A 144,179-nucleotide genomic window follows, 5' to 3' on the forward strand; every position below is an offset into this window, starting at 1 on the left:
TCACTAAATAATACCCCCCGCCTCCCATATGAATATAATGGCAGTATCCATGTTTTCCTCTGGAAAATCCAAAATATATGTCAGATCAAAAAGTAAAATAGGAGGTGCACAATGGCAATATGTAATAAAGATTCTCTGAAAGTTTCATCAAATTTCCCTCAGTGGTTTGAGAGGAGTTGCGGATAAGAGATGGATACCCCAAAGCGTAACAGACGGACGGACGTACAGACGGACGGACAGACGGACGGACGGAAATACCGATTACTATATACCCTCCCACTTTTCAAGCGGGGGGTATAACAAATTTAATAAAATGATCATTTTTCTCACCCACTGTGCGACGTGGAGACCGGTTCTTCGGATGAGACTGCATAAATTGAGATCCCGTGTCGCAGTAGGTGCCGGCACGAAAAAGATCTCTCACTATTCAATGGCCCTGAGTACCGAGTATTGGCCGAAAAATGTAGCTCTCCACCGGCAAGTGGTGGCGTCTCCATATGAGTGAAAAATTCTCGAGAGGGACGTTAAACAACACACAATCAACCAATCATTTTTTTTTCTCAAAGAACAAGTAATGCCATAAATTTGATTTTTCATGGTATTCTTACAATGTACACTATATTTTGTTAAATCAGAATAAGGATATACTGCAACAAAAAGAATTTGGAACAAAATACACCACCGATTATGCTTTGATTCCTAATCATCGATTTCTTTTACATTTTTATTATACTCAGGTGAGTGTTAAGGTTCTCATGCCTATTGTTAATTCAGTAAATTTATGTAGTTATCACCTCATTCTTTGTGACCACGCTAAGTTTCATATTCATTCATGTAGTTGGCCTTTAGCTGACTGGTTAATTTTCTAGCTGATCATTTGAGCGATTATCAGTAAAATGTAGAATTGATTAACGTGCATTAACAACCTTATTAGGGTAATGATTTTTTTACCAAATGAAATTTAACTGCTTCATTTAACTACTAAAGGAAATTGTATATCTGGAATCAAAAAAAAATTAATTTCAACATTAACAACGTTAACCATATAAGGGTAGTTGATTTTTAACATATGAGAACTTTAGGGATGACAGCTTAATTTCTACACTACAACATCTGAATTATAGAGCTAAAGGGGACTGGGTTGTTGTTGTGGCCATTTTTAGACTATATTTATCTCCTCTAGAAGAAGGTTTCCATATACATATGTAGAGATATATACAAATATGATCAAATTTTAAAAGTTAAATGTATATATGAATTTTTATTTTTGACAAATTATAGTTGACCAGCTGTCAGCTTAAAGTTACATAATGAGTCAAAATCATGTGTTTCTTTTCAGATATCTGTATCGTACAGAAAAGATTTATGAAAATCATGATCGAGTATAGCGAAAATATGAGAACTTAACCTGCACTGTAAAGCAAGAAAAGACTGAATAATTTAAGTGCCAGAAAAGCAAAAGTTGTATATACCGTTTCGTTGGTTTAGTGTATGTCAAGGTCTCGCCAATTTTATTTTTAGCTCAAACTAATAAACAACATTTAACTGGACAGCACGCAAAGGTGGGAAATATGTTCAAACAAGATTGTATCAGAGCTCTTGGCCTTTCTACATTCATTCTTAGATACATGAGACCATGGTAACCTTTTCCGCGCACGCGTACAATAGGGAGGAAGATGAAAATCATTATATTCATGAAATTATTTTTACTTATAATTTTCCCCATAAGAATAGATTTGTCGGTTCTGAAACCTGTACTTTTCTGAAACTTTATACTATCAGGAATAAAACAAAATTTACAAGTGGCATGCAAATTCTACGTTTGTCCATGTCCTCCCTTGTGTGTCACGGTGTCTCTTTAAGATATCATATCTACAAGAATAAGTTATATCTAATGGTTTATTTGTTGACCCCCAACCTCCTTAATTATCGAGAGATTAAAATAAAATAATAATGAAAATACATCTGAAAACAGAAAACAGGACAGAAAAAAAAATTCCAGCAAATGCCGACGTATGGTAAAACTATAACAAACCCTTGTTATACCCCCGCTTGAAAAGTGGGAGAGTATACTGTAATCGGTATGTCCGTCCGTCCGTCTGCCTGTTACGCTTTGGGGTACCCATCTCTTATCCACAACTCCTCTTATACCACTGAGTGAAATTAAATGAAAATTTCACATAGTCTTTATTACATATTGCCATTGTGCATCTCCTATTTTACTTTTTGTCCGATACATATTTTGTGTTTCCTGTCCACAGCAAAACATGGACTTTGCCATTATAACCATATGGGAGGCGGGGGTATCATTTGGTGAGCTCATTGCTCACAGTACCTCTAGTTTTTTTTTGTTTTTTTTTTAATTTTTTTTTTAGAATTGTCGCTATTAAGATATTGACTTTCTTATTCCCAAAGGCAAAATATGTACATTCTTTTACTTGTGTGACAACTGCTAACCAAAAGAATCAAATTGTCCACATCTCAAATGTACTTAAAGAGAGCTGGAAGATGTACTGAAATCATGGAATTTACTGTAAGTTCTTAAGAAATTGGAAGAAATTAAGAGGGAAAATAATAATTATTTAAATTTATTTATGCATTCTGTTAAGTCCTATTCACTTACTACGTGGATAGAAAATTTCTTTATTTTTAACGACTGCATACAGTTAATCTAATTCTAAGCAACTACTTTCATAGTTCTGTCGTATATAGTTTTAAATAATTGATGCATCGAAAGACAAGAGGCCCAAGACTCTACACAACATGAGGATGCTTCCACATGAGTTTTACCTTTCCTGGCCCAGTGCTTCTTGAGAAGATTTTTGGAAAAATCCTATGTATTCCCATGTTTAACTTTGACACCCCATTGTGGCCCCATCCTACCCCCGGGGATCGTGGTTTGAAAAAAAAATTGAATCTACACTACATGAGGATGTTTCCACACATATTTCATCTTTCTTGGTCCAGTGGATCTTGAGAAGAAGATTTTCAAAAGATGCCATTAATTTTTCACTAATTCACAATTATCTCCCCCTGGAAGAGGGGGTGGCCCTTCATTTGAACAAACTTCCCTTCACCCATGGGTACTTTGTGGCAAGTTTGGTTAAAATTGGCCCAGTGATTCTTGAGAAGAAGATGAAAATATAAAAAGTTTTATGCAATGACAACAAAAACAACAACGCCAACGAAGACGAAGACGACAACAAGGACAGACAACGAACAAATTTTGGTCAGAAAAGTCACTTGAGTCTTCGGCTTAGGTAAGCTTAAAATAAATATGTCAAATAAACTTTCTTTCAAAGGCTAATATGAAATAGATTTTTTCATGGTGTTCTAACAATATTTTTGATTAGTCATAATAAGGATATATTGGGCCAAGAAAAGACAAGATAATATGTCTACATATACCGGTACGTTATGATTTGGTGCAAGGTACAATTAACAGTGATTATTACATTTATTCATTATCAACATTTTTCTTTTGCTTTTGGGCATATACCTCCATCTACAAGCTTATTATGTTTTTGATACACCTTAAGCTTTGAATCCTTGACAATATTTAATTTTACTCAGGTGAGCGTTAGAGTTCTCATGCCTCTTGTTAATTTATAAATTTCACAGTCTTATTTTTTATGCCCACACTTAGATTAATACATATATTTTATGTGGTTTGCTTTCTTGCTGATTAATTTAACGATAATTAAATTGTATCAGGACAAAAATCGAGCGAAGATGAAAAGTTCAACTTTAACAACCACATAAAGGCAGTAGATTTTTTTTAAACAAGTGATAATTATAGAGATGTCAGCTTAATGTCTACCTTACCATCCCCCCAATTCTCTAGTAAATTGTTGATTGTAAACATAAAATTTAACAAAACAAAAAAAAAATAAGAAAAACGTTGTCCTTGAATGTCTTAATTCTTTCAATTTAGACATTTAAGGACACAAGAATCGATGTTTCATGAAAAAAGTTTCAAAATTAAACAACAAAAAATACAGCTGTGAACAGAAAATATGACAAAAAGAAAAAAATTGGCAACATTGTATGTTAAAACTATAATTATCCTCCCTTAACAGAATCATTGTTATTAAGAGATAAGGACTTTCTTATTCCCAAACGCAAAGTACTTTTGGGGCAGCTGTGTACTCCAAAAATAAAGAGATCTCGGAGAGGTACTTAAATCATGGAATTCTTCAGAAAAATTGGAAGTGATCAACAAAGTGTTATTACATCTTTATGTCTGCTGTTTAATCCTGTAAACCTACTGCCCGGATAGATATTAAATTCCCCTCTTATTTTCTTTCTATGCCGCCGAAATATGGCTGAAAAATTGCCGATTCGGCGTAAAACAGTATACAATCAATCAATCTATTACTACTCTGTATAAGTAGTAGACCACATATATATATATACATGTATTTCATTTTGGCAATTTCATAAAATATTGTATTAGGAGAAGGCTATCTATGTTTTTTAACTTTTGTCTAACCCATTTTACACTTTGTCAAAAAATATGCTCAATTATTAAAAAAAATCAAATTTCATTTATTTTAACGACTGCGTTATCAGGTTCGGTTCTCTTGTTCTAAACAGATACTTTCATAGTTCTGTCACATAGATTTTAAAATAATTTATGCCTCAAAAGAAAAAAATGCATGACATTTAAATGTTTTTCCAGATAACAAGTAAGGCCATGAAATTGATTTTTCATCGTGTCCTAAGACTTTTTTTTGGATTAATAAGAATAAGGATATTCTGGACCAAGACAAGTAAATAGGACCAGTTTACAATCCCGTTGAAGGTTCCAGTACTGATTAATTTGTTGATTCCTGATCTTCCTTTTTTTTTGCCATGGACATAAAATCCCCAACTATAAGTCTATTATGGTTAATTACATCTTTGGTTCCTTTACTTTACTCGATAATAGTTTTATTTCAGTTGTAACACGTCATTTGTTTGGTTAAACGGTTTAATCCATTTTATATAACAAAACTTGTCTACGTCACAATGAGTTACGTCAAAAACGTATTACTCAGCTTGAGGTTAACTTTTAAAATATGCGATATTTGAAGCCTTTTTCCGAAGGAAAAAATGGAAAAATTGTCTCAATGTCTACTTTGAAATTAAATTATAAGGAATGAAGCTTATTTCAACTTTTGCAGCAAACAAACAACAAACAAACAGACCACCCCCTTCCCCCCAACTTATTTCTGGGCAACATCTTTCATAATATTGATAGATGCCCTCTTCCTCATCATGTTCTTTGTTTATCGGCGAATGCCCCGGAGCAGAGAGGATTTTCGAAAAATAAATACATTTTCACTTTGTATTCATTAGAGCCCCGCCCTAACATCAAGACCCCTGATCTAGGGGTCACGAAATTGAAATCAAGGAAGAGGTTATCTTACTTATCATACTTATGTACTAAGTCCATCAGCCTTATACATGTATCCAATAGAAGATAGATGATATCAAAAAATTGATGCTGTTCCGCGTGAGTAAATCAATGTTTTAAAGAAAAATTCATATGGATAAATATTTCTCCAGGTCCGTTATATAATGCTCGAACAAGGAAAGGGATAGAGAGGGGCAAGATGGTCTAGCAATAAATACCATCAAATACTGTACACAGGAATGAAGGGTAGTGTCTGATTATGTTCCTTTGTAAGTAATAACACGTTGACCTTTCTACAGTGCTGCTATCCTATAAGTTGACAATTCTATCCTATCCTATCGTGAATCCTGCATCCACAATCCTATCCTGTGATTTCAGTCTAATCCTATCCTATCCTATCCTGCAACTCTCAGTTTTTTAATATTTAGGAATTAATTTGACAAAACGAAAAAAAGGAATTACCAGGAAAAAAATCAGACATAGTTTTGGTATTCATTTAAATGTTATAAATTTTAATGGAAAAAAATAATCGAGATCGGCATTCCATAATTCCCGACTCGCCGCACAAATTAAATTTACGATTATCATTGCCATGTTAAAAATAAATGTTAACAAACAGGTCGTAATTACGTGGACAAGTACTGATTTTGCGAACATATGTAAAGAAATTGGGCTACCAGAAGAATTAAAGAAAAAATATACTTAGTGTTTTAATTTTCCTACTAACAATGATCGGGAGACCCGGGATCGCGACTTGCGTCCGACGTATTATTATTAATTATTTTTAAAAATCATAGGCCTATACGGTAAAAATGTTTAAGTATATGTTTCATGTAAAATTTTATTTTTGCCTAAACTGAGCACCATGAAAATAACATGCATGTACATGTATCTATAGTTTAACTGTGCCTGCATAACAGGTTTTTCTGTATGCAATTCTCAAAAAGAAGATCTGACAAGACCATAAACCAAACAAAATGTAGGTCTAGAATATTTTGACTTTCACATATTAAACATTTTAAATGTGAAATTGTTTTATAATATCAAATATTAAATGTATGATTTTTATTTAAATTCATAATTTATTCTTTTTTAAAATTTCAGTTCATCATTTGTCGTATGTGATATTTTTCAAACATGCAAAATATATAGTTGCTAAATAAAATTCAAGATGATCAAAATGTTTTTTTTTCATTTAACTTCAGTTTCTTCTCAGTTTATGGTCAGCTCAGTGTCATACAAATGTATTTCAATTTCCTATTTTGTTTTATGTGTGAAAATTTAATAATTTATGTTTAATAGAATATATTTTCTAAATTTGATATTGGTTGACAGATTGACAGTATATAAATATTGCATGTAGTTGAGTGTAACATTGAAAATTTTCACCCCAAGATAACCATTGTCAACTGAGGCCCAGCCGAGGTTGACAATGGTTTTCGAGGGGTGAAAATTTTTAATGTTACACTCAACTACATGCAATATTTATTATATTATACTGAATGTTTTATATAAATACATATTACAGTGAACCGTGCGCGCATAAATTCTGCGCAGTCACTATTTTTTGTAATACCACCCGTTGTCAAGCAATGTTGACTGTTGCAACGCAGGAGGGCATGGCGTCATTATTCAGCGGGTAGTAGTGCTTTTTATCAAATGTTTCTCGACGAATCAGATTCAAGTAATTTACATGAAAGTATAACAATAATAAATATTGTAGTGAGGTCACACATGTTCCTAAGATCTTATAAAACATGCAAGAGAAATTCAGAATTCACAGTATTTACAGTATTTATAATTCATTCTTGAGTAAAGAAAGTTTGTTTTTGACCTTGGCATTGGATCTTGAATCTTAATCAGTGTCTGATTGAAAAATATTAATATGCTCCACACATATTCCTTAGATCTTATAAACATGCATAAGAATTCACAGTATGTATAACACATTCTTGAGTAAACCTTTTATTTGACCTTGACATTTGATCTTAAAATTATCAGTGTTTAAATGAGAAAAAAAACTTTCATCAAGTACACAATATTTTTATTCAAGGTGATTCCTCAACAATGTTTAACAATTGAATATTCCATTACCATGAGACAAAGTCATTAAAAGTATCCATGTACAGCATTTATGGATTTTAATTCAAAGATCACAGATACATGTACATGAACTTTGTTTAAATTTAAGTTTATCAATGTTTTTATTACCGTAGTATAATGTTTTACATGCATTTAATTTGACTTTTTTATTCGACGCTCAAATTGAAATTCAAATGTCATAGTTATTGTCAGAGAGATGGTCATAAACTGAACAGTTCCACAAATGTCAACAATGCACAGAAAACATACACTGATCTCCTTAATAAAAGCACCATGATTTCAGTCTTAGGAATCTTTGACACTGGTTTGAACATCTTTCATCATTTACTCTAACAGCATATGGCATGAAGTGCATTCTGCACAGCTGCAAATCTGCAGGGTTTCCTGAAGAAAAAAAAATCACATAATTATAGGCATGTAGATTGTAAATTTTGTCATACACATTTCATACACATTTAAAATGTTTTTGATTGTGATTATCTTTCACATTTCATGTACAATTGGCTTTAATTTCACCTTTTTCTCTCAAAAAAATAATGCATTTAGAAATCATGAAAAATAAAATCTTATACTGCAACCTCAGTCATATTAAATTAAGAAAAAAAATCTTATTTAAGATAATTTACTTGTACATTATAATTCATTTTATCTTGTCAACTTGCTAACAAGTATGAATACATTTGTTTTAGTGACTTTTCTCTATTTTCTCTTTGTATTTATCTATTTAATGTTTTTTCTTGGTTTTCTTTTTTTTGGTCTTGAAATTTGAATATGTAAAAGAAGAAGAAAATATCTATGTAACAGCAGCATGATGACCAGAAAAATTCAATATTTCTTTCAGTCTAACTCTCAAGATTTTTGAAAGAAGAAAATCACTTGTTCCGAGAAACTGCAGACATGTCACCTCAAAGCAGATAATTATGTTTCTATAGTTGAATGACCATTTAAAAATACATGATAAAAATAAAATCATACATACTTTTTAGATTAAAATCCTTTATACTGTGATGACGCATGATGACACATGAGTGCAGGCAAATCCATCACTGTAATGATGAATATTGAAAGATTAACTTATGTTTCATAACTCACAATACATCATACATACATGTACAATATGTAAGTGCACTGCTGAGTGAGCTTATTAAACATTTCAGCAGTAGCATTAGAAATGGTCATGATGATTCTACATTAATTTATTATAAGTTACACTGAAATGAAACAATTAAGGAAATAATAAGATTAATAAACTGATTAAGGCATAATACATATGATTGTTTTAGTCTTAGAGCTCATTGATAGCTAATTGAATCATATGACAGAGTAACGGGGGTATTTGTAAATATTTTATCCCCCCTTCTGTCTACACTAGTTCTTTTTTCCGCACGTAATTTTTGTTTATATTAAATAGAATAAAATGTTAATATTTTAAGACACGAGAACATTGTTTTGAGGGATTAATAAGTATAAAAATGCAAACATGTACAGTGTACAGTGTGGAATGCGGGTGGTTTCGCTCCGATTACGTGTTCGCGCCGAGTGGTTTCGCTCCCATTACTTGTTCGCGCCGGGTGGTTTCGCCCCTCGTGGATTCGCGCCGCTATATTACTGAAGATACCGCTTATAGTCGTTTGATTATCGTTTGATCACTAATGACGAGCAGATTAATTATAAATAATGATGAGAGACAAGTCGTGCGCTTTTCAAATGTATTTCCAAAAACTTCATTCTACCAAAAAAAATCACCATGGCCAGCTGTCTTCATTGCAGAAAAACGGTAAGTATTTCTTTTTTTAATCCCAAAATTCTCAATATCAATAGACCTAAAATTAAAAAAGATATTTTTTTATGTCTTATGTCTTAAATAATTTCTAGTACTGTGTGTGAAAATCATAGAAGAATAATTGTATATTATTTAGGATGCATTAAAGTTAATCATATATAAGCTTTGAAGTTTTAAAGAATTTATATCTATAAGAGGTACTTACAAAATAAAATGGCTTCAAAAAAGGTGTTACTACAAAATGGGATAATTATTCAACATAACACGACATTAGCGCTTGGGGTTCATTAATTACAACCTACTGGGTTATATAATTATAGGTAATCGGGGGAAGCCATTCTGTATACTACCAATACCTTACCTGTAGATACCTGTAGATAAACGGGGCGAAACCACCCGGCGCGATACCACTCGGAGCGAACACGTAATCGGCGCGAAACCACCCTACACCACAGTGTGTAGTATACTTACATGAACTCGCACATCATCTATTCAAGTCCGCTGTTGACGGTTCCTGTGGAATTATCCAAACAAACAGAGCATATTTAACAGAAAACATGTTAAAACACTTTTACACAAGTAAGAATCGGTTAAATCATCCAAACAAGCTGAAGAAATACGGTCTTTCGATGTCTGAACTCTTCGTTGTTTACATTCCCAAATCTTCCGGTGATCGTTCACGGTTAGATCGTACGCCGTGTTACTCGAAGTTAATAATGTAAATCTGTGTTTTGAGAAAAAAATGTTTTATTTTCTATTGAAATTTTATTAATATTTCTTTTGTAAACATTTTATATCGTATTTCGTTTTTGTAATTTATTCTGATATATGAATGAACCTTTGCTCGAATCTGATTGGCTGTAGGATACAGGATAGGATAGGATAGGATAGGATTGGATTAACTTTTATATGTTTCTATCGTGAATCCTCAATCCTGAATCCTATCCGATCCCATCCCATGTCAACTTGTGGGATAGCAGCACTGTATATTCCATTCCAAAAGATAATTTGAACACTAGGCCTCAAGACCATATACTGAAAACAGTCTACAGTCAAAATTTTGATATTTAATATCTTCCGTTTCATTCAATGTACAATATTTAAAAAATACAAATACATGTACATGGTGTATGCAAAACACTTCAACTCAAACATATAATTTTTATTTTTTTATCAAAATTATTTCGGAATTTATATCGATATGAAATTTTGACTAAAGTCTGTTCTTTCTCACTTCATGGTCTTAAGGCCAAGCTAGTTGACATCATGGAATTTCATTTCAGTAAGAATGACACTCATAAGTTTTCTTCTCAAGTCATTGTCATCTATTAACTAACTTTACAAAACCCAATTCTAGTTCTACACCAAATTACCCAACATATGATATTAAAAAGATGCATGAGTGCCTCATTTACCACTTTGGACTCCGAGTAGCTCCGTACTGTCCTCTAATCTGTTGAAAATTAGCAGACCTGTAAATAATTGTGTAACAATAAATATGAAAAACATTAGTCAGCATTTGATCATGACTTAATGATAAATTGTATTTGCTGACAAAGTCATTGTATCGACCGTAGAACTAAATTATGACTTTATACGAGAATGCTAATATTCATGTTGAATCAACTTATTTGTCAATAATATATCTTGTTTAAGAAATTGTTCATACGTAGAACAGACTCTGTGGATTTTGGACGATTTCTGGTTCATATGAATAAATAGGTCTGCTAATAACGGGGATGGGGGGGGGCAATTGGTACCCTTGGGAATTCCAAGAGATTGTTTGATGACCTGGTCTCCAAAAACCACCTAGAAATTGTCAAATTAATCAGAAACCCGAGCATCTTTTAAATATCAACTTCAGAATTTTTTAATAACAATTTTGCAAATGACCAATGACAAGGTAAGTAAATTTACAAGTATCATTTTCATTTTAAAAATAAATGAAAAAGCAGTTGTTAATGAAATTAAAAAACCTGGAATTGTTTTCCTTTAAAGTTGAAGTTTTTATGCTGTTGATTTTTGTAAAATTTTACAAATATTCCTTGGAAATTTTAAGTATCCACATCTGATAATCACTACCTCTCAAATATATTATTGCACATTAGTCCTAAAGTTTCTCTTTCATTACTGTTAGTCGTCCGCATGGTGCAGTGGTTAGAGCGTCTGCTCTAGAGTCGCGAAGTAAGGAGTCAATCCTTACGTCGCGGGTTTGAATCCCACTGTGGGACGTGGAGACCAGTCCTTTGGATGAGACCGTATAAAGCAAGGTCCCGTGTCGCAGTAGGTGCTGGCACAAAAAAGATCCCTCCCTGCTCAATGGCCCTGAGTGCCAAGTGTAGGACAAAATTGATTACTTTATTTGAAACAAAACTTATATCTCTTTTCACTAAAGAGATCTCTCTTTTCGCTAAAGAGATCTCTCTTTTCGCTTAAGAGATATTTCTTTTTAAAGTTAGAGAGATACTTCGAGGGCTGTTCAAAAAATAATGTCCTGATGTCTATGACATACAACAGAGAAATCATATGACATTAAGCTTGACTTTTTCTCATGACTGAATCTTTAATGAATTGATAACAGTTTATGTGACCACTTTTCATCGCATACTTTCATTCAGAGAAGCTAGAAAACAAGGGCTATTTGATTGATTGATTGATTGATTGTATACTGTTTAACGTCCCTCTCCAGAATATTTCACTGATATGGAGACAATACCATTGCCGGTGAAGGGCTGCAAATTTAGGCCTATGCTCGGAACTTACGGCCTTTGAGTAGGGAGGGATCTTTATCGTGCCACACCTGCTGTGACACGGGGCCTCGGTTTATACGGTCTCATCCGAAGGACCGCCCCATTTAGTCGCCTTTTACGACAAGCAAGGGGGTACTGAGGACCTATTCTGACCCGGATCCCCGCGGGGCAGGGCTATTTGAGAAACTACATTAAAATACCATTCATTTTTAACGCAGTTTAATGCAGGGCTATTTGAGAAACTGTATTAAAAATGAATGGTAAAGAATCAGTAAACTAGAGTGAAATTAAATGCTTCATTAAAGCGGCTGGAAATTTTGTAAAGAATCCCAAAGAAATATTAATAATTTATTGAAATATTTGAAATTTACAGCAATTAATGCCTGTTTTATAGATACATGAGCAGGTGCATGGATTTCAATGAGCAAATATGATAATGGGCATCAAAAATTGGTACCGTCGACGTCCTTGGCGACAAGGACTCACAACAACCAATGTACTGTTTGCCAAAATTCAATAAATTATCACTGATGATGTTTGATTGACCTTAAGACACATAGCAAATCTAATATGCATTATTTTGGGGGTAGTTTTAAAGAAACATTTGAGAGTAAAAAAAGCTTAGTACTCAATGGTCACCTATATTTTGAAAAATGAGTGAAAACGACATCAAGTAAGAATATCTAATCAATTAATTAAAATTGTAATTATTTAAGTTTGTCTGAAATTCAAACAGATAATGAAACTTGAATCCATTGCTTTAAACTCTCAAAACAAATTTACAATAAAGTGCATTTGACAAAAACAGCAAAAGTCTGAGAAGATCAAAGAATTGCAAGAGTACAAAGACAGTTTTATATGCCATTTCCTTAAATATTAGTGGTCTTGTTGTTCACATTTTTATTCGGGGAGGCAGTTCAATTTCTCGAAGAGTCTTGAAAGCAAAAGTTTTGCAAAAAAATTGAAATGTTTATGAGAGGAAGGAACCAGAATCAGGAATCCACCACAATAATTTTTTTCATGGCAGCGTCCAAACCCACACGCCATGACGAGTAAAGGAGTTTTGGGTTAAACAGAAAGTTGAAGTTTTGACACACCAACAATACATTGTAATCGCCAGATCTTTCACCCTTTGACTTGTTTCATTTTCCAAACTTAAAAAAACACCTTTCAGAAAGAAAAAAAGCAAGTCCAGGAAATCATAGGATCTGCCATATTCCAGTATACGAAGGGCCATACGGCCATGCTCAAAAATGTGTTCTAAAAACAATCAGAAATTGGATAAAATGTTTTTAATTAAAAAAGAATATTTAAGTGAAATCATTTAAACTAAATAATTGAAAAGCGTTTTTGTTTCTTTCCAAGTGCCGAAGACTTTGTTTATTGAGCAGCCTTAAGTATCCTTTTTAATTCGCAAAAAACGTCTTTTTATCAACGTCAAGAGAGATATCCCTTCAGATTAAGTTGAAAGAGATACCTCCTTTAATGAAAGATATGTCTCCTTTGCAGTCATCATAAAAATAAAATCATTATCTTTCCCCTAACATCTCCAAATACACGTACGAGAGCGAGTTTAGATAAGAAAGAACTGAACTGAATAGGACTTATATGTAGGATACTTAGCATATATCCTTTCCAACTAACCCCATGCATAGGAAGAAGAATAAAGCTATAATTTGTCACATATCTGCGGCCTTCGTCTAAAATCTTTCTGTTGTGATATATCCCATATCGCTTACACGGTTGTACTTATCACTACAAGAGACACCTATGGTGGAAAAAAAACTTTGACATGGGATGTTTCCTTTCTTTAGGCACATTATCCCACCCCTGGAATTTCAGAGGTATTTGAATCTCTGATTACGGACTGGTTTTTTTTCAATTTTAAAACATGATTTTAGAAATATTTTTTAAGCTCAAAGAATACTGGCTTCAAATGGAGAAAATCCTGCTCTTCAATTGAATTATTGCACGCATCAAATCAATCGTTCATTTCAAGAGAAACAATTTTTAAATACAGAAACTAGAATAAAGAGCAAATAATATAGATTGGCATCATCATTGATTGTTTGAAGAGATCGTTATAATTACAGACAATATCATTTAATTGTTGCGTAAATCGAATAAATTTGATGGTGCCTTAAAGTAATTAAAAATGTTTTCAATTTAATATTCACGATCGGTAATTTGATATTTCTGACTGATTAGAAAATTAGAAATGGGTTTGTTTGATTAGTTCATTGTAAATACATTTACCTAAACATAGTAGGAGAAAAAGAGAATAGAATGTTATTCAATACACTTGTATATAGAGTCAAACAAAAATCTTTAATAGCCCGTATTTTTGTTTTGCTTTGAACATGTTGAATAGCTATTTTCCTTAATTTTCGAAAGAATTACCATATGAAAAAAAACACTCAAGAACTTACGAAATAAAAAAATCTTGGTTAGAAGAGGGGATGCTTTTAAAACTCTCATCTGCTACCCTTCCAAAAAACCTGTGACGGCCTAGTGTTTTTCTTATATTTTCATAGAGAGCGTTATATTATACCTGTGAAAACGTCACTTAGTGTGTAAATGATTGGAATAATTGGAATAATTAAGATTACTTTATTTACCAGTTCAAAGTTGAAATTAATTATGTGTGTATCAATTAATAACTCTAAATTAACTGTCTTTTTTTTTTATTATAAAAAATGGGACTCATGGAAAAAAAATGTTTGAATCAAATTGACATGTTTCTTTTGAGTTGAATATTATTTAAATGTGTTTAAATATGTTTGCTTTTGATAATTACTTTTTATGATTGGTGAACAATCGATGTAGGGAATTCTAAAAGCAGCCTTAATTTGTTTCCGTATAATTCCAGTTTAATCCGATATGTGTGAGTGGATGTAAGGGAGGGTGTGTGAGTTAAAAATCCTTTGTAAACTACTTTGTAGAAATTTTGTTTACACACAATGGATAATGTAAATTAAAAAACATTTGTTTTTTTAAATGCATAATTATAGTTAATTAATTAAGAATAATTGACAATTATGTACGCCAATGTAAATAAACTGATCACATAAAAAAAAAAGAAGAAAAATGATGCAAACATCAAATATGGGGTTTTCATGGTCAATTCTGAGTCAAAATCGTCATAAAAGAATTCGATCAATCACTGCACATTTGTTTTATACTGTTGTAGTTAAATTAAAAGTTATTCTTGATAAAAAGATGGAAAAATGAACATCGCATAATTAAAATTTTTTGAAAAAAAAATCTGGTATAGCTTTCATAATCGGGTGTTTTATCAGACAAAACTGTTTGACAGGAAGCAAAGGAAATCACGATTGACCATGCGTGAGTTACTGATTAGATTCTTTATTAATGTAGGCATTGTTTATCCCAGAATGTGCGCTTTCAGTCTGTCTGCATGCTTTCATAATCGTGTGTTTTATCAGACAAAACTGTTAGACGGAAAGCAAAGGAAATCATGGTTAACCGTGAATTCCTGATTAGTTTTTTTAGGTCACCTGAGTAAACTCAGGTGACCTATTGCTATCCGTTTTCGTCCGTCGTCGTGCGTCGTGCGTTGTGCGTTGTGCGTCGTGCGTTGTGCGTTAACATTTGAACATTTTCAGCTTCTTCTCTGCAACCACTGAACCACTTTCAACCAAATTTGGCACAAAGCATCTATGGGTAAAGGGGAACAAAAATTGTGAATTTCATGATCACTGCCCCCCAGGGGCCTGAGGGGTGGGGCCAAAACCACTAAAATTAATGCAATTTTAAAAACCTTCTTCTTTACTCCTGGGCATCAAGCAGTCAAACTGTTTGCATGATTGTAATCAGCAATGAGTCCTCTACCAAAATTGTGAAATTCATGGCCCTGGGGTCAGGGGTTCTAGTGCTAGGGCGGGGCTAAATAAGTAGGTAGTGAAAATGCATTATTTCTTTGAAAATCTTCTTCTCTGCTCCTGGGTATTAAATATAACTAAGTACATAGTTATGATGAGCAAGAGTGCCTCTACCAAAATTGTGAATTTTATGGCCCCAGGGTCAGGGGATCTGGTGTTAGGGCGGGGCTCTATTGATTATATAGTGAAAATACATGAATTCTTTGAAAATCTTCTTCTCTGCTCCTGGGTATTAAATAAACTAACTAAGTGCCTAGTTATGGTGAGCAAGAGTGCCTCTACCAAAATTGTGAATTTTATGGCCCCAGGATTAGGGGTTCGGGTATTGGGGGGGGGGGGCTCTATTGATTATATAGTGAAAATACATGAATTCTTTGAAAATCTTCTTCTCTGCTCCTGGGTATTAAATATATAAGTGCCTAGTTATGATGAACAAGAGTGCCTCTACCAAAATTGTGAATTTTATGGCCCCAGGGTCAGGGGTTCTGGTGTTAGGGCGGGGCTCTATGTTTATATAGTGAAAATACATGAATTCTTTGAAAATCTTCTTCTCTGCTCCTGGGTATTAAATAAACTAACTAAGTGCCTAGTTATGGTGAGCAAGAGTGCCTCTACCATGGCCAAAATTGTGAATTTTATGGCCCCAGGATTAGGGGTTCGGGTATTAGGGGGGGGGGGGGGGGCTCTATTGATTATATAGTGAAAATACATGAATTCTTTGAAAATTTTCTTCTCTGCTCCTGGGTAACTAAGTGCATAGTTATGATGAGCAAGAGTGCCTCTACCAAAATTGTGAATTTTATGGCCCCAGGGTCAGGGGTTCTAGTGCTATGGCGGGGCTCTATAGATTATTTAGTTAAAATACATGAATTCTTTGTATATATTCTTCTCTGCTCCTGGGTATTAAATAAACTAACTAAGTGCATAGTTATGATGAACAAGAGTGCCTCTACCAAAATTGTGAATTTTATGGCCCCAGGGTCAGGGGTTCTGGTGTTAGGGTGGGGCTCTATTGATTATATAGTGAAAATACAGGAATTCTTTGAAAATCTTCTTCTCTGCTCCTGGGTAATAAATAAACTAACTAAGTGCATAGTTATGATGAGCAAGAGTGCCTCTACCAAATTTGTGAATTTTATGGCCCCAGGGTCAGGAGTTCTAGTGCTATGGAGTGGCTCTTTAGATTAAGTAGTTAAAATACATGAATTCTTTGAAAATCTTCTTCTCTGCTCCTGGGTATTAAATAAACTAACTAAGTGCATAGTTATGATGAACAAGAGTGCCTCAACCAAAATTGTGAATTTTATGGCCCCAGAGTCAGGGGTTCTGGTGTTAGGGTGGGGCTCTATTGATTATATAGTGAAAATACAGGAATTCTTTGAAAATCTTCTTCATTGCTCCTGGGTATTAAATAAACTAACTAAGTGCATAGTTATGATGAGCCTCTAGCAAAATTATGAATTTTATGGCCCCAGGGTCAGGGGTTTTGGTGTTAGGGCGGGGCTCTATAGATTATATAGTGAAAAAAAATCTTTAAAAATTTTCTTCTCTGCTCTAGGGTATTAAGCAGATGAACTACCTATATAGTTATGATCTACAAGGGCCCAAATCCTCCAGAATTGTGAATTTCAAGGCCCCAGGGTCAGGGGTACCATGGGGGGTGTACTTATATACTGAAAATGAATGAATGGTTTGAAATCTGCTCCTTGGTATTAATCAAATATCAAGGCCTAAGGGTCAGGGGTTCATGTGTGGTAGGGGCACTACTGATTATTGCTGAATATAACTGATTAGTTGAAATGCATTTTTTGTTCCCCTACCTTGTGTATGTATTTAGTAAACAAACTAAGCAACTGCTAAGTGTATTGTTATGATGAATTAAATTTAATCACTGGAAAGTTGTTGCATAATGCTCAGGTGACCTATAAGGCCCATGGGCCTCTTGTTTATTAATGTAGGCATTCTTTAAAATTCAGAGCGTCTGCTCTAGAAGTAAAGTAAGGAGTCAATCCTTACGTCGCAGGTTCGAACCCCACTGTGGGACATGGAGACCGGTACTTCGGATGAGACTGTATGAAACGAGATCTCGTGTCGCAGTATGTGCTGGCACGAAAAAGATTCCTAACTGCTCAATGGCCCTAAGTGCCAAGCACAGGACAAAATTTGTAGCTCTTCACCTGCAAGTGGTGGAGTCGAGTCTCCATTTTGGTGAAAAATTCTTGAGATGGACGTTAAACAACATACAATCAAACAATCTAAATGGTTTTACTGGGTTTCAATTCAATCTAATTAAGGACAGACGAGACGTTCCTTAATAATAGATAAATTTTTCTTAGAGTTTGTCATTGAAGTGTTGCTACTTAAACATGTTTACTCACAAAAAATTGAGGTACCTTACCAGGCATTTCTGCAAGATACCAGGGGTAGTTTTTCTTATATAATCCATCGGGGAAGAAAAATAATTTTCCAATTTCAAATTTTTAAGAGTTTGGACTTTTTAAAAACGTTTAGAAACTGGTTTAGACATCAGAATGTTATTAAAATTTTCAATATTTTTCATACATTACGAAGATATACAAAACCGATTTTGAGGAACGTCTCGTCTGACCTTAAAATCAGATCCTTTATGCTCTTGTATTTTGTAATGTCCCTTGTATTGAAGCGTATAGAAGAGGAGCAAAAAATACAAATCTATTTTTAATTAGATTGGGTTTCAATTTGTTTTATATCTCCCTTCAGATAATCATAATGTTAGCAGACCTATTTTTGTATTCATATGAAGCAGAATTTGTCCAAAATCTTGCACATGAAAAGAAGAAAACACTTGCTGTTGCCTTCAACTGGACATTTAGATATATTGATGACGTATTGTCAATTAACAATGATAATTTCTATTTCTACGTCGATACGATATATCCCGGTGAGCTTGAGATAAAAGATACCACAGAGACTGACACATCTGTTTCATACTTGGATATTTTACTTGAAAAAGACAATGGTAATCTAATAACCAAGCTCTGTAATAAACTTGATCACCACGTGAAGGAGTTTGTCCGTCCTTTTCGACAAAACGATGTTTCCGTACTTTACATACTAGTATATTTCGATAGAACATCGACATTTTCACATGACAAAGATCAATGGTGTATGTCTTTTTTCAGACATTCATAATTAGTCATTTTAGATATTTTCTGCATTTGTATTTGAGTCACATAGTTTTTGATCGACAATAACATACAATCAAACCGGAAGAAGATACCAGTGGCTTCTTTTTTTAGCTCTACTGGTCAGAGACCAGAAGAGCTTATGTGATAGTAAGGTGTCCGTCGTCCGTCCGTCTATAAACAATTTTTCTAAATGCTACTCCTCCTACAGTTTTGGTCTGATTTCAATATAACTTGGCACACAAGTAGACTATACTAAGATACATGTTCATATATATATATATTTATGGCACGCCAAATTCACAAAAATGAGATAATCATAGTTTCACAATCGATAAACTAGGTTTATCGGTTGTAAACTATAGTTTACAAACCGTAAACTATAGTTAACAACGTTAATCTATATTTCACATCTGTAAACCATAGTTAACGCGATAATCTATGGTTCACAACCGTAAACTATACTTAACACCGAAAACAATCATTTGCAATTGCAAAACATAGATTATCTGATGAATACAGTTTCACGATTTGTAAACTATAGTTTACAAACCGTTAACTATAGTTAACGATCTGATAAATATAGTTTCACAATTTGTGAAACTATGATTAACAACTCTTAACTATAGTTTACGATTGTAAACTATAGTTTACAAACGTGAATCTATGTTTATCAACAAAATCTATTGTTAACGCTTTATTACAGACAGATAAACTTAAATTAACATTCGTAAACTAAAGTTAACAACCGTTAAATATAGTTTTACAGATGAAAACTATACTTAACGAATCGTTAACTATAGTTTACGGTTTGTAAACTATAGTTTACAGTCGATAAACCTAGTTTATCAATTGTGAAACTATGATTTTCTCATTTTTGTGAATTTGGCGTGCCATATATATTAGTGCGTCGCTTTTTCATTTCGATGAACGGGTGTTGCCATGGTTACTAAAAATAAAAATTTCTATGAAATTCCTTTAAAATGCTGATCCTCCTACAGTTTTGGTCTGATTCAATATAGTTATCATGGCATACAAGTAGACTTCACTTAGAAACATAATTTAGTGCATCGGTTTTTGATTTCGATGAATAGTATTGTACGACGGCGTATTCGTGCCATTTTAATAATGTTTTTTTTTTTTTTTTTTTAAATCGTTTGTACGATTTATTAAATCGTTTGTACAATTTATTAAATCGTTTGTACAATTTATTAAATCGTTTGTACGATTTAATAAATCGTTTGTACAATTTATTAAATCGTTTGTACAATTTAATAAATCGTTTGTACAATTTATTAAATCGTTTGTATAAATCGTTTGTACGATTTAATAAATCGTTTGTACAATTTAATAAATCGTTTGTACAATTTAATAAATCGTTTGTACGATTTAATAGATTGTACAAACGATTTAACAAACAAATTGTACAAACGATTGATTAAATTGTACAAACGATTTACTAAATTGTACAAACAATTTATTAAATCGTACAAACGACTTATTAAATTGTACAAACGATTTATTAAATTGTACAAACGATTGATTAAATTGTACAAACGATTTATTAAATTGTACAAACTATTTATTAAATCGTAAAAACGTTTACTTAAATCGTTCAAACGATTTAAAAAAAAATTTCTACATTGTTAAAATGGCACGAATACGCCGTCGTAGTATTGCCATATTTACTAAAAATAGGAATTTCTGAGAAATTCCTTTAAAATGCTACATGTACTACTCCTACAGTTTTGGGTCTGATTTTAATATAACTTGGCACACAAGTAGACTACACTAAGATACATAATTTAGTGCATCGGTTTTTGATTTCGATGAACGTGTTGCCATGGTTACTAAAAATAGAAAATTCTGAGAAATTCCTTTAAAATGCTACTCCTCCTACAGTTTTGGGTTCGATTTTAACAAAACTCGGCACAAAGTATACTACACTATGATACATTATTTAGTGCATCGGTTTTTTTTTCATTTTGATGGTCGGTGTTGACATGGTTACTAAAAATAGAAATTTATGTGAAAGTCCTTTAAAACGCTTCTCCTATAATTTTGGTCTGATTTCAATATAATTTGGAATACAAGTAAACTACACTTTAAAGATACATAATTAGGGCCCCGCTCGGCAGGCGCCCTATAGTGATCAGGCTGTCCGTCCGTCTGTCCGTCCGAGATCTCTTATCTTCTCTCTCCTTGACCCAATCTGGCTCATACTTCATCCACAAACTATCTTTGGGTAAAGGGTGTGCAGTGACCTTGAAACATGTTTCTAGGTCTAAGGTCAAGGTAATAGCATTTTTTTCAAAATCCTTGTCAGGAGCATATCTTCTCTACCCTTGGTCCAGTGTTGCTCATACTTAACTTACAGAGTGCTACTAGACAATGGCTGTGCAGTTACCTTGAATAAGATTTCAAGGTCAAGGGTCAAGGTCAGAAAAGCCTCTCTGTTTAAATTCCTGTCTGGGGCATATTTTCTCTCTCCTGGACCCAATCTGACTCATACTTCGCCCACAGAGTGTCTTTGGGTAAAGGGTGTACAGTGACCTTGAACCATTTTCTAGATCTTAGGTCAAGGTCATAACAGAATTTTTTTGTCAAATCCTTGTCGGGAGCATATCTCCTTTCCCCTTGGTCCAATGTTGCTCGTACTTCACTCACAGAATACCACTGGACAGTGGATATGCAGTGACCTTGAACAAAGTTTCTAGGTCAAGGGTCAAGATCAAAAAAAGCATCTCTGTTTAAAATCTTAGTTTGACACAAAATTTTTTACTTTGTTTGGACTCCTTGCCATACTGATTTAACTTGTCTGATCTACTCAATGTGACTTACTTTGTTTGGACTCCTTGCCATACTGATTTAACTTGTCTGATCTACTCAATGTGACTTACTTTGTTTAGACTCCTTGTCATACTGATTTAACTTGTCTGATCTACTCAATGTGACTTACTTTGTTTAGACTCCTTGTCATACTGATTTAACTTGTCTGATCTACTCAATGTGACTTACTTTGTTTGGACTCCTTGTCATACTGATTTAACTTGTCTGATCTACTCAATGTGACTTACTTTGTTTGGACTCCTTGTCACACTGATTTAACTTGTCTGATCTACTCAATGTGACTCACTTTGTTTGGAGTCCTTGTCATACTGATTTAACTTGTCTGATCTACTCAGTGTGACTTACTTTGTTTGGAGTCCCTGTCATACTGATTCAACTTGTCTGATCTACTCAATGTGACGTACTTTGTTTGGAGTCCTTGTCATACTGATTTAACTTGTCTGATCTACTCAATGTGACTTACTTTGTTTGGACTCCTTGTCATACTGATTTTAACCTGTCTGATCTACTCAATGTGACTTACTTTGTTTCATTTAACTTGTCTTATCTACTCATTGTGACTTACTTTGTTTGGACTCCTTGCCATACTGAATTTACTTGTCTGATCTACTCAATGTGACTTACTTTGTTTGGACTCCTTGTCATACTGATTGAACTTGTCTGATCTACTCAATGTGACTTACTTTGTTTAGACTCCTTGTCATACTGATTTAACTTGTCTGATCTACTCAGTGTGACTTACGTTGTTTGGACTCCGTGTCATACTGATTTCACTTGTCTGATCTACTCAATGTGTCTTAATTTGTTGCGACTCCTTGTCATACTGATTTAACTTGTCTGATCTACTCGATGTGACTTACTTTGTTTGGACTCCTTGCCTTACTGATTTAACTTGTCTGATCTACTCGATGTGACTTACTTTGTTTGGACTCCTTGTCATACTGATTTAATTTGTCTGATCTACTCAATGTGACTTACTTTGTTTGGACTCCTTGCCTTACTGATTTAACTTGTCTGATCTACTCAATGTGACTTACTTTGTTTGGACTCCTTGCCTTACTGATTTAACTTGTCTGATCTACTCAATGTGACTTACTTTGTTTGGACTCCTTGTCATACTGATTTTAACCTGTCTGATCTACTCAATGTGACTTACTTTGTTTCATTTAACTTGTCTGATCTACTCATTGTGACTTACTTTGTTTGGACTCCTTGCCATACTGATTTAACTTGTCTGATCTTCTCATTGTGACTTACTTTGTTTGGACTCCTTGTCGTACTGATTGAACTTGTCTGATCTACTCAATGTGACTTACTTTGTTTAGACTCCTTGTCATACTGATTTAACTTGTCTGACCTGCTAAGAATGACTTACTTTGTTTGGACTCCTTGTCATTCTGATTGAACTTGTCTGATCTATTCAATGTGACTTACTTTGTTTAGACTCCTTGTCATACTGATTTAACTTGTCTGATCTACTCAGTGTGACTTACGTTGTTTGGACTCCGCGTCATACTGATTTCACTTGTCTGATCTACTCAATGTGTCTTAATTTGTTGCGACTCCTTGTCATACTGATTTAACTTGTCTGATCTACTCGATGTGACTTACTTTGTTTGGACTCCTTGCCTTACTGATTTAACTTGTCTGATCTACTCGATGTGACTTACTTTGTTTGGACTCCTTGTCATACTGATTTAATTTGTCTGATCTACTCAATGTGACTTACTTTGTTTGGACTCCTTGCCTTACTGATTTAACTTGTCTGATCTACTCAATGTGACTTACTTTGTTTGGACTCCTTGTCATTCTGATTGAACTTGTCTGATCTACTCAATGTGACTTACTTTGTTTAGACTCCTTGTCATACTGATTTAACTTGTCTGATCTACTCAGTGTGACTTACGTTGTTTGGACTCTGTGTCATACTGATTTCACTTGTCTGATCTACTCAATGTGTCTTAATTTGTTACGACTCCTTGTCATACTGATTTAACTTGTCTGATCTACTCGATGTGACCTACTTTGTTTGGAGTCCTTGTCATACTGATTTAACTTGTCTGATCTACTCGATGTGACTTACTTTGTTTGGACTCCTTGTCATACTGATTTAACTTGTCTGATCTACTCAATGTGACTTACGTTGTTTGAACTCCTCGTCATAGTGATTTAACTTGTCTGACCTGCTCAGAGTGACTTACCTTGTTTGGACTCCTTGTCGTAATGATTGAACTTGTCTGATCTACTCAATGTGACTTACTTTGTTTGATTTAACTTGTCTGATCTACTCAGTGTGACTTACTTTGTTTGGACTCCTTGTCGTACTGATTGAACTTGTCTGATCTACTCAATGTGACTTACTTTGTTTGGACTCCTTGTCATACTGATTTAACTTGTCTGATCTACTCAATGTGACTTACTTTGTTTGGACTCCTTGTCACACTGATTTAACTTGTCTGATCTACTCAATGTGACTTACTTTGTTTGGACTCCTTGTCATACTGATTTAACTTGTCTAATCTACTCAATGTGACTTACTTTGTTTGGACTCCTTGTCATACTGATTTAACTTGTCTGATCTACTCAATGTGACTTACTTTGTTTGGACTCCTTGTCATACTGATTTTACTTGTCTGACCTGCTCAGAGTGACTTACATTGTTTGATTTAACTTGTCTGATCTACTCAATGTGACTTACTTTGTTTGGACTCCTTGTCATACTGATTTAACTTGTCTGATCTACTCAATGTGACTTACTTTGTTTGGACTCCTTGTCACACTGATTTAACTTGTCTGATCTACTCAATGTGACTTACTTTGTTTGGACTCCTTGTCATACTGATTTTACTTGTCTGACCTGCTCAGAGTGACTTACATTGTTTGATTTAAGTTGTCTGATCTACTCAATGTGACTTACTTTGTTTGGACTCCTTGTCATACTGATTTAACTTGTCTGATCTACTCAATGTGACTTACTTTGTTTGGACTCCTTGTCACACTGATTTAACTTGTCTGATCTACTCAATGTGACTTACTTTGTTTGGACTCCTTGTCATACTGATTTAACTTGTCTGATCTACTCAATGTGACTTACTTTGTTTGGACTCCTTGTCATACTGATTTAACTTGTCTGATCTACTCAATGTGACTTACTTTGTTTGGACTCCTTGTCATACTGATTTAACTTGTCTGATCTACTCAATGTGACTTACTTTGTTTGGACCCCTTGTCACACTGATTTAACTTGTCTGATCTACTCAATGTGACTTACTTTGTTTGGACTCCTTGTCGTACTGATTTAACTTGTCTGATCTACTCAATGTGACTTACTTTGTTTGGACTCCTTGTCATACTGATTTAACCTGTCTGACCTACATAGTGTGACTTACTTTGTTTGATTTAACTTGTCTGAGCTACTCAATGTGACTTACTTTGTTTGGACTCCTTGTCATACTGATTTAACTTGTCTGATCTACTCAGTGTGACTTACTTTGTTTGGACTCCTTGTCATACTGATTTAACTTGTCTGATATACTCAATGTGACTTACTTTGTTTGATTTAACTTGTCTGATATACTCAATGTGACTTACTTTGTTTGATTTAACTTGTCTGATCTATTCAATGTGACTTACTTTGTTTGGAGTCCTTGTCATACTGATTTAACTTGTCTGATCTACTCAATGTGACTTACTTTGTTTAGACTCCTTGTCATACTGATTTAACTTGTCTGACCTACTCATTGTGACTTACTTTGTTTGGACTCCTTGTCATACTGATTTAACTTGTCTGATCTACTCAATGTGACTTACTTTGTTTAATTTAACCTGTCTGATCTACTCAATGTGACTTACTTTGTTTGATTTAACCTGTCTGACCTACTCAGTGTGACTTACTTTGTTTGGACTCCTTGCCATGCTGATTTAACTTGTCTGATCTACTCAATGTGACATACTTTGTTTGGACTCTTTGCCATACTGATTTAACTTGTCTGATCTACTCAATGTGACTTACTTTGTTTGGACTCCTTGTCACACTGATTTAACTTGTCTGATCTACTCAATGTGACTTACTTTGTTTGGACTCCTTGTCACACTGATTTAACTTGTCTGATCTACTCAATGTGACTTACTTTGTTTGGACTCCTTGTCACACTGATTTAACTTGTCTGATCTACTCAATGTGACTTACTTTGTTTGGACTCCTTGTCACACTGATTTAACTTGTCTGATCTACTCAATGTGATTTACTTTGTTTGGACTCCTTGTCACACTGATTTAACTTGTCTGATCTACTCAATGTGACTTACTTTGTTTGGAATCCTTGTCACACTGATTTAACTTGTCTGATCTACTCAATGTGACTTACTTTGTTTGGACTCCTTGTCACACTGATTTAACTTGTCTGATCTACTCAATGTGATTTACTTTGTTTGGACTCCTTGTCACACTGATTTAACTTGTCTGATCTACTCAGTGTGACTTACTTTGTTTGGACTCCTTGTCATACTGATTTAACTTGTCTGATCTACTCAGTGTGACTTACTTTGTTTGAACTCCTTGTCATACTGATTTAACTTGTCTGACCTACTCAATGTGACTTACTTTGTTTGGACTCCTTGTCATACTGATTTAACTTGTCTGATCTATTCATTGTGGGTTACTTTGTTTGGACTCCTTGTCATACTGATTTAATTTGTCTGATGTACTCAATGTGACTTACTTTGTTTGGACTCCTTGCCATACTGATTTAACTTGTCTGATCTACTCAATGTGACTTACTTTGTTTGGACTCCTTGTCATACTGATTTAACTTGTCTGATTTTCTCAATGTGACTTACTTTGTTTGGACTCCTTGTCATACTGGATCTACTCCATGTGACTTACAAAATTTGCAGCTTTCCACAGGCAAGTGGTAGCATCTCCATGAGTGAAAAATTCTCGAGAGGGACGTTAAACAATATACAATCAATCAATCAATACTGTTAAACTTTAGTGAGGAGTAAAGAAAAGGCTTAGTAGAACATTTACTAAAACTTTTCCCAGCAGGCACACAACGTTGTTTAAACGTTGAATATTAGTTGAAGCTGGGTTTAGACGTTGATAAATCTAGATACAATGTTGATTCAACGTTGACTTTTCAACGTTGGAAATTTAACGTTGAATCAACATTGAATTCAAATTGAGTTGAATTGCTAACATTGATTCAACGTCGGATTTTCGCTGAGGGGGCCAATCCTATTTTTCGCTGATAGATAATTTGGACTATGATAGTGTTGGACTATAACACTGTCGAACCATAACGAGGTCGGACTTGACAAAGTCGCATTACCGTATATCATTACTAACAATTATAACTAACCAAAAAAGGTAAATATAGGAATTTTACACATTCAATAAAAAATATGAATTCAGTACGAATTTGCCAAAGTACGAATTAAGAAGGAAATTAAACACTTACTGTTTACAATATATTTATTTTTTCATGTAGTGATATACTTTATGTTTACATTTAAAAGGGTTCCGACCCTCTGCTATAAATTTCACCTTAGAAAGTTTTAAATTTGTAATATTGTTTTTCATAAACAACAATAACATTTGAACCATATGGAAAATAGTTTGAAGAATAAAGCGCTGCTTATTTTTTCAGAAATGATTTTTATGTGTAGATCATGAAATGAAGAAATTGATCACAGAGAATAGAAAGAGAAACGATTTTATTACCACAACATTAAATATATTATATGGGGTGCATATGAAAATAATACTTACTATTATACCTATTTAAATCATGTTAGAAAACATCATGGAGCGATGTTTCCTAAGTCAGAAATTCACAATGTTGTATGTGGTTGTAAGAAAAAAAATATATTTGTGATGAGGAGTTATCTTTCTTCTAAATTATTCTTCATGTGAAAAAAAGTCATTCTAATTAAGATACTGTATTAAGTACTTGAAATATTAAACCACTTTTAAAATGGTACTTAAAAAGACACAACTTATTCAGTTTATACCGCATTTGATTTTGGATTTAAATGTTTTATTGTTAAATATAATAAAACAATTACAAAGAAATTTGCAAAAGAAATAGAAAGTAATGTTTCCATCACAAGTTTGATCTCATCAAATTGACCACTCAGAGGTCTCAGGAAACTGATTAAAAAAACTATGAGTAGTATTACTATTTTGTACTCTGAAAGTTATCTGTCTTATCAGAGGGTCGCTATCCCTTCAACAATATTATTAAGGCATATTAGCAACCGTGCAATAAAACGGTTGAAAGTTTTATTAAGTATATAATTACTATATGACACCCCCCTTTCCAAAATAAATAATTGAAATGTTGAATCAACTGTTTTTCAACATATAATTAACGTTGATTATCAATGTTGATTCAATGTTAAGACTTCAACGTTGATACAAATTTTCAAAATCTAACATAAAATCAATGTTGAATCAGCATAGAAAAACAACGTTGATTCAAAGTTTATTCAATGTTGTGTGCCTGCTGGGTTGCTTCGTATTTTTGTTTGTAAGGATTTTTATGAAGTTTTGGAATCCAATATAGATATGGTTATTCACCTTGGTTGTAAGGAAATGATTACTTTAAACTAGACTTCTGATTTTCTTATCAACGTTGGACAAAATTTTGCCTCGTTGAAAAAAGGTTCATAAATAGATGCTCTTCTTGCATATGAACTTGGAGAAATAAACTCCATACAGTTGATACAGGTACATCTGTACTGGACTTTTGAAAGGAGCACTGACTTTTACAGTTGATGGCTTACTTTTACACTGGGACAATGTACAGAAGCTCTTTCACAATATAAATGTTTAACTCAACATTTAATTAAACAAAAATAACAGGTTATTTCAAAGCACATTTAAACAGCCCTTGAAGAAAACAGCAACCACCATATTCTTAACTCCTGCCCCTAGCACCATACCTATGACCAGAACAAAGGTTTTTTTTAAATCTATTATCAATTCTGTATATTCATACATGATATAGATTTAAAAATTCGAAGTAAAACATCAACTGTAAAAGTCAGTGCTTCTCGCACAAGTCCATAACTACATACACAAGGGAAGTTGACAATAGCAAATTTAGACATGTATACAGTATAAATCATAGAGTTACTTTCTGTCATTCTTTTGTCATCATTTCACTTTAAACAAGAGATATTTGTAAAACACTTATGCCCCCCCTCCCCCAAATTGGAATTTTTCCAAGTCCAAGGGGCATAACTCCATCAAAAATGCTGCGATCGTACCCAAAACAGAACTTGATCTAGATATTCAGCTGATAAATCTGTATGCTAAATTTCATTTCAATATGTGCCACCTCTGCAAAGACAATGAGAAAAATGAACGGAAACTGCAAATAAGTGGAATTTTTCTAAGTCCAAGGGGCATAACTCTGACAACAATAGTGCAATTGTATTCAAAACAGAACTTGACCTAGATATTCACCTGATAAATCTGTATACCAAATTTCATTTCAGTATTTGCAACCTCTGTGAAGAAAATGAATGGAAACTGTAAATAAGAATTCTTCTAGGTTGAAGGGGCATAACTCTAACAAAAATGGCGCAATCGTACCCAAAACAGAAACTGACCTAGATTTTCAGCTGATAAATCTGTATACTAAATTTCATTTCAATATGTGCCACCTCTGCAAAGAAAATGAAGAAAATGAACTTTAAATACAAATAAGTGGAATTTTACTAAGTCCAAGGGGCATAACTCTGTACAAAATGGCTTGATCATACCCTAAACAGAACTTGAGCTAGATATTCTTATGATAAATGTGTATATCAAATTTCATTTCAGTATGTGCAACCTCTGTGAAGAAAATGAACAGAAACTGTAAATAAGTGGAATTTTTCTAAGTCCAAGGGGCATAACTCTGTCAAAATGGTGCGATCGTATCCAAAAAAGAACTTGACCGAGATATTTACCAGATAAATCTGTATACCAAATTTCATTTCAGTATGTGCAACCTCTGTGAAGAAAATGAACGGAAACTGTAAATAAGTGGAATTTTTCTAAGTCCAAGGGGCATAACTCTGTCAAAAACGGTGCGATCGTACCCAAAACAGAACTTGACCTAGATATTTACCTGATAAATCTGTATACTAAATTTCATTTCAGTATGTGCAATGGTTGTGAAGAAAATAACCGGAAACTAAATGGACCGACAGACAGACCAACCGACAGACAGCAGCAAAGCAATATGCCCTCCATTCTTCGAAGGGGGGCCTAAAAAAATTAAATTCAGACCACTTAATTACATTACAGATTTGTATAAATCTTTATTTGATTTACAGATCTTGACACAGAATACAATTCAAATTATATACAGGTATAATTTTATATGTATATCAAAACTAATTAGGCTAAAATTATGTATTTTGCTAACAACCTATTTCAAAATTTGACACACAACAAAAACCAAATTTTGAAACCTTTAAAAGAGTTAGAATACTTTTTTTTAGTCAGGTTATCTGAGTAAAATCATACTAGATGCGAAAAATACTCCAGCTGAGACACATTCATATGCAAGATTATTAATATATACTCCATTTGAACTACAAAACAAAATAAAATTTGTGTGACCTCCATGATGCTTTCTTATCTACCAATGTGTTGTTTTCTTAGAATTGGAGAGCATGTTATGGAGGTTTCTGTGTCATGTGCACTCAAGCATGACAACAAATTCCCTATTGGTTGTTGTTCCCTGGGAACTGGAGCATGTCCAGAGGGTTTTCTGTGTCGTCCACGTCGGGGATCTTCCACTGGTCCTTCCGGCCGACGTCGTACATTTCCTTGATGACTGCCCTGATTTTGTCGCTGCCCTCGCTGGCCACTTCCTGATATTTGTCATACAGCTGTAGAGCCGTGTTGGCGTCTTCTACAGAGTCGTGGGTAGACGACTGAATTTTTGTTTCTATAAATGCAAAACAATTTAAAACAGAAAACTTTAAAAACATTGGTAGGCCCTCTATACTCCTCCCTCCTTTAACAGAGTCGGGAGATGGAGGCCTGTTTTGTACAAACTTTTATCTATACACTACCTGAGAATGCTTCCAAATATATAACTTATCACAGCTCTTAGAGATTTGACGTTATTTTTTTTCTCTCATATAATAATGTAAAAATTATGTTGTGGCCCTACCCCAAAAATGAGATTATGATTTGCACAAGCTTCTTCATGTCAAAGATTAGTTCATTTTTAATGATATCGATATTCAATCAGAAAAGCTCAAATGAGCCTTAAATCCACTCAGATGAGCTAAAATTACCGTATAAGTTGAAATTTTAGCAAGACACAAATTTAGCGATTTGTCCTGTAAAATTGGTATTTCATTTAAACATGTTTAAGCGAGATGCAATTTTAATGATTTTAAAATGTTCCCTAAAAAAGCTATCACAAGTAAAATGCAATTCATTTTTTAGCGATATACAATTTTAGCGATCTCAGCGACCTAGCTAATAATGCCAAAATTAAATCCTCACTAAAATTCTGCTTATACGGTATACAGATTATCCTGCCAGCATTTAGGAATAAAGTGCGATGTAAAATTATAATTTCATAGTAGTCCAACATTTTGTTCACCGGTCAGACACCTCACTGAGAGGGTTTGTTTGGATTGCTAAAAGCAATATAAATGAGACTATTTTTAATTCATTTATTCATTTAAATACAAAACAAATTTTAAAGGGACATAAAAAAAAGAAGAGTTTTTTGATCTTTCAATTTCAAATCACGTTCAATGTCTTTTCTGAAATCAAACCTATTTTTGTCCAATCTCTTGTATTCTACATACTTTTAACCTCTCAGAGTACTTTTACAAGTGAGCCTACTTTATTTATTGGAGGTAACTTAAAGTGTGCACATGTTCTCACTTCGTGTATTTTCTACTGGGTGTTTACTGTTTAAAATGGCTTGTTTCATAAGGTTTATTGAAAGAACTATATGCGGTATATTGCATATTTTTGCCCCCCCCCCCCCCCCCCAATAAGTCAACCTACTACTACAGTGACCTGATTTTTGGTTGATGTTCCCCAAGACTCAAGATTCAATATTAAATATTTATATATCATATATTTATATATAATTATATATATACAGTTTATAATATTTAGATATTTATTCATTCTCTGTCTTGGTATAAAGTAACACTACTTACTGAGAAAATACCAGGCCAAATATTTCAGTGAGATCATTCTCTGTCGTGGAATATAAAACAGCTGTACAGTGTCTACAATCTGGTCCTTAGGAACCTGTTAAAATCAGAGATAATTTACAGCTTAAAATTAAATTAAGTCCAGATACAAACAAAGGCTGTTAAAAAGTCTGGACTAATTCCACAGAAAAATATATTGGACAACATACTCAAGAAACAAGGGCACTGCAGAGCAGAGCATCTCCTTACAAATTGCATGTTACATATAATGGTATTAATTATTAATTGTGAAACTCTACTCATGCACACATGCACAAGCTATCTTAACTTTGTAGCAAAAGTTTTAGAATCTTTTTGTGAAAGGTAACCGCAATTTTAGTTTTTAATATCGGTAGATAGTAGATTTAAATCGAATAAGAATGAATGTCAAAATTTTTTTTACTTCAGTTTCAGTTGACCGACTAAGGAAATAAAAAGGGACTTGACTGGCTCAATAGTAAGTTCAGTGTATATGCGTTCTTTACTCACAGTAATATTTAAGATGCCCTGCTAAGGAAATAAATAGGACTTGATTGGCTCAAAACTAAGTTCAGTGTATATGAGTTTATCACTCACAGTAATATTGATGACTCTGAAGTCCTTCTTCAGCCCGTGTCCAACAAACACAACCTTCGTGTCTACTAGGTATCGGAGCTTGACATACGTGGACTTCAGTGTGGTCAGGTGCTTAGTGGACAGTTCTGGGTTCAGGTCACCTGGACTTATACCTGACCACTGGGTCAAATAATCCACTACCTGAAAGTTAGAGATAAAAGTGCATTTCTTCCAGTTAAGATTTTCAGCTGATGGTACCATTGTACATTATGCAATAGTTTTTAACTATTGTAAAAGAAGCGGAAACATGGATGATGTGAAGACCTTGAATTGAACTATGTGGAGATAACAAACAGTATACAATCTCAAAAGTTCATTCAACAATATAAAGCTGGAGCAGAGCAAACACAGATCTCCAAAACATCAGAGGATCAGGTGCCATGGAGGAGTGAGCATCCCCTGCCAACTAACTTAAAACAAGAGGCCCAAGGGCCTTGAATCGCTCTTCTGATAAATTGTACAAACTATCACTTCTACTTAAAGCCTCTAACTCTAAGTTAATAAGACACAAGATGCATCAACTGGCAAAATGTGATGATTCTTAGCCAGTTAGGACTGAAGATATTTCAATATATCTATAAAATACCACAAGTAGGTCACAGTGACCTGAAATTTTCTGAGAAATTAAGATGCGTTTATTGACAAAGATTGATATTTCTAAGCCAAGAAGTACCTGAGATATTTAAAAGTAGGTCATCATGACCTAATTTTTGGTCAACATTCACTGAAAACTCAAGATGCCTCAACTGAGTCAGACAAAGTTTAAAAATTCTATGCCAATAAGTACCTAAGATCTCTGAAAATCCAAAATGCATCAACTGACGAAGTTTGATGCTTCAAAACCAATAAGTACCTAGCTAAGATACTTAAATATAGCTATAAAATGTCAAAAGTAGGTCACCATGACCTACTTTTTGGTCAATGTTTTTTGAAGACCCAAGATGCATCAACTGACAAAGTTTGATGATCATAGGTCTGAAAGTATTCAAAATATGCCTTTTAAAAAATTTGAAAGCAAATGACTGCAAAATTCAAAATGCAAGTCACAGTGACCTACTTTTTCAAAAATATGTTGGCTCCAAGATGCCTCAACTTACAAAATTTAATGATTCTAAACCTGATCCCAAGTAAATTTTTCATAACACCAAAACATTCATTAAAAATTCATGATCAACTTCTCATAACTATAAGTTTATTTTCTTAAAAATGTCCTTCTTTCAACAAATGAACTTATAAATCTAAAACATCATGGATATATTGAGGTCATTTGGAAGTCCAAACCACTTTTTAATCTATGTTACTATGTTACCCTTTTATATTTCCATTTTTCTAGTCCAACCAAGTGCATATCAAATCACAAAAATTTTAAGCAAATTCTAAATTACTGTGACTTTTCATCATGTTGAAATCTCATAGAGATTCCTTCCTTTAAGGTGGAATAAATAATGGAGATGATTGGATGAAATGATCATTTTTGAGGTGAATATTTCTTAAATCTACCTGTTCTTGGGTTGATATGTAGTCATCAATAAATGGTATTCCCTTCTTCTCACCTTTTCTAAAACAAATGAAATGAAAAAAAGAAAATTATTATAAATGATAATCAATTGTAAATTACACAAATATTGATAACGAAGTTTCTGAAACATCTTTCATGCATGTATTGACAAAAACAGGGAAAATCATTGATGCTGAATGACCACAGCTTTAAATTCTTCGTTACTTGTAAAAAAGGAAGAGAATAGCAAGCAGATTTTTATATATATATATCTGAATCCTGGTTTGTTCCTAAGAGCTAAAATAGTAGAGATTGATCGGCAAGTAGGAGGGGATCTGGGGTTTCTCTCCTAATAGGGTGTTTAGGAAGAATACCAAAATAACAGAGAAAGTACATCATGGGGGGGGGTCTTGGGGAATCACATGGGTATCTTATCCTCCTTGTTTCCTGTTACCCATATGAGTAACTGAGAACAGAGCGGATCAGTTGCCCCTGTGTCTGGATTCTGTTTAATTAAAAGAACATGATGCAGTTAAAGACTACAGTTGGTTTTATTGATCTTTAAAAGTCACAATTTCATTTCCTTAAATCTACATGGACATGTAGTTATATGCCCTCCACATATTGATATTTTTCTTAAGGAATGCAATATGGCATTTAGGAATATAACAAGAGGCCAATAGGCAACAATGCTCACATGTGTAACTTTGGCCCTGCTGTTCTTCACCGCATTTCACCTTTGTAATATTCTTTGTGGCTCCACACTACCCAAGGGGGGATGATCAAACAATTTAAAATCTATACTACCTCAGGAAGCTTCCACATACACATGTAAGTTTCACGTTTTTCTGGCCCAGTGGTTCTTGAGAAGATTCTAAATATTCTTCCTCTACATTTCAATGTAAAACTCACAATTCCATATCGTGGTCCCATCCTACCCTTGGGAGTATGATTTGAACAATGTAAAATCTACACTATCCAAGGATGCTTCCACATAAGTTTCAGCTTTTCTGGCTCAGTGCTTGTTGGGGATAAATTTTATATGATCCCAACTTATTTTTGTCTTTTCTGATTATATCCCCTTTGAAGGAGGCTTAGTCCTTCATCTTCACAATTTAAATTCCCCTTCATCCAAGAATGCTTTGTACAGTTGTACTAACTTGAAAATTAAAATGTGACAGGTTTACAGACAGACAGACAGATGGATGGATCAGGGACAACAGGTGATCAGAAAATCTTTCTGTTATAAACATTAAGCGCAGGAGAGCTCCTAAAATCTCAACCATAATTCAGACTTTTTTTTTTTCATGTTATAGACATGTACTGACTTAAGAAAAATTCAGATACACTATGGATTCTTTTAAAAGTATTGAAAATATTTACACTAATAAACAGTTGAAATTTTTAAATGTGAGATTGTAAATTATTATGTTATACAGTAAAGGTGTGCAAAAGAAATATCATCACATACTGTAGATTCCTTATTTTTCGTGAGTGCTTTTTTAGTGAAGTGGCTCTTTAAGGTCAAATCGCGAGAATTAAAATTCCTGTATGGGCGGTTGATCAACAGAATTTACAGAGATTTCAGCACCATCAAAATAAAAGTGAGTAATATTTTTTTTGGAGCGATGCTTCTCGCGAAATTACGCCGAAATTAATTCCTCGTGTATAATTAGGAATCTACAGTATTGATGGATTTTACTTGTGGTTGAGGACTTACCCCCTTAGACACGTCATCCTCGCGCACGTAAGATGAGACGGTTTAATCATGGAGCGGGTTCCATCACTCCTCAGCTCGGACTCTTCCTGAGAAAACAAAGAGAAGGATTCTTATGTGCCAAAAATGTGAATGTAGAGAACAAACAACAAATCAGTATTTTCCAATATAATACAGGAATTCTGATAAATTTATAATGTGTGTGCACATCTTTTCTTCTTCCTTTTTTTTCGTTTTAGATTTAAAATAAAATTCTTCCTTAATGGTTGAATCACTGAAGTCAAATTATTTTTCTCCTTCACAGAGAACACAAGGACAAATGGATTGCGCATTACAATCCCCCCACCCCCCCTCCCAATCCCAAGCTTCTGCGACTTTTTATTTGATCCAAAAACTTATCCAAAATACTATTATTCCTTGTATATTTTGATATCTGATATAATTTTCAGCTTTTGTTAAGTTTTAAAGATTGGCTCTATACAGTCTATAAAAATACTAAAGATTAGAATCAAAATCTTGTAAACACACAATCAGGGTGCCCCATCTCAAGGGAGATTTTCAATTTTAGTATAACAACATATCCAATGAAATTAATGTGGCAGACCCTGTGGCATAATTAGGTGACAGATTTCTCATTTTAAAAAAAAAGGGTGAGACTGAACTTTTGAGCTTGCTTCAATAATAGAAAACATTGTACAAAACAAATTCAATTAACATGATTAAATATATAAATTTCTTACACTTTGAGCATTCAGCATGAATGCTAATAGGCTAGAGAAGTCACACCTTGGTCAGTTGGACTGATTTGTCTTGAACCCCCAACAGAGGAGATTACATAATTTAATGGAGAAATTTACTTCGTAATCTATTACATGTATTAGCAATATTAACAGTTTTCTTTTTTAATTTTTGGGCCTAAAAAAATAATAATTTGGTTCTCAGGCCTGCCCGCATTTCATTCAACAATGCGCATTACCAACTTTTATCCTCAAATGAATAAAATAAAATTTCTCTCATGCGCTCTTACAGTGCCAAAAAAAATCCGGAATTCCCGACCACATTTAGACTGCATTTTAGAAATCATTAAAACGTTTGACAAACATCAAGATAATCCAAACTTTTGGCCAAGTTAAAATCGTAAATATGGCCGTCAAATAAACAGGATTGATTGATTGTATACTGTTTAACGTCCCTCTCCAGAATATTTCACTGATATGGAGACGTCACCATTGCCGGTGAAGGGCTGCACACCTGCTATTTGATACGGGGCAAAAACTTATCCAAGGAATACTATTAGTCGCCTTTTACGACAAGCAAGGATATAATTTTCAGCTTTTGTTACGGGGTAATAAATAGGATAATAAGGCGCCAAGATTAAGTTATGGTGGTATTGATTTCAGTCAGTGCATATTCATGAGGGAATGTACTTCCATGATACAAAGTTGGGCGTTCTGAAGGTTTTTCATGCTAGAACTCGATCAATAACGTTATCAGAGACGGCTCCCTCAACCTCAGAACTCCGATGTCAGCAAGATTCGCAGATTTGATTTAGTGTGGGTAAACCAAAGACTGATGAATTTGACAATGTTTAATAAAATCATAAGCTCTATTTATAGTGCTGAAACACTTAGATAAGTTGTGTTACATAAGCAATTGACCAGATGCATCACTAAAATTTTGGGCTCTGCAAGTTTAACATGTATTGTTTTTAGGATGCCATTGTTTCATTACACGAATCATCAGGATGTAGAAGATGAAAGAGAAAGAAGCAGGAAAGAAATTATTTTGATTTCTACACTCGATGTTGAAGCACTATTGTTTGAAAGCTGCTAGTTTTGAAATTATTTATATATTTTCTTTTTTTAAAAAAAAAAAAAGGAAAAATTTGCCTCCCTCCCACATTTATTTTTCAAAAACTGGGCGCATTACCAAGTTATTAATTTTTTGGCCTTTAAAATAAAATAAAATTTCTCTGAAGGCAACCCCAAAAAAATATATATTTAATATTGCTAATTGTATTTGTTGCAACATTTAGAAATCAGTAACACCTGACAAACTCCAAGACTGGTCCTTTGGCCAAGTTAAAATCTTAAATATGGCCATCAAATCACAGGCTCAATGGCCCAAGATTAAGTTACTGTGGTATTGATTTCAAGTGGAGGTCAATGTAAATGAAAATTTGCCCAAGTGAATAAACAACAACCAACCAATATCTAATTTGTTAGTCCTTCAAGGTTTTTCAGTGTGTAGTGGAGGAATCGATCAATTTAACCCCATCTGTTGATTTTTCCGTCAATCCTGGCTTACGATTGGTGAAGTCTGTCAAGCTCCGCCTCGCAGGTATGAAATTTAGTGTGGGTAAACCAAAGACTGTCATACAAGAGGCTGACAATGTTTAATAAAATCATAGAAAATGGCTTTTATATTTAACAGTTTAATTTAGTTGTGTTACGTAAGCAATTGACCCAGATGCATCAATAAATTGTTGGGTCCTTTAATTTTAACGACTCGTTTTTAGGATGCCATTGTTTCATTACACAAATCATCAGGATGTAGAAGATTTGAAAGAGAAAGACTACCTGAACATGGAAATAAATTATTTTGTCATTCTACACTCGATGTTAAAGCATTTTCCTGTATATATGTAAAAGTTGCTAGTTTTGAAATTATATTTACCTGAAAATATAAATATGAAAATTAGCGCTGTTTTTCATGAGAAGAAGATTTTTAAAGAATTTTCCTATATATTTCTATATAAAACTTGGGCTGGAACCAAGTTACTAATTTTTTTGGCCTTTAAAAGTGAGCATTTATTTTTCACTACATGAGGAACCCCTATAAGACTTTCATCTTTTCATTTTATTTTTAATATTGCCACCAAATTTTCATTAATTCCCAACATTCTGCTTTTAACCTCTCCAAGACGTTGGTCCTTTGGAGGAACAAACTTGAATCCCACTGCTCAATGGCCCAAGGATACTTTGTGGCAAGTTTGGCTAAAATTTACAGTCTTCTAACAGCAAGTGGAGGCATCTCAATGTAAATCAAAAAATTTGCCCAAGTGATGTTAAACAACCAACCAACCAATATCTAATTTGTCTAGTCCTTCAGGGGTGTATCAGTGTGTAAGTGGAGAAATGATAATTGAATACCTGATTAAGTGAGACAAATTCAGCATCCAGCGCAACCACATCTCCCTCCTGTGGAAATTCATCTTCTGAGAGGGGGTCAAAGGTCACCTTCCTGCTAGCTGGATTGACCAATCCAAATTCTTCTCTCAGAACATCGATGGTGATAGGATTTGTCACTGTAAGATTCATTAATGCAGTGAAAAACCCTCTAAAATGAAACCAGCAGAATTGATTTACATTTAATTTAATTCTTTTTCTTGCACTGTACAATCTGCTAGTTTGTCTATTCTGACAAAAACATGTTTCTTTAATAGTGCATGTCTGAAAAGATTTTCACTTTAATTGTTTTGTGTGGCAGTTTATTAGTTTTGATCTATGTCACTTTCACCTACTTTTTAGTTACACACTGAGGAGACAAGACACTAAACCAATAAGTATTACATGAAATATTCAAACATAGCCAATAAAAATTCATAAATTAAGTAATTAAAGATGATTTTCGTTTTGGTTGACACACTTCAGTCCAGAGACACAAGAAGCATCAACTGAAAAAGTTTGATGATTCTCAACTAATTAGTATCTGAAATATTTTAAAATGGCCAAGAAATTTCAAAAGTAGGTCAAGGTGACCTACTTTTGGGTAGACACGTACACTCTAAAGACACAAGATGCATCAACTGGCAAAGTTTGATGATTCTCAACCTACTAGTATCTGTTATTAAATGTAAAACAACTGTTAAGTACTTGTATAAAGACAATTAAGTCCTACTTTTTGGTTGAAATTAAATTCTTCAATGCCTTAGGGATTCCACAGAAAATGCTTTAGCTCTTTTATGGCAGGGGCATAAACCTAACCCTGAATTGGACTTGGGGGTGGTTGGGGTTACAATCTGGAACACTAATCTATGATGTGCTAATTGTTCTCCATTATCAATGTATTTTCACAGTTTTTCAGTTGATGGGGTTAAACTGAGAAAATGACACTTCCTGGGTTAACATTACTAATATCATGTCCAACCCACGGAAAAATTAACGCCACCGAGAAATTCTAGCACAAAGTAGATAATTGTTAATTAAAATAATCTGGACCCAGGCATAATTACTTGTAACTTCCTCTTTCACATTAACAGCTTTCTGTATTAATGGCTTACCAGTGAGATCATGGAATTTGGTGAGCTGTCTTCTCTTGAAGTAAATCGTACACGGAACTTTCCAGTCCATGTTCACAGCACAGGCCTCATGCTACAAGCATGAAAGATAAAAAATAATCCAAGGCCTGAAAGTTTCAATGGCATCGAACATGAAAAATAATTTCAAACATTTTTTTTATATTAGAAGATAGCAGATACTTCACATGAGTGACTCGAGTGACAAAAAAATATGTTAGGTATTTAACAAAATGTCCAAGTTACAGAATAGAGCAATAATTATGCCATATGGTCTGAAAAAAACAGGGTTTGAACTGACTAGACACCATGAAACATCTTCATGCTGAATATTTTACTCGTCTTTTTTCTAGTCTTTTTCCAGTCAATATAGAACTATTAAAGATTTACTGACTTTAAATGAATATTATTCAAACTTTAAATCTTCTAGCATTGTGCTATTTATTGCCTATTAAGATGGTAAAAATAGTGTTTAGATTTAGAAATTCAAACTTTTAATCTTCTAGCATTTGTGTTAATTTAATATTTTGTGCTATTTACTGCCTACTGTAAATCACTTTTTATTCGCGAGAACTTTATTGTCGCGTAATTACGCGAGACAGTGTGCTCGCGAAAATTTGATTCTCGCGTATAATAGTATTCCTTAAGATGATATAGAACAATAACCACACTTCGTGAAAATTTTGTATCTCTAATCATGAGTCAATGACTATCTCGCGAAAATAAGGTGTCGCGAATAATTAGTGATCTACAGTATTAAGTTGTGTGCGAGTACATGGTTATCTTCCGTAAATGTCATTCATATGTCATTCAAACATAGCCTTTCTTTAGGACTTCATCCGCGAGAAATTTTCACGTTTTTCTTGTGTGAAAATAGGACAAGGTATTTTTGTTATGTGACAGAATAATTTGTAATTATAATTGATGCAATTTTATTTTCAAGCTATTATTCATTGTGAAAATTTTCAAAGAAATCGCTGTTTTAATGTTTATTGTTTTTTTTTCTTTTGCAGATGCATACACGGACTGACACATTCAGTCATGTAAAGTCTGGGCACCCGCTAAATGGCATTCGAGCACAAGAGCTCGATGCCATTATAATGTATGCCTGTTGTTTCTACATACTAATCATTTCCAAGTTAATGAAATCACATTTTATCAATGAATGTGTAATTTTGTATTAGAATAAAGAGCAAAATCAAGTAATATCAATGAAGGAAAATGAAATCTTGATCTGTTTGACTTAATTCTTCAATTTTCAGACCAAGGTAACATTTTTCAAATTAACAACAAAAACATGAAAATGGCCAAATATTCTTTTATAGCTAGTTGTATTTTTGGGGCATGAATTCTTTAGATCATCAACTTTTTGCGACACCTTTATTTTCATGATATGGTCAAGACATTTACTTATTATTCAAGAGACCACATTTTCACAAATTTTGATTACTTCTCTTTGTAATTTTTAAGATACAAATGAACACAAGAATGAAATTTTCAAGAGCACATTCTTTTTTCATAATTACGTGAAAAAAGAAGTTCTTGCACATGAAAAGTGATTTTTCAGCTTACTGTAGACGTACTATTTTCCACGGTGTCATAATTCCGCAGAATCTCTATTTCTCTTTAGTCCGCAGGTAGAAAATTACGCAGATTTCTTGAACTCTCACTATATTCCTTATACGTATATTGAGTACGATGGGATAAATTTCCGTGGAGAAATTGTGACTGCGTACATAGCGTAAAATAATACCACACGGAAAAAAGTACTTCTACAGTATTTAAAAATGAAGATGTGGTCAACCTTGCAATATGACTGACCTTTTCTATTGGCAAGATGGAGAAATCATTGAACAAGTACCACTGGGTACAAGTGACTTTCTCCTTCCTTTGGTGGTACGTTTCCCCGACATTAATACAGGTCACCAAGTTCCCAGCGGTCTTCTCGTCTCGGATGTGATAAATCACGGCCAAAATCTCGTAATACTTTCTTGTCGGGGCAGCGTCTCGAGGGACTGGTTGCTGAAATTAAACAAGTTGGAAAGAAAATGTTATTAATCCTCAATTTATTTTTTTATGCCCCTGATGAAATTGTGTATACAGTACAGACAAGTGGAAGCTGTCAATGTGACAATTAAATTGTGAATTAATTGAACCAGCTGAAATCAAAATTGGAAAGAGGGAGGGGGATGAACATTACAACCTAGAAGCAAGCTTACTACCAGGGTACATATTCATTGTGTATTATCAATTCAGACAGGACATTCAGGAAGAATTTTCAAAAACTTATATATCGTTTGACTGCTAAACATGATATCTCCAAGCTCTAATTAAGAGTCAAAATCATGCACAAAAAGACACCCTGCAAATAATCACCACATCAAAAGAAGTCTGAATGGTAGATTCAGGAAATATATTAAGTACTGTAAACCAGGGGGTTTTTTTGCGTGTCATAAATTTCCACAAGTACTGCGACCTTCTTAGGCAAATATTTACTGCCCCGAATCATAAATTTTGCTGTGTAGTTTTACAGAATTTTCCCTAGGTCACCAAAATTAAATGCAAGTTTCAGACTGATTTTGCAAATAAAAGATGACACAAATAATAATTGGTTTACAGTTCATAGCACATGAATTTTCACGGTTTGGGTCCTAAACAAGGGTAATCCCTGAAATCGACAATTTTCCCCATACCAAATAAAATTGACAACTGAGGTTATAAAGTTTATAGAGGTGAAAAATGCATGTATGGTGATAACAACAAATCTATTGACTTGGGTATCCTAATAAAACAATCAATCAAGTTGTGATACAGTGTAAAACTGATTCTTATAATAATTAAGCAATTCCTAGTGCCTCCTGAAAGGAAATTATACTTTTGTAGCCAATAAGACAGCACACATATTTTTAAATAACATCAATTGATTAGGATGATAAATACATATTGTAATCATTGGATTAGTGATTCATGAAATAAATGTAAACAATTAGTTATTCATGAAATAAAATTGTAAACAATTAGTGATTCATGAAATAAATGTAAACAATGCTAAAGTAATACATTAAAAATCTGTATAGTAGAGTTATTAATTTTTAAAACACTACCTCATTGAAGTTTTATCAAATTGAATGAAAATTACAAAAAAGATTTATACGAGTCTCAAATTGGGCAACAGGCAGTTATACACGTATATACCGGAAAATATATCTTTTGCTTACAGGGCATTTAGAGGGCAAAAGCTCTATACAGTCATGTACAATTAACTTAAAGAAATTCAGTCATTCATTACATGTAATTAAAAATGCATAAACAGAATCATAAATTAAGTGTTAATTGGATAAATTGACACTTCAAAATTGAAGAAAACATTGATCAACCAATTGCAAGCAAATACAGCTCTTCTGAAATCTGTACAGGTAACAGATCTGGAAAACACATACCGGTACTAATAAACCAATCAGAGAGCTGAAAACACATAACACTCAACCAATCAGAGAGCTGAGCCAATCAGAGAGCTGAAAGCCCACACTACTCAATCAATCAATTGGAGAGCTGAAAGCAGCAAGGCCAACATTAAATAATGTTTGTTTGCCCTCTCCCGACTCAGGATTTTAAAAAAGTACACATGTATGCAGGAATTAATTCTCCACAAAATTTCAACATCAATGCTGAATTTTTCCAAAAAAAAAAAACAAACAAACAAACTATTTTCCAGAATGCATATTAATGAAATTTATTGTTTCCAAAAGGTCAAAGAGAGTTTTAAGTCGGGTCTTTTTTTTGCAAGTTGGTAAGGAGACTGCAACCGAACATTTTTTTAAAGTTGGCTATACATGCTATAGGTAACAACTTTACCTTTCCTTCAAGGTTAACTTACATCATCTGGGTACTCCTCTACATTGAGAGTTCCGTCTGGATGTAGGTCCATCATTAAGCCTAGGGGAATCCATTGACAGTCGATGTCCTCATCATAGTTGTGTGCTGCGGGGTCACTAGGAAAAAGTAAAAAAAAGGCCCATGACCCACAATGCTCACCTGAGTCACATAGCTTTTTGTCATTCAACATCGCTTCTGATAGTTATAAACAATTAAGGTCAAGGCAACACAAGGAAGCTTGTGTCACATTGTATGTTCATATTTATTAAGAATTTTTATAATAAAATACATTATAAAAATCTTAACCATCAAATACTTGCCATCCATTTGATTGGGGTTGAGGGTAAAGGGTAGCATGATTTGCACAGTTTAACATATTTTTAGGGTTTTTTAATTTAAAGTTTTTTATTTCTTGTCCTGAGATTCAAGGGTATTTTCACACAATTTAATGCATTTATTATCCCCTGACCTCCCCCAATCCACCCACCCTTTCTCTAAGAGGTCATGTCCTTCGTGCAAAATGGTTCTTACAAACAAGTTTAAAAATGTCCAAATACCAAGCCAAACAGAGCATATACAATTATAGATGTCTACTCTTAACAAATTTTGACCAGAAAAGTTAACTTTGGCCTTCACTAGGGTGAGCTAAAAATTAATGGAATCTTAATAATACTGAAGACCACCTTCTTGCACATTCAAAAATATTCCAATAAATCCTAGGCTTAAAGAAATATATTTTTTGCTTACAGCATGTCTCTCTCGTGCCTGAATTTACACCCCCCTCTTCGACAGGCGTTACCATAGCGACACATGACAGGGTTCCCTCCAGGGGCATTCATAAAGCTTGTCTGTGACGAAGACTCATTGTACTCCTCCTTACGTTGTTTTAAAATCTAAAAAAAAAAAAACAAAGAGTGATGTCTTCCATTTTGAATTGTGCATTGGTGAAAGAATTTTATATGAGGGCAAAAAAAATTTGCAAATGCAAAAATTTCAAGAAATTATGTCTAATTTTCAAAACATTTATCTGGATAGGCATGTCTATTAGTAGGTCATGTAATCACACAAAGCCTGGATGATCCATGGTAAATACACTCACTTACATACAAAATGCACATTTTTTAAAAAAATTCAAACAGGAAATATCCACACCACATGTCAAAAACAAGGAGGACATATTACTTACCATGTGCTGCATTTTCCAAAACTCATAGTCTCGAGCATTCTCTATGTGGCAGTTGACCGCCACCACATCAGGTACACTCTGTATGGTTTTAATCTGAGTCTGTCAAAAGAAGAGGAAACCAGGTCAACAATACTCTATTGTCTTAAGACTGAAATCCTTTAAATTCATGGGGGCCAATTTTGGTGGATCGCTTATATTGAACAAGGTTGTGGGGACATTATTTCTTGCAAAGGAAAATTGACTTTGTAACCCTAATTTCTTAATTTGTGGAGAACATTAATTTGCAGATGAGAATTACCCATGAATTTCACGAAAACTGAGCCATCCTGAAACCCAACGATTCCAAAGTATTTTATAAATGACTCATTTTAGGCTCTCAATCCAATCTTAATCTGAGTAAATTTAAATATTTAGAGACACTTTGCACATGTGATCTTACATGGGGTTGATACCGGTCGCACACATTACACCAGGTCTGCATGTTTTGTTCTGCTGTCAGCGTACTCTTAAGGACGTCACAGAAAGGCACCTCAAAAGGGGGCCTATTGCTGCCTGAAAAACAAATTTTAAGAAAAATTAACGACACATATAGGAATTGTAAATAAAGCAGATAAAAATTCTAGCAAGCATATAAAATATGTTAATATCAGAATTCCATTTAAAATCAAAATTGATTGATTGTGTACCAAAAATCAGCTAAATACTATATACATGTACATGCAAAAGTATAGAAAACAGATGTGTAAATGAGACAAATATATATGCCCATGCTGACACCTTGTCACAAAATTCTTCTTAGTCTTACCTTGGGGGTTACAGTCTGGGTAGCTCAGGCTTAATATGACATTAGTATCTAGTTTACCTGGGGGGTTACAGTTGGGGTAACTCAGGTTTATGATGTTGGTATCTAGTTTATGATGTTGGTATCTAGTTTATGATGTTGGTATCTAGTTTATGATGTTGGTATCTAGTTTACCTGGGGGTTACAGTTGGGGTAATTCAAGTTTATGATGTTGGTATCTAATTTATGATGTTGGTATCTTGTTTACCTGGTGGGTTACAGTCAGGGTAACTCAGGTTTAAGATGTTAGTATCTAGTTTACCTGGGGGGTTACAGTCGGGGTAACTCAGGTTTATGATGTTGGTATTTAGTTTACCTGGGGGGTTACAGTCGAGGTAGCTCAGGTTTATGATGTCAGTATCTAGTTTACCTGGAGGGTTACAGTCAGGGTACGTCAGGTTTATGATGTCAGTATCTAGTTTACCTGGAGGGTTACAGTCAGGGTACGTCAGGTTTATGATGTCAGTATCTAGTTTACCTGGAGGGTTACAGTCAGGGTAACTCAGGTTTATGATGTCAGTATCTAGTTTACCTGGAGGGTTACAGTCGAGTTAGCTCAGGTTTATGATGTCAGTATCTAGTTTACCTGGGGGGTTACAGTCGGGGTAACTCAGGTTTATGATGTTGGTATTTAGTTTACCTGGGGGGTTACAGTCGAGGTAGCTCAGGTTTATGATGTCAGTATCTAGTTTACCTGGAGGGTTACAGTCAGGGTACGTCAGGTTTATGATGTCAGTATCTAGTTTACCTGGAGGGTTACAGTCAGGGTACGTCAGGTTTATGATGTCAGTATCTAGTTTACCTGGAGGGTTACAGTCGGGGTACGTCAGGTTTATGATGTCAGTATCTAGTTTACCTGGAGGGTTAGTCAGGGTAACTCAGGTTTATGATGTTAGTATCTAGTTTACCTGGAGGGTTACAATCGAGGTAGCTTAGGTTTATGATGTCAGTATCTAGTTTACCTGGAGGGTTACAGTCGGGGTAGCTCAGGTTTATGATGTCAGTATCTAGTTTACCTGGAGGGTTACAGTCGGGGTAGCTCAGGTTTATGATGTCAGTATCTAGTTTACCTGGAGGGTTACAGTCAGGGTAGCTCAGGTTTATGATGTTGGTATCAGACTGTCTTTGGGTCTCCTGTCCACAGCGGCACCTCAGGGTCGTCACAATCTTGAATCCCAAGATTTCAGATATCGATGACTTTTCCTCAGTTCTGTTTGAAGAAATATTATAAAAAATTAATTACGTTTAAAAAATTCGTTTACATAGAAAAAATAAAAAACTTTTCTGTTTTTTATGCACCAAGTAGATAGGTCCTCATTTTTTCACCCCAAGGGAAAATGTATTTTATAACTTTTATAAAGAGCTATAATGAAGGACAGTAGGTGCATATACACCAATCAACATCAGCTGCTTTCTCCCCCTAGGCATCTAATCCCATCTCAAGAATTTCTAAGGGTCTAAATTTTAACCCTGTTTCTCCATCATTTGAATACATGTATGTGTATTAATAGAAGTTTGATAATACTAATACAGTTGGGGTTTACTATGAAGAAATCAACAGAATACAGACTGCTAAAAACAGGATTTTTTTAAAACTGGATTTAGTTTAATAAAGTCATTTTATCATCACATAACTTAAAAATACTTATTGAAATAACAGAGTATAACCAACCCTGTATTGAATTAAGTTTGGTGCCATCCATGGACAGTCACTGTGACACATGATAAATGCTATGTACATGTACCGGTATATGTACTGAATATAGGTCATAAACAAATTTCAATATCTCAAGGGCATACCCTAGTTGAAATTAGAAATTTAATTTGTTATTTGTTTTTGCCTACTTTGTACTTTCTGTAAAGTGTTGCTGCTCTAAATAGAATTCACATTCTATTAATCAAAATTTCAAGTAAGTAGGCTCATGTCAAAATTATGATTGACCATTACCAATTATTTTGTGTACTTATCAAGTCACACTCTCAATTTAAAGAAAGCAGCAGCACTTTTCAAGTTAAGGAAAATATTCTTTATTTATATTCCAACTAGAACTGTCCAATAGGGACAAATACCCCCCGCTGGGTTTTTCAGAGAAGGTGCAAATTCAAAAATACTTTATGGATCTAGAGGTGTTCACAATTTACTTACAAAAATTTGCAGTGAAATATAATTGCTCATCATGTTTCTTAATGAATGAAACAAATGTGCAACCAAATGAAACATCAATGCTAATACATTTTTATTCCATTGTACCATTTTTTTTTTTTATAATTTTTTCATATTATTTTTTTTTTTTATTACTGCATTAAAAAAGTATATTGCAATTATGTGTTATGTCACTATGCAAACTGATTGTTGAAAAAAAAACCATTATACAAAATCAAATTAATCTTGACATATCAATTTGAAATGCATTTTGAAAATAAAGAGCTGGTCATCCAGTAATGAAGTGCTTTGACAGACAATAAATTACAATTAAGAGAATAAGAGAAGAGAGATCTTTCATTCTTGTGCCTTATTCCCTGGAGAAAGATAACACACACACGCTTGATAAGAGATATGCCTTAACAACTTCCAACACCAAACTCATTAATTTATTTTTAACTGGATGCATGTCCAGACATTATTCCCAAGAGACAAATGAAATTACATTATCTTCTGTGCAATGTAAAAAGTGTTTTTAACACTTGATGATGTTTCTTTTTTTAAGTTTTAATGAGTAGTTTTAAGCTGTAGTATTTTTGAGCAGATATTCTAGATTCTATATCTCAAACCTTATACATGAGCCCAAAATGAACAAGTCAATTAAATAAAAAAAAAAAACCTGTAAAATGCAAAAAAATTAACAAAAAGAGTTGAAAATTCCAGGTGCACACCTTCATATGGTGAATAATGAGTGTACAAATTTTCAGATTAATCCTTGCAATAGTTTCTGAGAAACGGTCAAGACAAAACCACAAAATAGAAATGAAAAAACACCTGTAAAATTCAAAATAATAATCCAATCAAGATGAAAATATCAGGTGCACAACTTCATATGGTAAATAATATGTGTACAAATTTTCAGACAAATCCTTCCATTAGTTTCTGAGTAATGGTCCGGACAAAGTCTCGTCTACAGACAGACGGACAGACGGACATGGTGATTCCAATATACCCCCCCTAAACTTCGTTTGCGGGGGGTATAAAGATGGTTAAGGTCTACTAAATGTATGCCCTTGCAAAAAAGGCGATTTGATTAAGCTACTCGATGCAAAATATGCCAAACCTGTAAACAAAAACAAGGTAAAATTAAATACAAACTCCCGATAATTATGGAATAATCACATTAAACAAAGATTTAACATTGGTATCAATAGCCTCTCTAAAATCTGTAAATACTATTCAAACAATATCACATGAGCTCTATCCACAGGATAAAGGGGTAAACATGGAATAATTTAAAATATGTCATGTTTACCAAAATGATGTCGTGTTGGCATGTTCGTTGCGATCAGTAATTTGTTTAAAACCTGTGATTTGAGATTTCTCTAGCAACTTTTTTTAATGCATTGAAAAGTTTCCTGGTTTATTATGCTGATACAGTTTAAATTTGCAAATAATTTTCATTTTCTGGCATTATGAGGGATGTCCAAATATCTATTTTGGTGTGATGTCACAATAAACATTTCCCGTATAAATTGAGCCCCGCCCTCTTTATGTCGCCTTAACAATGCTGTGTACTGGTTAAATGTTTCTGGGAAAGAAGTCGTAAAATTGCAAGTAAAATTACAAAAAGTGACTAAGAAAAACAGTTGGAGGTGCCAAGAGGGATAACTCTTTTCACTTGTAAGGTAAATGTTTAACCATTAAAGCCTTACTTTTCAGTGGAGGGATTGTCTGTTGACCCTTCCTCTGACTTGTCCCCCTCTTTACCCTCGTCCTCAGCTGTCTCTGACCCCTTGTCCCCCTCAGTCTCTTTCTCGGCTTTTTCCTCCTCCAACTGTTCTTTCCCCTTCTTTTTCCCCTTCTTCTTCTTTTTCTTCTTGGACTTGGGGGGTGTGGTTTCCACAGATTTTTCCTCAGGCTTTGAGGCCTCTTCCTCTGTTTTTAGACTGACCTCTGACACTTCCTCTGTCTTAAGGCTGACCTCTGATAGCTGCTCAGACAGGTTTTCATCTGATTTAGTTAAACTCTCTGAAGACTTGTTCAGATTCTCTTCAGACTTTGATTCTTTCACTGGCTGACTTTTGTTACAGAGTTCCTAAAAACAAGCAAATACAAATTTTACCTTTCCAGATTATTTAAATTGTCTAATGCAGATGAACGAAACAAAAATCATAAGCATTATAACCTTCCATGTTATTCAGTACTGCCTAAAATATATGTATCTAGGTCATTTTGTTATTAAGATCAAATTACATGTATAATAATTGAAGTGATCATATTTCCCTCTTGCCTTTTTTTTTTTTTTTTTAAAGAAAACTGGTTTGCAAAATACATTGAATAAAGGAATCTACCAGACATTAGTTAACAGATTAAAAAAGAATCCCTGGTTTAATTTTTAAAATCCATATTGATATTTTATGGGATATAGTATATCTCTACTCCATCATACTAGAGGTTTGTGGCGAAATACTTTTGTACTTGGCCTCAAGGTATATATAAGGAGCGTAGGGACTTTAACCAAGGCTATTACTTGTAGGAGTATTTTTTTTTATATACATATAGAGAGAGAGAGATTTATTTGGTTTAAGTCATACATAAAACAAATACACAAAATTATACATCATCTTATAAAAGACGAAAGTTGACAATCAAGATTTTATAAATAAATAATTAAAGTAATAATATTTAAAGAAATAAATTAAAATTCAAGGTGACTAGATAGATACCAGGATAACCCAATAAAGCTCGAGAGCTTATTTCCAATGGGGTCCTAAGATAGATACCCGGATAACCAGTATATGGATATCTCCAGACCTCCCCAATACAGTAAAACTCGAAGCAACTGGGACTTTAAAATTACTTTGCTTTATCTGTAATTCATTATATCCATATAAGGAATTCTTTAAATTTATATAGCTGGGGATCCAAGATAACTTTGCTATCATCCGCGAGTATTTGCGATATCCGTGTTCGTACTAAATGAGTTTTACTGTAGCTTTTGTACACAGCTTTTTGCTATGATGATGAAACACAAAATAAACACTTACTGCGTGAACTTGTTGATATAGGAATCTCTGCCAGCTCTGTATCAGGCGAGACAGATTGATTCTCGGGTCATTCTCCTCGTTCTCCGCTAACACGAGGCTCAAGGCTGAGGCCTCAGGGATAGTCCGGAAGGCTCGCAGGAAGTTACTGGCCTGGAAGATATAAAAAAGGCAAATTCAATCTGTGAGAAAGTTAATGGTTTTGATATGATAAAAAAAAAGAAAAATTCCAACTGTTGATACTTTTTTTATGTTCACAGGGAAGATACCAGTTATGAGATTCTGTTTTGATTGTAAATGGACTGAAATTATCTTTTCTAAATAAATATCAAATAAAATATAGGTTTGAAGAGTTAAAAATGAAAAACTTCAATTCATTATAAACACACATACACCATCATATCTAATAGGTTATCAATCAGGTTTTTATGATTTTACAAAAATCCTATAAGGAATGAAATTCAACAGGCTGTTAAAGTGAATTCATTAAAAACATGTTTACAGTGACACTGTCTAACTGTACTTGGCTATTGATAAAAGGCAAAATAATGATATTTTAAAATGTACATGATTTGGGGAAATAATTTCTAGACCTCCTCTGAATGTCTGACTCTCATTGTGTGCTTATAAATACCTGACATGTTTGTCCTTTCTGGTTGTCCAACATGTGAAACAGGAATCCAAGCTCACAGGCCAAACAGAATTCCCGCTCACACAAATGGCTCAGGAGAGAACAGCGAAGAGGCTCAATAAAGTACAGCACCTGGTAAAGGGAAGTAATCCAAGATATAGGAAGAGAGTTGTCTACCTTGGGAATTTAATTTCTTTTAGTGGACTTTAAATAAAATATTCAGTACACAGATGATACACTGTTTGTAAGAAGATGAGACTTAAAAAAATAGGAGTTGTATGTGCATGAATTTGTTAATGTTCTTTTTTAAGTATTAAAACAAATACAGATACTGCATCAGACGAAAATGTTAAATGAACTCATTGTTAAACTTAAACACATGTAAGTTTTAGACATACAACATCATGAGTATATTTGATGTGCAAAACCCGAATGAATAATTTTGTACATTACCTGAAGCATGCAGTTACAATAGGCGTTAGGTATGTCGGTCTCCAGACCCGCGAAATGTGTCTTATTGTAGTGTCTAAAGTCAAAGTCCTCTAGTCCCAGCTTGGAGTACTTTAGATCCACTTTTCTGAATCGCTTTGGTACTTTAATAAATGGGTCATCCACTGGTAAAGAAAAGAATTTCCAAGTGTATGCCAAAGTAAGTGCATCTCAAAACAAAAAGGAAGACATACATGTATGTAGTAAACTTCTGTTAGAACACAGAGAAGGAGACACAACATTTTAACAAAATTTCAAAATACAGTAAATGTTTATAGCGAACACACTTATGATGAATTGATGGTTTAACCAAAGGGATTTTCATTTCTCGTACCTTTAAATTATATAGTCAATTTAACAAATAGCGTGTATAATGAATTACGCTTATAATGAAGTGAAATTGTCTGTCCCTGGCATTTTGATGTATGCGAGTTTTATGTAAATCTACATTACTGAAATAACAAGGAATCACTTCATTTGGACACATGCTTTGTGTTTCCACTATCCATGCTCATTTTTTTATGTCCTGGATACCAAATGTTTAGGAACTTCGAAAGTTTTTTTTCCATTCCAGGTTTTTTTTTCTATGTTTAGCACCTATTTAGCATTCATATGTGCCTTGGATTTTGACAGAATCAGATTGAGATAGACTTTTTAATAAGAAAAATTGATTTATGAAATCTATCCTTAGAATGATGTAATTTTATTGACTATAAAATTCATGTTTTAATTTTTGTTTTGACTTGTTTACATTTTTGTGATTAGCTAGACAGGTTTATGAAAGGCAGCTGGATGCAGAGAGAGAACTGAAATTGCCCTATTGTATAGTGTAACAAAAATGAATGCATACTTCTACCGATCGGGGATTCAGGTACTGCCCCCTTGCCTTTCTTGGACTTCTCATTAACCTGTACGTATGGTATCTGGTTCCGTTTCTCTTTTCCCGGGTTTTGGGCGTATCCCACATTGTGCTGCATTTTCATGGACCGCAAGATGTCTGCATCCAGGGGCTTGGGTTTTCTAAAAAAGATAATAGAACTCGTCATATCTGAGTGACCTGTCCAAAGAACAGAAAAGTTTTAGACTGCATGCAGGCTACTGTAGAAGTACTTTTTTTTCTGCATGGTAATAATTTACGCTATGTACGCTGTCACAAATTTTCTGCAGAAATGTGTTCCATCGAACTTTAGACATATATAAGGCATATAATGAGAGTCTTAAGATATCCGCATAATTTTCTATCAACGAATTGAACAGAAATAGAGATTCCGCGGAATTATGACCCCATGGAAAAAAGTAAATCTTTAGTAAAGTTAGTGTGAATATGAAATGTCTTGTAATTAACTTTCAACATTTTAATGATGATAAATAAATAAATGTGATAATGGAGTCTAGCACTTCCTTTAAATAAATAATTTTTATATGTTGATGCCCTGCCTCACCTCTGAAAACTGCAAATGGAAGAAAACATGCAAGAAAAACCTATTAAATGTGAAGATGTACCATTTATTTTGATTTACTGGTAAATGACGTATATAAATAAACACATGCAAGAATAAATTGACGCTTCCAGCAAAGTCATTTTCATTTCCTGTGGGTTTTAAACTTATTTCAAGACTAATATATATAACGCATTATGTTGACAATTAGGCAAAAAAGCCCATCCCTTGCACTTCATTCTAAGCACCTTTAAAAGCAGTATGTCTGAGTTTTACCTTTAAGTTCCCCTAAGTAATGGTATAATTTACCTGTATGTTCTCTGAGACAGGTATTCTGGCCAATCAGAGAGCAGGGTTCCATTAGTGGGGTACATCATGGGGATAATGGAGTATGGGGTGTATTCATCTGTGATGTGAATGGGTTGTATGGGCTCAATCTAGAATACAAAGAGAAATCGACCAAAGAATTTTTCATTTGTGATGTGGATGGGCTAAATGGGCTCAATAAAGAATACAAGCAGAAAACAATCAACGAATTTATCATTCGTGATGTGTATTGGCTGAATGGGCTCAATCTAGAATACAAACAGAGACTAATCAAAGAATTATTATAATTAAAGAATTGTTCTATGTTTCATCTTTTTCTGAAAGAATTACACATAGTTGACATACAGAATTAGAGTTAGTTTACAATGCAGTAGGGTGAACAACTTGACATACAGAATTAGAGTTGGTTTACAACGCAGTAGGGTGAACAAGTTGACATACAGAATTGGAGTTGGTTTACAATGCAGTAGGGTGAACAAGTTGACATACAGAATTAGAGTTGGTTTACAATGCAGTAGGGTGAACAAGTTGACATACAGAATTGAAGTTGGTTTACAATGCAATAAGGCCTAAAGTAAACAAGCTGACTTACCGGATCAGGGAATTCTGTCTGCTCTGGGTACTGGTTGTAGCAAGGGTGCTCACCAAGGGCAAACAAATGCAGATAGCCTAAAAATAAATTTAAGAGTCAGTGTTACTAAAAATAGCATAAACAAATTAGCCATATGATGCCTTTACATTTACTGTAGTTATTTGATACTAATTTTTTACAATGATATTACATTCAGATAACCATATACAGTTAACATATGACGACAGTAGTCATCGTCTAATATTTTTCCATGGGAACAAACATGGTTTAGGAGATTGGAATGCTCTCAAACACATTGATGCATTCAAGTTTGTATCTACACAGAATTTAAAAAGAAATATTATTTTCCTAAAATTTTCTCTACTATTTCTTTGAGCCTGGAATAATCCAATGAAAGAAATTGGGGGGGGGGGGGGGGGGGGGGGGGGAAAGGGAGGAAGAGTTAAAAAAAAAAGCAGAACTTTCTCCAAAGAGCAGAGATTTTATTCCTACCTCCCGAGTCTCCAAAAGCCAGCGCCTGACAGCTGTTAGAGATGTCGAAGCTGAGCAGGGGACTACCGTGGGTGTTGATGGGGTAGACATTCATTGAGGACGGAGTCATGGCGGTCGTCTCTATGATCTGAAACTGGCCTGCCTACAAGAATCCGTTAAAACAGTTCATAAGATACAAAAAACTGCAGGCACTTTTACACAAGGAACTGCAGAATAGCTTACAATAACAGAATATTTAAACTTATCAAGAGAGACTATTTCACAAATTTAAAGTAAAAATTACTTTTCTCAGAATGTCATTCACTGCAAGATATCATTGAATCTAATTCTATACTTGCAGCTACATGTATCAATTCCAGAATATAGATTAAAACAATTTCAAGCTTTCCATTAACTTGTATGCATAAACAGAAAAAAAAGTGGCTTAAACAGTGTATCTTATCCCTCAGACATTTTCAGAAACAAAATTGTTACATAGGGATTACTGAATTGTGTTAGGTATTTTTCTTTTTGCCTGATCATGTCAAGGAGCACATGGTAGATGTGACCAGTCGGTAGGAAATGCTTACTCCTCCATGGCAACTGATCCCACCCCAATATTATAAAGGTCCCAAGTTAGCTCTGCTCCCAATTTTTATAGTTTCAATGACCTTTTGAGCTTGATTACCGTTAAAATTATCTCCTGATTTCATTAACAGAGAAATCAGAAACTGTCCAGCGTACCTGAGATGTGATGACCATTTTATTATTGTACGTGGACACGAATCGTAGAAACATGGGGTCTATGATGACTTGTATAGGGGCCATGGCTCTCATGACTCTCAGATCATACACCATCAGGAATCGGTCGGCCGTCAAGTTACTGTGTCTGTTAATAATAATACATCATTCATTATTATTCATTAAAATTGCTCATTTAGACGACTTTTCTGTGAAAAGATTGAGACTTAAACAGATGATAGCAGAAATAAAAAAAAACTTGTAGTTGTGTTTGTACCAAGAACAAATTACTGTGTAAGTACAGAGTATTGCATACTACAACATCAATCATTATTTGTTAATGTGCTTTTAAGAGATAACTTTGAGAAAAATTAACAAATGATAGCAGAAAGAAAGACAACTTGTATTAGTTGTGTATGTGCAGTGAAACCTAATACGACATACACTGGAAGATCAATTCTATATCAGAATAGACCAGGTGGGATTTCACGTTAAATTTCTTTCCCATTTTACAATTTTTCATGTGTTTTACATAAAAAATTGTAAAATGGGAAATAAATTTTAAAAAATCAGAATTCACAGTGTGATGAATTGCACAAGTGTCAGATTAGACATTTTTCACTGTACTAAGAAGAGGATTTAAGGAGGCTAGGGGGTCAACAGATTATTTTTTTTATTAACCACCAGATATAAATTACTTTTTTTAGATATGCAGGTAAACTTCGTTATCTCGACATCGACGGGACAATCGGAAAATGTCGAGATATCCGAGGTGTCGAGATATCAGAGTCGAGACTCGACGTCCTTAATTTTACTGCATAGTAAAACCGTAGACCTCAACTGAACAGACGTGTAACTTCCTACATGTCTTCAATAGACTGTAACTCATTTGTTTCGGCTATCACTCTATATTTATTACAAAATCTAATAAGTTATTCTCAAATGAAATTTATGAACTGCTTTCTTTTTTATTGAAATCTTCTCAATTTACTAAAAACAGTTTTCCTTCCACTAAACCAGCATTAGATCCATGTGCAACTAGCTCTGTCTGAACAGGATACGAAATGCGCTCTATAAACTCCAAACTGGAACGGTACAAAGTCGACTTCTGAGAAAAAAAAAATTAATGCGTATATTTTTAAAAATTATTTCATTTCATTTCTTTTTTTATTTCATAATTATTCATCAATAATTTCAAATTCATTTTCAAACCAAAATTTAATTGGAATTGCGCATTAAACAAACTTAATGATGTTACACATACATTTACGGCTGATGCAATAGTCGCGCATGTTGTAGATTTGATTGCTTCCTGTTGAATGCATTTTTACCTCAATTTTTAAATTAAATTGAATTCAATGTGAATATTGTTCACTGTTATTCAGTTACTTTTTAACAATTTTTTAAGGTTTAGTTAGATTTAGACATAAATAAACGGTTTTACATTTAAGCAGAATCGAGAAGATTTAAACAATAAAATGCTTTCTTTGTTTGTTATTACTGGAATGAACGGAAGCAGCTGTTGCAGAAAAAATACATAACACGCATAAGCGGGTTATGTGAATTTTTTCTGCAATAGCTGCGACCGTTCATTCCAGTAATAACAAACAAAGAAAGACATTTTATTGTTTATATTTATATCTGTTTAAATAATCAATTAAAGTAGGATTAAAAAGATTAATTATTGTATTAATGATGCGAACGTCTTTATACGTTTCATTGATGGAACAGCCACTGATTAAGAAATCTGTACCGGCGACATGCCTACTGTAGTTTATGCAGTGATGAACGCAATGGGGTTTCTTAAGAAATAAAGGAGAAAATATTCATGCAGTGGATGTAAATATTTATCAATGATACTACTAAAGCTGAACATTAAACAATTATAACGTCTCAAAGACACCGAGGGGGCTTGGGATTTCTCTACAAACACATTTCTACAAAGCAGTATGTAGTGGAAACATGGGTGTGAAAGGTGTGAATTTCTGACGACATCGAGAGACACGGAGTCGTCCATGCATGACGAGCGACCATCTGACAAACAATTAGAGCAGAATATTGCCCCAATGTCGACATATACCAGGTAAATTTTGCTCTTGGGACTGTGAATATATGTCGAGATCAGCGGGGTGGTCGACATTACCGAGGTCGACATATCAGAGTTTTTGTCAATCATTTATATAGTAAATAATGCTGGGACCGCGGACGGACATTGACATATTCCAGGTTGTCGACATATCCGATGTCGAGTTACCGAAGTTTATTATATCTTGAGCTTTCAACTATCATCTGGCAAAGAAAAATTTCATAAATTTTAGGTTTTAAATTTGATTATTTAATTATATCTTTATATGGAGCTCTTCTTCTAAAGGAGATCAAAATAGTCTAAAAATGGCCACGACCACCCAGCCTCTTTAACATTGTACATTACCTTGTTGAAAACCCACAGGTGACCAGGAGATTGCCTTGTATATCAAAGTCGGACAGGGTACCAGTATGGGCATCCAGAACGTGCTCCGGTTTCATGGTCCCGTGGTCAAATAGGGTCACCTGAGAGGGTAAAATTCAAATACACAAGATAATAAAACAACACACTGTATCATCATCCTATTTCATCAATGAAATTAAGTTTAATATGTAAATTTACGTGGAAATATACATGCATATAAATACTTCAAAACTCCTCACTCTGAACAATACATTCTACATTATTATCAAAAAATAGATAGTCTTACATACATGTATAACCTGAAGTGGTCTCATTCCCAAAATTATCAATTCTCCCCACCCCCGCCCCTCAGAACGTTTCCCTTGTACCTTTCCTGCAGTGTCCCCTGCACAGATGTACTTGTTGGTGCCTCTTAATATAGCACAGCCTGGCTCAGGAATATCCACCTGTTTACAAATAGAAATATTTTCTCTGAGATTTCATTTTTTTTTTTTTTTTTGGTTTTGCAGAGAAATATTTTTTTCTAAAACAACTTTCCTAGGTACACAACATGTTTATACATAGGCAAAATTTTTCATGGGGATAAAATGTTGTTGATTATATAAGATAATATGTTGTTTATTAATATTTATACCTACATTAATTTTTTTGTTTAAAACAAAGACAAAACAATGAATGTTAAAAATCTATAGTTAGAGATTAATTCTTGATGCTAAAAATTATCTACGAAATAGATGAAATTCAAATTCAATCCCCACTGAATATTCTATTTTTACAGTACTGAGAGACATATAAAACTGAATTAATTTTGTTGCTATGACTAAGTCCTTCACCTCTCTAATGACCTCCTTGTGTTCGACCTCTATCTCTATGACCTTTGTCTGGTGACCTCCGATGATTACCGTGGAGGGTCCCGTCATCATCATACACTGCATGTTGTGCATTGTCGGCCCTCTACAATTTTATACACAGCAAATATCAAATGAATGACTTTAAGTGAATGGTATACTATAATACAATATATGGTACAGTATTATAGAAAAAAATTAGAAGCCAATATTACAGTTGGGGCTACATGTATAGACTCAAATCAACATAATCCTTGTATTCTACATGTTAACCTTCAAGATACTAAAGTAAACAAATATATATAAGCTTTTACTTAAGTTTAATTACACCCAGAAAAGTGATTCTAATAGTATGTAAAAACTAGATATATTATTATACATGTAGGTTCACATGTGGTTTTTTCCTCTGAAAAGGAAAAAAAATATTAAAGTAAGAATAAATAAAGCCATTAAGGCCATATAAAATTGAAATCTTGGTTCTCAGGCCCGCGCGCATCCGTTTTGAGGTAGCCGCATTGCCGATTTTATTGTATTTTTGATAAAATAAAAAGTTGGTATTGCGGAGACCAATCCGGGAAAAAAAATTCCGACCTCATTTGTTTCGTACTTTAGTATTCAAATATCACTTCCGGTAGCCATTTACAATGAGATTTTGGCTACTTCGTTTGAAAATACATTCTAGGACATTACCTACGATGTTTACACGCTGTTAAGCAATGGATAAAGCAGAAATTTTGACCAGAAATGGAAAGTATATCTGTGATTAAAAAAATTATCTTTATGTTAAAGAAAATTCGGAAATTAAAATTAAAAAAAATACCTCCCTCATCTACTTTATTGCCAATAAAATTAAAAATAAAATGCCGCCCTCCCGCATCTGTTTTGGAGAAAATTGGCCTGAGAACCAGGGAATTAAATTTAGATAGCCTAATTAATAATCTACAATAAAACAAGCATCAGAGTCCATAATACATTCAAATTTTAAGACATTGCTTACATAACATAACAAACAAACAGAATCTAAATCAGAATTATGCCCCTTTAGCATATATTTCACTGATAATTTCATACTCTTGTCACCGGGTTCACAGGTGCATGAAAGTCAGTCAATAGCTCAGTTGGTTAGTGACATTTGGCGCCCTATGAAAAAACCCACTGTTTCCTTGAAATATGCTTCTTGCATTTTCTTAACTCATAGAATTTGGAGACGAATTTCTATGAAGAGGGTGAATATGTCACTGGGTTTACAGTGCGTGAAAGTCAGTCAATATATCGGGTCTCAATAGATAAGTTGGTTAGAGCACTGGCACGGTGCGCCAGAGACCCTGGGTTCAGTCCCGGTTGAGACGAGACTTTTTTCACCACCTGTGACACTCTTTTGCAACCACAGATATTAAATAACCTTCCATCAACATTTCTACCTTTCTGCTACTTTCATGGCCTACCTGTAAGTGAATATGGGAACCCCTCTCCTGTTGTTACAGGCAAGGCAACTCTGAGTAAGGGAGAGAACTCCTCGCGCCAGCGGGACAATCTGTCGAACGTCTTCATTCACGTGAATTTGAAAGGATGTGTACTTCTGTAATTCTAATCCGAAGTATGATGTCACATGACCCTATATGATAAAACATATAAAACATTCAAACTTGTTAAATCCGAATGTTGTATATTCTGAAATCTTGCCCAATATCTTTAAACTTGAAGCCCCTTTCCATAAAAGTCTATGATGAAAATATTATCTTATCCAAAATGTTGTCTTATCTAGGCATTTTTCTGGAACAAGTAGTGCCAAAATTAGACAAGTTTTACCACTGTAGACGCAATATAGTTTCTTTTAGTTTAAAATTGTATTTCTATAAATAAACCCAAAGACATAATTTTAAACCAACCTTTAAACATGTGCGAGAAATATTTCACAAATGTTTCACAATCTGCTCATGCAAATATTAAATTTTGCAAACCACTTATTTTGTTTCGTTTTTGTAGAGAATGTTTGCTCCGTGTTACAAAAAACAAATCGTTGAGGACTGATTTCAGACTAACAAACTACACATAAAAGATGACGTGAATACTACATGTAGTTGCGGTTTACAGTATTCTGAATAATTTCTCATACGCACCCCCTGGTTGCCCATCCAGAGTAATTCCTGAGTATCGTAGCAGAGCGTGGACACACCAAACCTATCCCCCCCGTCCACCAGAATGTTATTCATCTCCATAAAATCCTGGTTAAGATCCCCTCCACTGGTATATACATCCTACAGTGAAATAATTAAACAGGAGTTAGCGTTAGAAAACTATATCTAAAAGACATCAGTTATCAATTGTACATTCTAGGATAAAATGAAACACCACAGCTCAAGTTAAAAAACTTATTGTGAAAGATTCTCATTTATCTTTACATCTTAATTTAGGATAAAATGAAACACAGCAGCTCGATCAAGAGAGAAAACAATTTCTGAAAGATTTTCTGCTAAAAAAATTTACTCTGATAAAGGAATAAGGGTCGACTTTATTTTACCGGTCCCCAGATCCGCAAGATCCTTGCACTCATTGGACTATGACATAACATTTACGTCACTCAACTGATAAGGATTAAACTTGCACACTTTTCGACTGAATAGGGTTAGTCTTGCACCTACCTGAGAGATTAGGGTTAGTCCTTGCACAAGTATGCGATTAATTAGGGTTAGTCTCGAATCCATCCAAGAGATTAGGGTTATTCCTCACACATTATTTGTCAGATTAGGGTTAGTCTAGCATCTTCCCTGAAGATTTTGTCTAAATGTCTTAAACTAAACTTTTAACCGTAGAATTCGATTTTGGGGTCAAAATGGCCAAAAACTTCATATTTTTATTTTTTTTTCGATCACTCATGCAATCTCATATATACTGAAGTCGCCTTCGGCGACACTACATTTTAGCACCTTTTTCTGGGGACCGGTAAAGTAAAGTCGTTCCAAGGAATAAGGTTTTCATTAAATTGAAATGTACATTTTAACTTAAATTTAGCGATTCAAAACATTTCAAAAGCCCATCAAATAACAAATGCTATAACCTGAATTACAATATTACCTGGTTGGTATAATGTCCTTGCATCATCATGCCATCATTTCTCCCAAGGTCTGGTCCACTGTGCCCCCCTCCATGCCCCATGTGCTGCGGTAAGTGTGGGGGTGGGGGCATGCCTTGGGGTATGTGTCCAGGGTTAGGTGGCATGGGTGGGGGGCCTGCATTGGGGGGCAGGTGTGAGGGCGAGGGAAACTGGGGGTGCAGAGGCATTCGGTTGAAATTCATGTTGCTCTGCTTTTATATGGTCATCTACAACATAAAATATTCATTCGTTGTTATCATTTCTTTATGATTTTAAAAGACAAAATAATTTTTGAGAAAAAAAAAAGTACAGTATCTGTGAACTGCAAGTGCAACATCTCCCTATATCAGTATATCATGGGATAAATAAATACATTTTTTTTTTACAAAATACCTACTTGTAACAGGTTCCTTTTAATATTTTAAATAACATTTTTGTGTGACATACTTTTTTCAATAATGATATGACCCACTTTATTTAAATATTTTGCATGTGTTTTAGTTAAAATGTGTTTAAAATGTGTTTTGTCTCCCCCCTTTTACACACAACCAAAAAAATCACCAAAGCATTACTTTCCCGGAACTTCAGTTCTTACCTTAGAGCAAACAAAATGGATAAATAAGGAGGAGGCTGAATTTTGCCGTTACGGTCTCCTAAAAATATAGAATTCCCTTTCTTTCTCCCTCGCAAACCAAATTTTCCAACAAATAATTTTTCACCTCCTTATGTTGAAGATTTCGTACTAAGAGAGAGCACTCTTCGCAGATGAAGTTGAATTAAAGTACTAAGAGTACTGACGGGACTTGTGTTATGTTCTCTTCTTATCTTATTTTCTGAGGGCAGTGAAATATGAACATGTAGTATATTTGCTGTTCACAAGTCGTGCTCTGTGGTTTATCCCAGTTTGGCATAAATTTTTAATCACATTAATCAAATGTTAAATGACTCCATAGTCTTAAAAGGCTTTCAATTCATGCATAGAAGTACAAATAAGAAAATATTTTAAAGGGGAAAAGATACAGCCTTATATATTGCGCTCTCTATCAGTTTATCTGAAAATTCTTGAATTTTTTGAATTTAGACAGCAACAAGACTAAGTGATTGCAGTCTGTAATTCTAAGTGTTTAGGCAGAGGACGCCCGTAAATATAGATTTACTATGTCGAGTTTTATTTACCTCAGTGCCGATGAGTCTCAAATATGTTATGGTCTGTATGGTAATCGTGTATTTTACATGTAAATCTATACATGCTATAACATTTCAAGGAAAAATAACATGTTTAAAATTTATAATATAAATACTTGTATTTCTCATATATTTTTATTGCATGGATTTTAGTTGAATTAATAATTTTTACTTGCACAGTCCTCTTTAGAAATTATTTTGTTAAAAAATACTGATTGCACACAGAAGTCATCTGAAGTTAATATAAAAAGATGCTTGAGTTTCTGATTGACAATATATATGTGATTTTTGAAGACCAAGTTTTCCAAAAATCTATTGGAATTCCCATTGTGTTCCATTTTTGTATTCGTTAATCTCGGCGAGATTCGTATATAGGGAATAAAATTTTTGGCCCGACGGGACGTCAGGCCAAAAATTTTAGTCCCTTCGAATCTCGCCGAGATTAATATTCGTATGAAGCAGAATTTGTCTGAAAACTCTTATACATGAAACGAAGAAAACACTTGATGTAGCCTAGGTTCAACTCGACATTTTGATATACATGTATATGGACGATGTATTGTCAATTATAAATGGTTTTTCCATATTGTCAATTCACAATTTTAATTTCAATTCTTATGTCGGTATCCCGGTTAGTGTGAAATAAAAAACACCACAGAGTCTGAAATATTTTGATATTTTTGTGAAGAAAACGCAAATAATAATCTAACAACCGAGCGATGTGTTAGTTTAACATTTCAATCGTCAATTTTCCTTACTTAATATGCAGCAATATACCTTTATCACCAGCATACGGGTTTATATCTCTTAGTTGATTCGATGCTAAAGATCATGCTCTACGTATGAACACTTTCTAAAACGACGCAAATTATTGACAAAAAGATGATGAGACAAGAATATCAGCAATCTCGTTTAAAGTAATTATTTCGTAAATGCCATTGTCGATACAATGACATTGTCAGCAAATGAATTTATCATAAAGTTAAATACAGACTGGTGTTTTTAATACTAATTATTAGGCCATTCAATATACACACAATACAATTGTCGATGGATTTTCCGTTATTTCCCCCATCATATAAGGAGTACATAGTGGATATTCAGGGGAAGCTCACTCCTCCATGGAACTTGATCCCACATCTGATGTTTGGGAGCAGGGGAAGCTCACTCCTCAATGGCACCTGAATCCACATCTAATGTTTGAGAGGCCCATGTTTGATCTGCTCTGATTTTGTATTATTCAATGAACAATAATGATATAATGGGTATCAAAAATGGGTACCGTACTTGGCGACAAGGACTTGAAACAACAATGTTCTGTTTGCCAAAATTCAACAAATAATCATTTGTACTGTTCAATTGACTTTAAAATGTCATAGCTAATAGGCATCAATTTGTGAGTAGTTCACACTATTTTAAAGAAGCATTTGACAGTAAAAAAGCTAAGTACTCAACGGTCACCATATGTTTGAAAAATGAGTGAAAACGACATCGTGTAAGAATATCAAAACAATTATTTAAATAGATATATTGTAGTTATCTATGTTTGTCCGAAATTCAAACAGCAAAGGTCTGAAAAGAGCAAAGAATCACAAGAAGACAAAGACAGTCTTATCTGCCATTTTCTTAAATATTCGTGGTCTTGTTGTTCAAATTCTTGTACGTGAAGACAGTCCAATTTCTGGAGGAGTCTATAAAGCAGTTTTTTGCATTAAAAAAACCAAAATCCGCGAAAGGTTTTTGAGAGGAAGGAACTAGAATCAGGAATTCACTACATTAAATTTCTTCATGACAGCTTCCAAACCCACACGCCATGAAGAGAAAAGAAGTTTTGGGATAAACAGAAAGATAATAGTTTGCTACACATAATATTCGCTGGATCTGTCAACCTTTGACTTGGTTCATTAATTTTCCAAAATTTTAAAAGAACACCTTTCAGAAAGAAGAAACAAGTAGGACAATCATAGGATCTGCCATAATCCAGTATACGAAGGGCCATACTCAAAAATGAACAGAAAAACAACCAGAAATGGATAAAAATGTTACGGACATATGTGTTTCAATTCAAAGAGAATATATTATTTTAATCATGCAGACTAAATCATTGAAAAGCGTGTTTGCTTCCGTTGATTCAAAAACTCCTTTACTCTTCTTGACGAATGGGTTCAAGCGTTGTGAAGAAAATTAATAGCCATTCTCTGTAACCACTTAAACTTCGTTGCCCGCATGGTCACCGATTTTGATGAAACTTCACCCATGCTTAGTATTGACACCAGAAACAAATATCAAACAAAATTTCGTTGCTATGTGTTCGGTTGCTATGGCAACACGGAAAAGTTTGAAAAATCAAGATTTTCAGCCATTTTAAATCTTGACTGTGGCTTAATAAAAACTAGAAAAAGCAAACAAACCATTCTAACAAAAACATGACAATTGATGTCACTTATACTGTAAAGAAATTGTTTAGAATATATCCTAATAAGTGGTAACCAAGGGTACATTTAAATACATTTAAAATTTGAAATATGCTGAAAAATACCCCGTATTCACTAATGGTAGGTCATACATGCTCAAATTCAATCAACACTTAAGAAAAACAATGAAAATGTTTGTTTGAAGTATATAAGTATAAGCAATATTATTCTATAAATAAATTTTTTGGTTGCCATGGTAACACGGTGTAACCATGCAAAACCAGTAACTAAGATTGGGTTAATGCTACTGTCTAGGAAAAACATGAAAATTCAAGACTGGCAAATATGCATCCTTAGGACATTGCAACACCAAAACCATAAGAAAAATTGGGTATAATTGCTACTTTGCAGTGTTACCATGGAAACAAAGTACCACTGCTTAAATGTGAATTTTTTTTCGCTGCTTTAAGAATTAAATTGCCATTTATTCAAGAAACAAATTAAAGGACTCAGCTTGAATGTACTTATCTATTAGAACTGAAGTTGAATGTCAAATATTGCTAAAATTTGATGAAGAAAACAACACTGTTGCTATGGTTAGGGAAAACGTTCGATTTTGTGAACTTTATATCAGTATTAAACCCTGTGTGCCAACTTCTTGCATCCACTTAGAGATTGCAGTCAAAATGAAAAGTCAGGTGAGCTGTTTATAAATATCAATCATAAAAGTTTTGGGACTCTACATTTAAGGATACGTATCCAAGGAAAGAAAATATTTTTCAGGTTTTTAAGCATAGATTTTCTGCTTATTTCTATAGCAACGCTCTATTTGAAGAATCTAATCTGAATTTTTTCAAATGGGAAAATTAGGAGAACCCCAACATCTTTAAAAATTTATCATTAGTTATGAGGAAATGTGCTTTTTTAAAAGATAGGATCAGATTTAAACATACAGAGTGTTACTTTGAAGGCTCTTTGTGGTATAAAAACCTTGGCAACCATTGCCAACCAAAATGAAATATTATATTTTGTTCTTGGTATATGTTTCAAGGCTCTTTTTTTATTATTTGGTCACATTTTCTATAATTGCTTTTTATTTTTACGTGTATGACTTTATAAAATTCAATGAATATTTTTGTTTACTCAAATACTTTGTTACCATAGTAACGTATGTAATAGTTGATTTACCAAACATGTTTATCATGCATTTGAGACATTTGACCTTCAACTTTTGGAAACAGCCATTGCCAATTGTTTGCTTTGCCGCAAATGTTAACTATGGGGCTCTAAACATGTTAAAAAAATGCCATTTTTCAAACTTTAAGACATGTTGCCATGGTAACTATAAAACATAGCAACCATTTTTTGTCTGATTTCAGTTTAGGGTATCAATGACTTTTATCATAGAGAGTTTGGAGAAATTCTTCGTGCCACAGCTTGTATAAAATTTCAAATCATTACAGAGAATGGCTCTTAATATAGCAGATCCCTTCTCCAATAAACTTTTTTTGCAACAATGTTTTTTTTTTGTTTGTTTTTGTTTTTTGTCCAGATATTAAAAGGTCTTCCTTAATAAGAATCTGATCAACAAAACCACTCTAATGAAGAAAATGGCACATAAAACTTTCCTTGTGCTCTGACAATTCTTTGACCTTTCTAGACATTTACATTTATTGGTCTCGTGCATCCTGTTGTAATTTTTTTTTGGGGGGGGGGGGGGGTCAAAGCAATTCAGGTTCCATTACCTGTTAGAATATTAATCAAATGTGGATAATATCGATTTTTGATTTTAAAGTAAATATTTGCATATCTTACAGGCTGCCGTTTTCAAATAATGTCAGACCATAGGGTAATCATTGAGAATAAAACTAATCCAGTGTTAATTGTTTTATTCTCACTGTGAACGACTACCAAAAAAACATACCTACCAAATTTGCTATGCGCATGAAGTCAATCAAACATCATCAGTGTTAATTTGTTGATAAACATCACATCGGTTGTTAGTTCTAGTTGCCATAGTTATCATTTGACGCCCATTTTATTATTTTTTGATCATTAAAATGCATCTACTCATTTGTCTATAAAACAAATATCGGTTGCTGTTAACATCAAATATTTCAGTGAATATTTCTTTTGGATTCTAACCAAGTTTTACAGAAGCTTCTTTCTTCAATCTAATTTACTAATTCTTTACCATTCATTTTTAATGCAGTATTTTGAATAGCCCAGGTTTTTCAGCTTCTCACAATGACAAAAAAAATTATGAAACGTAGTCATATAAACGGTTATCAATTTATTAAATACATTTATTCAATGATGAGAGAAAGCCCAGCTTAATGCCATATGAATCCTCAGGAAATTATTTATTGAAAAGCCGTCGCACTTTCTATACTACACATGTTGTAGAAAAAGAAAAGTTACATTTACAAACATTTGTTGTATATATAATTATCTAAACCATTAGTTATAAGCCTTTGTTTTTAATAAATAGTTACCAGAAATCTTTAAGGTAGAACCTATGTCGGAAATGTCTTTGTCACAAGATTTTCAAACTTTTCAAAATGATAAATTAGTACATGCTTATCAATCAGTTAAAAGCTCATGATATGTTTCCTTGTTTTTAAATCTAGTACAGTCTGTGAAATTTGGTATGGTAATTACATTCTGCGACTACACATTTTTAGGGGTACTTGTCAAATTAAGAAGAAAAAATGAAAAATCACAAAAATACCCCTTCAAACATCGTCGTTTATATAAATTATTATATGAATAATATTAATCAATTATTTCTCAAAAAATAATTTATTTTTATTCAATTGACATAAAAGATAAGTCCACATTTAAAAAAAAAATAGGCAAATGAAGTCAAATTTTTTTAAAGTCAATTATCCATCCTATATTTGTAAATATTTTTCAGAAGTCCTTATCACAATGTTTTTTAATATGATGAAGAACATAACCAAATGATTACCAAAAATTAGGGATGTCAAAATTGTCAATAATTGATATTCTAATATTCGATAGGAGTATTCGAATATATTCGAATATTCGATCAAATAAATACATTTTGCATTATAGAATATATATTTTCATAGTCCAGTCAACCAGTATAGATTTTATGTCATTATTTTGGAATAAAATTTCAAGTAGAGTTTTGTAAATGCAAAGTAATTATATTTTTAAACTTTTACAGAGTATATGAAGAGTGAATACATGTAAATCCAAAATGTAATAAAAATTATTTTTGAAAATTCAAAATATTCTTTAGTATGCTCCAGATTAATTGATCGTCTTACAATGTACCAAAGCCTGCACTAATTACTCCTACAAATTTATACCACGCTAAAGAATTATTTACTGAAGAAAAATTAAATTCAATTAATTTTAGCTAATTAATTTCCTGATAATTATTTTAACGATATATACATAAACAAGGGATCAATGTGTTTTCTGTACAGCTGTGTTCTTAAACAATACAAACTGATTGCAAGTACTTTATATACCAATAATTGAATGATCAAAGAATAATTTATTCTAATAGATACACTCTTCACTCTTTTAAAGTAATCCAACAGGAGTGTCTTTTAATTTCCTTTTTAACCAAATATTATTCCTAGTCCAATTTGGTTCAATTTCAAATAAAACTTGCTAGATTTTTTCTCTGTTAAATGCTTGTATACTTTACAACCGAATATTTGAATCATATATTTATATTCGAATATCATCTCATCGAATGAATATTCGAATATTTGTTGACATCCCTACCAAAAATATTAAAATATATACCTTTCGCCTCTAACTAATGAGAGATAGGTTATGTACCGATGCGAATATTCTTGACCTTTTTGCACTTACACGGGACCAGTGTCTGTTCTGGGTTACTTTGAGATTAAAAATGTTAACCAAAATTTGTACTTTTTATTTAAAAATGTATAGAAAAATTGTAATCGAACACCAAGAAAATGAATAAGTAACTACAATACGTACATCTTTCATTTAGACACATTTCATCTATATATTGCACTATTTAGTTACTGAAGATTTCTTAGGACTTTTGCATTCCTTCAAAATGCATAGGCGTCGGAATCGGGGGGGGGGGGGGGGGGCAAGGGGTGGACGTTTCTCCCGAGACAGAGGATTTGGGTTTTGATGGTCGCCATGCTTATTTTTGGAAAGGATATTCTTATCCACCCATTCTGTTGCCGAGATTTGACCATTTCTGACAAATAAATTGTTCTTGTTATAAAAATTAACTTACACGGAGAGAAATATAGAACTCAGAAAAATCTTTCAGCTTTTGTGACAGAACGCTACGGAGGGGGTCACGTGACCGCCTATATCACGTGATTCGCGCATGCGCAGAACGGTGACAGATGTGCATTAAAATCGGAGAGGATTAATTTAAAATATAATCAACACTGAAACCAAATATTACTTCTATTATGGAAGTTATTCAATTAGTTCGCGAACTTTTTGATCATCTCTCGTACTAAGTTTTGATATTTAACATTGTTTCGTTATTTAGCCCCCCCCCCCCCCCCACTTTCCACAGACACGTCGCAGTATAGGTTAAAAATGGGGAAAGTCGTGGTGTTTGGAAAAAATTTTGGTACTAAATTTCGAACCTAATCACTATCCCCCCCTCCCCCCCCCCCCCCCCCCCACGAAATAGGATTTTCGTGATTGGTACATTTTTTTTCCTTGTCAGGTTTTTTTTATGGTATAATTTTTTTTATCACTTAGCCCCCCCCCCCCCACTTTCAATTTGCTTCCGATGCCAATGAAATGGCTACATAAAATTAACATTTTGACAGTAAGTTGTATACATTATAATTTCATTACACAGGATAGTCTTGAATTTATCAACTTAATTAAGGTCAAGATCTAGTAAATGAAAGTTGCCTACAGGTTTCTCTTCTTCCAGAAATATATTGTCATTAGGCATAATAACCAAAAACTTTTTCAATTTAATTAAGATTATTTTGGCATGATTTTGATTTCCGTGTATTTCAAAATGCAGTATTTTCTACCATTTCTATTAAAGCTGTAAATTACGGGAAAAAGTGACATTGAATTAATTATGACGTCATAATGGATCTAACACAAACACACAATGTGTACACCAGGTCACGTGATCTCAGCATCAAGTTTCACATCAACAGTGTTAGCTTAAGATAACCGCGACCTCTAAATATAGAATGACACAGGCTAAACTCATTCACTAGTTGTGAAAAGCGCTATATAAAACAATCATTATTATATTATTATTATTATAAATAAATAAAGATGATTATGAAGTTCAAAATAACATGTATTTAACATGTATTTATTTGCATATTTACGTGTACACATGTATCTATATAGAAACGGGTCTAACACCACCAATAATGTCAGGTCCCCAAAGGAAAGGACATTGTTTTTCACAAATGTAGCCCATTCTCGGTGGTGGACGGGGAGCCACATATCCCCACTGGAAATCATTTTTGAAAATAACTGCGTAATTAACCACTGTCGTCCGTGGAATGCCCCTGCGAATACCAAAGGAGCTGATTGGGGGCAGAGGTCGAGGAAAGTTTGTATATGTCATCCTAGAGTTATCTGCCCATCTCCATCGGCCATTTGTAGATTTCCCGCCAATAAACCAACCATCACCGCGATTGCCTGTAAATATATACATACTATTACTGTTGATTTAATGACATGATGGCATTTTTTACCATTATCTATATTGTCGTTTAGGATCTACTTTAATACTTTACCTTTAAAATACTATGATTTTTAAAGAAACCATTTGATTCTGAAAGGGTAAATTACTGATATCGTTCCTAAACTATCATTTTCAATCCAGATTCCTGTTTATTTTCCTGCCATCAGAAGATATATTTTATTTATTTTCAAAACTTTCAAGAATTATTCATTTTTAAAATCTGCCTCTCCGGAATCAAATGCTTGCATTTTTTATATCACGCAGGACTGAGAAATTCCAGGTGATTTGAACATTATTTTATTGTATAATTCACATACAATGGGATTGGTAACAAGTTTTTGCAACATAGAAAAGCCTTTCACTATTCAAAGTAACCCAGAAGCTTGAATAGACTGATATGAACGATAAAATTTCGGAGAAATTTTCAATGCTAAGAATTCTTCATTTTTTTTAACGAAATATGCAATTTATCGTAAAATCATGTAAATATTAAGGGTCTTACTACACTCCTCCCTAAGAAATGTTTTGACAATGTTATCCTCTCTCCTATTGTCGATTTTAACCAAGTCCCATCCTCGACCCAGTCTGCGGCATGCAGTGCGTGCTTGCTCCCACGAACGCACGCGACTGCTGTAATCAAAGATACGAAATCGACTATCTCCGGTAGTTGTGTCTGAAAGAAAACGGAATAACAGTATAAGATGATTATAACATAGATCTTTTAATGCTTATATGTTATCAATATCATTTTTAATACAATTTTATAATGTAGCCAGTTTTTTGAAGATGTGTGGGGAAAATTTAAATAATTATGTTAATGGAAAAAGATTATTTATTTTCTTGGTATGTTTATGGACATAACACTATACTTTGAATTATATGCAGTATATTTGTACAGTGATATCTTTATAAACTATGGAACAAGGAAAATAAAAATAACCCTGTATGAAAATGAGATTTCACTGAAATTTGTGCCTATTTTAATTACATTCTACGTTTACCGTAAGTTTATTTATTCACTTATTTTAAAAAAGCCGTACAGAACATAAGGGTTAAAAAAACTAGCCCTACCTAATAAAAATTGGGTACAAATATATGAAATGGACACTTTGAAATTGCTTTGGAATCTTTATGTACATTTTCAATATCCAAATAATGCTATTCTGGTTGCAAGACAGAATAAATTTTTTTTTCTTAAATTTAAAGTTATATACCCCATGGTATTTCTTGTAAAACCTGTGTGTGACAGCTGGAAAAATTCAAATATAACAAATTAAACTGTTGGGTCTTAAATCTGTTAAATTTATTCTTGTGAGACTTACCGATTACAATCACAGTCAGCAAAACGAACCAGAAAAGCTTTCATCTGTCAATTAAAAAAATAATCAAAATTTTGTTTTAAAACAAAACTTAATGTTTTGAAAAGAGATAAAATGAAAAAAATATAATTATTAGGAAGTGCACTAGCTTTAAATATTTTCATTTTTATCAAGCATTTGTTATTCTTTAAAATTATTCATGTAAAATATTAAATCGTAATTTATTATTGAAGTGAGAGATGTTTTTTAAAAATTAAAAGTAATTAATTTTATTTGTTTGAAATCGTAAACAATTCAAATAAGTTCAATTAAAACAACAGCACAAGTGCTTGCATTCAGATTTGTTGCCATAAAAAAAAATCAAACATGTTTTATAATCAGAAAAATTTGTATAAATTGATATTTCTAACTTTAAATTGTGTAATCAATACAGCTTTAAAAATAGAAAAATTGATTATTTTTCAACGTATCAAATTCAATTATATATTTTTAAAAGATATTTTTATCCTTTTGTAGTTTTAAGGAAACCTATCTTGAAAGAATAATTCATAAATGAGAACATTTGAGCTCTGATAGTATGACGGTCATCAAGAACTTTAAATAATTATATATAAACTGACTGCAATTAATCTTTAATAAAAAAAAGTTTTATCGTTTTATACAAAATAACTCCACCACAATTCTGTTAAGAGCACCACCAGCACTGGAGGATTGAAATTTTGACAAGCACACCAAACTTGTTTCCAAAAAGTTACATGAAAGTGCATATGAAAAAATTGTTGTCTTTATTGATACGCGTAAAACATAGCTTTAATAGTTCAGAAATTTAATTTTTTTTAAAAAGACCAAAATATTAATCCGAGATTTTTTTTAAAAGACCTAAAAAATATTAAGAATTTTTGATCCGGACTCATTTTTGGCACACAGTATAAAAAGTTAAAAATTATTTCCTATTCAGAAGAAGCAATTAAAACAAATGAACGTTTTAACTCTACTACCCACCTTGTTTATTCCTCTAAAAGGTAAGTATTGCCATACTAGTATCTACCTAGAGTATTTATATATATATAGGACCTTTTTGACAAAAAACCATATGTGCACGTGATCAAAATCCCGACAATGACAATGACAAAATTTGCATGTCAAAATACCATAACAAATACACATATATGTTGACCAGGTATGCAAAATTTGCACTTTTAGTATAATTTACGACGTGAGAATTGAAATTAAAACATGAAAATAATCATTGAAAATTCCCAGTTAACCTTCCATAACTTTGATTGATTAATTTTTAGTGTCTTAAATTTTACGCATAATGACGAAATTATGCTGAGTATATTTAAAGTTTTAACGCGTTCACCGGTTCTTATAAAAATATATATATAATTTACTAGTACTTCAAGAAACAAAATGATGTATTTATTTTTGAAATTTTATATTTAAAATGGGTTCAATCTGAACACCCAACAAAGTAGATTAAAAGTACATGTAGCAAACTGGTAAATCTAAATGTCATTTTATTGAAAGTATACATGTATCTATAAAATGTAATATCAATAAAAACAAAGATCCATTGACACGTAAGAAAGACCTTTTAATTATATTTTACGACTTAGGCCTACGTATTTGTAAACTTGTTTGTTTCAATAGTTTGTTTCACTGACCTATTTTCTAAATTTTCAATGTCAGGATTCAATCATCTCAAAACTGCATATTTAATTATTAATTTAACAGTTTAAGCATACAAAGACTTTTGCAAACAGTGTACATTTCAAAAAGTATTTTTCGATGTACATGTAATGGCATGTTATATTTTTAAAAACAAATAGATTACTTCCATGTAAGTTTAATATAAATATTTTCTTAAAATACATGTTTATATATGAACATAGTCCCAAAATAACACATTTAATCATTTATATTCATATATTCACAATATTTACATATAAACGTACGTAAACATGTTATTTAATATCTAGGAAACCCCTAAGTAAATGCCAAACTAAAAAAGTCATTATTTGTTAAAGCACTTAAGAAAGATTGATCATTTTATATTGTACAGGAATTCCCTACATTAATAAAATATTAACCTCAAATAAATCGTTCATCAATTGAGGATTACCGAAAAACATTTTTTTAAATGTGTCCAAAATACAAAATTCTGCCTTTTTGAAGGGATTGATAAAAAGTATTAGATAAAGAATATTCGGTATTTTCATATATAAACTTATTTTCTTACCTAAGAGCCCGAGAATAATTCAATATAGAAGGTTTGTAAAGAAACAGGGTGTTACTTCAATTAAGAAAAAAAAGACTTTCAAGATTGTGAATAAGTGAAGAAAATATCAAATGGAATTAGAATAGATCTAAAAAAAAAAAAAAAAGCCTTAAAAGCCTATTTCTATACGTTAATACAAAGGTAACGATACAAAGTTAGCTAAGTATAAACATGAAGATTTATTTTCGCCCCATTCATTATATAGAAACAGATTGGCGAATTTAACACGAGGTAAATAAAAGAAAATAGTTAAATTTTCCCAACAGATTGGGCGAGTTAAAGAGGGAACGAAAATTATTGGCAGTGCAACGTAATATTAATTTTGTAGGTACATGTATCTTATTGATAAAAAAGTGACTTTCTCAAATTATCGATGATGTTCGCACGTTTGTTGCGAATTAGAGAGTTCGTTGCCAAATGAAATTGGCATAAATTTATTAATTTAATGCATCTGACGCATTGCCATCAAATGATTTAATTGTGTGAAATTGTTTTGATGAGGTTCCCTTTCTTTGCTAACATCAATTGCCTGCCTGTTGATATTTGTCATTTTGACTATTTATACCACCGTGGTGTTAATAATCATCATGTTGGCATACAATAAAACTATTGAAAAAAATAGAATTTGCACATACGCTGATGAATGCATATTGTAAGCGAACTATTTTCAATAGCGCTGGTTTTTCGAAATGTTGAAATTGTTGAAGACTTTCATGTTTCATATCGTTTTCGTCGATGTTATGATAGGGATTATATTCTGTTTTGATTTTTAGCAAATTAATAGTGTAGTGAATTGGAATATCAAGAATTAACATGCGTGAAGTCGCTTGACAATGTACATGTACATGTATGTGTTTCTACATGTTGGCGGTTAACGTACTGTTTGTTTGAAACTAACAGAATGTCCATAAAATACACATGTGCGTTATTCTAACTATTCCAAGACTGAATTTTTTGAAATTATCAGAAAAAGTGCGCATTGAATAGAAAATATGCGAGAATTTCTTGGAAATATTATTTTTTAAAATTTAAAAATCATAACATATCTTGTCAATTTTAATATTACTGGTATATGGGATATTGTTTCGAATCATAAGCATGCATTTCTATTTGTTAAAAATCAAGGGCCAAAAGGAAAAAAAAATACTAATTTCGGATCAGACAACATACTCGGGCAACCAGAGAGCCCGGCTTTCAGTTCTTTCAATACTTCGATTTTTCGTATAGGCGTTTAATGCTGTTTTATCTTTTAAACTCAATGGCCCTTCTTTGATATATATTGATTATGTGTTGACTCTTCATGACCTCACTACGAAATTCCGTCGAATAACTCAAGATTCTTTAAAAAAAAAATGAAGATCTTTCAATTATTGAAAGTTTTTTATTTTCATGCTTACAAGTAATCAATGGAGGATTACTTTAAAATAGAGTGGGCAATCTATTACGAGAAGTTGAACTACGAGCGAATCCTCTAGGATCGGGAACAAAGGAAGTAAAGATACTTCCTTGTAACGGAGTTTGTTGAAGACGATTTGATCCTCTAGACTCGGTAAAATCAGGAAATTGAAGACCTGATAATTCTTGGGTTTTATCAAATCCTCCAAAAGGAGGGATTTGAGGTCTTGGGGAAGGTCGAACTCTTTGGAAAGGTGTAAGTCCAAATCTTCCGGAAGTGGAAGGACCAAACTCTTCGGTGCCGGCAACAGATCCTCCGTCAGTCCTAGGCCAGTCCAAACCACATTGCTTTTCACAGATGTAGCCTAATCTCGAGCTCCGTGCTGAACGGAAAGCCACAGATCTCGACTGGAAATCATTTTTGTAAATAGCGAAGTTATTCCGGCCGTCCCCATTACTTTCTCCAGGAAAGTTTGAATATGTCCCACGAATCCACCAACCATCCGTGCCATCGCCTGTTTAAAACAAATATGATACGTTTTAGTGGAATGAATCTTTTTTTAAATAACGAAATTGTCACACAACACCGGTACAGATTTCTGATCACAAGTGTGTAGACCTTGCAATTTGGTCTTGCAAGGACAGGTGTGTGCACTGTTTGCTAGTGATGCAAGACTGTTGACACTATTTGGTACGGACATGAAGAATTTTACAACAGTTACATGTACAAGTGAAGTTTTTTTCCTTAGAAATCAGTATCTTCGCTAGTCAAGTGTTGCAATCTCCTCCACATTTTTGGGGAGAAATGGAACAGATTGTTAACCCTTGGCTAGTAGAAATGAGATCAGCTGCGCACAGTGAAAATTCAGGTAAATCAAAAGTCAAATATCTTGGAGACTGAGTAACCCATATCTTTTCTTGTGATACTCTCACAGGACAAAACATTTTTTTTCAAGATAACACAGGTTAATAAAAACAGTTATGAATTTTTTTCCTTTAAAATTTTTAGAAGTAAGGAAAAACTGTAAACTTTGTTTGCCGTGGGAAGTAGGATGGGTTAGCCCGAGCTAAAGTCTCTTGCTAGAAGAGGAAATATTATTTATATTTTTTCAAATTCAACGAGTTATTCCATACCAAAATCTTACTCCCCAGAATAAAATGGTCATCTTTCTTTAAGACACAGCACACAGGAAATTAAGAAATGAAAAAATAAAGATTTCTTGGATTTTTTTTCATGAAATATGCAATTCTTTGTAAAATTATGCAAATATTTAAGTTTCTTACTACATTCCCTCCTTAGAAGACTGGTGATAAGTTCATTCTCAAAATCGTTAATTTGCAAAAGGTCCCAGCCTTGACCGAACTCGAGATTTCTGCATGCTTCACGTGCCTGCTCCCATGTCTGCACACTACTTCTATAATCAAAGATGCGAATAGTATCGCCGGTGGTTGTGTCTGCAAGGAAGAAAAATTACAATATTATAAAACCTGTAAATAATAGCATAAGTTTTAAATGATCCAAATGGTAGCAATTTTGTTCATTTTCAAATGCCAGCGATATACAAAGATGCTTATAAAAAATTTAAGATATTACTATAAGACCACTTACAGTTCTGGACACGCAGCCACCATCGTTACTTAACAACATGTATAAACTTAGGCTCATAACTGAGGACTTACATCAATTTTATTCCTTGATTCTCAATGCACATCACATTTATTTCAAGTATTTGAGATCAATATTGATTCGTGTATATTTTTACAAATTGGAGACAGTAGTGTTTGAGATCATTGTTATAAAAAAAGATTCACAGATATTTAATTTTGTGGTTTGTACATGAGCATAATACAATGTACCATGTTTTGAATTATAAGCAAAGTGTGTAGATGACATAGATTTATAGTACCTTCGAAGGTAGGAACACGAACAACTATCTTTCTTAAAATTAATTATTTCACAGTATTTGATATTAATGTGAACATATTTACTATGTTATAAATACATAAATGCATGCAACGCATGCCATTATAAGGTTAAATGATTATTATTTTGATACTGAAAGTTCAAGGCTAACTTCAGAAAATTTCCTTCTCCAAAACATGTTCAATAGAATTTGAGTAGGCAAAGAAAACGTTAGGTTTTAATTTATTAACTTTATTTAAAGCTTTATCTTAATAAAACCTAAAAAAAATATTTTATACGAACTCTCTTAAAATAGAGTTTGTTTCTTAATCCAACCTGCAATTTTTATTTCCCTAAATAATAAGATTCTGGTTGTGACTCTTTGTTTTTATTTGGATGAAAAAATATATATATTGTATAACTATTGTTAAGAAACTCCGGCCCTCAGCCAGGAAAGACAACTCTTTAATTTATACTTTAATTCAAGAAGTCTTTAAATGAAGCTTAAAAATTTAATATTTTCATGCAACAATTTTTATTATATGTCTCTCAATGTGCTTCAAGGTTCTTTCCAAAGCTCCATAAATCACTTCTAGTTTCATATTATGTAAATAAACATTGGTATTTAAAAATGCTTTTTCGGGATAAACATTTCTACTTTTAATTAGACCTTTCTGAGAAGTTCAACGAACACATTGAGAAGCATATTATGAAAATTGTTGCATAAAAAGATTTAATTTTCAAGCTTCATTTAAAGACTTTTTGAATTAAATTATAAATTAAAGAGTTGTCCTTCCTGGCTGAGGGTTTGAGTCCCTTAAGTTTTTAAAAAATTACAACTTGCGTAAAACTCTGTATTTCTTTGTGAGACTTACCGATTATAAACACAACCAACAAAGCGGCAAGGAAAGCTCTCATCTGTCAATTAAAAAAAAATCAAATTTAGTCTGAAACAAAATTATATGCAAAAAATTTATGGGTGATATCACAGGGGCCGGTAGGGAAATAACGTCAGCCCGAATTTACACAGGGTCGATCTCGGACATATTTTGTATTTCATAGAAAATACCATGCAGCCAATTAAATAATAACTAGAATCATACTACAATTAATATTTTTTAATAAAACAGAAAGCTCATTCATTCATTCAATCGATATCCAGTTGTGCGAGTCGATGTACTTGAAGTCGTCCACAAAAGCAAGGTAAAATTTGCACTTTTTCTCCAGTTTCGAAGTCTTTTGGCTTTTTTTGTTCATTACAAGGCCCAAGCCGAGAACAGACGACATTTTGAAAAAAACCATGTAAGGTAAAAGGCGGAGCGTGATTGGTCAGATCTGTTCTAGAAAAGTACTGTTGACCAATCACATCGACATCTCGCGTTAAATCTTGGATGCGATGTTTAGCGAATTTAATGGACGAATTAAACTACATCACTAGCATGACAGGATATCGGATTTGCAAAACACGACATACACTATTCTTAAATGACCGTGATGATATTTTTTTATTAAAGAGTTATTATTGCTGAATCATTCCAGCCGTTATTCCACCAACTTCACAGTATTTTATTGAAAACACGAAATATTTCCGAGATCGACCCTGTGTAAATTCAGGCTGACGTTGTTTCCCTTTCTCTTTTTGTATACATATACATCGAGAGTCACCTGTAGGTGATTAAGTAAAACCAAATACAGTATGTTACTGGCCCCTGTTTGGGATATAATGTAGAAAATAAGTACGCTGAAGTGAATCTAGCTTTAAACAGTAAATTTATAATTTCTCTTTGTCTCTAGTTGCAATTTTTTTGAAAAGAGATAAACAAATTTATTATAACATGTGTACTTTTATAAAAAAAAGTTATTCATTCTAAACAGTTAAAAGTTCAATTGGAAAAAATCTTATTATCAGAAAAAAAGGTTGAATAAAATCATTTCTTTTTCATCAGTAATAAAATTTCTCAAGCTTTATGATGTGTATTTTAATTTCACCATATAAAAATCATTTTTATTCTTTAAAGAAGTTTTTCTTTTATTTCGGTTACTGCAATGGTGAAAGTATCCATTATAATCTTATTGAATAAACACAATTATATAGATTTAAAGAAAAATACATATTTAACAAAATATCGAATATATTTAATCTACCATTGTAAAGAATACCGATAACACTGTCTTGAAGAACATTGCTAGCACTATCGCATTGACATTTTATATCCCAAATCGTTACCAAAAACAACATACACAGGAATAAATCCTTTGTTATTGAAAGTATTGGTATCATGAATAAAACATAGCTAAAATAACTTTAGGAAATACTTAGATATGGACATGAGAGATTTCAGAGTTTTTTTTCCCTTCTGACCCCCCCTCCCCCTTCCACCGGATCAAATGCCCACGAACCCTGTCTGTAAGGCTTTTTCAAGAATTCTGGATCCGCCATTGACTTGTACCCGACAGTTGAAGCAATTTTAGATGATTTTCAATTCACCAAAATAGTAAAAATTAAAGTAAAAGAAAAGCTAAATTCTTACCTTGTTTACTTCTTCGGAGCTGTAGACAATAATTGCAGTATCTATCTAGCGTTTATATAGGCCTATATGTCGGAAAACCAAACTCCCACGTGATCAAAAATCCCGACAAAGGCAAATTTGCATGACAAAGTGCACAAAAAATAAAAATTTTGTTGATCAGATGTATCCCATTTTTTACCCAGTTTAACCAACTTTAAAGTAGAATATTCATTGAAATTCACCGAATATTCTTCTTTAATAATTTTCATTTTTTCCCCTTCATTTTTCCATTCATTCATTTTCATTTCTTTTTTCATTTATTCCTACCTCTAGTTCTGAATTTTTTTTTTCTTTGTATTGTTTTAACAAATTTTTAAGCAAAGTAACTGATCGTTATATCAAAATTTCATCTTTTGATTTAATACATATTGGAATAAATATGCTGGATACATTTATATTAACAAAAACAAATTGATTATGCAAAATCAAAAGATTTACTAGTTTTAATAAGATTCAGACTTTTTTCTCGAAAAAACACACATTTATATACATATTTCTTTTTTAACTTTTATGGAGAGAGTTCAAGCTCTGAAGTATTTATTACTCAAGATAGTAGATTAAACGGCCTTGTGAGCTTCATGTCATTTTAATGAAAGTATATCCTTGTAAAATGATGAACAAGATTTGTTTTTGGAACACTGTTACCCTCATATAGCAGCTTTAAGTGAGAGCTGAAGTTGTTCAAATGAAGTCAAACCTCAAGGTCAAGGAATTAAAATGTTTTTCCCAAAGAAATCACTGCTGCTTGATGAATATACATGTACACATGTACCTATAAAATCCAAAGCACTATCTATTGATAAGCCATTGTCAAAGTAAAGTAAAAGCTTTTTAAATTAGGATGAAACACAAAGGTCAAAGGATCAAATTAAAGTTCCTTAAAGGAAGGCATTGTCGTAAGAAATAGTAAAGGTTAGCAACAACGCAACAACTGTTTATAAGCTATAGTCAAAATTAACGTTTGTCAGTAGTAAATCACGCTCCAGCGCCAAAAGGTCAAATCGTTGGTAACCAAGGGAAGGCCTTTTAACATGGGATACAATTGTGAAATATGAAAGCCCTAGTACTAACTGTTCAAAAGTTATGTCAAAGGTCATTGTTTCTTTAAAAGTAGGTCAAGACCAAATGGTGACAAATAATATCCGTGGAAAGGACGTTGATTGAATTCTAGCAAAATTGAGTCAAACCCCAAGGTCAAGAAGTCTTTTCTGGGTATATGTTGGTATCCAAAACAAAGGCATTGGTTCAATGTATATACATGGATGTGAAATACCGTATGAAAGCCATAGCTCAAGCCAATAAAGAATTATGGGCAATGATAAAGTTTAGATGCGAGGTCATAAAGTTATAAATGACAATGCATTTCACTACTTTCATCGTATTGATTAATTTGTTTTAATTTGTTTTGATTTTTTTTCTAATTTGTCATTGCAGGATTCAATGGTCACTAAACTGCATTTTTTTTCATAGAGATACGTTGTAAAACAGAGTGAATATTTCAAAACGTTTTCCGGGTATAATTGCATATTATATTTTATATTTTAGTATTTCTTCAACGTGAAGTTGCATATAAATAATTTTTCTTACTTAGAATATGATTATAAATTGATTTCACAATATCTTGAAATACACGTAAAAATTGTATTTAATTTTGGAAACTGAAATAAATTGTAGTAAATCACGAATAAAATATCAAAAGTGGGAAATCTTAGAAAACATTGCTTTTTTCATGTTAGATAGGAATTTCCTGCATAATTAGATTATTCATTAGCCAGTTAAAAGAAATTGTGCACGAAAAAATTGTACATCTGATTGAGAATGACAAATATATCTTTAGTTAATGGTTTCTAAATAATCAGATTTTAATTACATTAATCCTTCAACCAATCGTTACACTTAAACATTTAGAATTTTATTTAATGAAATAAACATCATGCACTAGCTGTTACATGAACTAGAATACTGTGCATGTGGAATTCCAAGTTTCTGTATAGACTGATTAAATAAGGATATAAATTTTCATATGAAATAAAATTTGAATTTCAATGCCCAATTTTGCAAGCAAAAAAATAAATAAATATTAAATAGCGAAATGAAAAAGTAAAAAGGGAAATCATTAAATAAAAAACGAAATTATTAAATAAAAAACGAAATTATTTAATAAAAACGAAATTATTAAATAAAAAACGAAATTATTAAATAAAAAAGTTCGCAAGAACTTCCTAACTTTTTTTGGTACATAGTTATAACCCGAAAATAATTCCCCCCTAAAATTAGGGTTTTACGATTCTTTTGAGTATCAGAATATAAGAACTAAGCTTTATGATAGACGTGATGACTTTAATGTTTAATAAACAACTTCCTTTGCAGCTAGAAGATCAGCAGTTTTGTTTAAAGTCCTCATTTTGTTAATCCTAAAGTCGATAGAATGACCTTGTCAGCAAATATTATTTTCCAAAAAGTCTTTCATACTGAATGCTAGGCCATCATTTACACACTAAATTTATTACTCCAAAAATGAAAATTATAGCCTGTGGACACTTAATGTTTTATCAATTTTTTTTATTTTAACCCCCCCCCCCCCCCACAATTGTTTATATGTCGGAACAACATCAGGGGCCCGTTTCACAAAACTATCTTATGACTAAGATCTGTCCTAAGACCGAAAATTATCGTAAGATTGCACAATAGCCGTTTCACAAAACTGTCATATCTTATGATAATCGTAAGATCTATCATAATAAGACAACAAGATACGTGTCTTAAGTCTAAAGTGAAACTTGCGACGGTATGTATTTTGACTATAAACCGAAGGATATTTAAAGAAAACGGTTTTTTAGAGATAGAACAATTCTTTGGACTATAACAATGACACTCCCAACCCCCCCCCCCCCCACCCCCCCACCCCCCAAAAAAAATGCCAAAAAATATATGATTGAAAAACTAAAATGTATAAATGTACCTACTTTATGTATTTCCACTTTATTCATTTCAAGAAATTTTCTTTGGTTGTGCCCCCTCCCAACTGATTTGCACCCCCAAAAAACCCAAATGCTTCTTTGGACCATGTGTATTTTTTATGGATTTGATAAGTCCATGAATTTTACTTTAATTTATTTTGTTACATTGTGGCAGACAATATATAAATGGTTTTTATATGTTTCTAACTGTGGTGATTTAATTTCAATTTAAACATTTTATTCAGTCGTACAAAATTAGATGAGGTATCCTTATTAATCCACATGAATGTGTATGACAATGCAATATGTTGTAATATTTGATGCTGTATGCACTTACTTTCTTTATGCCTTTTCTTAACAATATTGAAACCCTAAAAATTTGAATTGAATTTTTTCTTTTGTTTCTCTTCTTCGTCTGTTAGCATTGTTATTTTGTTTTTGAAGCGTTTCAAAGACACAAAAAAAATCTTACGACTAAATCTAAAATTTTACCACACTTTCTTTTTTTTAATTTGATTAAAATATTTTTCTAAATAATTGAATGAAATTTATTCATAAAATATTTCTGTAATGTAATAGAAAGATTTTCGCAGCTTAAATAATGTTGTAGAATTGTAGAATGGTGGAGAAGTTTTGCTCTTAGTTTTAAGATTTTTTGTGAAAAGGGCTACTGCATCGAATAAATTTAATGAACGAACTTTGAACACAATTTGGTGTTTCAAATGGATTAATTGAAAAAATCTTCCATTATTTGCAAAGCTTCATATACAGTAGTAGTTTTAATTACAAGTGATCACATGCATTTTGTCAAAAAACTTCTATTTCCCGAGCAAAAAGACATTTCAGCAAATTTTATTAATTTTTTGTGATGAAATTAATTCAAATTTAATTTTAATGACCCCCTCCCCTTCACAACACACACACAAAGTACATTAACTTTAATTGATGGAATAAATTTTGGGGGGTTTTTCGAGGGTTTATCTGCAAAAGAAACTATATGAGACACGCATTATTTCAATATTTCAAAGAAAATTTAAGAAAGACCTCGTGAAAACTTTTTTTTAAATCCCTGTGATATTGAAGAATGGAATATGTCTTAAGACTGTCTTAAGATTTCTTATACTTAAGATAGTTTTGTGAAACAGCAGTGACAAATCTTATGATTGTCATAAGTCAGATCTTAAGATGATCGTAAGATCTATCTTAGGATAAATCTTACGATAGTTTTGTGAAACGCGGCCCAGGTCTATAGAATTACTAAGTGATGCTTTATAACATGTGAGCTTTATGTTCAGGCCCTTCCTGTGCACATTTATATATTTCGTTATTTTAGTTTCAGATTTTTCTTAATCTCGTTTTTAGTTGATATTTTCTTTTTTTTTATTTAGTAGTTTCGTTTTTATAAATAATTTCGTCTTTAATTGTATTGAATTTCTATATTTTCGTCTTTTATTCTGTACTCAATTATTTTTTTATTTTTGGTTTGCGCTATTGGGCTTTCGTAGACTTTCTCAAATCCTCGATTATTTTAATTTTGTATTACAGCGTACATTACACATTGGTACGAATGATTAACAACATTTTTATGTATACTCAATGGACGTGCTGAGGAAGACATATTACATCTAGATTGAAAAGTAGCTTTGGGCAGGTTTGATTGTCCTCGATTTATGTTAGTTTAAATACATAATGGAAAATTTCAACTGGAAATAGAATTTAATGATATGACGTTTTTACAAGATTTCGGGGGAGAGCTCCGTATTGAAAATTACTGAATGTATAGAAAACCATTTCTCGAAATAAAGATTAATAAAATTTTGTACTCTCTATTCAATATCTATAAATTTTATCTTCTAGATATTTGTATACACATATACTTCTATGAAAAGTAATTCAGCATTAAGGAAGGTCCATACTTTTACAGATCCGGTTTTAATTTTACACACCAATATGAAATTCTGGATTATCATTTGTCTATTAAAATAAAATATTTTTGGATGACTGAAAACAATTTAGCAATTATATAGCATTTAATATACATTATTTATGGAAATTAACGCACTCTGTCTATAGGATCTATAAGTCATTTAGTACATATACAGAAACAAAATTCTTAATTGCCTTTATGGACCTAAAGCTTTTTTTTGTTACACAAATTAACTTAAGATCTATTTTAATTGATTTCAAGTCAATATCGTCTTTTTTAATTTTACTTTTATTAAATTTTGCAGAGAATGATTGAAAAAATTGATACTCCAAAAATGGGGGTATGCATGTTCAAAAGGCTGTTTCGTCAATTTTATCTGGTCAATCATAATAAAGTATGTATTTTTGTTAACCGTAGATATTATTCTTAATGGTTTTTAAGGAAAAAAAATGGCATATAAACAGTTTAGAGATTGCGAATTTTTAAAGATAAAGATATTTTAAGATTTTTTTCTGAAAGACGTGAACAGGTAAATGAAAAGTTTGATTTTCATAAATTTTAACATAAATCTGATGTGATTTGGTGCATTGCAAAATAAAATATGGTATCACTTTTCTTTATGTTAAGTTTTGGCTGTTGAATTTTTAGAGGTATGTACTCTGAGACATGTTGTATGAAAATTAATCTGCAAAAATATGTCTTCCATGGGTGTTTAGCTAGTTAATGACTTATTCAAGGTATTAAAATTAGAAAAATTAACAGTTTGACAGAAAATTCTGAAAGTACGGACCTAGCTTACATATTAGTAATTTCTTAACTACAAGAAAATAAATCTTACACTTACGATTTATATACATTTTGCTCCAATGTTATAGTGAATTTATTAACAAAGTACAATTTTTAATACAAATTAAGCCCTGCATTTTTCTAAACTATGAGTGATATAAGAAATTGAAATTCATTCTTTCTGCATAGGAATTACAAGCAGTAAGAAAACTCAATTTTTTTCTTTTTTGTCATATACATGACCCCCTAAATGTTAATTGTGACGTCATTAACGTGTGCATTTTTCGTATTTTCTTTAAAAAGTTGCAGAAGACATTAATTTTTATGTGGACTTTTCTTAAAACACACCCACCCACACACACACACACACACACTGCTACCGTCGCCCACAGAGATCTTGAGATTTTTCAGATCAGTTTACATAATCTATCAAAAAATTGAAGTGGGCGACGGTGGCAGACACTGTTTCCCCCCCCCCCAAAAAAAAGAAATAATAGATCAGTTTGAGGCTTTTCTGTATTAAACTTAGATATGTACCGAATTATTGGCGTCATATTTCCAGAATAGTCCTCCTTCATTCCATAACTCTTTAATGATTTATCACATTCTTCTACTCAACTCTTGATGAAGCGAATTTCATTAATATTTTAACAACTTTAAATTTTTAGGGCACAATAAAGCCCAAATCGAACCTTCTTCTTGTTAATAAATATTTTATCAACGAAGACTTAAACTTGCATTTTCTCGTTTAAAATACAAACAAATATCTTTTTTTTTTGGCCACATTGATTTTTTGAAACGATACCTTTTAAAATATATATGTATATATAGATTGAAACAGAAAAAAAAATATTCACAGCACTCGATGAAGTACAGGTGAATTTTAAAAAAAACCAAGAAAACCTTTAGCTTTAGCACTTTCATTTCAAATCTTTAAAAAAAATGAAAGCGCCCAAGCTAAACTAAAGGTTTTCGTGTTTCTTTTTTAAAAAATTTACCTATTGATATGGATATATAGTAGGGATGGCAATTTGTTACCGGTTAGTCGATTAATCGGTCGGAACTATGCTAATCGGTTAGAAAATCCGTAATCGGTTAGTCGGAAAAAATAAAATATATTGTAAATTTGAGCGCAGTTTCCTTCAAATCCCTTCTGTTTTTTTTTAGAAAGGAAAGTGCTGCATAGATTTTTATTTAGTGTTTTACACATCTTATAATTAAGAATATTTGGAGGTAATTATAGCTCTCCAGACTGAGATCGCAGGGTAATTGGTCAATACGTATACTTTTTGATTGTATACTGTTTAACGTCCCTCTCCAGAATATTTCAGTGATATGGAGACGTCACCATTGCCGGTGAAGGGCTGCAAATTTAGGCCTTGCTCGGCATTTACGGCCTTTAAGCAGGGAGGGATCTTTATCGTGCCACACCTGCTGTGACACGGGGCCTCGGTTTATATGGTCTCATGCGAAGGACCGCCCCATTTAGTCGCCTTTTACGACAAGCATGGGGGTACTGAGGACCTATTCTAACCCGGATCCCCACAGGATTGGTCAATACGTAAAGTGTTAATTACTCTTCATATAACATCATGCCGTTACCCAGATAGTCCTGTGGTTTTTTTTATGATATTAAAAAAATCATCGTTAAGCACTTTTAATAATAGTATGTCTATATTTTGCCGTTATCTATACAATTATATTTTGCTGTTATCTATACAATTATGTTATTAAAAAGAACGTTGGAAATTGTAAATAAAGTGAGAGTTCAGACATAGACTTGTTCTGATTATGGTGACAACGCAGAATTAACTTCTTTAAGATCTGCGTTGGAAAATTATCCCTGTGATTTCTCAAGCAAGATTCATGGTTTTCTTTATTTTTTCTTGTCTATTTAAATTTAAATGAATTATACTCTTATGTACATAAAATTCCACGATCAAAAAATAACCAGAATGTAACTTCTAACGTTTTTTTTAGCCTTTTTGTGAATATGAGAAGAAAATGTCAAAATGTATATCTTGATACGACTAACCGGTTAATCGGTCGGAACGTTCTGCGGTTAATCTATAAGCAATTCTGCAATCGATTGCCATTCCTTATAAACAGATATACTGTATACAAAAATTAATAGTGCAGTGGTTAGAGCGTCTGCTTTAGAGTCGCGGAGAAAGGAGTTGACCCTAACGCTGAGGGCTCGAATCCCACTGTGGGACATGGAGACCGGTCCTTCGGATGAGACCATATAAACCGAGTTTCCGTGTCGCAGTAGGTGCTGGCACGAAAAAGACCCCTCATTGCTCAATGGCATTAAGTGCTGAGTATAGGACAAAATTTGTAATTCTTCACCGGCAAGTGGTGGCGTCTCCATATAGGTAAAAAATAATATTCGAGAAGGACAGTAAACAACATGTAATCAATCAATCAAAAAAGGCAGAAATGAAGGATTTGATAAATCTTGAAATTTTTATCAGTTTTCATTTCCGTGATTAGGCTGGCTGAGAATCAAGTTTTCATGAACGCTTTTTATTTGCAAACCCTTTTCTCTGATATTTGTTTTTTTTATCTTTAGAAACAAATTTTTCGTTATGTACTTTCATATTTTGAATCAGATGTTGTGCTCTATATGGAATATCTAAAAAATACTTCAACTTTAAGCCGTTTTCCAAAGGAATTTACAGGATATGAGGAAAATGACGCAAGCCGATGGCGACAAAATGCATTGACTAAAGGAAAAATTACGTCATGATTAAAAGATACGAGGTCACCAACACTCCAAGTGATAAATACTACAATGGCAACCTTAAACTGAGCGGTTTTGATTTTTCAGAAATTCTCAGGGTCAAATATGGCCCAAATTGTCTCTTTTTCTTTGGTGATCATTTGAATTGCTTTAATTAGGAATTATAAACATTAAAATTGGTTCCAAGAACATCATTGAAACAATGTCCATGTCCATTTAAATTAAATTCAATTTCTACATCTTTTTTCTTGTGCCAAAGCTGTTTGACCACCCCATCCCCTCCCCCCTCAAAAAAATTAAAGAATACTTCATGTCAACAATATTCCCTGTATAATTTAATATATATAAAATTTTGATTTAGAATGATATGTACAGATAAATATAACCCCTTTATCACCAAGCGACGCCTTTTGACGCCTTTTCACCAACAGAAATATTTTACCGGTTGCGATTTTATAAGTAATTGGGATACAACAAACAATAGACAAAGATGTTAAGAAATCAAAGTAAACTTGAAGTTACTTTCGCATGCCCTTGCAGGAAGTTGATAAAATTAGGCATAATTGACTGACTTTGTGCTATCTTCCGCTGGATTTATCTTATCTACAACACACAATGTAAAAAAATAAAATTCCGGTTCGTGCATCTGTTACAGAGAATATGATCATTTCAGAGTTTCATTTAGCAGAATTGAACAGTATCTATAACAGTTTAAAAGTGACTTTCTCAATTGCTTCATAATTTTCGCATACTTGTTGCGAATAAGAGCTTGCAACACACAATCAAAATTGCACATCTTTATTTTAATGATTTGTCATCACTTTAATGATTTATTGTTGTTTATCCTGCAACTACCCCTTGCATTGACCTAATAAAGGTAACCTAATAAACCAAAGCTTTATCCGGTCACTGCCCTAATAAAGCCTCGTGCATGTATTCCGACGTTCTAAACGCATTGTGACGTCAGGTATATTGCAATGTTTACGCCATGGCGTCATAGTTTCAACTGCAGAGATTGCCTGTCGGAACTAGCTTGTTTTCGACGTTCAAATGTAAAATTTTATTGCAGGATAAACAAAATACATGATAACTGTCTTGAAATATAAGCGATATTTGGGCTCAGGTCGAAAATGTAAGAGGGTTCGGCAAGCCTCGCCCTCTATCACGTTTTCTTACCCTCGCCCAAATATCGCTTATATTTCAAGATAGTAACCATGTATTTTATATGTATTTGTTTAAGGTGTATCAAAATAATAATATTTTTTCTGCCATTTGATTTGTTATGCGCATAATTATGAAAATATGACATCATCATGTTTGCATACAGTAAAAAAAAACAAAAATGAAGATTTTATTATATTGAATCTGTTTATTTCCACGTTTACATGTTTCTATGGAAAATCGGGTGCCATGAAATCTCATGAAGTACCAAATGTGCCAGGTCAGCGCCAACCACATTGTTTTTCACAGATGTAGCCCATTCTCGGTGTCGGACGGGGAGCCACGTATCCCCATTCAAAATCACTTTTGAAAATAACAGCGTAGTTTATCACGGTCGTCTGTGGGCGACCTCGAATAGAAGAACCAATACTGGGTCGTGGGAAGTTTGTAAATATCATCCTGGAGCCATCTGCCCATGTCCATCGACCATTTGTAGATTTCCCGCCAATAAACCAACCGTCCCCGCGATTGCCTATTTAACATAACAGATATGATCTGCATTAGTGGAATGAATTAAGAACATTTTTGACACTTAATTTGTTCTGGTTTTACTGAGAGGTGTATTTTTCAAGTATTCAGTTACATGTAGAGGTCGACTATTAATATTTTTCCAGATTTCTTATATTTCTGACTTCAGAGCAGGAAAATAATTATTTCCAGAATGACCCAGATTATTAATATTTTATATCTCCTAAAAACATCAACTCTGTGTGTGTAGCAGAAGGGATTGTAAATGATAGATAATTCATTTTCAAAGCATTCACAGAATATAAATTTCCCAAATCTCTATCATATGGTCGTGTTTTTTATCATAGAGGATAAAAAATTCAAAGTATTTGAAGTATGAATACATACAGGGTTGAAAATTCTCCCAAAATAAAAAAAATATATATATATTTTTTTTATGAAATATGCAATCAATCGCAAAATCATGTTAATATTAAGGTTCTTACTACACTCCTCTCTCAGAAACGTTTTGACAATGTTATCCTCTCTCCTATTATTGATTTTTACCAGGTCCCATCCTCGACCGAGTCTGCGGCATGCAGAACGTGCTTCCTCCCACGAACGCACGCGACTGCTGTAATCAAAGATACGAAATCGACTATCCCCGGTAGTTGTGTCTGGAAAGAAACGAATGAACAAAATTAGATGATCAAAGCGTAGATCTAAGATGGTTAAAATGGTCACATGTTTATCAGTTTTAACAATTTTGAAATGTGAGCAATATATGGAAAAAAATGATGTTATTTTCCAGTTATGGAGGCGCTACCACCTAAGTAACCTAAATACACAAACTCATATCTGAGGTTTCCCCTTATTTTCCCCTGAATTTTCCCGCACAGAAATTATAAGAATTAAGATCAGTATTGAGTTAAATATTTGCTAAAATTTAGCGACAACGGACATATCATTATACTTTGAAATATTAGCAATATGTGTGAGATGGCATGCAATTGTGAATTTCTTCCAATTATAAAAAGGAAAAAAATGACTACCATACATGAAAAATTAGTATTATACGAAGGCTATTCAATAAATAATGTCCTGAACTGTATGACATACAATACAGATATCATATGACATTAAGCTTGACTTTCATTATTGAATATTTAATGAATTTATAACAGTTTATGTGACCACTTTTTATCACATAGTTTCATTATGAGAAGCTAGAAAACAAGGGCTATTCGAGACACTGCATTATAAATGAATGGTAAAGAATCAGTAAACTAGAGTGAAATTAAAAGCTTCATTAAAGGTGCTGTAAAACGTGTTAAAAATCCCAAAGAAATATTTACTGAGATATGTAAAATTTACTGCAACCAATGCCTGTTTTATAGACAAATGAGCAGGTGGATTTCAATGATAAAATTGATATAATTGGCATCAAAAATGGGTATCGTCCTTGCCAACAAAAATTATAACAACTTATGTACTGTTTGCCAAATTTCAACAAATAATAATTAGACATCATTTCGGGAGTAGTTTACATTTTTTTAAAGAAACGTTTGACGGTAAATAAGCTTAGTACTTAAAGGGCACTCTATATTTTGAAAAATGAGTGAAAACGACAGCTTGTACGAATGTTTAAACAATTATTTTAAAATATCAGTAACTGTAGTTATCCACGTTTGTTTGAAATTCAAACAAATAATGAAACTTGAATCAATTGCTTAAAACCCTTAAAACATAATTTACCATAAGATGTTCTTGACAAAAACAGCGAAGGTCCGACAAGACCAAAGAATTGCAAGAGCACAAAGACATATTTATATGCAATTTTCTTAAATATTAGTGGTATTGTTCTTCAAATTCGTATTCGGAGAAACGGTTTAATTTCTGGTGGAGTCTAGAAAGCAAATTTATTGCAAAAAATCGAAAGGTTTATTAGAGGAATCTGGAATCCACTACATTAAATTTCTTCATGACAGCATCCAAACCTGCACCCCTGAAGAGTAAAGGAATTTACTGGATAACAGAAAGTTAAAGTTTTTTCACATTAACAACATTGACTTGTTTCTATTTCCAAACTTGAAAAAAACACCTTTCAGAAGGAAGAAACAAGTCCAGAAAATCATAGGATCTGCGATTTTCCAGTATACGTACTAAGGGACATACCCAAAAATGACTTCTAAAAACAGTCAGAAATTGGATAAAAAATGTTACGGACATGTGTTTTAATTAAAAGGGAATATTAAGTTAAATGTTTAAGACTAAATCATTGAAAAGCGTCTTTTGCTTCTTTCCAAGCACTGAGGACATTATTTATTGTACAGCCCTCGTACAGTGTTTGATACATGTATTTAAGTTGAATGATTGTAATTTTAACACTAGACTTTCTAAGCTAAATGCAGAATATTTCCTACTTCGGCACACGATCCGCGATTAGATTACTGTACTTAGAGAAGCAGAGCGGAATTTAAAAAAAAGGTTTAAATTAGCCCTACCTAAATCGGATTTGGAAAAAAATGTATGGGATAGAGACAACCAGAATTTATTTAGAGCTAGGCAATTTACAGAAAATGTGAGTCTAGTTCAAGATTTTTTTTTTATATAAAAGTGTACAAAAAGTTGCGTTATCCAAAAATTAGTACTAGTGCAATCACTGGTAAATGAGTTTATGGCTCATTTTTGAGTTAGCTCCACAGTCTAATGCGTAGTATTTTGTACTATAAAACGGATTTCTTAACGATATTGATTGAATTTGCACTTCTTTGTCAGCACAAAAGCCACTTAGAATATGAAGCCTGCTTTTATATGTGTACATGCAGTATATATCTTGTATAATCATAAATCTGTGAAATCAATTTTTGTCAGACTTACCGATTACAAACACAGTCAGTAAAACGACCAGAAAAGCCTTCATCTGTCAATTAAAAATTAATTAATTAAAACTTAATTTTAAAACATAATATTTTGATAATTTAGAGATATTATAAAGAATATAATTATTCTGAAGTGGAAAAAAACTTTAATAGCATGCATATTCATTTTTCAATCCTTGTATTCTTAAAAATTATATATCTTTAAATAGTATTTTTACGACGGCGTATTCGTGCCATTTGACAAAGTAGATAAAATTTTCAAAAATCGTTTGAAAGTTTGAGAAAATCGTTTGTACGATTTAGAAATCGTTAGTACGATTTAGAAAATCGTTGGTACGATTTTTATTTCTTGTTATTACAACAGCTAAGTTGGGACTGTTCAGACGAAAGAACAAATCCGACATAGGGAATGTAGCTCTTTTGATTGAGGAAACACTTGAGTCATGTTGTCAATTGCATGGATACAGGTGATTGTACTGAAAAGCTATTATGACAGGATTTACCGTTTCTCAAGAAGATATTCGATGTTTTCTATTTAGAAAATCCGGAGGGAGTGTGTTTAAGGAAAAGAAACAGATAAAGACGAAGATTGTATACTATCAAAGGTCCATAACAACAATATTCATACAGTTAAATTAACAAGATACAATTTATTATAAATGTTTCTGTAACAGTTAAAGTCAGCAGCGAAAGGACTACTCTATACAATAGCTTTACCAGGTTTCTTATCCAGTGCGCCTCTGTTTCGAACCAGAAGAAAAAATCATACAAACGATTTCCTAAATCGTATAAACGATTTTTCTTAATCCTTCAGACATTTTTTTTTTAAATTGTTCAAACGAATTTTTAAATCGTTCAAACGATTTTCTGTATCGTACAAACGATTTAACAAATAGCACAAACGATTTAACAAATCGTACAAACAATTTTCTAAATCGTTCAAACGATTTTAAAAATCGTACAAAGGATTTTTAATTTTTTTCCTACATTTTCAATATGGCACGAATACGCCGTCATGTATTTTACTATGGAATTGAAATATTTGTACTTAAATTAAATAGAAATCTTTTAAATTTCAAAAATTTCAATTAAAAACTGCATGTGTTTAAGTTTAGATTTGTTGCCTTAAAAATTTAACGTATTTATTATTTAAAAAAAGTTGTATATATTGATATTTTTTCAACACTGAGCCATTAACTCACCTTTGTAATGAGTTGGTTTATTTTCCGACATATCAAAATCAATATTTTTTTCAGTTCCAAGTATTAAGTTAACTTGTGTATTGAAAGAATAATGCATTCTCAAATTATCGAGTATGTATATGCTCTCAACGTAAAATGATCATTAAGAATTAATAGTTAGTTTTTCTCTTTATTTTAAGACCAAATCATTGATTTGAGGACGTCTGTGTCTTAGTCTTCTACTGTGACCTTAAGGTGCCCCGACGCCTTACCTGTTAGCCCTATTTTCTAAAATTCATACAATTGATCCGCCACCCATTAGTATCTCACAGTATAATCTAAATCGTAAATCATTTTTTTATCGGAATAAACAATGGATACAATTTAAAAAGAACTTTTTAAATTTATTACTTACCTTGTTTATTTGCATGTGGTTGTAGATAATATTACAATGTTTTACTAGAGTTTATATATATAGAGCTTTTTTGGTGAAAACCCATATGCGCACGTGATAAAAATCCCGACAATGACAATGACAAAATTTGCATGTCAAACAGCATAACAAACAAAAAACATGTATGTTGACCAGGAATGAAGAATTTGTACTTTTAGTATTTGCGACGTGATACTTAAAACTAAACAGGAAAATCCATAGGAAATTCCCATTTAACCTTCTATAACTATCTTTATTTCACTCTTATAAGTGTCTTAAATTTTACACATAATAAAAAGTATGCTGAGTATAATTTGACAAATATAACCAAAATGGTAATGCAAATTTAAAAGCATTTATCATTTTTAGAAGGTTTTCTAATATTTTCCTTAAAAGATATAAATATGTATTTCTTTTTTGATTTTTATATATATTAAGGGCTCAGTCTCTTTAGTATTTTTAAAAAGCCAACAAAGTAGATAAAAATTACCAGAGTGGTGAGTTTTCACGCAATTTTATTGAAAGTATATCTTTGTAAAATCATGGAATTATAAATCCGTTCACAGTTCAAGTAATAAAGACAATTTAGTTAACGACCTTTTTATTAATTAACTTGTTTGTTTGAATTGTTTGTTTCACCTACCTATTTTCTGAATATGCATTTTCAGGATTCAATGACCACAAAACTTCATATTTTATTCAACAGTTTAAGCATGGAAAGTTTTTTTTTTTTTTTTTTTTTTTTTTTTTTTTTATATACAAACAATGTACATTTCGAAAAGTTTTTTCTGTGTACATGTATTGTCATACCATATTTTTAAATTCGACATTAAGTTAAATATATAAAATGTTTTTGTTGTTTTTTTTTCACATGTATACAGGTTTATATTTGAAATTAGATTCGAGATAACACTTTCATTAATTCAAATTCATATATGCATGATATTAACATTAAAACGTCAACGCATTGTTTATAATTTCAAAAATTCTTTAGTAAATACCAAAATAAAAAGTCATTTATTGAAAAACATATATTTGCCGAAAAAGTAATTTATTGAAAAGCTCATATTTGTCGCAAATAAATTGTACATGTAAAATTTGGATTGAGAATGAGAGAAAGATATCCTCTTCTTTTTCTTCTTCTTCTTCTTAAAAAAAGGTGTCCAAAGTTGTCTTTTTTACAGCTCTGCTAGAAGAAGATGGTACATGTATATACAAAATTCTTAATATTTGTGTGGAGAAAAAATAAATAAATAAAGAATTTGGTATTTCCTTAAGTAAACTTGAGATTTTCAGACCTAGGAATAATTCAAAAGAGGTTTGGTAGAAGGTATGGGTTCCTTTCATTCCAGTACAGAAAATTGCTTTCATGTTTGTGGATAAGTAAAGACATATATACTTTATGGTAATACAAAAACATGAAAAGATAAGACGTAGGATGAGTATAAACATGTAGATAAAAATGATTAAACCTTTATTATTTGAAATATAAATATGTGAATAAATTTGGTAGCACAGAAACCGTAATATTAATGTAGGTACTGTAAACCAACTTTTATTCGCAGCGACTTTATTTCGCGATTTACCAGGAGTTAAGTAGTTCGCGACGATTAATTTTCGCGATCAAACCTTTTTTGGAGCTGATTTTATAAAAAAAAAAAAAGAGAGAGAGAGAGAGACCTTAAGGACCCGTTTGCGGCGAGAAAAATTCACGATGATGAGGCTCTCGCGAACTTCGCGAAAATTTCTCGCACGCGAGTAAAAGTTGGTTTACAGTATCTTTTCGTGATTTTTTCAAATCCTCGATAATTTTCGCACGTTTTTACAAATTATATTTAAGCGTCAGTTACAAAATTAAATTGAGAATAATAGCCAAATTTGCATGTCAAAATGTAAAACAAAGAAATTTTTGTTGGTCAGGTATACATAATGTGAACTTTTACAAAATGTGACCAACTTTAAGCAGGAGAATGCTTAGAAATCGCCCGAATATTCTTCAATTGTATTTTTTAGTGTTTCATTTTACCGCTATTTCGTTCTTTTCCTTTCATTCATTCATTGTTTAAATGGATTTGTTTAAAGATCACCATTTCAATATTTCATTTTAAACATATTGGATTAAATTAATTGGATATATATTTTTTTTATATTAAATTTTATGCTATTTTCTTGTAGGAAAATACATGTACGTACATGCACTTTTTTTTTATTTATTTATAAAAAGATATTTTTATAAGGGTTTACCACTCAAAATATAAAACGATCGATTTGATTTGTTATCATTTTATTATATCTTTGTAATAAATCGTCGATGATAAATAGATCTGTTATCAGCACACATAAATATAACCCCGTAATTTACAGCGTACACCGGTTAGTGGTTAAATTGTTTGTTTCACTGACGAATTTTCAAGATTTATAGTGTCGTTCAATGACCAAAAACCGCGTATATTTCATTTCATTAGTTTTATCATTTAGATCTTTTGCAATCAGAGTTTATTTTTCAAGAAGTATTTTCGGTGTAATTACTTAACGTATTTTTATTAAAAATACTCTTTCAATGTGAAATTGAATATTTAATCTGACTGTTGTTGATGGTACATGTAACATTTTTGATTTTTGAGCGAAGGGAAATACCCTAACCAAAAAGTACTATAGTTAACTACATGTATAGTTAAATTTTCACTATAGTAAATCAAAGTATTTTTACTATGAATTTCAGATAGATATATTTTATTTTTTAAACTTCCAACAAATACTTTTCTGAAATTAAAATGAAGTATTCCATGTATTTTTACATATTTTATCAAAAAAATACATCATTAGTATGTAATTTAAGATATATTAAGGCTTTAAAACTTCAAAAAGTTTTGGAGTAAAGTTTCATAGTAAATCAAAGTATCAAAGTTTTCACTATCGTAACTATCGTAAATTTTTGTTAGGGTATTTTTATCCGAAGATGCTAACATAATCAATATAATTAACCGATACAGTAGAAACACTTTCTCTAGGGTCTTGGGATTGAACGTATTAAAACGCTTAAGTTGTATATAAATGTATGACTGTCAATATTTTTCCTAAGGAGATTATATCAATTATATTGTTTCTCTATATAGGAACTACTCTATACTTAATATTAAAAACATATTAATTAACTAACATTTTAGTAAAAATATAACATTGTTTAAATTTATCATTTTTATCAGTATTTTTTTTATACATTCATAACGATTTTCAAAGAACCGTAAGAACATCTTTTACGGTTTCTGAGTTCCTTCAGTTAATAATCCTCCACATCCCCACCCAAATCCCCCCCAAAATTAAATTGTTAAAAAAAGACAATCTTGTATATTTCATATTTATACACATGATAGGAATTTGCTGTATAATTAAATTATTTATTGTTTAACTTGGAATAACTAGTGCATGAAATAGATTGTGATTGAGAATGAAAAATATATCTTTGTAAATGAAATCTCATTTAAAATAATTCCTTAAAATCAACAAATCTTAATTTGATGAATTTTTCATTTGTTTTGATGTCAAAAAAGTATGTTATTCAATTTTAATGCCAAAAATTGAATTTTTATTCATAAACGTACGCGGATCCATGATTTTTCAAAAGAGGGTTGTACAAATCCACTCTCAAAATTCGATTAATATGATATTTTGGGGGTTATATAGGAACTAACTGGGAAGGGGGAAATCGGCTGCATTATTTCTATATGATATAAGATTTATTGAAACCAATTTTGGGCCCTTCAGGACACACAAATAAAGGATAGAAGATTGGGATAGCCTGTAATAAATGCATAAAAACATAATCATATTATGTATAAACATATTGTATAAGTAACATACGTACAAAGAATTTGTAACATTTATATTTGTACTAGAATATTAATATTATTACTCTTTTGTTTATCTATATTAATTATTATATAAATAATAATTATAAATATTATTTATTATATAATTTATTATTTCTTTTTTTTCAAATATATATATATATATATATATATATATATATATATATATATATATATATATATATATATATATATATATATATATATATATCTCTCTCTCTCTCTCTCTCTCTCTCTCTCTCTCTCTCTCTCTCTCTCTCTCTCTCTCTCTTGAATTAGAGCATGATTTGAATTATTACACTTTCCAAACGATTGATAAACAAAATTGTTATGAACATTCAATGGACCTGTTTTGGAAGTCGTATTATTGTAGATTGAAAAAGGTAGGCACATTAATGATTAATTAAAAACTGAATAGGGATTTGTGTTTTAATCTAATTGTGTTTTCTACAAATTCAGCAATTTTCCACGCTGACCTTTTCCCCATTTCCTATAGAGATATAACTCCTGTTATCAAATAATTTTTTTAAATAATTGATTAAGACCATAATGTTTAACTTCCGGATATTCTTATGATACTTAAGAAATAATACAACATTTTATGTTCAAAATAAAAAGTTAGCTTAAACTGGATTGATGTAAGCAAAGTTTTGTTACTTGTCTTTTTCTCATTCAGGTATGTCTTACTGGCTATGATAAAAATGAGTTATCATTGAAGTTACTTTTCAATAAAAATTGAACTCAAACATTGACCTACCTTGTCACTGGTCATTTGCAAAATTATTTTGTTTTCTAATTAAACACAGAAATACTATGAAAAAAATTTGCTTAAATTGACTCTGATTGACAATATCTATGTGGTTTTTGGTGACCAGGTCTTTCAACAATATATTGAAGTTAAGTGCCGTTATTAACAGTACGATTTTTCGTTTTCGTATAAAGCAGTTTTAGTTCAAAATGTTATACAAGAAAAAGATGAAAACACTTGCTGTGGCCTTTAACTCGAAATGAAGATAAATAAATAGACGACCTATTGACAATAAACCATATTTATTTCCATTCTTATGTCGATGCGGCATAGATCCCTTTAAATAAAAGATAACACAGAGTCTAACACATATATTCCATATCTATATATTTTTACTTGCAAAATTGACGTTCATGATTATCTTAAAACCAAACTTTATGATAAACGTGGTGACTAATTTTTTCAATCGTCAACTTCCCTTACTTATGCAACAATATACCTTCATCGCCTGCATACAGGGTTTATATCTCTCAGTTGATTTGATAAGCAAGAGCGTGATCTGCGTATGAACCATTTCTAAAACGGTTTATATGGATATATACTGTAGGAATGTCATTTTGTAACGTGTAAATCGATTAATCGATCGGAACTATGCTAATCGGTTAGAGAATCCGTAATTGGTTAGTCGAAAAAAATAATTATAGCTCTCCAGAATGAGATCGTAGGGTAATTAGTGTATACGTCAAGTGTTAATTACTGTTTATATATGTATAATGCCATTACCCAGATAGTCCTGTGGTCTTTTTATGATATAAAAAAAAACACCGTTAAGCACCTTAAATTATAGTATGTCTATATTTGATTTGCCGTTATCTATAAAATTATTATTATAAAGAACGTTGGAAATTTTAAATAACATGAGAGTTAAGACATAGACTAGTTCTGATTATGGTGACAACGTAGAATTAACGTTTTTAACATTTTCCGTTGGAAAATTATCCCTGTCTGATTTCTCAAGCAAGATTCAAGGTTTTTTTGTAATTTTTTCTTGTCTATTTAAATTGAAATGAAATATACTCTTATGTACATAAAATTCCACGATAAGAATAATAAACAAAATGTAACTTCTAACGTCTTTTTAGCCTTTCTCTGAATATGAAAGAAAATGTCAAATGTATATCTTGATACGAATAACCGGCGAATCGGTTGGAACCTTCTGCGGTTAACTAACTAGCAATTCTGCAATCGATTGCCATCCCTTATATAAAGATATACTGTATACAAAAAATAATGGTGCAGCGATTTGAGCGTCTGTTCTAGAGTCGCGGAGTAAAGAGTTGACCCTAACGGCGTGGGTTCAAATCCCAATGTAGGACATGGAGACCTGACCTTCGGATGAGACCATATAAACCGAGTTTCTGTGTCGCAGTAGGTGCTGGCACGAAAAAGATCCCTCACTGCTCAATAGAATTAAATTCGGAGTATAGGACAAAATTTGTAATTCTCCAATGGCAAGTGGTGGCGTCTCCATATGAGTAAAAATATTCGAGAGGGACGGTAAACAACATTCAATCAACAAATCAAAAAAGGCAGAAATAAAGGATTTGATAAATCTTGAAATTTTCATCAGTTTGAGAAACAAGTTTTCATGAACGTTTTTTAATTGCATACCCTTTTCATTGATATTTGTTCCTTTTTCTTTTAGAAGTTAGTATTCCTTTTCAGTCTTCTCATTCAGACTTAAACATGAGCGATTTATAAAGGAACATGTACACAGTTTCAGCTGAAAATTTTCAAATTTATTTTTTTCCCTTTTTACGCTTACAAAATTTGTTGAAGTACTTTTCCCGCGTGATCTTAATTTACGCTATGTAGGCGGTCACAAAGTTTCCGCGGATATGTGTCCAAGCGTACTTACATGTAATATAAATGTCAGGCATATAGTAACAGTCCGTGAATTTTCTACCCGCGAATTACACAGAAATTGAGATTCTGCGGTTTGACCACATGGAAAAAAGTACGTCAACAGTTCTTATATTTAATGATTATCAAAAGTTTTAATTTCAGTTGTCTAGACAGATACAGATCTCCAAAACTTCGTTATGTACAAAAGTTCCGTGTCATGTTTTTGTTTACATAGGTTAAATATACTAATATATGTTCGTTCAAAGCAGATTTTACAAAAAAGAATTTTATTCTCAGTACCATTAGACAGTTCCTAGTGATTTTCTTAATCTTATTTTACTTTAAATATGATAGTTTTTATCTTTAAACAAAAATAAGACAGAGCCTTGTTAACCTTATGAAGAATCATTTGAATTTGCTTTTTTAATTTTTTAAAAAGCAAGGAGTTTATCTCTTAATATTCTTTTTTAAACACTCAACAAAGTATATTAAAGTGATTTTTTCACGGCATTTTATTGAAAGTATATCTTTCTAAAATCAAGAAAAATATCAATCCTTTAACAGTGCAAGTACATGTTATAGAGATATTAAAGTTCACGGCCTATTTATTTGTAAACTTGTTTGTTTCAATTGTTTGTTTCACTTACTTATTTTCTAAATTTGCAATGTCAGGATTCAATGATCACGAACATGACAAAGCTGCGTATTTAATTTCACAGTTTAAGCACAGAAACTTTACTTTTTGCAAACAAGGTACATTTCAAAATGTATTTTTCAGTGTACATGTACATGTAACTGCATACTATATTTTTTAAATACAAATAAATTGCTTCAATGTTAATTTAAATATTAATAATTTTTTTACAAGTATACATGTATGTACATAAATCAAGTCTCAAAATAACACTTCTATTAAATCAAATTCATACATTCATGTTATTAACATACGAAAGTAAACACGTTATTTATAATTTCGTAAATTCTTTATCAAATACCATATGAAAAGTCATTTGTTGAAAAACTTATATTTACCGCAAATAAATCGTCCATGTAAATGTTTGATTGAGAATGAGAGATGAACATAATTTTAAAAAATTTGTCCATTGCAGTTGCTAGTATTAGATACTATATACGAAATTTCGACTATTTGTATGGATTAAAACATTTGATAAAGAATATGGTATTGTCATAGGTAAATTTGAGTTTTATCTGACTTATGAATAATTCAAAAGAAGTTTGATCAACGTGAGGTGTTCATTTCATTCCAGTTTCAATGCTTTCATGCTTTCAAGTTTTTGAATAAGTAAAGACTTCAATTTGGTTATACAAAGGTACATGTAGAGATAGGAAGTAGGCTTTTTAAATACATGTAGCTTAATGTGATAAAACTTTTATCATTATTTAAATATTTAAGGAATGAAGCTTATTTCAACTTATGTTATCCGATATAACATAACTTGGGGCAGTTTACGCTTTATAAACCGCGAAGCGGTTTATAAAAAAGCGTAAACTGCCCCAAGTTTTGTTATATCGGATAACGTAAGTTGAAATTAGCTTCATTCTGTATAATTTAATTCTAGTGTAGACAATGAGTCAATATTTCCTCCGGAAAAAGACTTGAAATTGAGCATTATTTTAAAAGTAACGTCAAGCGGAGTAATACATTTTTGACGTTACTCATTGTGACGTAGGCAAGTTATGTTATCCAAAATATTATATGTTCCTCTGAATGATTCAGCCAATGAAATTGCTTGATACAAGTGAAATTAAATTATATATATATATATATATATCCAAAATTTAAATAGTGTCTCAGTAATCGGATAACAATATTAAAAAATGGTAAAAAGAAAACACAAAAATCCTCAGTTAAGCTTTAGCGCTTTCATTTTCAATCTTCAGAAGCTTATAATAGTATCATAGTAACAGTGATCTCTCGTCATGTTAAGCGGAACGTTAAATGTTTATTATGACGTCATAGATACAATATGACAAATGTACGGGGAAATCACAAGTAATTTATAAAACACTATTAAGTTTTGGCTGAAAAATACTAATAAAATGTTTTTCTTTTTCCCGTCTCTGGATATCAGTGGCACAATTGAGTTTATAGAAAGGGAAAATTCTGAATTGTTTTTTACCACACGCCTCCAGGTGCGAACTTAATTGAATTTGTCTGTATTCGGGTGTACTAATGTGTTGCTTATGTACACGTACACGGGCACGGAGAGTGTTGCTGGTTTCACCAATATAATATTCCTTGCATCCAGGACATGTAATGACATAAATGACATTTTTTGTATCGCATGACATGTTTTCTTTAACTCTAAATTCACGCCCATTGAAATTATAACTGGTCCCTTCTGTAATGTATTCACATGTACCGCATCGAGGGTTCTTACACTTAGAGACTGTATAAGTATGGTCGTTGAATTTGGAAGAACAAAGTATTCTCTTTAGGTTTTTGGGTTGGCGTTTACTGTTGATAAAACGACAATTCTTGTATACGTTTTTGTGTGTCCTCTCTAAGTACGTTGTTCAATTCATGAATAATTGAACTCACGTTTTGATTTCTCGGGTTATGCGTGTGCACAAATGGAATTATTTCAACGTCATTCGCACGTCGTATGTTTAAAAGTAACTGACTTCTATCGCACTCCTTGGCTTTCTTTATACCATTATCTACAAGTTGTTCTGGATATTTTTGGTTTAATAAATACAATTTTAATTCCTCCAGTCGAATATCCCTGATATTGGTATTACTCACAATGGTGCATATCCTTCTTGCGAGGTTATATGGTATAGCTGTTTTAGTGTGATGGGGATGGCTTGATCCAAAATGCAGATATTGGTGTGTGTCGGTTGGTTTATAGTAAATATCCGTATTTAAGCTGGTATTATCCTTTGTTACAAGAACATCGAGGAATGGCATTTGCAAATCATCTGTTTCCATCGTGAATTTAATATCCGAATTCATTTGGTTAAGTAAATCATAAAACTCCGTTAGTTTATCGACATCCTCCTCCCATAAGATAAAACAATCGTCTAAAAATCTTTTCCATTTAGACCGTATTTTGTTAAATTTTTATCCCCCACAACGTACACAGTTGATCATGTAATTTATGTTCTAGATAACCAAGGGTTAATGTTGCATAGGTAGGTGCGACTTTTGTCCCCATTGCTGTTCCCTTAATTTGGAGGTAATGATGGTCTGCAAACTCAAACGTATTGTTATCTAGAACTAATTTTAGAGCCTCTAGGATGAAGTCCCGTTGAAACCTGTTGTTAAGAACATCGGATAATTTTGCCAGAATTTGACAGCTAGCAATCCCAATTCTGTAGGAATATTTGTATACAAACACACATCCAGTGTGACAAGTTTGGTGTTAGAGGTGACATGAGTAGGTAAATGATTTATAAAATCAAGATCGTCTCTCACAAAGCTGGGTACTTTTTGACAATATGGTTTTAAAAGTATATCCAATAAATGACTCAGTCTTTGCGTTGAAGAGTTCGGTCCTCCTACAATTGGTCTGAAGCTTAAATCAGCGGGATCAGCACATGTAATACATATACTATTTTGCTCTTTTATGGCATCCTTTATAATTTTAGACTTGTGCACTTTAGGTAAACCATAGAATTGACTCTCTCGGAATTCAAAGTTTGTCAGGTAGTCCTTTTCCTTATCTGTTAAGCCTTCCGATAGCGGTCCATATACTAAGTTTTTTTTTTTGTAATTGTTTTCTTCTCATGACAGTTGCGCAATTTTTCATAAAAATTATTGTCTTGCAACATTTGTAAAATTTTACTTTTGTAAAAATCCTTATTCATAAGGACGACTCCGCCTCCTTTATCGGCCTTTCTTTGATTATGATGGTAGGGTCAAAAGGTTTTTAAGAGCCTTTTATCTTCCTTAGAAAGGTTTGGTTTAATAGTCCTGGGTTTATTTGGGAAATGAATATTTTCCAATGTGTCGCAAACAGCATCCAAAGTTTTATTTCTTCCTCGTTTTGGGTTAAACTTGGATTTGTTTCAATTCAAATTTTGATTTAAATCACTTTGTGGATGCAGAAGAAACAAATTTGAAAACCGTGCCAACGCCAAATTTTGAGGTAAGCTCATATCAGTCTCCAACTCAATTGATACAGGGAAGTTAATGAACTTGCTTTGCAAAATGAAGCAACCAGAATTAAACAAAGGATCAAAGTAAATTGGATGCAAACTCTCAACTCCAGGAAACAAACCTACTTTAAACAAATAAGTAATGCCAACCGCGCAGAATATTACGAAAAATGGGTAAACCTGGAAAATCCCGTAATCCCTAGGAAATTCAGAATCAAGCCAATTCGGGGAGAACCAGTAGAACAAACAAATGTTAGAATTGAGACAGCTAAGAACCGTGTGATAAAATACAGCTACTCAGAATGAGGGCAGAAAACAACCATAAAAAAGTTATGTCCATTGACCTAGAAATGGAACGCATACTGAAAACTAAAGCAAACGGCAGAATATTAGAAATACTTCAAGATATGTGGAGATCTGAATGCCTAAAGGAGGAACAAATCTCATACAACAGATGGAGATACACAGAAACCTGGCTTTTGGATTATGAAAAGAATTTTTTAAACCCAAAAACACAAGACTACAGCAATTGTCCAATAGACAAGTCTCTAGGAAAAGTTACGCGTCCGCCGTTAGAAACAACTCAACAAATAATTCTACAGAAACTGTGGATCTTCCTATGGAAAATGCAACAAAAGCAAAGAATACTTTTTCGGGGAAACGAAAATATAAAAGGATGAATCAACAGGAGAACTCTAAACACATGAGTTACAGTTCTTTCAGCCATTTCACAAAACCGACCATTTCCTAAGCAGCACAGAGACATACAGAATCGGGACAATAACGGTAAGCATAAAAACCACCGAGGAAATGGTACAAATAAACAACAACCAAACTTTTACAGAAACGAAAAAACAACATACATCGGAAGAGGGGTACACAAGTATTTTTTAGGAGGAGGCAAAATGAACCAAGGTCAAAGATACAAAAATCAAATGCCACAATTATAAGCAACAGCAATGCCGGGGACACGTCCAAGAATGTAATTAAGATGGAACCAAAAATATTTAATCTCTCCCATAGACAACTAATGGATTCCGAAATAAAGTTACTGTCTAAGGGTCTAAAATACACCCCTACGCCTCAAGTAAATAATCAAGAGCTTAAAACGGATATAAAAGCTTATACTCGGCGACTCAGGCTACGTGAATATTTTCATGAAAGTGATACCAGTGAATCTGATTCCGAGTCTACAGACGCAAAGAAACATACCTATGTTAGAAACAAATCCAAGTTTAACCCAAAACGAGGAAGAAATAAAACTTTGGATGCTGTTTGCGACACATTGGAAAATATTCATTTCCCAAATAAACCCAGGACTATTAAACCAAACCTTTCTAAGGAAGAAGAAAAGGCTCTTAAAAACCTCAGCGATGACCCTACCATCATAATCAAAGAGGCCGATAAAGGAGGCGGAGTCGTCCTTATGAATAAGGATTTTTACAAAAGTAAAATTTTACAAATGTTGCAAGACAATAATTTTTATGAAAAATTGCGCAACTGTCATGAGAAGAAAACAATTACAAAAATAAAAAACTTAGTATATGGACCGCTATCGGAAGGCTTAACAGATAAGGAAAAGGACTACCTGACAAACTTTGAATTCCGAGAGAGTCAATTCTATGGTTTACCTAAAGTGCACAAGTCTAAAATTATAAAGGATGCCATAAAAGAGCAAAATAGTATATGTATTACATGTGCTGATCCCGCTGATTTAAGCTTCAGACCAATTGTAGGAGGACCGAACTCTTCAACGCAAAGACTGAGTCATTTATTGGATATACTTTTAAAACCATATTGTCAAAAAGTACCCAGCTTTGTGAGAGACGATCTTGATTTTATAAATCATTTACCTACTCATGTCACCTCTAACACCAAACTTGTCACACTGGATGTTGTAAGTTTGTATACAAATATTCCTACAGAATTGGGATTGCTAGCTGTCAAATTCTGGACTGAAAATTATCCCGATGTTCTTAACAACAGGTTTCAACGGGACTTCATCCTAGAGGCTCTAAAATTAGTTCTAGATAACAATACGTTTGAGTTTGCAGACCATCATTACCTCCAAATTAAGGGAACAGCAATGGGGACAAAAGTCGCACCTACCTATGCAACATTAACCCTTGGTTATCTAGAACATAAATTACATGATCAACTGTGTACGTTGTGGGGGATAGAATCTGCAAACAAAATACGGTCTAAATGGAAAAGATTTTTAGACGATTGTTTTATCTTATGGGAGGAGGATGTCGATAAACTAACGGAGTTTTATGATTTACTTAACCAAATGAATTCGGATATTAAATTCACGATGGAAACAGATGATTTGCAAATGCCATTCCTCGATGTTCTTGTAACAAAGGATAATACCAGCTTAAATACGGATATTTACTATAAACCAACCGACACACACCAATATCTGCATTTTGGATCAAGCCATCCCCATCACACTAAAACAGCTATACCATATAACCTCGCAAGAAGGATATGCACCATTGTGAGTAATACCAATATCAGGGATATTCGACTGGAGGAATTAAAATTGTATTTATTAAACCAAAAATATCCAGAACAACTTGTAGATAATGGTATAAAGAAAGCCAAGGAGTGCGATAGAAGTCAGTTACTTTTAAACATACGACGTGCGAATGACGTTGAAATAATTCCATTTGTGCACACGCATAACCCGAGAAATCAAAACGTGAGTTCAATTATTCATGAATTGAACAACGTACTTAGAGAGGACGAACAAACGAAAAACGTATACAAGAATTGTCGTTTTATCAACAGTAAACGCCAACCCAAAAACCTAAAGAGAATACTTTGTTCTTCCAAATTCAACGACCATACTTATACAGTCTCTAAGTGTAAGAACCCTCGATGCGGTACATGTGAATACATTACAGAAGGGACCAGTTATAATTTCAATGGGCGTGAATTTAGAGTTAAAGAAAACATGTCATGCGATACAAAAAATGTCATTTATGTCATTACATGTCCTGGATGCAAGGAATATTATATTGGTGAAACCAGCAACACTCTCCGTGCCCGTGTACGTGTACATAAGCAACACATTAGTACACCCGAATACAGACAAATTCAATTAAGTTCGCACCTGGAGGCGTGTGGTAAAAAACAATTCAGAATTTTCCCTTTCTATAAACTCAATTGTGCCACTGATATCCAGAGACGGGAAAAAGAAAAACATTTTATTAGTATTTTTCAGCCAAAACTTAATAGTGTTTTATAAATTACTTGTGATTTCCCCGTACTTTTGTCATATTGTATCTATGACGTCATAATAAACATTTAACGTTCCGCTTAACATGACGTCATAATCACTGTTACTATGATACTATTATAAGCTTCTGAAGATTGAAAATGAAAGCGCTAAAGCTTAACTGAGGATTTTTGTGTTTTCTTTTTACCATTTTTTAATATATATATATATATATATATATATATATATATATATATATATATATATATATATATATATATATATATATATATATATATATATATATATATATATATATAAATTTGGCAGTACAAAAAAACCGTAACATTAGTGATCTGTTTAATCCATCGTGATGAAACATATGGAGATACAAACAATACAAAACAGGAGTAGAGCAAACACTGACCTCAAAACATCAGAGATCGGATCAGGTGCCATGGAGGAGTGAGCATCCCCTGCCGACCGGTCACACCCGCTGAGTGTTCTTTGTCATATGATCGGGAAATAATGGAAATATCCGTCGTCAAAGTGTATAAATAATGGCCAAACAGTTAGTGTGAAAACGTCAGTCAGTATTTGATTCGGTGATAAATTGTATTTGCTGACAAGGTCATTGCACCGACCATAGAACTTTCGAAATGATATCTTTAAACAAAACTGCTGGTTATCTTATGTCATCAACTTATTTGAATTGTTAATTCGTAGAGCATTCTCTTGCTTATCGCTTCAACTGAGATATATGAACTACGTATGCAGGTGACGATTGATTGATTGTTTGTTGTTTAACGTCCCACTCGAGCATTTTTTACACTCATATAGAGAGCCAACACCTGCTGGTGGAGAGCTACAAAATTTGACATTTACTTGGAATTCAGGGCCATTGAGCAGAGAGGGGTCTTTTTCGTGCCAACACCTACTGCGACACGGGACCTTAGTTTTTTATGGTCTCATCTGAAGGACCGGTCTCCACGTCCAACAGTGGGATTCGAATTTGCGACGAAAGGATTTACTCCTTACGATCACTTTTGATCAATTGTCTTAAAAATCGCAGAGTGAGCAATTTATTGATGTTTGCATTACACATCGGAAAGCAAAACAGATTCAATATTTTTAGCTATGTAAATTTCAATTGTAAACATCCTAGAGAAAATATATTTGAGCTTTACAATTAAATAATGTCCATTTCTTTGAACTTAATTTTTTAAATTTGAAAATTCAAAGAGCTGGAAAAAATTGGGTGGTTTTGACGGGTCGGTCGGAGTACATCAAACAAAACATTTTTAGTTATTGGCTTGAAAGCTTGTATTTTATTGTTATATACATCGTGCTATAGAGAAATAAAACACTGTCGGTAATTTAGGTCCTCCTGATATGCCATGCCTGAAAAACAGCTTTAAAAATTTTTCTCTCTATAACTTATGATATGAAATATATTGAGATAAAAATAATGAAATACTAATCTATATAGAGATAATTTACAGCATTGAAGCTTAAAAGTACATTAAAAATACTAATTTAGGAGCAGAGCAAACATGCATCTCCGAGAAATCAGAAGTGGAATCAGATGCCATAAAGGAGTGAGCATCCACTGCCGACCGGTCATACCTTGTGCTCCTTGATCGGGAAATAACGGAATATTCCGTCGACAATTTAGTGTGTAAATAATGGATTCATAATTAGTATGAAAAACGTCAGTCAGCATTTGACTCACTGATAAATTGTATTTGCTAACAAGGTCATTATATCGACCATAAAACGTACAAAATAATGACTTTAAACAAGACTGTCGATTTTCTTTTTCATCAACTTGTTTGTCAATAATTTACCCATTTTAGAAATTGTACATACGTAGAGCATGCTCTTGCATATCGAATGAACGGATATACCATATATGCACAAGAGTGGAAATAAGCATTGCTAATTAAAAATACGTCGTCGATATACAGATATATCTGAATGTCGATTTGAAGGCCACAACAAGTATTTTCCTCTGTTTACGTATAATAATTTTTTAACACTTTTTACTTTATATGGAAACAACAATAGGTCTGCATATGAACATTATCGGAATCTTAGACACCTGACAATTTACAGCAGACTGCAGACTTTTCCCTCAATAGAGAAACACCGACATTTTATGAACGAAAGTAACTCGCCCTAACTTTCTCATTTCAAACTTCTTAATATCACTTTCAATGCTTTTAAAAAGCGGACAAATAGAGGAAAATACGGATTGTGAACGTCAGTAAGGAAACGTATATTTACCACTCGTAGTGTGCGCTGTGTTCATTTAGGGGGAAGTTACTTTTGACAGCTTTCAAAATCTAAACTCACGTGCATTATAAATCTGTGCCAACAACTTCATTAAAGGGGGCATGCTTTATATATAAAGTGTCTTGTATAAAAAATGTGTTCTTTTAATATTAAAAATATAACTTCATAGAAATAAAACAGCATTCATATGGTAGACATATTATGGTAGACAATATCTCTTCTGGGTGATGCATTAGATGGTGAGGTTTATTCACATTACCTTAAGCCTCTTTTCATATTACATGTTATACACTTCTAAAAAAAATTTTTTTGAAGAAGCGAAAAGAACATTTTTGAAGAGGAGGTAATTATAAATATTAGAAATAGCCGTGTTTTTTCTTAGTCACCATTTTCTTTTTTATTCTGATTAGTAAACACATACTCCAGTAATGATTATTATACTTTTTAAAGTATGCGCCTTTAAAAAATTGCCTTTCGACTACCTTTATTTTATAAGGCGCCAGCTGGTGCCTACCTTATTTTATTTAGGTCACTAAACGGGCTCAAAGAAAGCAGTTTTAGATGTGTATGTGTGTATGGGGGGGGGAGCAACCAAATATTCTCAGTTTGAGGAATCTGTCAAAAAAGAAGAAAAAGAAATCTTTGGCTAGCCATAAAAAAGACTATTTTAATTGAGGGAGCACAAGCATAAAGTAGCTGCGTTTTTATACAGTATTTTAAACGTCGGTTATATATTTTTTTTTCGGGGAGGGGAGGGGTCTCTCGGTTCTATTCCCATGTACAATACCTGTTCATAACTGTTTGTGGATTATCTAAAGGAGAAAATCAAGCATTTATAAGTTAGTAGTCTTTTTATGAAATAATCTTTGTACTTAAGTCATGTTCCACTTTGTCATTGTTTATTAACCATGCATTATTCGCCAGAATATAAAATACAATATACGAGGGGTGTTAGAAAAGTTCGCGGACAAGTTCCATTGTGATCGCGCTATTTCCATGAAACCGGTCAAACTTTCCAGATATAATCTTGACATATTTTCCAATAAATATACAAAAATTTGGTGCTCTCCGGTGATTATTGAAAAATATACGGCATTTTTATTTTGATAAATCTTGCTTCACGGAGCATGCTGCATTGTGGCACGTTTACATCACAAAGACTCTTTATTAAAATTAAAAATTGCACAATTGTAGTGCCAAGAGAATTATGATATTTTACCTGCCGCTAAAGTATGCAGGAAACGTCACTGGGGAAAATTTTGAACTAAATTGGAGGGTATATGGCTGTTTTATAGCTGTTTATAAATGATCAACGCGTAAGAACACAGCCAAAAATCGGAACGTCATTGAGCGTCATGGAGCAGTGCACTACGTAAAAATTATGTGTGCAGACAGGAAAATGTCTAAAAAGAGACTAAAATGTTTAAGATGCTGCCGGGAATATCCTACACATACAAAGAACAAGTTTCATAAGAATGGAAGGAGAAACATTTTACATGATTAACTACATCGATACTTCAATACCCCTCTATCGCATGGACGTTGCGTTTCGCCTATGTTTTGCATAGTTTCCATACCTGATCGATTGAATGCACAGCCTTTTTATTTTTTAAGATCTCAATAATATCCGAAACAGATAAAAAGACATTATAGTTGAAAAGTAACATGTCTTGATATAGGTATTCAATTTTAAAGTAGAAAAAATATGAGAAAAATATAAAGAAATTAAAGATTCATAGAACTGAGACAAAGCTTAAAGGGTTGAAATCTGGTTGTCACGTCGCCTTACGTCAAGTGATTGCTCCGTGAATCCCATAACCCCATAGTAAAAATAGTTGTAAAATTTTAAGATTTTATTATATTGACCTGATTTTTTACATACCAATAAACAAAATGTAGGAATTCATTCAGTCATAGGTCATACTTCACAGTAAACAATAGATTTTCTGTAATTCAATGTGTCCGCGAACTTTTCTAACAACCCTCGTACACTTCAAATTTCAACGGTATGTTTGACCGAACAGATAGTTTCGACCAAAGTTCTATGACAATATACAAAGTTAAAATATATTCGAAATTATAAATTGCTTCATATCTAAGGACAAAATATTCTGTCCTGTTGTAACACAGGGAAATTTTCAGGTTCAAGCACTTAAAATGACTAATGACAGGAACAAAAAAAATCGTCAAATTTTCGGGACGCCCTGTCCCTTCCTGACAGGACAAAGAAAAAGTTAAAAAGTCATAAGAACAAAGGAAAAAGAGAACCAAAAAACAAAACCAAAAAACAAAAAAACAAGCACAACTATTAAACAACCAAACACTATTTACATATTTACATTTGGTCTGTGTGAATAAAAATAACCAAGGTAATTTTTTCTCATGTTAGGTAAGGTTTAACATTCCTTACATTCAGTTAAATTCATCAGCAGTTTGAGTACTGTTGCAAAGTTTATATATTCTATCACACAGTGGTATACCATGTCATCTTCCAGTCTCTACTGGTAAATGATGATTTGCAGTACGAAATTTTATAAATATTTTTTTCTATCTTATCAATATAATGTTCTAATCAAAAGTTTTGTTTAAATATTTTGTAGATCTGTCCTGTTGAAGAGTTATTTACGTCACAGGGCCACTTTTGAATAGATTGATCTTGTAATATTTGTTTCACAGTGGCCATTTACAATTCATATTGACAGCCTGTTCGTACCGTATATTTGATAAACCACACATATTACATGTTTTCTGTATACAGTCTAACCATGGATTTGTTAAGTTTCCATCACAATACTGTTAAACATATACTTATATAAAACATTTACAATTTAATTTGGCGGGCCGGAAAAAATTAAGCTTTGCCCAATAAGAAATCATTCTACAATACACCGAGATATACAAAGGAAAGTGACCTGTTTCACAATAGACCATGTACGATGGCGTAGAACTTTTCAAATAAAATAAAATACATACTTTAAAAACTTAAGATACATACGTTCAATAATATCAAGATCTTCATAGCCCCATATACATGTATCAGTACCCCATATATATATATATATATATATATATATATATATATATATATATATATATATATATATATATATATATATATATATATATATATATATAGTGAGTTTCCTTTTTTCCTGGCCTAGTGGTTCTAGAGAAGAAGATTTTTAAAAGATGCCATTAATTTTTTTCGCTAATTCAGTTATCTCCCTCTGGAAGAGAGCGTGGTCTTTCATTTGAACAAACTTGAATCCTCTTCACCCAAAGGTACTTTATGGCAAGATAGATTGATATTGGCCCAGTGGCTCTTGAGAAGAAGATGAAAATGTGAAAGGTTTGTTTCATCGACGACAATAACAGACAACGGACAGATTTTGATTAGAAAATCTCTCAACAAAGGGTGATCTAAAAATGATGAAGATATAAATTATTAAATATATTTATTTTCATTTTTACAGGTATATATGAAAAATTGGGTGCCTCAAATCTTCCAACTGCTTTCCCAATAGTGTCAGCTTAAGGCACAGGGAAGAAATGGTCACTACATTGAATTTCACAAATGTATCCCATTCCCGATCGTTGACGGGCATTTACGGATCCCCACTGAAAATTTCTTTTGAAAATGACAGCGTATCTAACCACGGTCGACTGTGGACGACCACGACCTGTCAAACCCACAGAACTTATATAGGTTAGAGGAAAGTTTGAATATGTCATCCTAGAGTAATCTGCCCATCTCCATCTGCCATTAATAGATTTTCCACCAATAAACCAACCATCATGTTCATCTGGAGCTAAATTACAGATATAATTTGATAAAGTTAGATAAATTGATTAATTTTAAAAAATTAACAATTTCTGGTTATAAATTTTTCTTTACCCATGCCAAAAAAGGTTAATTATTAAAGATTTGCAATCAAAACCCAACAGAATATTTCTTTTCAATATCAACCTACCCCGAATCAAATAGTAATTTTCTTTGTATGTGATACCGTAGCACTAGAATTCAAATATTGAAAAATCAAGGGTTCTCCACATTCAGTGACTTGGACGTATATAAAGAAAAACTTCTATTTCTTTCGGTTTGGTGTAGATTGTGCACCGGCGATTTGCCTGGTTCCGCCTTAAAGAGGGTCTTTGAAACGCTTTAGAGGTAAAGGCTTTTTTCAATGGAATGTTTGCAGTAAACCGAGATCGCCACCCTAAAAACATGATCAATGAAGGTCTTGTCACACCAAGCTGTGTCTACACGGAGTCATGAATGCGTTTTTAATTTTGTACAATCGCCCTGGAATTACAGGGGAAATTGCACAGCTTTCTTTTAAAATGTCTACAATGTGAAGATTTCATGGCTTGCCTACGGCGACCGACGCGTTTCTATGGCATTCTCGCGGTATGCTATTGCGCTTCCACCGAGGTCTCTTGGCAATTGACTGCGCTTACGCGGAGTTTTCATGGCTTGTTAAGAGTTCACGGCGTTCTCACTGCACCGGCTGCGTTCTCAATACGTTTACAATGCGTTCTTCACCCATGGATAAATAATCAGAAGGTATGTGACATTTTTATTAAAGATTACAAAATGAAAAAACTTCTTTTTGTGTCCAGAAATATTCTTTTATTAAAATGATCTATTTAGTACTAAATTGTTGACATATATTTTTTAATTTTATCAATTCATATGCATTTTTATCTCTTTGATTTTAATATGAACGAAAAAAACACACACACTACTAGGTGTTATAAAATTTGAGTAATTCGACCGCAATTCCATCGAAACAACAGAACAAGTTCTGGTGTAAATTTTACTTCCTCCCAATTCTACTACCATGCTCTTGTTCAGTGCAATTATGAGGCCATTCCTCTTGTTTGTTTGTGTGTTGTTTTTTTTTTAACTGGCTGACTATGCTTTATCAACGCAGTAAAAGCGCATTGTGATCGCCAACAGACGCTGTAGAAACGCCAGAAGAGCGCAGTGACTGCAGTGACAACCCTGTCGCTGTGTAATCGCAGTCGATAATACCATTTATTATACTTTCATGTTAAATACTAAAACCTGATTGGTTTAGACGCGGTTAACAACACGTGACAACGGGTAACACAACGGTATTGCCACTTTCGTGGAAATTATGCGCGTACGGTTCACCGTAGAATTCTCAAAACGTCAGTTGCGCGTTTGAAAGAACCGGAATAAAAGCTTGCGTCCGATGTAGTTTACTCGAAAACAACAAATGACAGACGAAAGATGCTTGCAAGTGCAGAAATAACGAAACTTTAGATGTTAAAGGACTCGTAGAGTATCAAATAGACAATAAAGAGGTCAGTAAATCTTTTCCGAAGTAGCGGGGAGTTTGAAAGCTTTCTAAACGTGAACGAAAATGCGATCGACGATTTGTATTGCTGATAATAGTAAATCAAGAAGACATTCAGTATAATAAAATAAATGGTGCCGCTGACGCGTCGGTTGACAATGGTTTTCCTTAGGGTGTCAACTTCAACTGTTACCCTCAAAAACAGGCACCATTTATATAATGATAATACGATATGATAATAGCAACACGATAAATCTCATCAGAAGCGGCGTAAAAGCGCGATAGAAGAGCAGTGACATCTCCAAGGACTATCCGTGCCGTGGAAGTGCGGTCTACTATCACTGCGTACATGATGTGATCATTTTCGTCTTCAAGGCGTTCGTACAGAGCTCACACTGCATTGTTGCAGATCTCACCGCGCTGCTTCGGCGATCATACTTACGTTTCTACTGCGTTCTTACCAGACGGCGATCACACGGTGCGTACTTTGTGCATGCTCAAACGAAGTGCGCACCTTCCTCTTGCGTTCTTTAAGCCCTACGCGACCCTACGGCGTTTAGTGGATACATGTTTTTCGCTACGTTGTCACGGCGCTGTAGGACACTCTACTGTGCTCACCTCGGCGTTTTTATTTTTTTAAGAACCTCGTGTATTCGCCTTGAGGATGCAGCCCCGGTGTGACAGGGGTTTTACGGAGTGACCGATGAATAATTTCTGGTCAGTTTTAAAAAATAAATATATATTTATTAAGAGTAACTTGATCCGAAGGGTCGTATCATATCGAGATGACAGGCGCAGATCATTTGATCTAACGAGACACGAAGCGTCGAGTTTGATCTGATGATCCGCGCCTGTCAACGAGACTTGATGCGGCTCTTCGGATCAAGTTACTGTTATAATGATAAATTCATTATATGTCCCCTCTTAACTAACAAAATATAGTAAAACAAAACTTTAGAGATCGTTCGTATAATATTTGTCCATAAAACAAAGCATAATTACAAGGGACTTTTTAACGCGCAAGAAAAATAACGCATGTTATTACGTACTATGTCATTAGTTTCAAAGAGTGGTGATATGGATTCAGAAAACCACAGTGTGGTGATCCGAAAAGTCGGATCACGACGTCACGTGATAGTGTAAAATCAACAGTGAAATTGAGTGATACACTTTAGGTATATAATAAATATATATTATTATAACAGGAACTTGATCCAAATGGTCGTATCACGTCGAGTTGACAGGCGCTGATCATCAGATATAACGAGACGCGAAGCGTCGCGTTTGATCTGATGATCCGCGCCTGTCAACTCGACGTGATACGGCTCTTCGGATCAAGTTACTGTTATAATGATAATTTTATTATATACCCCCTAATAACTAGCTTAATATAGCAGAATAAAACTTAAGAGATCAATTGTATAATATTTATCCATAAAACAAAGCATAATAACAAGGGACTTTTTAACGCGCAAGAAAAATAACGTCATGTTTTTGTGTAACGTCATCAGTTTCAGAGAGGGGTGATATGGATTCAGAAAACTACAGTGTGGTGATCCGGAAAATCGGATCAAATTCTGTAAAATTAACAGTAACAAAAACAAGGAAATTGATGGGTATATAATAAAGGTTCTAAATATGGTTCTTTCAAGTAATGCGCAGTAATATGAGAACATAATCTATTGTAAAATCAAATGAAATATAAGGTTCTTACTGCACTCCTGCATCAAAATTGTTTTGATAGCGTTATCCTCTGCCCTATCATCGATTTTCACCAGATCCCATCCTCGACCGAGTTTGCGGCATGCAGCACGGGCTTGCTCCCATGTTCGCACGCGACTGCCGTATCTGTTGTAATCAAAGACACGAAATCTTCTAACCCCAAAGGTTGTGTCTGCAAGGAAACGAAATATCATTTATTATAGATGACTACATGTATTTCATAATGTTGACATTATATAAAGAACAAGCTGGAACAAATGTAAAGGTGTTACTGTTAAAGTCAAAAACAGTCCTGCACAAGCTGCCACAAATATATTTGATATAGATACTCAAAATCTCATTCATGCATGGGGTTTCCGCTCATTTCCATACCATTTACAAATCCTCATATAACCTTCAAAAATTTAATTTTCCCGAATAGAAGTTGGGTATCTTTTAAGTTGACGACAGTAGCGGCCTTGGATCATTATTGTTCAAAAGCAAGATTCAAAGAATTTTTTATGTAAATGGACATAATACTGTACTTTGAAATATTTGCAAAATTGCGTAGATAGCATTGAATTGTGGATATCTTTAAAGCATAAAATATTATAACACGGTATTTATCACCCTTCTTTAAAAAGTGATTTTACATGTATGGTATTAAGTAGATAAAACGCTCTATGGTTAACATGATATTGTGCTACAAACCTGGTTCAACGATAAATTTGGTTGCAACACTTATCGTATTCGGATAAAATTAATATTTGTCATTTAACTAGTGTTGCCTTCAACAAAACTATAACACTGTATTTTTCCTCTACCGTTTTTGCAGTTAATTCCTTAACTCATCTCGATAAATTCAGAGGATACAGTGTATCTTAATTTCATTAATTACAAAACTTAATTAAATTAATTCCCTATGAACCTACCGAGCATGAACACAGTCAGCAAAACGGCAAAAAAAGATTTCATCTGTAAATAAAAAAAAAAAGATGAATAATATATTAAGTAAATGTATTCTGAAGTGCATCTACCTTTTAAATAATATCCATCATTATAATATTTTCTCTTTCTATTTAGATATTACTTCATTATAGGATTATGAGATAAACAAAATGTTTTGAAAAAAAATGATCATTTTCCTAAACAGTTAAAAATATTCAATCAAAAAAATGTCATTATGCCTCACAACTGAAACCAATTTAAATATTTTCTATCCATCAAAAAGTTAAAATATAAGTAAGGAGAATGATAAAATATAATTTACTTACTGTTGATACTATGGATTGTTGACAAGTATTGCTATATCTGGTCGGACCTTATATAGAACCTATATGGCAGAAAATCAGTTACGCAGGTGATCAAAAATCCCAACAATGACAAAATTTGCATGTCAAAATGCAAAAAAAAATATTTGTATACATATACTTCGCACTTTTATAAACGGCAACCAACTTTAAGTCGGAAAATACATTGAAATTCCCATGTCTTTAATCATTCTTCATTTTCAATCTTTTATTTTTTCATTTGCACCTTTGATGTGATCTGTGTTTGTTCTGCTCCAATTTTTGTTGTTTTCATTAATTTTTGAGCTTGATTACTTCTAACTATATCCACATTGCATCTCATGATTTACGCATATTGGAATAAATATGTGGGATATATTTTTACTAAAATAGAAAAAGTGGTAATAGCAATGCAAAAAATTGACTAGTTTTTATAAGATATAATACTATTTTCTTAAAGAAGAGTACTATCACGATGAAATTTTATTGTTTTAAAATATTTTTCTAGTTTCTAAAATTTAGCTTCTGTTTCATGTTTTCAAAACAACTCTTCTTAAATTTTTGAGCTTTTCAAATTATTTTCTGTATTGAATTTACGACTCTTAATCTTTATTGAATTATAACACTTTCGGTTTCAGGTAATCGAAGTTAATTGGTTTTTAACACCTGTCCTCGTTTGATATTGCTAAGTTATCTTTAGGTAAATTAACATCAAAAGGGCGATAATCCGGCCCTCTATTATTTTGAGGTTTTACTCAAGTGTCAAAACTTTTTATCTATTTATCTCCAAATGTCATTTTTACACATGTCACATCATAATTGTTATATATACTGTTGAATTTGATTTGTATAATCAGTCGGAATCGGACAGCCGTCCCGAGCACACCGACCTGTATCAAAATTTGTCAGTTCCATATTAAAAGTTAAAACGCCGGTCGGAGTTTGTCTTAAATCTGTTTGATAAGACTCATAGATGGAAAAGAACGCAAATCGTGGCTGACAGAATCTTTGGGCCGGATCGTCAGGAAATTAGCTGACGGAATCTTTGGGCATGCCGGATCGTCAGGGAACTCCAAGAGAAGTTCGTCAAGCGAGCAATAAGCCGTTCAAGTTTTCTAGTGGGGTCTTATTCTAGCACGGCCCGAGTGTCGATCGGGTTGGTGTAATCATTAAAAATGTGCTAATGTCATATACAAATTTTAATTGAAAAATTTAAATTTTTGTAGAGGACAGTACGTGTACAGGACCAACCAGACCCAGCCTGACACCCAAACAGTCCTACATGTAGAATGCAATCCCCGGGACTGATCTAGGACTACTCGGGGACTGCTCTGGTACAGATATGGGACTGCTCGGGGAGTGGTTTTTGAAAAAGGTTTAGAGGGACATCTCTGCCCCCTCGTGTATACTGAATATGCATGTTCCCTGTAGTCATGCAAGAAACAAGGAATTCTTACAAATTTTTAATACGTAGAGATCGTAAGAATTTATTTACTTTATGTCTTCAGGAACTGCAAATTTATACAAATGTTATCCAAAATTGTTTTTATAAAATTTAAGTAGTTGAAAAAGGAAGTAAATATACGATTTTTATACCTTAAATTAAACTACTTTTTTTTAAAAAATATCTGGACCGATTAGAGTAGTTTATGCTGTAAAATTATGTACTCAAACTTCCCAGTAGCAATATACAATAAAAGAAAATTTCAATAAGTAATATTACTGGTTTGTTTAATTGGAATAAATACAAGTATTATGCAAAAGAGATTGATTGATTGTATATTGTTTAACGCCCTATTCATTTCTGAGTAAGCCCCGCCTATTAAATTAATTAACCCTGCCCACTGGGGCGGCTGAAACTGCTTTCTAGGACCGCTGGCCTGCATTGGCGTCGGAAACAAATAAAAAGGTAAGGGGGGGTTGAGTGAAAGAGAAAAAAAATGGTAGTCTATATGCATTTTTTAAAAAAAATTCTTTAAATAGGGTTCACACCAGCACAAACGTCGATTAAACTGGCTTGTGAATTCTACCATTTCATTTAAAGTAATCTTTGATATCTGATAATAAAACAAATCATTATGACCCAGCTGTAGTTCATGGCTTCCACCATAGTGGTTAATTTGTTTGTTTTACTGTCGACTTTTCATGATTTGTAAGGTAAGGATTCAATGATCACAAAACCACATATTTCATTTCATCAGTTTATAACCATTCAGATCTTTGGCAAACAGAGTATTTATTTAAGTTTCAAAAAATCGTAGTTTTTGTGTAATTGCATACAATATTTTTAATGAAAATATTCCATCAACGTAAAGTTGCATATTATACAAATAGTGACTGGTTGAGGGCCTTTTTTGATAATTATGTTAGTCTCCAAGGGATGAAACTTTGCCCTACGTGGCGAGGAGGGAAATATTTTCATCCGAAGAGGCTAACATTCGATTCAGTTCCATTTTTCCCGAAACACACAGTTGATAAATTGTTGTTATACCCTTATTAATATCATTCTATATCCTTATTTCTAATAAAAAGTCCAACAAAAGAAATGTTTATTTAATCGGTTTAAGAATTTTACTGTTGACCGGTCTGCCAGTCCATCATAAGAATTGAAAGACTGCAATGTCACAAGAAATTAATTGACCTCTGTGTATTTCACAACTTAGAACCAATACTCATTTCATGACAGGGGTGACAACAGGTTTTTATTTATAAACTGTTGCATAATTCTGAAAGACACCTGAAATCAGGGGCAAAAAAGTGGTCTTAGTCTATATTTTCCTTTCCATGTAAAGTGATATATCATGCATTTATTCATTGTACGGAGGTCGTTCAATAAATAATGAAACATGCCATCTAAAAGTAAGAAAAGTGCGTAATACATATTTTTATTAGTTTCAATCCCTCAAAGCATTTCCTCTTACCCTTTATGCATGTCTTGGGTCTTTGTATCCATGAACAGAAATCCTCAGCATACTCATCTTTAGGGGTGCCCCAAAGACACTGAGGAATATCATTTCCCATGACTAATCTGATATTGTACAAACTTCCTTAGATTGTTTTCATGTGTTTTGGGTATGAAAAGATCTCACAATGTCTGCGATCAAGCTAATGTGGGTGATAGAAAAGTCCTCTATATTTTCTTTTTTTTAAGTCTGTTTCTTTTTCTAAGTGTATATGCAGCTGCATTGTCAGGCACAAGTAAAATACCCTGGTCACCGAAGTTTGGACTTCCTTTGCAGGAAATCTGTTCAACTTTCCTTTGTGAAATTTAAGGATAAAACTTACAATTGCTAGTCCTTCATTTATATGTATGTACGTGTTTTAATGGACCTCTTTAAATACACAAAAGCTAATAAAACGTTTGGACCCATTACTTCTCTTTATCATAAATAAATGACACCCTTTTCTTTGATTCCAAATTTTTTTTTATCTTTAATCACATTTTAAGTGCACCTATGTTTCGTCATACATTGAGCGAGTTTAGCAATTCTTCAATTTTGTTTAAACATTTGTTTTTAAATAAACCGTTGGCACTTTAACGAATGTTCTCTCTTGGGCATTTGTGAGAAAATATGGCACCTATCTGATTGAAATGTTATTATATATTGTTCCTTTGTTAGAATTCTACAAAATGCTGTGACGATTAAATGTTTAGTACATTAACAATGTCTTTTTATTTAAATATAGCATTTTTAAATTTCATGTAACACATGAAGCTGATATTTTTAATGTTCCCACAAATTTCAATTGACAACATTGACTGTTATATTTGAGCTCTCTTTTTTTTTTTCTTCTATTTTATTGAATCCATCTGAAAAGTTTACAGCGTGAAAGATAATTTTTTCTACTTATAAAAATTATATCTTAAATATGAGGTTTGCAGCGATTAATGTAAAAAGCGCAATTTTCAAATACGCTCTTATTTTCATCTGCTTGGTAGAGATCATTTATAAACAGTTTTCGGCTCAGTGTAGTGACCATGCTAACTTTAAAAATGAATTTCTTTGCAAAGACAATATAAAAATTTGTGGGATTTTCTGTGTTTAGGAGATCTTTAATAGAACTTTTCAAACATGAAAAAAAAATCAAATGCCTCACTATTTATTATGATATACTGTGTATTGCATTACTTATTGAATGACCCTCGTATATTGTTTAACGTCCCTCTTGAATTTTTCACTCATATGGAGACGCCACCACTTGCCGGTCGAGTGCTGCAAATTTTATCCGATGCCCGCCACCAAGGGCCATTGAGCAGGGAGGGATTTTTTCGTGTCAGCACCTACTGCGACACGGGACCTCGGTTTATACGGTCTCATCCGAAGGACCGGTCTACACGTCCCTCAGTGTAATTCGCACCCGCGACGTAAAGATCAATTTCTTACTTCGCGACTCTAGAGCAAACGCTCTAAACACTGCGCCACGCGGGTGACATTTTTTTTTCCTTGAAGATGTGAGGGTATAATTAAGTCGCAATAAATAATCCTCTAATCAGAATCTTAATCCATAAAAATATAAACTGAAAGACTCTCTTTCCCGGTCAATGGTGACAAGAATTTTTTTTCTATTCTTGCAAACTATCTGATTGGCTCACATTAGATCACATGATCAAGTAATTTTGGTATTTGTATATGAAGGAGTTTGGATCCTTATATCAAAAGTCTTTATTTTTTTCAAGTATATTTTTAGTTACTATATACACACATAGCTTATTTAATATCAGAATAAAGAATGAAGGTCAATATGCTTCTTTTGACGTTAAAGTACATTTAATATGACTTTTTTGCACTGAAAATGGTGTCTTAATCAAAAATCACATATTTGACATTTTCCCTTCCTGAGTGCCGAGTATAGGATAAAATTTGCAGTTCTCCACCGGCAAGTGGTGGCGTCTCCATATGAATGAAAGAGGGACGTTAAACAATATTCAACTAATAATTCAATTAAATGTTCTTATCCGAAAAAAATCATTGGACTAATAAACTTTTAATCTATTTAAATAACACTAAAATTGTGACTAAGAAAAAAGTTTCAAATTGCTTAATATAATCAATTATTTGAACTTTCTGCACTAACAAAATGTTATTTTTCTGGCACAGAAAATTTGACAAGCACGAAAATTATCTTAAAGTCTTTTATCTTTTTCTGAATTTAAGCAGATTGATCAAAAGTATCATATGTACTCAGAAAAAGAAAACAAAGGTTGGGGTCTATGATGAAAAAGTTGTAAAATCTATTTTTATTTTGGATCAATTTTATTCCTGAGCTTTCAGAATATATGAACTATATTTGTCACAATACAATGAAAAAAATCATAAGAAATAATAAAAAAAAATATTTATGAACCAGTATAAACATTTTTTCATTAAAAACAGCTCTTTGTTCAACTAGCAATATTTACATTTGCAAATATCTTTCTTAGATGAACCTGTTGAAGAGAAAATATTGTTTAATTCTTTGTGAATTTTACTTGGGGGTCAGAGGTCAAAGCGCGACCGAATCACAAAGAGAGGTGATATTTTGTAGGCCTATACATATTTCTATCACGGTGCAACTTGATTTGGAAAAGGTCTTAGTTAATACGATGAAAAGGATAAAATGATAAACAATTATGAATTTTTCAATTACCGTTTACGAGGTGTACAATTAATCTTCTTTGGATGTGAATAAGGTTTTGAATAGCAATGAATACTAACACTTAAGGCCCCTAACCGCGCTTACCTTTTTAAACCCGAAATTCCTTTGGTGTTACGTAAACTAAAACTGGCGATACCACCGCTTTTGACTTCAAATAGTATAGGAGCTTATAAAATATTTAGATTATTCCCAGTAGGAATCATTGTTCTTTCACTTTATGTCAGATATTTCCTGAGCTAGACTGCTAAACATGAATGTAAACATTCAAATGTTGGAGCGAGTGAACTAATAACTTCTAGGTCATTGCACGTCACAACATAGCAATACGGCGGCCCGTTCGTGTAATAAATGCAGTTTATAGTTCACTGGGAAATGAACTTTTAGTTGGTATGTGATCAAATCTACTGCGAAGCCCTTAGGGCTTCACAGAATTTGATCACATGGCCAACTAATAGTTAATTTCCAAGAGAACTTTTTAACATTGTTGTTTATTTCTTAATTGTAAAAAAAAAAGTATATTAACTAAACAGAGCTTATATGTTTCAAAAGGCAAAACTTAGCATTTTCTTCAAAAAAATAATATTAAAAAAAAATCCCGCCAGAAAATATCAGATGCATTTGCCATTCGTAACTCTGGCGTAATAATACGAATGACATAATAATGCCTTATATTATTAGAAAGTATTGAGGGTTAGAAATGCTGAGTTTAAGACATTTCTTGTTGACTGATAAAAAAATAAAATAAAACAATAACTTGATTCGTTACAAAATACTGGTATATAGACCCTGCAGATTTTTTTTTGATTTGCCGTCAGTATTTTTCCGAGGAGTTTATATCAATTATGTTGGAAGTTTGTTTCTATATCATGTATATAGGGACTATTATTTACTTTCATTCATTCAATCTTTATTTCTTCCATTTGGAGATTTTATTAACAAAACATCAATTACAACATACGATGGACGTGCAATAAATAATGTCATCGGGGCTCGGAAAGAAGCAAAAGACGCTTTTTAATGATTTAGTCTTCATGGTTTTACTTATTAATCTCTTTTGATTAAAATAGATGTCCGTTAAAGTTTTTTATATAATTTCTGATTGTATTAAGAACACATTTTTGGGTATGACCCTTAGTATACTGGAAAATAGCAGATCCAATGATTTCCTGGACTTGTTTTTTTCTTTCTGAAAGGTGATTTTTCAAGTTTGGAATTAGAAACAAGTCAAAAGGTAAAAGATCTAGCGAATATTGTTAATGTGAAAAAATATTAACTTTCTTTTTATCCCGAAAACCCCTTTACTCTTCAGGGGTGCAGGGTTTGGACGCTGTCATGAAGAAATTTAATGTACGTGATTCCTGATTCTAGGTCCTTTCTCTAATAAACCTTTCGATTTTTTTGCAAAAAGATTGCTTTATAGACTCCTCCAAAAATTAAACTGTCTCCCCGAATACGAAATTGAACAACAGTACCACTAATATTTAAGAAAATTGCATATAAATCTGTCTTTGTGTTCTTGCATACCTTTGCTCTTGTCGGACCATTGCTGTTTTTATCAAGTACATCTTATGGTAAATTTTGTATTGAGTGTTTTAAGCAATAGATTCATGTTCCATTATCTGTTTGAATATGAAACAAACTTGGATAACTACAGTTACTGATATTTTAAAATAATTGTTAAGACATTCCTACACGCTGTCGTTTTCACTCATTTTTCAAAATATAGGGTGATCTTTGAGTACCAAGCTTTTTTTTTTACCGTCAAACGTTTCTTAAAAACATTGTAAACTACTCCCGATATGATGTATATCAAGTTTGCTATGTGTCTTAAAGTCAGTCATATATCATCAGATATTATTTGTTGAAATTGGGCAAATAGTACATAAGTTGTTATAATTTTTGTTGGCAAGGACGGTACCCATTTTTGATGCCCATTATAAAATTTTTCATCATTGAAATCCACTTGCTTATTTGTCTATAAAACAGGCATTGGTTGATGTAAATGTCACATATTTCAGTGAAAATTTCTTTGGGATTTTAACACTTTTAACAGCAGCTTTAATGAAGCTTTTATTTTCACTCTAGTTTAGCGATTCTTTACCATTCATTTATAATGCACTGTCTCGATTAGCCCTTGTTTCCCAGTTTCTCACGATGAAACTATGTGATGAAAAGTGGTCACATAAACTGTTATCAATTCATTAAAAATTCAATAATGAGAGAAAGTCTAGCATAATGTCATATGATTTCTATGTTGTATGTCATCGAGCTAATGACATTATTTATTGAACGTCCCTCGTATGTACATCAATGAAAATTAATGGAAAAAAAGAAAAGAAAATGTAAAATGTACAATTTGCGGTATGAAAACATAAAAGGAACAAAAGTAACTAGCAGCCATGTTGTTTGTTTACATGAGGTAAGATCGAATCATTGTTTGAAGTTAGAGCTGAATTTTTTTAATCTGGAATTTTCCATGAATCTCAAGGACTGGAAATGAGAGGATTGCATGGATACAGATAATTCAGCTGGTTGTCAGGGGTGTGTCTCCATACCAAGCCGGATTAAGCAGAAATAATATGTGTTCCTTTTTTGTATAGTAATCAATTGAAGGGCTAGAATACAAACAAAATAAAATAATTTCATGATGTATAGGATTTTCCTGTATAATTAAATTATATTCTCTGCATAGTCCAACTTTGAATAGTTTGCAATTGTGCATGAAATTTATTGTGCTTTTGATTGAGAATGACAGATATATCTTGGGCAGTTTTTGTTCACCTACATTAATGATTACTTACAAACAGAATAGAAATCTGTTTAATTAATTTGAAAAGAGGTGTAAATGCGAAGGCATTCTCTTAACTTTGACAGAATTTAATGAGAATGATATAATGATAATGAAATTTCGTATTTGTCATACGGTCCTTTGGATTAGACCATATAAACCGAGGTCCCGTGTCACATTAGATGCTGGCACGAAAAAGATCCCTTCCTGCTCAATGGCGCTGAGTATAGAACAAAAATTTGTATTTCTCCATAGGAGTAAAAAAAAAGAGAGGGATGTTAAACAATATGCAATCAAACAATCAATCATACTTGTTATGAAATCAATTTTTATTGTCTGACATTTTTTTTGTCCAAAAAGGGATAGTGCGCACGACCCAAAGTTAATCTTCCATAGACTTTGTTTTTGAATTTTCAAAAATTCATTATCTTCATTAAAGATCAAAAATTCATTATCTTCATAAAAGAAGTCAAATCTAAAAAAAGTTGTTGTTGTTTACTAGTATTTCTGATAAATTAAATATCAATTTTTAGACAAATTGTATGAAGAAAAACACAGGAAATGATATTTTTTTTAAAAAGTGTTTTAAAATGTGATAAAGAAGGCGACGCCGATCATTTAAACAATGTCTTTGTACATGTATATTGTAAATTATTGTTATACTAAATTGATATTGGTATGTATGTATGTAAACGATTTTTGATCGTTATGTACAATGCCACAGATACTCAAAATTTTCAAAAATTCATTCATGACTTCATGTAAAGATCTGATGACACTTTTTATTTAATTATTTACTTTTTTTTGAAAAAAAAATTCATTATCTTCATAATAAAGGAAAAAAGCAAGTGTCCAAGAATATTAGATATAAAAAAATTCTTCATTTTTACACATTATTACGAAAACAATCTTACCTTTAAAACGGGCTTTGAATATATGATTTTTAATATGTATAATGTAACTATAACACTAAAGAACTTTTCTAAAAAGCACTGACTTTTACAGTATACAGCTTACTTTAACATTTTAACTTTTGTTATATATGTACGGAGACTATAAATAATGACACCCAAAATATCGGGTAAGAGTTTTTATATCAGAAGAAATAACTTTCTTTATATTATTTTTAACCCCCACGTTTTACTAAAGAACAATTTTTGCAGCTAAAATTATCCTTTTTTCCCCTTAAGCTTCAATAAATAGGCCAACTGAGGAATTGACTTGATTAACATAGGTAATATTTTTACCAGTTATCACAAAAGGGTCATGTCTTGTATTCCACCATATTTCAATTCAAACCTAGATTCTAACTCATGACCTCCCGATCATGGAGCGAATGCTCTACCGACCGAGCCACTGTGATCGGTCGATTAATTGAAGTACATGTAGTCAGAAAATAAAATGTATAATTGAGTCCAATGCTTATTGCCGTGTTTTATATATAGTTAGATCATTATTAACATTTTGATATGTCTAGTTTTTGTTCTTCCCAACCATGGTAAGGAGTTTACGGTCGGTTTGAACTGTCAGCAGAGGATGTTTATTTCTTAATGGCACCTAATCTCACAGACGATGTTTTACAGGTATGTGTTGCTCTTCCTTACATTTTCTTGTTTCCATTTGGTTTTAAGCTTGATTACTGTCGGTAATCTATTTGCTACCCATTTTTTTTAAATCGACTTAGGTCACTCGCGGCCGAAATGCAAACTCGGAAGGTCGTGAGTTTGCATCTCGACCGCGACTGACTTAAGTCGATAAAAAATGGGTAGTTCCGAATTTGCATCTCGACCGCGAGTGACTTAAGGACAGATGATACAAACTATTTTTTTCTTTGAAAAAGATTTAATAGCATGTCACAAGTTTAGAAAATTTTAAGAATATAAACTTAAGAAAAATATACCAAGCCAGGTGAATTTTATTAGGAAAAGCTAAATGGTTAAACTAAGCCTATGTGATACTACTAATTTTTTGACATTTTGACCTTCCTCTTAAAATTCACCTGGCTTGGTATATTTTTCTAAAGTTTATATTACACTTTTAGTACCAAGATAACATGTACATATTCTGAAATTTATTTTCACCTGTAAACGTTTACTGAATGTGATTTGTGTATATTTGTTTTTTCATTGAAATATTACTAATATTTTCCAAGTCTATTTCATTTTCCAGTTCTTCGGAGAAAAAATTCTAACAACCATTCACTTTTCTAAACTTGTGACATGATAATAAATCTTTTTCAAAGAAAAAATTTGTTTGTATCATCTGTCCTTAAGAAGTCGGTAAAATTTGGGTATCAACTGATCCTTCGCCATGCGCTCAGAACTTGAAGTAAAAGGTGCGTATCCTTCGGATGGGACCTTAAATACCGACGTCCCGTGTCACGGCAGGCGTAGGCAAGATAAAGATCCCTTCACTGTTCAATGGCGCTGAGTGCCGCTCTTGACAAAATTTGAAGCATTTACCGGTATAAAGGAACGTCTTTAAATGACTGAAAAATTCACGAATGGGAGTAAAACAACATACAATCAATCAAAAATTTATATCATTACAGATTCTTATATTTCCAGGGACTTGCAGATAAACAATGCCATCTGCCCTTTTGATTTATTTCTTTTTGTCCAAAATTACATGAAAAAAAGAGAGGATAATGCAAAAACAAGTGAGCCTTGAAATGGATAGAGATAACAAATACTTTTAAGCTCAAAAATCCATTCAAACAATAACGGAAAACCTTTAACAATTCGGTGTTATTTGTGATCTATGAACTATTATTGGAAAGATCAGTTCAGGTTTGATTTAATTATAGCATGACCTCACTTACAAAACAATTCTATAACCAATGTAAAAACAAGGAACAAATTTCCGATCTGGAATCAGGTGCCTTAGAGGAGAAATGATCCTTTGTCGACCGTTCACACCTGCCAAAAATCCTTCATTTTTTTGGGTAAACGATATACTTTGCAGTCAAATTTAGTACACGTTTTGAACATCTCGGCTGTCAAAAATCAGCTTATTTTGTAAAGTTTTAACATTGACCATAATTTCTTAATACCCGGTAGTTCTTGTATATGGTTTTTTTTATATCTTAAAGGCGTATTCCTTTTGACTGGTCCTTTTTATATTTCTTTTTGATAACTTAAAATTCGTTTTTATCTTGCATTTGAAAACTTTGACACTTTGACATGAGCTTCTATACGGGGAATCTGAGTACACATCATTTTTTTTTCAAAAGTAGTCACTCCCTTCAATGTAGACTTACAATATGTACAATACAAGAGATCTTTTAAAATTAGGCATCGGAAACAGTAATTTGTTTGAAATCCTACAAATCATTTTCAAAAGGCATCCACTATTCATAATCTAGTTCCATTGTTTTATATTCAAAACACAGACTTTATCCATGTAAAAAATTTAAATTTTCGTATTGAAAAAAAAATTCTGTTTTTTAATCAATATAATCGTTGAAATGTTTCAAAGCAAGATTTCACAAAGAAACTTGGAAAAAATAGTTTGCATTTTAATACAGACGCCTTCTCAGTTGATCTTACACTTGATATACCCGAATGACATATTGACATATTCGAAAAAAGAAGTAACGCGCCTTTACGTAAACATAATAAACCTTTAAATTTACTATTCGATGAAGCATTCCGTTCTGTCAAATGGATTTTGTGTACTTTAAATTTCGTTTCATACAATAAACAGGTAGGTTAAAATATCTTCCTTCTCTCGTTTTCTTTCTCTTTTAGAGAAACCTAAAGAAACTGGACATTTTTGACTCTTCTGCATTAGTTTTGCTTAATTTCTAAACGTATAATACATTGTTCACTTCGTATTTGGACATTTCAGGTGTTTATTTCTAATTTTGAAAAAAAATGCTTTGTTCACATCGTTTCTGGATGAATAATTTTTGTTGAGAACAAGTATACTTTAACGAATTTAGTGCAATGTTTACCTTTTTTTCTATAATTTTTTGTTTCAACAATGATAAAAAATATAAATAAAATACTTTTAATATTTATCCTTCTTGCATGTATCTTATGAATGTCTATTAAAATGATTGAAGAGTGATTAAACTACACATTTGATTTTACAAAATGTAAACAAATTAACATAGAAATGTTAAGAATTGCTGCCAGTATTAAATTTGTCTGTAACAGTTGTGTTTACTTGGGGGTATTTACGACTTTCTGTTTAACACGTTACCCTTGTAAAGAAAAATCCTATGCTACACTTGAATAACCTTATATGCACACACTTGAATAATTCTATTTTTATTGCCAGTCAAAAAGACAGGTTTAAAAAGTCAATACAATATGGCACCCTAAAGTGTTAGCATAAAAAGCAGGAAATGCGACGTTACCCTACCCTGTTCATTGTTCGATGAAAGAAAGAAACATAATAGTATTATTCAATTTAATTTCATGAGAACTTGTATAATAATATACAAAAAAGAAGCTGATGTCAGGATCGCTAATTCTACTTGCAAAAACATAAATTTCGAATTTCGAAACTAATTAATATGGCTTTTTTATCATTCATCCATCACAAAAAAACTAATCAAAAGAATTGAACTAATTTGGATCTGATTATATTTCCCAATCCTACATAAAAGAACATTTTATTTGCAATAGTTTTTAATTCAATATATCAGAACTGTTTAAAACCTTCTTAATATTCCAAATATTTCAAGGTCGGTCATTTATATAGTAGACGCTAGAAAACACCACTGTTTATGTTTAACAATAACCTCAAGCATAAACGATACAGCACAATAGTTGACAGAATTTCTTAAGAATGACCTAATAATAACATGGTAAAAAGGGGACAATGTCATGTTAATGTGCATATTAATGTAACTTATCAAGCGTATATGAACGAGCTTTCGATATAAATAATTTGTTCAAGACGTTTATTGCAACAAAATTTAAATGTACATAATGCACATGGTTATTCTCTTACTTACATATACAACGTATGATTCAAAATATTGTTTTAATTAAATAGTTTAAAAAAATAAGAGTAAAAAGCGTGTATTTTTTTTAAACCGGGTAAACATAAATGACCTTACCCTCCCGTTTTTATTGTCAAAAGTATAGGGTGTTTGACAAAACCTGAACCGACTGGATTTTTTTAAATGAAAAAGCCAAACAAGCGTCCATGTATTACAGTAAACGGTAAGATTAAAGTGTTTGTACTTTTAAACAATGGCAAGTTAAAATGTTTTTAAAAAATTTCCTTATATATATGCCGTATAATTATACCTGTATATATATTAAATAGGGGGAAGGGTGGTTCAACGAACCATTAGGACGTTGAACCGTGTTGAAAAGACAACTTTTTGCATTATTGTTGTTTTACAGATACACTTTTCTTGAGGCACATGCCCCGAAAACAATTTAAAGAAAACTAAACAGACATAAAAAGGACAAAATGTCGATAGAACTGAAGTCTGTAAAAAATAAAGGGGAAGACAACCCTGCTTTCGTCAATGAGGACCCCAAAGGAAACTCAAAAGATACTGACCAAAAGGGGGAGCCAAACGGGAGAAACAACTCTCAAGTAAGTTCGTGGTAATCAAAAAGTGTTTACGATTTTATATAGACATTTCATGTACAGCATTGCGAGTATCTGTTAAGACAAAATTAACTTCCTCTAGCATTTTCACTCTAATCAACTAAAAAGTCTACAATTGCTAGCAATATTAAAGATTTTGATATTTTGATTTGCTTTGAAATATCCTTTAACCTTTTTTTGTGGATTCGGAGCCTGAATGTCTCCAAAATTATATGTGTATGATGCTAATATTTTACGATATTGTTGGATATTCAAAGAATTCCTAAACAATCTTTAATTGAACATTCAAAATAAACGCATTTGACACCACAGACTCTTGTGTTTCATATAAGTTTTGTACTTCCTCTACTCTCTTAACTGTTCCCCTGACAACAGCCACAATACATGTTTCTTTTTTTCCAAATTTATTAAATCAATCAGACAAAACATCACACAATAACAATTTACAATTTGACAAAAAGGGACAATGGAAGTAAATGGCCACATTGTGTTAACCCCAGGGTCCGAGGGGATATCCAATATACCAACCTAGCAAGTATAACGGGCAAACTGGTGGCCTGGCGTTGAGCGCCAGTACCAAAATCCCAAACTATGAAAATACCACCCATTTGGGATTGGAAGAGTTTTCAAAATATCCGTTTACCCCGTTTCCCAGTGATTGCACCTGGTTGTTAGTACTATACCATGTACTCCAGGACTGAGCATCCCCTCCTGTGTATAGAGGTGGAGTGGGCACCAAGACTGTTGAACTTGAGTGACCCCAATCTATAACTTTCCAAACACATACATATGTAAATTTTGCTTTTTACAAACCACCCTCTGTCTTAAATGGCAGATGGGGGAAACCACAAGGCCAGATAATTTGAAAACTTCTCAATTATATCCCCCCAGACCCGCCACAGACATTGATATAATGTTCCTTCATACCCCAACAAAACCACCCATCTTTTATTCATTAATTATTTTAAGCACACCCGACCTAATGTTATTTAACATCAGCTGATTGCCCTCATCAGAGAGGTGTGTCCCGTCATAACGGAACAGACATATGTTGTTTACCGATATATTATCGTGCAGAATAAAACTCCCCCCCCCCCTAATTCAGTAATGAACTTGTTGACCTGCTTGTTTATTTTCTTGCGTTTTTTGTCAATCTTGTGGCCACTTTGTAAAGGTGTACCATGCCAATATAAGCATGGGAGAATAGAAGACCATATTAATTTTGTTTTTGGTAAAAGTGCATTGTATCGAAGTAAGCTACATGTTATTTCTTCCACAAACTTTTTACTTGTTAAACCTTCTGTAACAAGGTCATTTGACCCTAAATGGATAATAAGGATATTTGGCGGTGCATGGTGCTTAAGGAGTCTCATGACCTCTGGATCTAATTGGTGCTACTGCATCCCTCTTTTAGCATGCCATAGGATGTTGACCGGTAAATCCAGATCTTTTCCAAGGCGAGTCGATCTGGCAAACTGTCCAGCCCAATAAGGTATCGAAGATCCAAGTATCCATATCTGTGTTGGGGAGCCTACAATTCTTGGGTTGGGTTAGTGTAATCTAGAAAACTTAAATGTAATACTCTTTGAAAATTATTTTATGGATCTACTGATTTTGAATCCTAATATACTTTAGAAAAACAGGTGATCTTCACCTGCCTGCTTCCTGAATGGCATCGTATGGAACCCCCTGTACTGCCATATTGGTAGCCCGCCCAATCCTGAAACTGTGTGTGCCAAAGTATCCTTGTGTTCCCGAAATTTTGAGAGCTTTTTGTAATACTGCATTAAACTGAAACCTAGTGAGAGGTGCTGTGTCACTTTGAACCAAGAAAATATGGGAGGCAGGTGTGGTTGGTCTGACTTTTAAAAATTCCCTAATGCATCTAACTGGACATAGTGGAGAATGTGGTTGACCCTGAATAATGAGTGTTTGTCCACTTGTTTGTTGAGATTTTGAATGTGGGATTGTTATTCGAACTTCATTGGTGCGATGCCTAACTTCGATTCCTTGAAACTGAATAAAATGTGAGTTAGTGTTGCAACCTGTAGCCGTGCATTCCCCTACTCTGAGTAATGCAGTATATGCCAAACTAAAGGCACATGTGAACAGCTTAACTTCATATGGTGGACAAATTGTTGGTAGTGAAGATATGATGTTGCGCAAGATCAAAAAAGTAATAGGACAAAGCAAGTCCGGTGTTGTACCCCTAGTGCGCTTTAGACCCTGTAATGCTTTTCTGACAAGAAAATTGTTTGATGGGTCCTGGAGCCCTCAAAGTTTATGAAAAAAGGCAACTGCACTTACGTACGATTGGACAGTGCTAGCGGCATGCTCATGGATTGACAAATAAGCTATAAAATTAAGTAAAACAGGTGTTGTTATGGGCCAAGTTACAACTAATTGATAATAATGAATTTTGACAAAATTTTGGAATTTTTCGAGAGCAGTTTGGTAAGTCTTGTGTGTGCTAGGAGCTAGGGGATTGTAAATTAACTTTCTGGATTCTGTGGTTGGATCTGTCAAATCTGGACGGGTACTGGAGTTGGCCAAGCGTCTGCGTCCGGCACCAGATCCCTGAATCTCCCCCACTGCGAACGAGAAATACTATCAGCAACTGAATTTTGTTTAGAGGGTATGTGTTGAGCTTTAATTGTGATGTTATACTGTAGGGTGACAAGTACTAGCTTTCTAACAATATTCATGACTCTTGGTGATTTTGATGTTGATGTGTTGAGTATTTGTACCACTGCCATGTTATCAATATGAAACAGAATCCTTTTGTTAGAGAGTCTATCACACCATAACGAGAGTGAGACGTACACTGGGAAAAGTTCTAGGAAGGTCATGTCCCTTACTATCCCTAATTGTACCCAGTCCCCAGGCCATTTCGAATGTGCCCAACTACCTGCAAAATATATCCCAAATCCCCCATTTGGTCCCCCAGCACTGTCAGTAAAAAATTGCAGAGATGTGTCTGATGTCCAAATGCCAGAAGTTATAAGGGTAACCCCATTAAAATTTTGTAAGAACTGTTGCCATACTCTGAGATCAGATTTTATGTCTTGAGTAACTCTGACCTTATGATGCAGTTTTTTAATGCCCACTGTGGCATCAATCAGTCGTCTACAAAAGGCCCGGCCTGGAGCAACTGTTTTGCATGCAAAGTTAAGCAAGCCTATAAGTGACTTCACCGATTTTAGGGGGACTTTTTTCTTCTGGAGAAAATGATCAATAGTTTGTTTGAGATTGTCGAGTTTGTCTTGAGGGAGACGCATGACCATATTAATTGTATCAAATTCAATGCCCAAAAATGTTATGATTGTGTTGGGTTCAGTGGTTTTTTCCGAAGCTATAGGTACCCCAATATCTTGACAAATTTGCTTAAACTGAGCCAGTGTAGATTTGCATTGATCTGAGTTGTTCTTACCTGCAAAAAGAAAATCGTCAAGGTAATGTAGAATATGGGGGTTACGAGACTTATTTTGAATAATCCAATGCAAGGCTGTAGCAAACTTTTCCCATGTTGCACAGCTTATGGATGCGCCAAATGGCATCATTTTATCAAAATAATATTTGTCGTTAAATTTAAAACCCAGTAGCTCGAAGTCTGAGCATGCAACTGGGAGAAGGCGGAAGGCAGATTTCACATCGGATTTTGCTAGCAATGTTCCAGGTCCTAAGGCGGCCTCTATAGCCGCTGCATCATCAACTGAAGCATAATGTACTGAACAAGCTGTGGAATCGATAAAATGATTCATTGAGTTTAATTCTGGGTACGATAAGTGATGGATGAGACGATAGTCGCCATCTTTTTAGGGACAAGCCCCAAAGTGAAATCTGTAAGGAGGAAAATGGTGGATGATCAAAGGGACCCCCCCCCCCCCACCCGTTGTAATGAAACTTCTTTGTTTATCTTTTCTTCTGCAATATTTGTGTGTTGGTAAATACTTTTTAGATTGTTTGTCTCCCTATAATATCTGGGGCCCTGATACTGCAGTTTGAAACCCCGACTGAAACCATTTAAAATAGCTGTTTTTTCTTTATAATTATGTAGGTTGTCAGACAATATGTTGACATTAATAGGAGTTTTTCCCAGTGTGCAAATTGATACTACAAGGCTAGAGCTGTTTAGTGCTCTTGCACTTGGATGCTGCATGTCTTCCGGCACATGAGTTGCATGCATGGTTGAACCTACAATTTGGGTAAAACCTGCATAATTTGCCAGCATTATAATAATGGCAGTATTGAGTAGCATTAGCACTCGATGATGAAAGGTTTTGTTGGGCTGAGATTAGGTTATTTGTTTGATTAACTTTGACTTGAGGGTTAACCCTATCTTGAGCCTGAATTAGACTGTTGTTCGTGATATATAATAGCCACAATTCACTGTTTATTTGCCCCCAGGAAGACTGGGGGTTAGATACTTAGAGTAGGCGAAATTTTTCATCATATTTGAACCATCCGGGGGATCGGGATGCTGCAATTCTTACATCCCGCATGTATTTTAATAGTTCCTGGGATCTTGTTCTATATTTTTCTAGCATAATACTTATAAATATAATGAATGCAGAAGTCCATTTTTCAATAGATAGGAAAGTGTTTGATTTTTGCTTGACAAGGCACATAGTGTCGTTGCGTATTTGAATATGACCTTGTGTGTTTTCATGGTCGACCAGTTCCCTAGCGGATTTTAAGAGCAGGGACAAATCTATGAATTGTCCCTCCCAATTTGTTTTGAGCTTTTGAGGGACATGTGTATTGATAGGGTCAAAGGCACACGTGTTCAATATTGGTTAATATTCCTGAATACTAAAGTTTGGTCCATCAAAATTCTCAGTGGGGGGAATTAGAATATCTGACTCACCAATTTCCTGATTAGTAGCTTCGTCAAGGGGCTGACCGTCAAGCTGACTCTGACACTGACTATGACTCTGACTGGCCACATTAATGATGGCCCCCGCTGGTGTTTGACTGTCGTCAACGTTCTCATCGCCATGTGGTCGACGGGTCTGAGACATCTCGCCCTCTCGCCTCCGTCTTCTTCCCCTACCCCTTGACGGTGTCACAAAACTCCTTGCATACTCCTTCCTCCCTCTAGTAGATGTACGTGTGCGTACGGGTGGCATTTTCTAGGAAAGCACCTCGGATGGCAGCCGATTATTATTGTGATAAAAAGTTTTGTTTTGCAGGTCCTCCTCGATTTTTTCAACAACGGAAACGGAAGTTGTATAATTGTATTAGATAGGTCGTACCAAGTAATGTTGCGACCAAATTAACTTGTACTTAGTATAAGCATATCAATAACAACAGACTTTTCGTCAATTAAATGAGATTATTAAATATGTTAATAAAATAATCTGTCTTAATTTAGTTAACTATAGAAATTCTTTAATGTTTGAAACGTTGATTTACTATTAATCTTTAGAATTTTTTTTTGAAGATTTGGAGACTTAATATAAGTATATTTCTTTAATTACATACCAATAATGTATTTTGTTTGTTTGTTTGTTTTTTTTAAAAGAAGAATTTGTTAATAAACTTATTAAAATCAAAAAATTACTTAGAAGAATTTTAAAAATAACTAGGAGACTTATTGTTCACAGAACAATAAGAGGTCTTTCCACCTTCTTTGAATTTTAAATTTGTTTTATACCTGACTCCTAAAAATTAAATTCCATGAAAAAGAAACCAGAACTCTCTTAAAGCATAGAAAAAATGAAAATTAAAAAAAGAATATGACCTTGACCTTTGACCTTGAAAAATATTCAAGGTAAAATGTCAAGGGTCACAATGCAGTTGCCCCCATGCTTCTATGACTTATAGTTTTCAAGTTATAAGGATTTATAGTAAATACAAAGAACTTAAAGGGCCATAATTCATATAAGGGGTCATCAGATACATTTGCACTCATACAGTGGAGTAAGGCTTAAAGACCCTTAAGTGAAGGTTTGGTGTCTCTACAGTCTACGGTTTCGGAGAAGTAGCGATAACAAGGTTTTTCACACAAGGGGCAATAACTTTTAAAAAGGGTTAATATTAGGGGACAAGAGTGAAATCTTTGAAACAGTTTTAAGAGTACATATTAATGATGCATAGACATTAAGTATATGTTGAAAGACAAAAGAAATATAAAAAGAGCTAAATTTTCCATTTTTGGAATGACCTTGACCTTTGACCTTTACATGAATTTGAAGGTCAAAGGTCAATGAATCTTATGCAGTTGGTCCCATGTCTCTACGACTTGTCGTTTTGAAAATTTTTAATTATTTGTAATATTCAAAAAGTTTCAGGGGCAATAACTCATTGAAGGGGTCACCAAATACTTTCGCAATGAATAGATTGAAGAGTCCCCATAGTTAGGCAAAGCCATTGGTGAAGGTTTCATACCTTTACGGTTAACGGTTTTAGAGGAGTAGCGATAACAAGGGTTTTTAGCACAAGGGGCAACAACTTTTTAAAGGGTCAATCTTAGGGGCCAAGAATTATATCTTCTAAAGAGTTTCAAAAGTACATATTAAAGACATAAGATAGGTAGTATATGTTTAAGGACATAAGGGCTATTAAGAGAAATTTGTTTCTCATATTTGGAATGACCTTGAACTTTGACCTTTAATTGAATTTGAAGGCAAAAGGTCATTGAATGTTATGCAGTTGGTTTCATGTCTTTACGACTTTTCGTTTTGAAAATTTTTAATTTTTTGTAAAATTTATAAACTTTCAGGGGCAATTACTCATTGAAAGGGTCAAAGAAAACTTTCGCAATGAATAGATTGAAAAGTCTCCTGAATGAGTTCAAGACAATGGTGAAGGTTTTGTATCACTACGGTTTACGGTTTCTGAGGAGTAGCGATAACAAGCTTAACGGTGAAAGGGCCAATAACTGCGTAAGGGGTCGAAGTTAAAACATACGGGGTCGTTTTTCGGAATAACTTTATATATCCAGTATCATGAACTAAAAAGTTTTTCGATAAGTCTTACGGTCTCAAAAGCTAAGGGGAGAAATAAAATAAAAAGAAACAGAAGCATTTCAAGAGGTCTTTCCACAGAAAGGTGGAAAGACCTAACTATATAAAACATATAACTAATCTAATTTGATTTACTACAGTGAAAACTTAAATTTACTATAGTTAATGCGCGTTAATCAATTTTCTTGCACATAGCATTGCATTTATGATAATAAAAAAGTACTGATGTAATGCTAAATGTAACAATTTAAAATTCATAAGTTAATTTACATTCGTAAAAGTATATCTTACTATAGTTTGTTTCATTGTTAACGTCCCTTTCAATTGTTTTTCGCTCATATGAGACTGTGAATTTAAGACCTTTATTCGGTACTCAAAGCCACTGGGCACTGAGGGATCTTTTTTTTGTGCCAGCACCCACTGCACATCCAAAGAACAGATAAAGGAGAATTCGAACCCGACACATAAGGAACAACTCTTTTCCCCACGACACTAAAGCAAACGCTCCACCACTTCCCCAAGCGGACGACGATTTCCTGTAATAAAAATTGATAATTAAGTGAAGAATATTATTATAAATAAATCATAATATACTTAAGTTCTTTCTTGATAGGATTTATACGATTTTTAAAAAATATGAGTTTTAATCAGATTAATTAAATATCAGATTAAAAAAATACATTGTCTGAAAGAAATAAAAGAAAATATTTACTCACAATAAATTAATCAGTTTCATTCTTTTAAAAACTTCTGATGATTTTTGCAGAAAGATATACCACTGAACGAAAGTGACGTTATATTAACGGTAGAAGAAGAAGAAGACGATGACGACGAGAAAATGGGCGCCTGCGCACAAGTAGTCTTCATGGTGCAAACAGCCGTCTATAAATTCATCAACGATAATTGGCGTGAAATCGTTTTTGTATTCTACATTTGTCTCATCACAGGATATTTTGTCTATTTTGCCTTTGCTATTGTAAAGACCTTTGACATTGACAGGGAGCCCTCAGTTCGTTTATTAGTGTGCACCATTTTTGGAGTGTTTTTATTAATGATGATTATCTTCTTCAAATTATTTGGTACCCAAATGGACAATTTTTATAACAATCGAATTGAACCTCTTCTCAACTCTAATGGCGGAAGGATGTTCAGTAAAATCGTATCATGGTAAGAGAAAATAACTATGTACCTAGTTTTTTTTTCAATGTGGTGGAATCAACATTGTTCACTGATGACCTATGTTAGTGGATTTCAATTACTCTTGTATACTAATTATGTCGCCTAGAGACGCAATGATTTGGGAGTGAGCTCTAAAGTTGCGAACCCGATGTCTTGTGTCGCTATGGTTACCAGCACAAAAAGAGCACACTGTCCAAATGCTGTTATAGTGCAAAGCGTAGGTCTAAATTGCTGAGCTCCACCGGCACGTGGTGCAATATAAATTTGAATGAATGTCTTTCACGTCAAGACGTTCAACAAAGAAACAAGCAACAAGAAAACAAAACCACAAATCCACTTATTATAAGTCCACAAACAATATTTTTTACGATGCATTAGTCTTTTTTTTATTATTTTAGATATTATATCATACGAACCAGATATATTTTTGTTTGGTTGTTTAACGTCCCTTTCGAGAATTTTTAACTCATTATATTGTACATGTTCACCATTAATCACGAAATTTTGGAATGGGGTATTCATTCAAAATCCCTTCTTCATATTGTAGATAATGTGTATTATGCCAATAGTGAGAATAATTTAATTTCTTTCCTCACTTTTATCTATTAAAATTAAAAATATATATATTATTTCTTAACACATGTTAAATCGTTGCATAACTCTGCCTTTTGCATAATAATTATAACACTTAAGAATAACATGTACTCTAACATCGAAATGTATTGTTATTATTCATGTTTGATTATTTAAAAATTGTAACTTTTCACTAATGGCTTGATATACTTTTATGGAATTTTCAGGTTTTTGAAGATTGCCGCCTTTCTTGCTATTGTGGTTTACGTAATCATAGACGTCGCTATTGATCATCCACAGAACCTTATGTCTGTCGCCGGACTTGCTCTCTACGTCATCATTTTCTACGTGTTCTCCAAGAATCCGGCAAAAGTAAGCCTTTTTTCCCCTTTATCATTGAACCGAATATTGTTCAAGTATGATAATGAACCCTCACTGAATATGAACGCACAATGAGTCTAAGTCACGAGTAAAGATCTAAATTTGAAGTCCTTCGCCGGTTTATGGTAGCGTAGTTATAGGAGTGGAAAATAAGGGAGGTTGACGATAGAAAAGTTAAAGTCATCACGTTATCATAGAGTTTGGTTGTTAGATTACCAATATCGTCTTTTATGTCCACCTTTCCTGAAAAAAAAATCTAGAAAATGCACTTTTTTGAGAAACTTTACCAAAATTTAACTGTACAGAGAATACCTTTTTCTGAAGGTGAAGTGGCACCCTGTGTTCTGGGGTATTGCTTTGCAGTACATCTTCGCCTTGATTATTCTGAGATGGGAGTTTGGATACAACGTGTTTAAATACCTTGGAGATCGTGTCACGGAGTTCTTAGCCTACTCAGATGATGGCGCCTTATTCATGTTTGGTTCGCCCCTAGAAGTTCACTTCTTTGCTTTTAAGGTCAGTTATAAAGCAAATTTTATTTAAGCATTGAATTGATATTTTTGGATGTCTTCGGTCCTATAACACACTTGGCCGTGCCGACAAATTGAATACCGCGCGGTATGATAATTTGTCGGCACGGCCAGGTGTGTTATAGGACCGAAGACATCCAAAAATATCAATTCAATGCTTATATAAATTTAATTTCTCTAATTATTCTTCTTCATAATTGCTTATTTCGTTAATCTTAAATGTGAATTTAGCGCCTTTT

General features: G+C 33.0%; 3 protein-coding genes and 1 long non-coding RNA gene across 8 annotated transcripts in view; 1 reads left to right on the top strand and 3 right to left on the bottom strand.

Annotated features, from left to right (window-relative positions):
- Window positions 1-7,435: 7,435 nt before the first annotated feature.
- LOC134248146 (uncharacterized) lies at window positions 7,436-9,938 on the bottom strand. The gene is made up of 3 exons (XR_009987988.1): window positions 9,756-9,938; window positions 8,481-8,547; window positions 7,436-7,885 (listed from the first exon to the last, which is right to left on the bottom strand). It is a non-coding gene; the product is annotated as an uncharacterized LOC134248146 (long non-coding RNA).
- A 20,307-nt stretch (window positions 9,939-30,245) lies between these two features.
- LOC134248162 (PAN2-PAN3 deadenylation complex catalytic subunit PAN2-like) lies at window positions 30,246-63,230 on the bottom strand. The gene is made up of 29 exons (XM_062730585.1): window positions 63,073-63,230; window positions 62,459-62,704; window positions 61,504-61,641; window positions 60,829-60,998; window positions 59,369-59,489; window positions 58,904-58,981; window positions 58,518-58,636; window positions 56,090-56,234; window positions 55,367-55,508; window positions 54,875-54,951; window positions 54,265-54,392; window positions 53,367-53,536; window positions 52,481-52,641; window positions 52,031-52,159; window positions 51,400-51,549; window positions 50,065-50,447; window positions 47,277-47,416; window positions 45,805-45,917; window positions 45,366-45,464; window positions 44,927-45,072; window positions 44,181-44,295; window positions 42,125-42,325; window positions 40,289-40,379; window positions 39,159-39,313; window positions 36,010-36,095; window positions 34,292-34,349; window positions 32,753-32,932; window positions 32,141-32,234; window positions 30,246-30,897 (listed from the first exon to the last, which is right to left on the bottom strand). The coding sequence occupies exons 2-29, from the start codon at window positions 62,678-62,680 to the stop codon at window positions 30,671-30,673; spliced, it is 4,038 nt and encodes a 1,345-aa protein (XP_062586569.1). The 5' UTR covers window positions 62,681-62,704; window positions 63,073-63,230; the 3' UTR covers window positions 30,246-30,670.
- Window positions 63,231-71,411: 8,181 nt separating this feature from the next.
- On the bottom strand, window positions 71,412-120,002 carry LOC134248163 (dromaiocalcin-2-like). Of its 5 annotated transcripts, none has more exons than XM_062730588.1 (3): window positions 119,951-119,990; window positions 72,286-72,456; window positions 71,412-71,737 (listed from the first exon to the last, which is right to left on the bottom strand). In XM_062730588.1, exons 1-3 carry the CDS (start codon window positions 119,955-119,957, stop codon window positions 71,433-71,435), a joined length of 483 nt encoding a protein of 160 aa, XP_062586572.1. In that variant the 5' UTR covers window positions 119,958-119,990; the 3' UTR covers window positions 71,412-71,432. The 5 variants fall into 5 exon arrangements, with proteins under 5 accessions (XP_062586572.1, XP_062586570.1, XP_062586574.1 ...); XM_062730586.1 differs by lacking the exon at window positions 119,951-119,990 and adding an exon at window positions 94,216-94,291; XM_062730590.1 differs by lacking the exons at window positions 71,412-71,737; window positions 72,286-72,456 and adding exons at window positions 91,011-91,360; window positions 91,842-92,012 and having other exon boundaries at window positions 119,951-119,989.
- A 12,353-nt stretch (window positions 120,003-132,355) lies between these two features.
- Window positions 132,356-144,179, top strand: part of LOC134248165 (solute carrier family 28 member 3-like) — a 25,585-nt gene continuing 13,761 nt past the window's right edge. The window contains exons 1-5 of the mRNA XM_062730591.1: window positions 132,356-132,437; window positions 134,096-134,294; window positions 142,044-142,444; window positions 143,257-143,401; window positions 143,735-143,926. Of these exons, the coding sequence (XP_062586575.1) occupies window positions 134,166-134,294; window positions 142,044-142,444; window positions 143,257-143,401; window positions 143,735-143,926 (867 nt within the window). The 5' untranslated portion in view covers window positions 132,356-132,437; window positions 134,096-134,165. The remainder of the gene's footprint in view (window positions 132,438-134,095; window positions 134,295-142,043; window positions 142,445-143,256; window positions 143,402-143,734; window positions 143,927-144,179) is intronic.

This window comes from Saccostrea cucullata, unplaced genomic scaffold (assembly GCF_032062105.1).
Source record: "Saccostrea cucullata isolate Sc308-1 unplaced genomic scaffold, CSIRO_AGI_Scuc_v1 ctg1130, whole genome shotgun sequence".
In the NCBI taxonomy this organism is placed as follows: Eukaryota; Metazoa; Mollusca; class Bivalvia; order Ostreida; family Ostreidae; genus Saccostrea; species Saccostrea cuccullata.

Excerpts from the sequence above, each read along its gene's own strand:
- LOC134248163 (XM_062730586.1), bottom strand. The coding sequence starts at position 94,258 with ATGAAGGCTTTTCTGGTCGTTTTACTGACTGTGTTTGTAATCG. Across the intron at positions 72,457-94,215 it reads ACTGACTGTGTTTGTAATCG|ACACAACTACCGGAGATAGT; the intron begins GTAAGTCTGACA and ends GTTTTCTTTCAG. Across the intron at positions 71,738-72,285 it reads ATTTCTTAGGGAGGAGTGTA|GCAATCGCGGTGATGGTTGG; the intron begins GTAAGACCCTTA and ends ATATATTTACAG.
- LOC134248162 (XM_062730585.1), bottom strand. The coding sequence starts at position 62,680 with ATGAATTTCAACCGAATGCCTCTGCACCCCCAGTTTCCCTCGCCCTCA. Across the intron at positions 58,982-59,368 it reads ACAAGGAGGTCATTAGAGAG|GTGGATATTCCTGAGCCAGG; the intron begins GTGAAGGACTTA and ends ATTTGTAAACAG. Across the intron at positions 42,326-44,180 it reads TAGAGGAGTACCCAGATGAT|CAACCAGTCCCTCGAGACGC; the intron begins GTAAGTTAACCT and ends GTTTAATTTCAG.